This window comes from Cajanus cajan, chromosome 9 (genome assembly GCF_000230855.2).
Source record: "Cajanus cajan strain Asha chromosome 9, NIPB_CcT2T_4, whole genome shotgun sequence".
NCBI lineage: Eukaryota > Viridiplantae > Streptophyta > Magnoliopsida > Fabales > Fabaceae > Cajanus > Cajanus cajan.
Window position 1 is genome coordinate 540,227 of NC_138525.1, and position 141,388 is coordinate 681,614.

Below are 141,388 nucleotides of genomic sequence, written 5' to 3' on the forward strand. Positions count from 1 at the left end.
CTTGCAAGGTGGTGATTGTTCGAGGCTTATAAATATAAGGGCTACATGTCTACATTGGCCATATTTTAGTTGATGTGGGACCTTAACACACCCCTTGTGCTCATGATTCAATAAAACACTCACTTCTAAGAAAAGAAATTTAGAGCGAAGACAAATAGGGTGACCAAATAACAAATTTATGATAAGCTTTGTTATCATCTTAGAATTTAGGCTTAGAACGTAACTCAATTCTACAAAACCAATTTGTAAAATGAGGTTGCTCAAACTTTAGTATCTCTATTTAAGCAATATATATAGGCAATATTGGACTAAACACCCCCCTAGAGGTTGCAATTTATGCAAGTCCCAAAGAGGTTGTAATTAAGATGGGACATGGATGATCACAATTAAGGCTACTTTCTCACACCCCCCTCACTCCTAAGGTTAAGGACTTGGAGTGTGACGATGCAAGTGGTCAAACAATGAATCTAGGATAAACCCTAAATCTATATTAGAATTTAGGCTTAGGGTCAAATCAACCCCACAAAACCAACTTTAAAATTTAGCTTGTTAGGTGAGAACTATTCAAGCCTTATGAGGACTATATTGGCCATATCTCTAATCACTTTGAGATCTTAATGCACCCACTCACACTCATGCCTAAGAGCTAACAACAACATCCCTTCATGCCTAGGAATAAACATCTTAAGTGTAGACAAATATGATTGGTTCAATAAGAGATCTATAATAGACTTTGATTCCATTTTAGAACAAGTTTTGGGCCTCCACAAAAGTGGATTGTAAAGTGAGGATTGCTCAAGCTTTATAATCTATATTTAAATTATCGCTACATGATATGGGAATTAAACACATTGAGGCTACATCCAATGTGGGACTCAAGTTTTATACCTTGCAATTGGATTCTAACATCTCACAACACCTTGCCACATTGACGCTCACATGAGCTTACTATGCAATAGCCCTTCGACTAGTTTTGAGTGAACAATACAATGTTGGTGTAATAATAAATCTAAGATAGACTTTGATACCATCTAAGAATTTAGGCTTAAAGCCTAACTCAATTTCGCAAAATCAAGTTTAAAAAACCAACTTGTAAGTTAACACTGTCAAAGCCTTATAAGGACTACATAGCTATATTTCTAGTCGATGTAGGATCTTAACTAGTTGGTTATAAGGAATTCTCGGTTCATAATTACGACACACCCTTTTGTGCCTAGGATTGGACATATATATGGAGTGTGGATAAATATAGGTAACCCAATAACAAAACCCCCTCACATTTAGGAATAGACATTTGGAGTGTAGACAAATATGAGTGACCTAATAACAAATCTAGGATAGACTTTGATACCTGTTTATAATTTGGATTTAGAGCCTAATTCAATTCCTCAAAATTAGATTGTAAAGTGAGGATTGTTTAAGCTTTATAAGCTTTTTTAAGGCCATATCTTTAGGTGATGTAGGACTAAACACCATCTTGAGACTGCAATTAAGGCAGACCCTAGAGAGATGTTAAGGTGGGCTAGGAGCGATTGCAATTAGGATAGCTGTTCAACAAGTAAACAAGTCCTAATTCATATTTTGCGTGCATTTTAATTATAGGACATTAAGTAGCTTAAATTGCACTTTGAAGTCCCTAAATTTTTAATTCAGCAGTTGTGGTTTTCTAATTTTGTAAAATTTCCAATTTTGGTCCAACTGTTAAATGTTCATTCATTAACCATTTAACTTGTAATTTGACTATGATTCAACATTAAGTAAATAACGTGACAATTAATATTTATTAATATTTTGGTTAAATTAAACTTGTAGTATGAATTTCCACCCCATAAAAATGGTAAAAGGAGATAATAGTGAGGTAAAAATAAAGAGCAAAAATGAAATTTAGTATTAATATTATTGAATATTAATTGTTACATGATCTACTTAATGTTAGATCATAGTCAATGTTAAAATTTTTTACTTCAGTCATTTGATGAATATTTAATAATTGGACCAAAATTGTGGATTTACAAAAATGGAGGATTAAAAATTAAAAATTATGAAATTAAAAACTGGGAGACAAAAATTGCAGATCAAATATAACAAAGTGACCAAAAGTGTAATTTAGCCATGTAAACATGAAAACTATTTATGTACAGACTGTTTATGGTATTGCCTTTATATGTTATACAAAGACAGTCAGTTGGATAAGGATGACCCAGTTGATAGACTCATGATTTCAAAGTTTAGCTTATGTCATAAACCTGGTTGAATGGCTGATAACCAAGCCAGTGAATCAGTTAAATGTCTTTGGCTGCCATCAGAATCGGACTACAATGAGCCAGATGTTACTTTCAAGTTTGCATTTAATTGCAGCTTGAAAATTCTCAAGCCAGTGCATATAAATATGTAAGGTCCCAAGGCATGTGCATTGAAGGTGTTGAACTTCATATAGTCATTGGATAAAATTTTGTTATCCATCTAAAATTTTTAACTTTGCATTCATACATATCTTACAAGAATGTGTTAATTTAACTATTTAAGCAATATACTAAAAATGGTGCACGGAACAAGCTAATTCTATGCAATGCTGAACGTGACTAAACAAATTTCTCCCATGCTTTTGTATGTATGCACGTATTTTTATTGTCTTTCTCGTCTTATCATGTATTTCTTGGTGTGTAGAAAACTAGAGAAGGGATTAAAGGTGTATTTTGAGCTCTAGCAATGCCAACAGCTTCTCTCACTTGATATGGAAATATATCCTTGTTAAATGGCAATTTAGGTGTATAGATGGGATTAAAGCAACATCAATACTGGTTGATTGTTTTTATGTGCTTCAGGTTCCTTCGCACATCATGCTTGTAATTCCAAAGCAGGAGGAAGCTCCATCAACCCCACAGCGCCCTCTTTCGGCAATGGGTGAGGCATGTTCAAGAATGGACCTAACAGCCATACATCAGATCTTGGTTGCGACACACTACAGAGACGATGAAGGAACTAACGAGGTAACGGATTGGTGCAATGGTTTTAAATGTACGAATTTTGGTTGGATGATATGCCATAAGGTTTGAATTTTGGTTCAGTTGTCGTTCCAAGAGTGGACTCAACAGATGAGAGATATGCTGGAGGCAAGGAAGCGTGGAGACTATGCATTCCGTGACAAAGACTTTAAGACAGCCATTGATAATTATTCCCAGGTGCAATTCAGCATTTGTTCGACATTGTAAACGATTGTAGCTTAGCTATGTGCACGCTAATTATTTTGAGCTGCTTCTGCTGTGTTATTTGTGCAGTTTATTGATGTTGGAACGATGGTCTCCCCAACTGTTTTTGCAAGGCGCAGTCTATGCTATCTGTTATGTGATCAACCAGATCCTGCGCTGAGAGATGCAATGCAAGCACAGTGTGTTTATCCAGACTGGCCCACGGCTTTCTACATGCAATCGGTTGCTCTTGCCAAGCTGGACATGCACAAGGATGCGGCTGATATGTTAAATGAAGCAGCTGCGTTGGAAGAGAAGAGGCAACGAGGAGCGAGAGGATCATAGTTTTATGCAGTGGGCTAATTTGAGGGAGGGTGCCAAGTTCTGTATAAAGGTTGAGTTGGGAAGCAAAACTAACGTTTGAATCTGAATTTAAAATATGTCAGAGAAATACAGCACTGGTGGAGTAGATGGCGCATGCACTTTATTTCACCATCTTATGGGAATCGGTCACAACTTGAAAACTTTGCTCTAAATTGGGAAGGAGTACCGGTCATTTTTCCATTGTTAATGAAATTGATTGTTTGATGCCTACTGGGTTACTGTCAATCAGGTGTTTATTGAGGTTATTCTAACTCCCCCACTGGTCAAGGCCATGGTGTTCATATTATATTATGCCTGCATAATCTACATCTACATGGAGTAATAGTAATACATGTGCAACTTTTATTCCTAATATCATTTTTTGGAAATATACCTTCTATTTATTTTTCAATGATTAGTGGAGTAAAATCCTGAATACATAGTTCGTAGTAGTAGGTAGCATACCACAATTTTTAATCAGGCGCTTAATTTTGATCTTTACAGATATATTTAAAGTATTTTTCCGGGTTAGAGAAATGTAAAATATTAGTTTTCTCACATACTTTTTAGTTTATAATATAAATATGATTATTGAGATTTGTTACAATTGGTTTAGACAGCTTGCTTTACTTTAGCCTTTATTATACCAAAACACCAAAAGCCCCTCTTACTTTAAAGGTTACTCGTGCTTCGTCTATTGTACAAAGTTAACTCTGGAAATTGTAGCTTTGATACGATAATATAATTTATTTATTAGTTAGGCCACAAGTATCCTAAGCATTATTCGGTTAGAAATTAATCTTGCTTGTGCTATTGTAATTATCATTGGTATAGAGAATTTTTGCATGACAATTGAACATAAAATTTCTTATTTAATAAATTATTCTCATATAAATACAAAGTGTCTAATTACTGTATCAATTTATAGGGTTAATAATAATATAGTTTGAGAATTTTAAATGCCGTCATAATTAGTGTATTATATCCTTTGTTAAAAGCACTTGGATTCTATTTCTAGTATTTCATAAAGGAATAGCAATTCAAAGGGAAAATGTTCTAGTGCTTTTAAATTATATGGACTGATTTTGTCACGTAGGTTTATAGATGAATAACCTCGTCTAAATACCTAAAAATAGTGTTTACAGATTGGTTGATTCAGTTTTAAGAAAAAAATAGAACTAATCAAAATAAATTACGTTGGTTTAATTAAATTGAGGAGAGGTAGAGAAAGAAGCCAACTTCGTCAAGAAGGGATTGGTTTATTTTTTAGTTCATAAAGTTGGTTTCCATTCTTTAAATTTTGGTTCATGAAGTTGCTCCAAACCAATAGACACCCAACCTGAAATATTTTTCTTTATCCACTCATGATTCAATTAGGGATAATAGGTAGAGCCAAAGTTGGGTACTATAACACTCAGTTCCCATATTTGCGAATGAAAAATAAAATAAAATACTTGTATCTGCTTTCAAACTCATATATGCATTAAAAAATACCCATCGTGACTTTGTTCTCCATCTTTATATCCACTAGGTAGTTAGGTAAGGTTCAAGTCTTACTATGTTTTAGTAATTATATATATATATATATATATATATATATATATATATATATATATATATATATATATATATATATATATATATATATATATATATATAAACATCCATTTATATTAAACTTATTTCGTTCGGTAACTCATACTCTATATTAAACCGTAACGACCCAATCGTTGAATTTAAAATTTTTAAGGTACATATTAAATCTGAAAATTTTTAAAAAATTTAAAAATTATTTAATATTTCATTTTATTAATTCAAATTAATAGATATATAATATTTTTTTAATTATCTGCCAATTTGAATTAATGAAACGAAATGTCAAATAATTTTTAAGTATTTTAAAAAATTTACAGATTTTTGATCTGTGCATTAAAAATTTTAAATCCAACAATTAGATCATTAAAATTTGATATAGAACATAAGTTATTTAACGAAATAAGTCTATTTACACTTACTTCAAATTATACCATTATCAATTATTACGTTGTTCAATAACTTTTAATTCAATAATATTTTTTTAATAGTTATTACAAATATATATATATATATATATATATATATATATATATATATATATATATATAGGAAGCATATCAAGTGAGAGATAATTTATTATGAGAGATGAGAGGGTTAAAATATAACCCTTAGATTAATCAAGTGAGAGAAAATTTGAGGTTTAATCAAGTGAGAGAAAATTAATCTAAGGGTTATATTTTAACCCTCTCATCTCTCATAATAAATTCTCTCTCACTTGATATGCTCCCTATATATATATATATATATATTAAAATTGATTAATTATTTTTTAATAGTTTTAAATTTAATTTTAAAAAAATAAATAATATGAAATCAAATAGAGATAATTTCTTTTGAGTCTAATTTTTATTAACTCTTTATTTGATTCAATTGTTAAGTCGGATCGAATTAACTCAATCTTTTACAAATCTAAAAATAAATAGGTAAACTTAATTTTATCGATGAGTTAGTTAATCAATACTAAGCATTGCTTTATAAAAATTGAAGATCATAAATCGAGATGCCCATTCTTTAGGCTAATTTGAATCAAAATGGAATTGCAACAAAAATTTAAAATATTTTATGTTTTAAAGTTTAAAAATTAACAATCAAAGTGGAATAATGAGACAATGTTTGTGTTTTATCTATTTTTTTTCTTCAATGGACCCAAAAAAAAAAAGTGACCACATAAATTACATTTTATGACCCATACCAAAATAAACAAAGATGCTTAATTGTGGAAGGTTATATTTTTGCAGGCGCATGCAATAACGAATAGTGGGGGGAAGTGAATGGAATGGTGGAGGTCCCACAGGGAGACTTGAGTTGATTGCATGATAATCACGTGCACTAGTCATTTGCCAATTGCCATGGTCTCTTCTCGAAGATAAGAAAGTGACATTCTCTCTCTCTCTCTCTCTCTCTTAATTTGTCATGCTTTCAATTCCAATTGATCACTATTCTGGCAAATTTCCACTAGAAAGAAAGCAAAACAGGTAGAATACCAATAACTCCATAGTGTTATGTTATTGTTACATTGCATGTCTTGTTGCTATTGCCTTTTAAGCAGCACATGATATATATATCCCCTCCTCATTTTATGGGTCTACCTATATAAGCTATATCATCATGTTTCTTGGTAAACTATTACCTATATTTGAATGTCTTTACACATCCGATTATTCATCAACTCTTATTTGATACTTGTAACTCTGAACATGGATGGCTGTCTGACTGAACCTAGTGTCTAACAAAGCCTATAATTATTACTACTAATTAAATTTTTATAGAACAATATTATTTTCACTTAAAAAGTTTACAATTAATTTTGTATCTCCATCTTTTTTTAATTAAATTAATCATCTCATATGTTACTTTTCTCTTGCAAAACATTTTGTAAGATGTTAGTTAAAAACAAATACTTTGGTACAATGTATAATACTCATTTAACTACTCCACAATAATTAAGAAATTTAGTTAATTAACTAAGTAATATTAAATTTGTTAATAATTTATATAATTTTTATATTATCTTTAAAATATTGAGATTTCATTTTCTAATTAATTCATTTATTCTAGTACTTAAGGGTATTTTTACCAAAAGAAAAAAGAAAAAAAATAGTGGACAATTTTAAATTAGGTCTTATAAAAACATCAATTTTTTTTTTAAAAAAAGGCTACAATTAAGAAGAATCTTACATGTGATTGTCCAGTTCTATGTGTTGATAGTAACCACTCAAATTTTTTTTCAAATATAATTATATTTTTAATTTAATTTTAGTCCTTGGTTCTTTGAGCTACTTATGCCCTTTCATTTTAAAATTGTGAAAATTTGGTCCTTAATTATGACATTGTTTTTAATGTAAAATCCTCCAATTATTCTATATTTTGAGATTTATAATATACTTGAGATACGAAACAATTTAAAAGCTTACAAATAAGAAATTCAACAAAAACTTGGAAATTTTCGAAAGATTTTATTAGTTTGAGATTGAAATTCGATAAGAGAAAAAATTAATATTTATTTTTGGATAAAATTTATAATTTTTGAATTATAAACATGTGAATTAATTGATATGAAATTGTTCTAGTATTGTCAATGATTTCAAATTTGATTTTTGTTAAATATTCAAAGGAATAATTTTATAGTTCATAGTAATCCTAGTAGGTTTGAATAAAATTTTGTCTATTAGAGGATATATTGGTCTAATTTATGAAAGAAAAATGAATAAAATAAAATTTGAGTTTTAAATAAAAAAGATAACAGAAAACTAAATTTATAATTTTTAAAAAAGTAAAAAGACTAATTTAACTAAAAACATTTTAAATAAATAAAATACACATAATTTAAATTAAAGAAAGATACAATTAAACTTCTTTTGTTACATTAGACGTTTCTTTGAAAACAATTTTTAGCTGAATATGTTTATACATATTATATATCCATCCTAAAAGAACCCAACTGTTACTTGGGCTTCTATAAAAATGAGTGTACAGATTTGTAATTACAAAATGGATTGAAGGCCACGCGATGATTCAGCGCGTGTTATCCGCCTATTTACGCACGCAATCCTTCTTTTGCTGCTTATGTGCATTCTTATCGGTTTTTTTCTATACAGTAAATTAAAATATGTTTTATAATATTAAAAGTTTATATATATAATTTAATTACAAGCTAACAAGGGATAATGTTAAAGGTTTTTCTTTTTTAAATTATCATCCATGGCAAGCATATTAGCTTTTGTAATAAGTACTCTAGAAAATTATATTTGTTCTACATGAATATAAGAGTGGCATATTTGTTGGAGTTGCTGAATTTTTTAATGAAATTTTCTAAGTGAAGCTCCAAAGTGATAAACTTTAACAACTTTGACACTTGGGTTAGTAACTACAAAAAATGATAAAAATGAGTAGGGCCTTTATGAATCGAATTTTTAAAAAAATTTAATTAAATCGGATCGATCTCTTTTAAAAAAGTGGATTGTTTAATCAATTTATTTTTTATAAAGTGGATCGATTTGATTTTTTAAAATATGAATCGAATTCTTTTAAATTAGAACGGTTTAGTGTGGTATAATTATCCATTTTTTTACTCATATATGGATCAATTTTTTTAAAAAAATCAAACTGAACTGAACCAATCCACTTTGCTAAAATGGATCGGATAACTGAACCGATTTTATAAAGTAGATCGGTTTGGATTTTTTTCTCAAAACGGGTCAGATTTTCAATGCAAAATGGATTGGTTATGGATCGGTTCGGATTAATTTAGATTTTTTGCACACCTCTAAAAATGAGAATGCATCTTTTACGTTATGTCTTATATTCTCCTTCTTTTCTTAATTGAGTCTTATCAAAATAAGTCTGATTATAAATAAATGAATATCATTTCATCTATTTAAAGTCTAACTTTAACATAATTTATTTAATAAAAAAATAAAATTAAATTTTTTAAAAAGTTTATTGATTTTAAAAGTAAGACTTATATTTATAAAATTTTTTTGTTAAATTAGATACGTTAATTTATTTATTTATATGATAATATATATATATATATATACATATATATTATTAATAATATAATTAAATAAATAAATAAATTTATAATAAAAAATCAAATTATTAATGTTTTTTTTTATATTTTCACTAAATTTAACATTTTAAATTTTTTGTTTGATACGAAATTAAAATATTGAAAATAAAAATTTTAATAGTCACATCTTGTCTATTTTTTTTTCATCTTTATGATTGATTGTTTAGAATACTTCAAATGGATATAAAAAATATTTAATTTTTTTTAATAAGATTATCTTCTTTTATGAGTATACATGAGTTGTCCCTCAATTAGTTTTTCATTTTTTTCTTGTTTTAAATTGTAAATTTTAATAATAATAATAATAATAATAATAATAAAGTAAAATATTTTTTATCATACAAATTAAAAAATATTTAATATACAAATTAAAAAAAAGACTTACATATGTATTTAAAAATATAATTATTAATTTATTTAAAATTAAATTATTAATCTATTTAACATTATTAATGTAAAATACACACTTTTAAAGATGTTAAACTAGACCTATAAAAAATATTTTATAATATATAATAAATCAGGATTAAACTTTAATTTTATAGAATAAACTCAACTTATATATTCAAAATTTGACTTGATCTAATTTATTCTCACATCTAATGATACTAACCATGAGATATAGAAATGCTAGGGGAAAAAACAAATAAGATGTAAAACAAGGTTGTTGGTTGCGGAAAAATTTGTTAAGATATATATATATATATATATATATATAGGAATGCTAATATACTCCCACCTATTTTTTAGTTAGAGTATGTTAGTAACCAATACTACAATTTTAGGACAAAAAAATCACTCATTTCTTTTGATTTGGTTAATTTATATAAAGGATATTATAGTAATTTAATTTAATTTAAAAAAAAAATATTTTATCTCTCTTATTAACTTCATTCTCTAAGTCATTTCTGTTCCACTCACATCCGATGTCATTCAACTCGCACTCATCGTGGATGAGATGTGGAACTCTTAAATGCTCACGTTTAGCATGACAAAATTCACGTTAGACTCCATTTTAAGTAGCGAGTCTCTACCTTACTTACATCCAATGTCACTCCATTGGCATTCAACATCAATCTAGGCTAATGTAATTCTCTCTTTATACTTGGTGTCATTCAACTTAACATCTAGCATGACTAAATTAGAGATAATGTTTTCCTTATACTCAATACCACCAATCCTATACACGACACGAACAAGATAAAAGACTCCTTATTTGAGTCACAATTGATGCCATAAAGACATGTCCAACATAATGGTAAATTTTGCACTAGTATATTCATAAATTAATTTTAAAATTATTTAAAATTAATTAATTTATGCTAAAAGTCCATTTCAAACTAGTCTGAAGTTAATTTTAAGTGATTTAACATCGTTTCAATAAAAATCAAAATGACTTTTAAAAAAAATTAACATCAATTAATTTAATTTTATACAAAACCAAAGTATATACACTCTTAATATTTTTTTTTATCTCAACTTGGACAATCTGACCGCATATCCGTCAATTTAATAGTTGTAAATTGTAAGAATCAATGACCAATTATGTTTGAAATTTGAACATTGAATAATTGGCGTTAAAGGTATTTTGTAAAACAGAAAGAAAAAGGGCGAAGCCAAATTCTATGTTCACATATTATCTTAGAAAAGAAATATGAGTGGATCACTTCTATGGATCATTTTTGGAGAGTGGATTTATTGTTTGAGAATATTTTTGCTTGGGGCTAATGAAACATGGCGTAGAAAATTGTTCGTGTATTAAAAAAAGGAAAGTGATATAAACCCACCTCTTCCAATAATATTAATAATACTAAAAAGTGATAGATGCTTTGATACTTTTTTATTTTTTAAATTTGAGCCTACCGCGCATATTTCATCCACACGGGATATCTTTTAGGTACATGTACAAGATCGGATGAAGGGCGAGGTTAATAAAACTCTTGTTTTAAATTCTCTTAAAAAATATTTTATAGTATTATTTATATAATTATTTTTAAATTTTCATAATTTAAAAATCATTTTTTATATTCATAAAATTACACTTTAAAAATTCTATTTCTAAAAATATATAAATATAATTATTTTTAAAATGATTTATCTTTAAAATATTTTCATTTTTTTTTTATAAAAATATATTGTTATTAATTTGAAAAAGATTCACTTTAAAATTTTTTTTAGGTCTAATAATATATTGGGTTTACCTGCCCATATATTTACACCCTAGGACACAAATTTAATTTATTTGACACGCATTTATGTTGGCAGGAAATGATATTTGAAGAACAGAAGAAGAAAAAAAAAGTAAAAAGAAAGTTTGCATAATGCCTTTAAGATGTGGATATATATTGTTTAGGCTTAATTTGCCCCCACTATTGGCAGTATTTGAATGCAATTTGGGTTTGATAGTAAATTCTGTGATCTAATAATGATGTTTAGAGAATGATATATAATTTTAATTTCATCTCTTATGCACTAAATATAAAGCAAAAGAAATTGTTAATGAAAGAGGGAACAAAATTTTAAAAATTAAATCCATTTTGATTAGAGAATACTCTTATTTTTATATATAGACACTTGGTGTAATGAAAAGTCACATTTTATTTAATTAACGTCATTTCATGATTACATGTTAATTTTTTACTGGTATTAATTTAATAAAAAGTCACACGTGTTCAAGTTGTGCTAATTTAATATGAAAACTCGTGCTTTTTTACTTGGTAGTATCTTATATGAATAATCACTTTTATTTCTAATTTATTGATTATGAATAGACATGTTACGTCAATTTTAAATAAAACACTACAACTCTTCGATAGGAAACAATAGGAAGAAAAAAATGGTATTTTATTTTAGTCCCTTTGAAATTAATATATGTTACGTTAAGAACGAGAGGTCGTTTTGGTCCTATTTTAATTATAAGTTGAAGTTTGAAGTAAAATAAATTATAGGTATAGTTGAGTTGCAAAAAGACCAAGAAAAGAAAAAGAGGTAGTCTAGTTTAGCATGAAAGCCCATAAGTAGAAGTAGCACTTGAGGCGGTGGCTTACGTAGAGAGTAGAGAGGCAAGGAGGAAACATGTCTAATTTGAATGACACAAGTTTATTTAATTAATTTGTAATGGTGTTTGTGTTTGAATATAAATATAAAATAATAAATGATTAGAAGCACATGTGCATATATATAGTATATAGTTGGCGTGGGTGGAAACTGGAAAGGAAGGAAAAAATAGAAGCAAAAGAGAGATGAAAGATGAAAGATGAAGCAAATGAAGAAGGCAATAGTGGTGCTGGTTCCTTATCCGGCACAGGGACATGTGAGTCCCATGCAAAAGCTGGCATGGGGCTTTGTGGGGCATGGATTTGAGGCTGTGATTGTGGTTCCTCAGTTTCTTGAGCGGCAGATAAGGGTTGAGGTGTCGGGGGAGTGGAAGAAGGATGAGGTGAAGTGGGTTGGTCTGGCAGATGGAGTGGAGGCCCAGGAGGAGGAGGGGAGAAGCCCAGATTTCTTTGGCATTGAGTCGGCCATGGAGAAGAGCATGCCATCTCAGCTGGAAGGCCTGCTAAGCAAGCTTGGAGAGGAAGGTCACGTGGCTTGCTTGGTCGTTGACTTATTGGCATCTTGGGCCTTGCAAGTTGCCGATTCCTGTGCCATCCCTTCTGCTGCCTTTTGGCCCGCCATGTTCGCTTCTTACCTCTTCATTCAAGCCATTCCTCACATGCTCTCCCGTCGCCTCATTTCTCATTCCGGTTCTGCTTCCTTTTCTTCCCACTTCACTTTTTCTTTTTATTTCTCTTTTTTCCCTTACTTCAATTATCATCTTGCGTTTTGTCCGTATGTCCTGTCCTGTTCTTGTGTATTAAGCTAGTTAATTAATTATTTTCACATGCTAACTTTCCTTTCCAATTATTTATGATAACAGCATAGGAAATAATGTCATATACTAGAGTTTCGTATATAGTCAAATATAGAAAGGCTATGTGGCACTAAAGGACTCATAAAAACGCATTAAATAAGTTTTACCACTATGTATGTTCTAATAAAGACCAGGTACATAGATTAATGGAATGGATTTTGATTTACAGAGAATAATATCTATGTTTGTACAGCCTTGGTTGTAGCCAACAAGTAATGGTATTGATTATTGATTATTGCCCATTGCCCTGAGTTGAGTGCAGGACTTCCACAACATGAGGGAAAATTTTGCCTTGAACCTGAGTTGCCAGTGATCTCAACCGAAGATTTGCCGTGGCTTGTTGGAAACGATGCCGCAAAGAAAGCAAGGTTCAAATTTTGGAAAAGAACTTTGGAGAGATCAAAAAGCCTGAAATGGCTCCTGGTGAATTCGTTTCCCGATGAAAGCAAACTAGAGCATCCAACTAAAGTAGCAAACAAGTTCAGTTCACATTCACAGGGTTGTCCACGTGTGTTACCAATAGGCCCTATTTGTATGCATCGGGTTACAAAATGTGTGAGCTTTTGGGAGGAAGATTTGAGCTGCTTAAGGTGGCTGGCAAAGCAGAAGGCTAACTCGGTAGTTTACATATCATTCGGAAGTTGGGTGAGTCCAGTTGGGGAAGCAAAGTTGAAAAGTCTAGCACTCGCACTTGAGGCTTCAGAGAGGCCTTTCCTTTGGGTTTTGAGGTCCACTTGGCGTGAAGGCTTACCACATGGATTTTTGGAAAGGGTTGTGAAGAAAGATCGTGGCAGAATCGTTTCATGGGCACCCCAAAATCAGATTCTGCAACATAGCTCTGTGGCATGCTATATCACACACTGTGGTTGGAACTCCATATTGGAGGCTTTACAGTTCCAAAAGAAATTGTTGTGCTACCCTGTGGCAGGGGATCAGTTTGTGAACTGTGCCTATGTTGTTCAGGTTTGGAAAGTGGGTTTAAGACTCAATGAGCTTGAAGCAAAGGACGTTGAAGAAGGACTTGTAAGGGTGATAGAAGATAAAGAGATGGATACACGGTTAAGGAAATTGCATGAAAGAATTATGGGGGTGAAAGGCGGTAATAATACGACGGGAGCTTTCATGTTGAAAATGTTTGTGGAAGATCTCAAGAAGGGACGTAAGTCTTCTTCAAGACCCTAACTGAAATAACGATTACTCCTCGGCTACAGACTTCTAATGTCTTATCTTTGTTGGGAACCAGTTTAAGGATGAACGCACTTTTGTATATTATAAATTATAATATTCAGAAGGAATCAACATTCCATCTTGTCCTTTGCCTCTGCCACTAGAGTGGCCATGTCTAGTTCACTTCAATCCATGTATATTTTTATTTGGGTTATAATAATGACAATAGTTCCCCTTTATGTGTATTACAAGAAATTGCAATTTGTCTCTGTTAGTATGTTTTACGAGTAATTTTATTACAAAAAAAAAAATAGTTTTGCTATAATTGGTAGAATATGTGTTGGTGGGTGAAAGGTGGTTGTTTTATCGCGCTCTCTCTCTCTCTCTTGCCTATTTCCTCAATTATCTTGCGTAATTGTTTCTATGTATTTCATCATTTCCCATGGGGTTTGTGGTCATGAATTACAATTGATAAGCCTCAATCATTGCCTCTTTCCATGGCTTTTAAGGCAGTCACGACTAGTGTGAGGTATGACTTTTTTTGTTACATAGGAGGCCCTAAAGGCCCAAAAGAACAAAATTACAAGCTAGCAAATTTAGACATAAAAACGCCCATACATGAAGGAGATTGGAGCAAGCAGGACGAGGGCCAGTGATAATTAAGAAAGTTTTGAAAAGATCATGAAGGACTAGTTGCCATTAAGCATGATTGAGATTATAACCATTTATTAAAGTCATAAATAGTATATGGACGAGCACCTAAAAGTTTACTACATAATTATTTAATGAAAGATATGAAACCCAAGTAAAAGATTGTTGGAAAAATTTTAATAATAATTATAGTATTTACCTATTTATATTTAAAAGTTTTGTGTTTTAATGGGAACATAATTGAGTCAACAAATAAGAAATCATAATTATGATTCCAATATATTAAGTTGAAATTTGTCTTTTTTTCTTTCAACAAAGGTCCCTTTGAAGAATCAAGAGATTTTAGTTAATGAAGAATCATATGACGCTACCGATGATTACAACAAGTCTTTCATGGTTAAGGAATCAATTTCTATAGATTCATATATTTGTTTCAATTCTTAATAATTTGCATTTGTAGATATAGATCCTTTAGTGTATTGTTTTACTATAATGTTATTTTTCTTATCAATTAAAATTTATTAAAAAACATATTTTGTAGATAGTCATGTTATTTAATAACATTTATTTTAATTTATAACTTTCAATAAATTTGAAGTAGCAGAAAAGTGTTAAAAAAGAGAGTTTAATATTGATTCATTAACCATGACAATGTGAAGAGTTTTATATAGTCAACAAATATAAAATTATGATTTATAACTTTGAAAATAATTATTATAAAAATAATAAATTTATTATTTATGATAAATTTTGATTATTTGATTGTATAAAGTTATTTTACATTATCAGTAGTACATCATCATTAAACTCAAAATATGTTTAAAGAGTATAAATTAACATTATTCCATACACAAAATTTGTAAGCACAAAAAATACTTTTGAGGTTCCAATTCAACAATCTCTTACAAAGAAAATAACCATATGACTTGACATATCTCAACCTTTTAGAGGATAATTCACTCTTGACATGGAAAAAGGGTACATAAGTCGTGAAGACAAAAACCTGTTAAAGCAAAGCACCGCACAAAATGGGCTCTGGAGTAATGAAATGAAGAAAACTGCCTTGCTCTTCTTTGGATGTGACAGTAATAGATAACAGATCATACAAAAAGATGGTTGCAAATGAGAGTCAAAACAAAACCTATACTCAAAGAACAAAGCCATCTTTAAATAGTAAATACAAGTGTAAAACCGACCTGGCTAGGCTCGATCAAACTCATTTATGGGCCAAAAATATTCTGCAACTGATAAATTGGTATGGAGAGTTGCAAACCAGCTATTACTCCTATGAATAAAAAGAAAATTTTGAATCAAAGAAGGTTGAAGAGTCACTCTATAGAAGTCTAGTTGGATGCCTAATGTCATTAAATGAAGGAAACACGTGACTAACTGAAATAATAATAACTGTATAGAAGTTATTTTGTGAAGATTTAAATATGTATTATATAAAAGAAGAAAAATACTCTATTAAAATACAATTTAGGCAAACACGGACTATGATCTAATGCTTGATGACATTAGGGGGAAAAAAACTATGTAATAGGGCCGGTAGCTAAAAGTCCTCGCCTATATTGCGAAATTAATATTGATTATTTGATAGCAGGGTGAGCTTATCAGGGGTATAAACATATGTTATGTTGTGATGTTGGTCCCCAAAAATTAGTTCAGAAACAGGATCCTCTAGGCAAGACAAAATGCTTAAACCATGTTTTTGCTTTGAAGATTATGTTATGTGGACCAACCCAAAATGCCTGGTTGCTCCTTACTCTTTCATTTTCTTCCTCATTTTTATTTTTTTTAAATTTCCTCCTCATGGCTCATTCTCATACTCCCTAATCCCCCAATAACACGAAAATGCATCTAATGTTCCTATTGATTATTATTTACCCTTTTCTACTTAGTTTTGGCATGGAAAATGTCAGCATTCTTTTCAAACTTTACAGTCGTCAATCGGTGAAAATTCAGAATGAAAGGTGTCTGAAATTAGCACAGTTTCACAGTGCTTATGTCTCATTGGCTCATAAATTCTTGGCATATGCAATGGAGCACATGCTTTCTCTGAAGTAGAACAACCACACACGTGGCACGTGGCACGTGGCACATGAAAACACTTAGACTCTACCAGCAAAAGTTGTACTCATGAATTAAAAAAATGTCTTTTTTTCAAATGAATTCTGTCACGCGAAAGAAAAGGGAGCACGTACAAGACATATAATGCAATAAGAGAGAGAAAGTAAACGCAACTAAAGACCTAATTTCCAAATTTGGAAAATTTGTTCTTTAGAAGAGCAAACATAGGTAGCTGTCAACTTATGGAAGGCACATGAAAATACACATTGAGTTAGTAAGGCATTAATTGATTGATGATGAATGCCGCGGGTACGCAACTGATAAGAGCTATAAACCACATTGAATTGTTTTGGGCATGTGTAACTCATTTCCCACATTCCCGCACATAGATATTTTTCAACCTTAATTAATTGTTTTATATAACACCCTTCAAATCTATGTCTCTTCTTGCAAGATTGCTATTTTTCAAATTGATATATGAAGAGAAACTGCTATTTGGGTCTTCGTCTTCATTCTTCATCAATGCAAGCGATCTGAACTCGTACTTTTCATTATGGAACCAAGTGGCATGGAATTCTTCTTGCGTTATTTGCTAATTTTCCAACATTATTTTTGCAGGAATGAGACGTTGAACATGCACAATAAACTTGCAGCTATTCTTCATGCTCATGGACGCCACTGCATATTTGACAGAGCAGAACTTCAGGTAATGTGCCTAGTTATACGGGGTTAAATTAAACGAAATGATTTATTGCTATAAAAATATATATGCAGGCAAGAGTAATCATATGGTTAGCAAGTGGAGGAATGGAGGAAAGCACAGGGTTGCATTCTCAAGCATTATTAATACATGTCTCGCGAGGCCTTTCTATGAAGAAATCACTTCAGAATTTCCTCCAGAGGAGAAAGAAAAGGTCTCAAAGCAACATCTCCAATTGTAATCCTCAATGACAAAAATGTATGAATAAATCCTCGTCCCTTCTAGGGGCAGCCTCAGTCTGTATCACTATACTATCTGGTCTGGATACATTTCTTGAATGAACAAGGGCTCTTCCAATCACCACCACCATACCTTTGTTTCTCAAACATATTAATTCATATTTATGTGTTTCAGACCATACCATCTGGAATCAATCAACGTGCTTCTTATTTTAGATTAACTCTTAGCTACTGAGACTTAGTAATTCGTTCCAGGTTCAAAATTCAGTAAACTCCAGCACAATACCCGGGAAGAATGAGTATATTAGAAGATGTTGAAAATGGATATGCATCTTTAAAATTAATGTAATCATAGTTGTGTTGAGTTGAGGAGTAAAAAATTATTTATTTTAGTTTCACTTGTTTTATATTTGAATCTACCTTGAAGTTGCAATCAAAGTGGAAGTATTTTTAAGAAAATTTTTAGAAGTATGCCTAAGGTGCCCAAAAACATACATAAATAATTATGGCACGAAATAAGTTGTTGTCTTAATAATAATAATCAAACTTGATACTAAAATATTTATAATAATTAACACATATTACTTAACCAATCGAGTTATAGTCCTTGGTAAGTAAGTTGGCTTGTGATCTCTGTAGCTGATGAAAAATGTATGCTAAAAGTTTATGCATAACAGTAAAGATTTAGACTATAAAGGTCATATTAAAGATGTAATTCTTGTGTAAAGTAATTAAATCTATACTTTTTCGTGATAGGTGAAATAAGCGTCTTATTAAATTTCAGTCAAATTGAAATTGGCGCATGTTGGTATAAAAAACATTTTATTCCTTATTATCTTTATTCTGTATATATGTGACAAAATTCTATAAGCATAACCCAAAGAGAAGTGCTAGTTTTACTTACCCATCACTTTGCCAGTTTAATAAAATTTAACTGCAACTGATTACCTGAAACTCGTGCACTCTAGGAGGCCTTAAACTGTGAAAAAAAACTATTTTATTTTCTTCATTTTTGTCATTTAGGGAAATACGAGTAACTTTTCCTGGGCGTCCAGATTTTCATTCTCCTTTTCTTTTTCTTTTTATTCGTGCACTCTGTTTTGACATATCGCGGGTACTCAAGGGTGTTTTTATTGATGGGGTTCAATTACATCGATGGGAATGTTTGTCAGTGAAAGGAAAGAGCACAAGAAACGATTAACTGTGTTAACAATCCGTTCAAATGTCTTGGTTCACACCTTCAACTGGAAATCCTTATGTTTGTAGCGTAGAAATTTAAGTTACAAAAAGAACAAAATTCTTCATAATTGAGGAAGACTGCCCGGAACCAATTGCATCAACTATAGACATGTTGCGGTAGTGCTACTGTCATCTGTCATTGATGATACTATTGTTGTTGTAGCTGCTCTGTCCTGTTAGCATTCTCAATGGAGGATTGAATCCGCCTACTAGTTCTCCGTCCAATAAATTCCATAACAAGTGAATTCACGCTGATTGCAATCCCAAATCCAGTGAATGTGGAAAGGAGAATGGAGAGAACTGCATTAAATTCGAGCTACAAAAGTGAAACAAGGTCCATGTCAAAATACATATACTTTTGCTCTCACCTGTCCCAAATGAAGTCATGATAGGAACTATATCATCTTACTATAGTATAAAATACATGAGCAAAAAGGATAAGAATTGCAAACTGGAAGCAAGCATAAGCCCATACGTAACTCCTGCTCACTGCCACCACAAAAACATCACTCGTGTTAATGAGAAATTAATAACTCAGTCTTATGTCATACGATTAAAGCAACTCTAGATGGTCTATTGAACAGGAAAATTACATAGTATCGGTCTTGTTCTAATCAATTCTCGTATCAGTAAGGATAGGACGGTGTCAACTTCTTTTACCATGTTATATCCATTTTATAAAACCATAAATCAGCTATTACACACCAAATCAGATGTTGCGGCGGATAGAAATTTTGTTTCTTTGAACTCCGACTTAACTGTATCCCCTATTTGTTAAGACCAAAACAAATTTTGTTCTTTTAACACGCCTCACTTAACTGTATCCCCCAGTTTGGCAAAACTCAAACATAAATTGGTTCAAATCAAAGTCCAAGATTTATACCAAAAGCTGTTAACTAAAGTGAATCGGCACTTTACTCCTTAACCAAAGATTGGGATTTGATCCTTAACTTGGATATGAAAACGCAACTAGAAGAACCACTTTACTTTATTGATGTCACCCAATTGAAAGGAAGGAGTTATGCTTCTTTAATGTTTTGTATTAAAAATAAAAACCAGCACAAAAATGAAATAAAAAGTGCAAATTCACAAAACGAAAACATAAAATGACTTTGACGTGCTACGGAAGACAGAAGGAAACAAGTTTACCCATGGTTGATGCAATCATAGATGAAAGGAGACCTAAGGAAAAGGAGAAAGGTAATGAAATGGCAAGAGCTCGAGGGCCCAAATCTGAAACCTGATAAACTAGAAACCATTGTGTCAGACATACTTACATTTCACACAAAACAGTTAAATTGTTAACAAAGGAAAACAAAACCGGGAAAAATATGAAGCATATACAACATTATCCAAGTGATCTCATATAAACAGTATTAATATACACGACCTTCTGGTAAGGACTAAATAGACAAAGAAACATTATCTCCCTTTATTTTCCAGAATACACACAGGTACAAATATGTATTCCTTGGAATAATTAATGAGTACATTGAACAAAATAATAAAATGAAAAGAAAGCCATTTGTTAAAAGTTTGTCCTGCAAACTGCCTAAACTAATAAGAACTTTTTTCCACTCCTTCGACACTAATTAAGTATGTGTTCCTTATTCTTTATGCCCCAAAATAAGGAATTTTTTCCTACATTTTTAAACTGAGAAAGTTGCTATACTTCCAGTAGATGAGATTATATTTTCTGAATCACCTATTGGATGATATAATCCCAAAATCATAACTTGAGGAGCACAGCAGTTAACTAGTTACCATAAAATCAGCGCAGGTACAAAGAAAAGCGTACCAGTAGTTGCTCTAGAAAACAAAAGTAAGAAAGCATGCTGACCAAGATAAGTACCGGTACCTCCCGCCAGATCCTGTCATGCATGAAATAGCTAGGGTTTAGTACACCTAACAAGGTTGACTTTCAAGGAGGGGTATCTTTGGTAGATCAACAAAGAGATTGTGATGTGTTACATTACATGTATCATGTTCTTTTTTTTCTCTTCATTTTCTTTCACTCTGGTTCAGTTTTTGAGGATTCATGATCCTCTAGCTTTCAACGTCTCTTTTATTATCTAAAAAAATCCTTCTATCCAAAAAACAAACAAAAGCAGGTGTATATATTGTTCAAATTCATAAACAACTGCATATTTTTCTTACATAACCCATCAGCCAATAGCATATGAGTATGCCTTTCAGTGTGTTTGATGGGTCTTGGATTTTCCCCCATAGTCTGGAGCAGCTTCTCTATATTAACTTCAAAAATTTGGGCAAGAGCAAAAGGGTAAAGTTTTACGACCGCGTCTTGTACACTGTCATTTGTGTTTTAGGATGGAGAAAAGGTGCTTGGATATTCAAGGGGAAATATTCTTCGACTTGACATAGAATATGATTATTTTGATGGCATCTTATTGGATCTCAGCATATGGATTCTTCCAGGGTGTTTCTTAGATGGATATATAAAGGGATTGGACCACTCTGTTATTTTCTTTTGTTAAGTGAAAGGAGGAAATCTATACATCTCCTTTCCTTATATTCTTTCTTTTCTTTAAAAAGAAAAAAGGATGATAAACAATACCAAGAACACATCTTATTGCTACCCACCCATATTTGCAAAAAGCTTACTTAACAACCCTAAATAGTTAAGACATGCTGCTTTATGTAATATTATAACAAGCCCTAATATCATAGATAAACCAAAACAATGAGGTACTTGGGCCTTTAACCTTGTATGTTCCAGTACATCTCAAAGTCTGGATCACAAACGCCTATCAAATAATCATGACAATAACACGGGTCTCTCTTCTATGTCAGTTTAAGTGCTAGTTGAACACAAATGGCTAACTTAGGGAACTAACTAAACATACCTGTGATAAGCTACTTCTGTCGGTCGTGACACATTTGATTCCTGCCTAGATGTAGTTTCAGGAGTATGAATTTTCAACAGTGTTACTGGGAGGTTTTGGACATCCTTCTTGCAGACATCACAGGTCCTGTTTCCCTTGATACTAAACCACTTTACTGCACATTCTTGGTGAGCAAGTGCAAGATCACCTTTACAACTACATTCCATCTTAAGTGTATTTCCTCCTTCCCCAAGCTCCAACAAACAAATCCTACAAACTGCTTGTTCCTCTGGAATATCCTCAGTCACATCTTCAATGGCTGGAAAGGAACAGACAGAGTGAAAAGACACAAAGGAATACGAGGAGGGATTTAAGAATATGGTCAACAAGAATAAAGGACAATGAGAATAGTATATTGATTTAAAAAAAAAAAAAACTCATGGATGCAAATGAAAAATTCTACCCCCTAAATAACATGTTTCTATTTAAATACCAAGTAATCCTAACTCACGCAGAAAAAGACAATCCATAAACTAAAACCCTAAGATGAAAATTGAAAATCAAAATTAGAAGTTAACATCAATATGAACTTCATTCAGTATTATCATTCTTTCTCTCATTTGGAGAGTCCACTGGCAATGAAATGCAAGGGTTTTCTTTAGATTATATCTCCTTGGAACCTTTATTTTCTTTCCTCTATAATATTGTTGCTAGTTTTATTTTATTTAAGGTTTGGTGCTCAAGTCAATATAAAAATAGTTGTTGCTTGTCAAAATGACAAAACATTTCAAATTATGCACATTGTTGATCAATAAAAGAAAATTTTGTACATTTCATGTATTTTGAGGAATTACCAATCTCTGGAACCAAAGTACCATCAGTTGAGATTCCACCAACAGTTTCGAGATGCGGTTTTGCTGAAATTACACGAATCAAGCCCCCGGAATCTGTCCTTTTAGTGGTTTTTCCTTTAACTGGGACTGAAAATGATCGAGTCATATGTTGATGAACTTCTGATGTCTATACAAGAAGAAAATATAAATCAGTGCAGCATATATTAAGCAACATATGTCATTTCTCAATAACAAAATGTAAAAAACTGGTACAATGTAAAAGTAGTTGTTTCGGTCTTGAAACAAAAATGAACAATGGAAACATACACTAAAACCAGAACTAAACCCCGGAGGTCTTCCATGTACATTCTCTGCAGCTGAAGTTGCAAATGGAGTGACTGGTAATGAATGTGCAACTTTTGTTGATGGGGAGATGTCCTTATTATTAAGAGACAGATGGGTTGAAGCGGAAGGTTTATCCAAAGGAGCATCCGATGGGGGAGTGTTAGGAACTATGAGACCTGTCTTTTCAATGCCCTGGGAACGAGTATTTGTCTTTAAGCTCCTCTGAGGTAGTAAATTTCTCATTGAAGACCTGGCTTTGGCTGAATTTGGCCTTGGGGGAAGTCCTCTTATGTAACCAGGACTTGACAGTGAAACTGAAGGACCATCAGTTCTTGCAAAAGAAGAAAATGCAATATCTAGTGACCATGTTGGTATTTGAAGTGAGGATAGATTAGGTCGCCTGGACTGGAGAATCGAGAAGGCCTTATCACCATTTTCATTTACAGAACATATCTACAAAGCCATGACATCAAAGTAAAATTCAGAGTTGAACCTTACTGTATTCCTTTTACGATGGCATGGTGTGATAATTAATAATTACTTTAGTCTACCAAGTTAATTAATACTAAATACTAGTAAAACATTAGTAATCTAATCAATTATCAAAAAAGCAGATTATTATGCACTACCACACCCAGAGCCACACAAAAAAAGAAGAAGAAGAAGAAGATCTATAGCACAAAATTAATTTAGTAGCCACAATTGGGTTCTTCTGATCAAACCCAGAGTTTGTTTTGTGAAGAAAATATTTGGAGTAACCTGGGCAGGATCGGGCTCAAAAACAGCATCAAGTTGAAGCTCAGCATCAGCACTGTCACCTCTCTTTTCCATCCAAGGAAATGCTTTGGAAAAACTGTAACAGTCACGACATCAAATGCCCAAACGCCAAAACGTATTATACTTTGGTTTAATTATTATTATAACAATAGAAGGAAAAGGGGTGACAATGATGATACTGATCGGAACAAGGGTTCGGGCTTATTTGATTCAAATAATTAATTAATTCTTTGATTAACAAACGAAACTGGAAAGATTATTTGCTTTTCCGGAAATGTTATCTCACGATAATTACCCACGAACTGCAACTCGTGACTTGCCAACTTTGTGATCCTTCCATTTCTCCCACGATTCTCCATTCTACGCTTTTTCGCTTTCCTTCTTCTGCACTTTGCTCTCACACACACTTTTCTTCCACTCCTCACATGCCTCTTTCAATTCGTTGCAATTTTTCTTTCATCTTTTTCTTTTGTTTCAAACCATAAACTTAAAAAAAGTTGCATGAAAAGTTTTCCATATTTTGTGTTAGATGTAAGAGCTAATTTTAACCTACTAAGAACACAACCAAAAAATTTATATACACCTTATTCAAACTTCTTTTATTATTCATAAAAAAAAATTATCTAATTTTCATTAACTCTTTAACATACTTATAAAAATAGTTCATATAAAATTTATGAAAAAGACTTATTTTATTTCTTATTTTATTGACCAATTTTATATGATGTTAATTTTTGCACAAAATAAATTGTAATTATTTTTTGACAATAAATAAATTATAATTATTAACAAAAAAAATCATTTTGTGAACAATTCTTTTTAGTTTTAGATTAAAATGGAAGAATATATAAATAAGAGACAAAAAGATCTAAATCTATAGAAATGGAAACTAAAGTAGTTTTAAAAAAAAAGTATTACTATATATATAGTATAAATTTATTATTTTTATATATTTATATTTAAATTACTAATAAGTAAAAATAATTTTGTACAATAATATAAATTATTTATTATAAATTTAAAATATAATTCACATATTTAAAAATATTTATTTATTCAAATTTTAATACAAATTATATATTTAAACATAATATTTGTATTTATATATGATTTATTATAAATTTTAGTTATATAATAAATATTTAATTTATATATTGTACATGCTAAAATGCTAGTTAATAAAAAAATACAAATAATTTAATAAATTTTAAACATCTATAACATAAACTTTTGTATAGTTAGAACTTAAAAGTAAAAATTAATTGAAAAAAATCTTTATCAAATTATTTTACTAAATACATCATAAAAGAGAAAAACTTTTTGTTAAAAAATTCTTTATATATTTTTACAATTTTAATGTAATATATTTTTAAAAAAAGTTATGAATAAATAATATATATATATACTGACGAGATAAATTATTTTATATTATTATCTAATTACAAAATATTATACGAAATAAGTTTATTAAATTTTATAATAATTATTATAAAAATCAAGTCTATAATAATTTTTAATTAATTGGTAATGTAAAGAAAATTACACTGTATACAAATTAAACAAAATATTGTTACTTTTAAATATTTTAAAATTAAACTGATATTATTAACGAAATTGTATTTTTTTTTTCTAATTTAAAAATATTAAAGTTCACCTTCAACATTTAGTTGTATTTTCAATTGAAACAAACTATCTGTTATTTTAATTATTAATTAAAATGTATTACCTTAATATAAAGGAAAATAGTGAATTAATTAGAGATTAATTTCCATGTATTTTCAATGTAAAGATTTTACGCTAACAAGTTATAGAAAGTTATTTTAAAAATTATTATTAAAAAGTTAATAAATTTGTCTTACAAGCTGAAGTTCCTTTTGTATATATTGGGAAAAACCCAAGTCCCACATCGACTAGAGATTAGGCAATTGAATAGTATATAAGTGGAAAGCAACCCTTACCTTACAAGCCGGTTTTGTAGGGTTGAGTTAGGCTTAATCCACTATTCTAACATGGTATCAGAGTCATTTAGATCCACTTTAAAAATGGGTCACCCACCATTGATGCATGTCTCATAGGCATGAGGGGGTGTATTGAGAAAAATCTAAGTCCCGCCAATCCTAGATCATTAAAAAGGGCCACCCACCATTTATCCATGTACCAAGCCCAATAGTGTTGGACGTGAGGGGGTGTATTGGGAAAAACCCAAGTCCCACATCGACTAGAGATTAGGCAATTGAATAGTATATAAGTGAAAAGCAACCCTCACCTTACAAACCGATTTTGTAGAGTTGAGTTAGGTTTAATCTATTATTCTAACAGTATAGTCATGATATTGATCTTCGAGTTGGGGGTGTTTGGGATATGAGTGATGTTACCACTAATATTTATATCTCAACTGATACGTTATGCATCCTTGGAGGATACAGGATAGTGCAGCAGCCAGCTGGTGTACTCCCAGTCCCAGGGGAGTAGGAATAGGAAGGTCGTGGGCAGTTTCTTGGGTTGTAGAAGTTGGATTAGAATTTGAAGTCCAATGTTAGTGGCAATAGCCAATAGCATTGGGCCCACTGCTGTTTCCTGGATGCTGGATGCATCACTCAATACCCACATACGTCATCATACATCCCCCCTTCCCTCAACCACGCCTTTCACAATAACATCATGATCATCTTATATCAATATCATTATCACACACATAAATTCATTCTAATAATTTCTTTTTCTCTTAAATTACAAAATATATTCATTCATTCAAATGCATAATTTTATAATTTTAAATAAATTTCAATCAATTATAAATAAATAAAAATTAATAAATAATTATTAAAGATAATGTCGTTAATACTCCTCTTTTATTTATCTTATTGTTCCTTAAAATTTAATATGCCAATTATTTAATCTCCTTTGTTTAAAGGAACTAAGTCCATTTTCGTTTGCTTTAATGTCTCATTAATAAATAAATATTATAATTCTATATTTAGTATATGTGTATGAAATTATATAAGATGCCTATTACCATCGATGAAAGGAGAAATGTTACATTAATTTCTTTAGAGTAAATATAAAAATGATAAATTATATTTGCACTCTTTAAAGTTTAACAAACTTATATTTAATACGTCTTTTACTTCTTTTTTTTTACATGTACTTTTGTTAATTTATCTTATAACATAATATAGTGTGGAGGGAAGCAGATGATCCATTTTCTATAACATGTTGTTTTTCTCTCTATTTCTTATGTTATTTTATAAATTAAGACATCATTTAAAATGAAAAGGCCTAGCAAAACAAAATGAAAAGGAAAAAAAAAGAGCGGAAAAAGAAGGGGAAAAACCAATTATCACAAATTTTTCCATGGTTTGATATATATACACACACATCATCACATAAGAGAGAAAATATTAATTTGTGTGTGGTACACAATTTTTTATTTTTTTGAATTCCATCCATTTTGAGTTAAAGAGAGATGAAAAAAGTGTTTTAATAAAAAGTTTAAAATATATTCGTTTTTACATATTTTTTATTAAGAATAATTTCATCATTTTATAGAACTTTTTTTTTTCCTTTAGATTCACACAACTAAACAAAAAAAAAAGTAACTTCTTTTTATTAGACAATCTATAAAGTCATTTTAATTTCTATTTTTTCTTAAATCAAACATTGTTCTTTTAATTTTTATAATCTCATTAAATGTACATTTTAATTCTTATTTTTTTATTACTTGTCATTTATGTTTTGTCTTTCTTCTATTTCTTTCTCTCCCTCCAATAGACTAACATAATCAGAATGTCCATATTACCAAAGCACTCACTAAATTATTAAAAATATTATTTATTATTAGAGAAAATCTTTCAATAATTTCTTTCAACATTTTTTCTCTCCTTTTGATACTGCTAAAAGTCTAAAAAAGTTTTGACAATGTGTGTAAAAAAAGAAGGTATAGTTTTTATTTTTTTATTAATTTATTATTAACTTGTTGTATATCCGTCTAACACATGAGGACCTGGCCCGTAAATCAAGGGCCACGATCTTCCATTGCGTTTGTAACTACGACTCTGACTCAACAATGACAATGACAAGCAGAGAAGGAAGAAAGTTGAAAGTTGAAAGTTGAAAGTTGAAAGCACCTTAAATAGCCCACCACTGCATAACTTTCCTCCCTTCTTACCAAACGCAACCAAATCCATGAGCGATTACCATGTCAGGCCCAATTTCCAATGACTGGTTCAATTTCTATCAACAAGGCTTTCCCGCCCCTTCTTCCGTTTCCGAGGCTACAGCCGTCACAACGACCGCCGTGCCGGCCCAGTTAAGCCCGGAAGGGCGAGTCTCGAAGCCCATGAGACGGCGCTCCCGGGCCTCAAGGCGAACGCCCACCACTTTGCTGAACACGGACACCACCAACTTCCGAGCCATGGTGCAACAGTTCACTGGAGCTCCTTCTGCGCCGGGACTTTTTGGGCCCCGCGCAGTCCCTGTGAACCCAAATGGGCTCATGTTGGCCCCTTCTCAACACCTTTACCAGCCGCAGCACTACACATGCACAGAAGGTGGAGAGAAGGGTTTTGTTGAGAGAGGAACAGTTACAGCTCCAAATGATGTTACTTTCATGGAACATGGAGGCTCTTTCTTCCCAACTACCACTCCTTGATTCACCCAATGGGCTGCCCCCACCCGCACCACACTTTTTCACCTCCATCTTATTTTTTTCCTTCAATTCCACCTATGTTTTTATTATTATTACTATTATTATGCTATCGTATTCTATATGCCCTCCTCCCACTTGCTTTAAGCTTTTTTCTTTATTTTCATTTTTATTTAAATTTCTGTGTTTTTTTTTTTTTTTATATGTGAATCTTGATCGGGACTTTTCTCTTTTAGGAGTCCTAGCCCGATTCTAGTTCAATTATTTTGGATCCGGTCATTTCGATCGATGCAGGATATGCCAACACGTGCAAATTCTTTTACGTATGTTGACTTGCTTCCTTGTTAGTTGTTATATCTGTGTCTGTCACACAACATAATTCATACAATAAATTTTGTAATCCTAGCATTCGGATATAATTCGATACGAACCTTTTGAGATGATATAGGCGAAGTTGAATATTTGATCCATTGTACAAGTTGGATCAAAATAACCGTACCAATTAATGGACCGAACAAAATAAGAATAGGTGCTAAACTGTGTTCATCCGATCTCTAATACTTAAGTGATATATTAAGCATGTCTATGAGATTAAAGAATATTTAGTATATGATATATCGATTATGTTTAAGGAGAGTCGAAATTAGTTCAATTTTATTTTTGATAATCAAGATAATATGTTAAGATATATATGATACTTAAACTACTTTATTAAATTTTGAAATTTTTGAAGTTCATAAATTGACAAATAATTAACTATATATAAAAATCTTAATCCTAAAATAAGAGATAATAGATTACAATTTTGAAAGTTTAATTTTTGTTGAAACATTAAATTATCTCTAAAGCGTTCTCCAAATCCAAACAGTAATAATTTATATATCAAGTCACTAATTTTATTATTTTTTTCTTACATCATTTGCTTAAAAAAAATTAAAATTTTATTATATATAATCATTTTGGTAACGTAAAATGTGAAAGCAGCCCTCTCATTATAACAGTATATAAAGTCTCCAAAGTCGGGGAAATTTTTTTTATAAACCTAATTGGAACCGAAATATGTTGTTTTCCTACTTATAATTTCTTTTTATCACATCTGATGCCTACAAAACGATGTTGGAAGTATAATTCACATTAAATAGTTATAGTTTTGTTGGAAGTATAATTCACATTAAATAGTTATAGTTTTTAATCAATTCACTAGTGTAAAAGAGGATTTTTATGTCAGAAAAACTTTCGACGTTAAAATGAGAGACGTAAATTTATGTCGGTGTTTAAGACCAACGTAAATTTACGTCGGAGATTTTTGAACACCGACGTAAAAAAGTTGCAAAACCCAAAAAAAATTACGCTGGAACGGCCCGTTCTGCAAGGAGAACGGCCCGTTCTGTAAGGAGAACTCCTGAGAGTCGTGTCCCTAACTTGAACTTGTAGTCCATATTCAAGATCCAGAAGGCCTTGTACAAATTTTGCACTTCTTGTCATACTCTGCTCCTGCCTACAGCCAAATATAAACATTATGATATCATGCAATCTGGTGAATAAAGAAAATAGAAAAGCAAAAGGAACGAAGAAGATAAGAAAGGAACCTTTGGACGTAGGAAAGGAGCGAAGAACGAGAAGGAAATCGGAGTGCTCCCAACCAATGGCGCGCGAAGCGCATGCGAAATAATGCATTTTTGAATGGAGAATCCTTGATTTGGGGCGCTATGCTACTTAACTATGCATTTATAAAAAACTATTTTACGTCGGAGAACAAAGGGTCCAACGTAAATTCAACAATCTCGGTTGTAGCTGAGGTCCGACGTAGATTGTTAAATTTACATCGGACCCTTTGTTATCCGACGTAAAAAGTTTGCATTATTTTTAAAAATGTCACCGCGTCATTTTTACGTCAGATATGTTTTGGTCCGATATAAAAATACATACATAAAAAGCCTGTTTTGCACTAGTGATTTCCATCATTTTGGTGGTATGAATTTGGATCATTTGCATGAAATATTAGAATCAAACTTCATTGTGTTTTTGTATAAAATATTAGAATTAAACTTCATTGGGTTCCTATATATATGGGGAGTTCTTATATAAGAGGTGATCAAATTATATTGTGTAACTTTTATTAATAATTATAATTTTTAATTGAAAGATTTTTTTTTTCAAAATATACTATTAAGCTGAATTTTTTTATTTAAATTATTAATCCAACATTACTTGATATTTTATTCTTTTTATTGTTTAATTTTAATAAACTTTGACATAGATATTCAATATAATATAAAATTTTAATTCAATAATTAAATGAATAAAATTTGTATTTAATATATAATTATTAATAGTCTAATAATGATGTCTTGCATGTAATAATGATATTTAATTTTTACATATAAAATTCATTCCCATCTTAATATGTACTACAAATTTTCTGTTGCTACTTTTATGAATCATATAATGTATTTGCATTTTTTATATTGTGACGTCCAAAATTATTATTAATATATTTATATTTTTAATATTTAATTTCTCTAAATATATTAATTTTGACAAAAATATAATTAATAATAAAATTTTATAAATATATATGTATAAATATAATAATATTTAAATTAGTGCATATTAAAATATGTACTTAGAATTATTTCAATTACACTTTTTCAAAATATTTTGATAGATTAAATTTTTATCGAAGAAATAAGCATAATTAAAGGAGTATGATAATTTAAAAGATATATAACCTTATATACAAAAACCTAAGGTGAGTCATATCTTTATACATATAAAGTTTGTTATATACATTTATAATTGCTTTTCAAAAAGAAGTAGGAGATGCAGCCTTCTACAAAATATAAGGTATAAACACTAATTACATCATTGGTATTAGCAAACAGGGTATATAAAATTTCTCACCCCAAATATACACCCAAAAAGGAAATAACATATACTTAGAATAGTCTACCCCAAATAAGAGAAAGATGGAAAACATATGGAGACTAACCCTCCCCAAACAAACTATCATAGTACCCCCATCCTCCAAAGTCACATCATCGATCGAGGTCAGAAGTCTCGTCATCAACATATACTTCAACACCAATATCTTGTTGAAAAGTTTGTTAGGTAGGTCTTCCATGAGCATCGTGATCAAAGAGTTCTTTAAGAAATCTCAATGCATTTGCAGGTCTCTCCATGCCATAGTAAACATAGTAATATCATACATGAGAACTTCTTATATCAGGCGTCCACCCAAAAGGCATCATGTAAGTCACATTTACCTCTATAGTAATTTGAGGTTAGGGTTGTTCTCCTAAGGTATTTACTAAGAACATATAATAACTAAAATGTACATGATTTCTAACTTCACGAGCTTCCTCATAGTTGTAACGAAACTCAACAAGATGAAGGGTCCTTTGGGGGTGTTGCCATCTCTTGAAATATGGGTTGTAAGGGTGAGTTTCCCCCACTCTTCAAACTCCACAAACATAATAACAAGCATATAGTAATACATTTTAAAATAAACAAATGTACTATCATTCAACAATCTCTAATGGTTTTATCAACAATGTATTGTCAGGTATCATAAAAGGTTCATCAACACATTAATCTATTAACTTGGGCCCGAACGCTACCATCAAAACCCTTTTGATAATGATGGTCTTATTCCACATGTGGATAATTGCTGGTTGATCAACACTCTAGATAGATATAATGTCAGCACATATGACCCCTTGGTTAAAAGTACAATTCGTAAGGGTGTAAGCAGGTTGAGTTGGGTTGAGTTTGGATAAACTAGTTACCTGACCCAATCAAAATTTAACGGGGTTGTGTTGGATCAGATTTGTGCAATTTTTTTTTAATTTCCAACCCAACCTAACCCAATCACGAATGGGTTGGATTAGGTTGGGTTAATAAGGTCAGCATAATTAGATTTATTTATTTTTATAAAAATTTAAATATTTCAAAAAATATATAAATCATTTGATACATTGTTGTAAATACAATATTATCAACTTATAAAGCAAACAATGATACAAATTAAATTCTAAAATAAATTTATTAATTTGTTACATTATTATCAACTCAAAAAATCAACATTAATCAATACAAAATAAAATTTTAAATAAATATATTATATTTTTACAATACTATCAACCTAAAATACAAAACTTATTACTAAATAAGAGTAACAATGAGTATTATCTTGAACAAATGATCATTCAATTATTATTATTATTATTATTATTATTATTATTATTATTATTATTATATAATCGGGTCGGGTTGGGTAACGAGTTGAAAACACAAAATCTGTTACCAACCTGTACAGTGTCGGGTTTTAATCGGGTTAGGTTGGGTCTGATTCGAACACTAAAAAATATTATCCAAACTTATTGGGTTGGCTTGGGTCAATTCAATTTCGCGAGTTACCTTTACCCACTTACACCCCTAACAGTTTACATCAACATTAGAAGTGGAACGTGAGGCCTATGATTTCTAACACATCAAATATGTACACCAAATGCCAGTCAAATTCACCACTTTCCAACTTCCCAAATTTAAAAAGACTTTTTTTTCCTGTACCCCAATGTATCTTTGTAATTATCCACACATCCACCTAATGTTTTCTTATACCATAACCCAAACTTTATTCTTTAATACATAATTCTCATGCCATAATAATCATTAAGCCAATTGAAAGAAAATAATACAAACCATTTCTAGCACACTAACATTCAAAAGAAACTAAAATACAAGAAAAGTCACACAAACAAACAGATAACATAAAGGTTGTAAATTCAAATATTACAAACAATTTAGATCAACCAAGTAATGTCCCATGATTACAATATCATCCTAACCATTATGCTGAAGGTCGAACACCTTTGGACTCAAATAAACCACACAATCCAATATATTCAAGAATTAAATTCGCATGCCACGCTTAAATTGTCAGAGTTCACACTCTCATGATCTTATCAATATGAAAACTATCCTAGGTTTCAAAGTAAATACTTCATATCACAATCATAAATTTTATATTATAAAATAATATACATATCATAGTTCTTCAAATTACACAGAGCATAGAAAATTCATAAATTAATCATTTTATCAATTGGTACATATTATTTTAATTTTTCTATTTAATACTTTCTCAAAAGTTATCCATGTTCTAAATTCATTCTTAAGGTCGCAATGACTAAATTAAATCATTTTAGAAACCAACTTTAGAAAACAAAACAAGAAGTGCATCGAAAGTGTCAAAACTTGATTATAAGTACTAAATTGCTCATAAACCGATTTTTCATAAATAAATGAGTAAACATACATTTTTCACACCTGGCAAGAACATTTTAAACACTAGAAACTGTATTAAAACAGGGTTATCATCCCCCAAAATTATATCATTTTCGTGCTAAAGAAAGAAAATTTTACAAAAGTGCTTAAAAATTATTTTAATCAATCTTTTACTAGAAAACTCTGTTTTAAATGATCTTTGAACCAAACCCTAGGTTTTCATAGTCAAGAAATCCATTTTTGACATCAAAAATTGAAAATAACTAGTAGATCAATGCAGACCAGAATAGGGCAGTCACGATTTTTTTTAGATTTTATTTTCCAAGATCAAAAGAAACTACAACAAACAAGAGTTCAATGGTTGGGATCAATTGCCCTTACCTCAAGGAAGATTTTATCAAGATGGAATGAAGAAAACAAGCTTCTACACAAATTTTCCTAAGGAGAACAAGCTTGATGTAACTCCAAAGAGAAATAGAAGAAGAAAATCAAAGGATGGTGAAGTAGAAAATTCAAAAACTTAGTTGTTTACCTTATATTTGAGTAGAACAAGAAGAAATGCTCTAGAGAAGAAGGAGGAATGAAGAAGGTGAAGAGAAACTACTGTTCTCCTTTCTTGGAGTGGTTTCACGTACGTGAGAGTGGAGAGGAGAGTGAAAATTTAAATTTGTTTTAAGAAGATAACTTATGAGACAAGTTTTAAGTCATTTGAATGAATAATGACCTTCTCTCTCTTTTTTCTTCGTAGATTTTGAATCCTTCTCTCTTCTAATTCAAATCTACAAGTATAAAATACTTAAAGGAAGGAAAAGAGTTAAATTAAAATAAAAACAAATAGATATATAAAATATTTGCTCCAAATTAATAGCTATGAGTATATTTTGTTTGGAACTAAATTTTGGTTCTTATTGAAAATATTTTTTCAAAGCATAATTAATCTTCCTCATAATAAAATATTTCAATTCATGTCCTAGAAGAAAGAATTAACAACTTAAAATAATTAAATTCATAGATATCAAAAAATTATAATTTAAATCATATCTGTAAACAAAACAAAGAAATTCACGACCAAATAAAATAGAAATTTTTATAAAATTCATAACAATATTTATGAATCAAATATATAAGAAAAATTAGGATGTTACACATATCACACATTAAATTATATTATTACTAGATATGAAATTGGAATGCACAATAACATAATTTATTTGGGTTAAATTCTACCTTTGATCCCTTTATTTTTTGTTAATTTGTAATTTTGGTCCCTCTATTTCAAAATAGAGATATTTAGTCCTATTTTTTAAAATACCGAATTTTGATTCTCTCATCAAATTAACATATATAAATCGTTAAGTTTTGAATTTTATTCACACTTAAGTGATGTGACATTTAATAATATGACATAAGATGAAAAAACTAAAAAAAATTAATGCAAATAAAATTTATTAACAATATACAAATCAATTACTTGTTAAAATATATACAAACAAAATTTTCTTTGTATATTATTTTTAAATTTTTTTATCTTTACATGTTACGTCACTTAAGTGATAATAGATCATTGAATAACGTTAAAATTTAATAATCAACAAACATCAAATTGATAATAGCACCAAAATTTTGTATTTCTTAAATCAGAGAGACTAAACGTCCCTATGTTAAAATAGAGGAGCTGAAATTGTGAATTGACAAAAAAATATAAAGACTAAAAGTACAGTTTAACTTTTATCTTTTAATTTAAAATTTATGCATTTTAAATTTTAAAAAAAATTACATTGTTAATACGACTTTTAGAAAAATTATTATAAAAATAAAAAATTTATTATGCACAGTATTTTGTGATTAAATGTAAACCTAAAAATCCTTTATGTTATCAATATATACTATTTACTATCCATCTTTTCAAAAATAAAGAAAGAAAGATAGTCATCTCGAATGAGAGTGCTTTGCTTAAACTAAAAATGGCCATTAGTTTGGTCAACGAAACGAACCTAAAACTCGAAATAAAATATAAAAAAAACAACTAAAGTTTGAAAATTTTAAGAATTAGAACTAGTTTATTGTTTTTTGACTTTTAGTTTCAAATCTCTGTACCTAATTTAAATTCAAATACTTAATATAAAATGAAGCTTGCTGAGCGACAGGGCCACAGTGGATGCGAGGGAGTGGTAGCAACGAAATTGCTATTTTATTCTTAAAACCTAATGTGTTTGCAAGAAGCTATTATTAGTAATCACGCCAAAGAAAAATACTCCGTCAAATGGTCATTGTACGTAAGCCGAATTACGACCAAAGGTCAACATCTTGCAGAAAGATATAATGCAAGTACTCTCCAGTCATTACGGACGAAACTTGAAGGCAGACTCTATGGAAGCATGCGAGTAGCAATCCAAGATAATCAAGATATTGAGCCCAAAATTAAATGAATAAAAAGGATGGTATTTTTTCCCACCTTAAATTAAGTATATGCACAAACAACACTTTTCTGTATACCAGCATTCAACACGCAAAAAATTTGACCACACCAGCAAAATTAAAGTTCCCTTCTGCAACCCCAAAGCACAATCCACTATCCAAGATAATGCATATAATATTACAGATATCGCATGGACAGTTGCTATTGACTGAGAACCCAACAACTTCACCGAAGTATACCTACTTTTTGTTCTCTTCTTTTCCATTATTTTGAGGATTAAGCTCATCATCATCGTAATATTCTTCAAAATATTCTTCATCACTACCATCCTCATCATCATAATAATACTCATCATCATCATCATCCTTATCATCCTTGCCATTTTGTAGACGAAGTGTGCCATCTCCTGATTGCTGGCCTCTTAACCTCTCTTGAATTCGATCCCTAATTGCTGTTCCCTGTTGTAGATCCAAGTAGTAACGAAAAAAATACAAGATGACAATTTAACTAGTTTAAACACATCAGAAGAATTATATAGCTTTTTCGCATAAATTAACTCACCATCTTGTGGCAACCTTCCTCAAACATTTCCAGAAATCCAGCAACCCAACGATCAGCATTTTCCACCCACTCATTCCGATGCATACCAGCAGTCTTTGCAACTATTTGGATCTGGATAAACCACACAAAGATATGCATCTTTACCATAATTCAATAGAAACAAAACAACCGAGATCATTTTTAATGTATGATAGTATTAAGCGTATATATATATGTTGAAAGGAGAATACTTATGTCCACAGGACTTCAAGTATTGCTTTATTATGTAAAAGCATATGCTTTCACATTCTACTTTCTTAAGGAAATATCCCCCTGACCGATTGCCCAACCCAAGACACATCTATCTTAACCTGAGCCTCATCTATACTGCTACATACAAAGCAAAATCCTTAGAATAGTTTTAAACACTTTCGATTTGATACAGCCTCTTCCCTCTCAAGTTTCACCCAAATATACATTTAGCAAAATCAATAATTTAAAAAAGCTGCTTCATAATGCTGCTTTTAAAAACTATTCTTAAGAGACAGAGACTCAGAGAGATGTTAAAATAGTATTAATTCTCTATTTTCTTTTACAAGACAAATACAGTAAAGCCAGTCTATAGTTTCTCTCTCTCTAATACATTTTCCATGCAACACAAGAATGTTATTGTTGCCAAATATTAGTATGAGCTTAATAAAGTCACTAAAAAATTTGAAACAAGCAATATTTGGAATCGGATGTATAGCCAACAAATGACAATATGGAATTCTGCCGAAGCAAACAACTGAATCAAGCAACTGACTGATATCAGTTTCATGGCAATAAATCATACAGCCACTAATTACCAGCGAAACATTTATCTACGATGCCCAACAGTGAAGGTTTGACAAAAAAAAGAGAAATTATATAAGAGCAATATTTTCTCATTCATCCAGGTTCATGATTAGTAATTACAATTGTGAAGACAAACCATTGAGTCCAGAAACCAGTAGCAGATGTCCAACGTCCCATAACAGTTTAAATCACAATTGAGTTTAACTGTGAATTTTTCAAATCACTTTACCTGACATTCTCAGTCCCTACTTCATTGACCATTTCATTACAACTTTATGTGTGATTTTTATCCTACAACCCCTTTATCCCATTTAATTCACGTGACTTTTCCCAACACAAGTGTTAATCCAACTTGATTATTTAAATGATATGTTATAGCAATATACATACCTTTTCACCAACCTTTTCTTGATGTTCCTTTACTTTCTCTTGTAATGTCTTCAACCTTCTATTCACCCTCAGTCGCTTTTCCTATTATGACAAAACAATGACAACCATAAGAGACAAGAGCATTAATTATAGGAATAACAAGAGCGACATCAATATCAGCACAAACAATTCGCTTAAAGAGGTATCCTGTTAAATTTTAAAGTAGAATAAATCAAAGAAATTCATGCCTTCACATAGCTCACGCCAAGCTCATTTCTCGAGTACCCACGATCCAAGTTCCGCAGCACATACTGGTTATAGTCTTTGACAATCCTCATTATAACATCAGATGTAGATATTCCTTCTGTCCGTTTTGTTTCCTTAAACTTCCCAACAGCTTTAACCTACATACAAAATTCATGGAGCATAATATAAGTAAAGGGAGAGAGTAACAAGGAAATAAAATAAATAAATAAATAAATTCTCATACGTACAAATTCATAAACATCATTGGCAGCACCACTGGCATCAGCATAACTGGACAATGGGTTGACAAATGCAAAAGGATGATTATACTATGCACACATATGCAATGAAATGAATGGATCCAAGTTACTAGATTCACATGTTGATGTTGAAAGATTATTCTTACGGAAGAGAGTCATGAGCAACATAGTCAATGTTGTGCTTGTCAAGAAACTCTTGATTGATAACCCAAGGGGCATCGGGAATAACCTCATCCACCCATCTGCTCTCAAAATGAAACGAAATTGAAATTGAAATCCAAATCAAAATAGTAGAAAGAAGAAGGTTCTGAACAAAATATCATACTTGCAGTGGCGCAGGGATTCGTATCGTTCGGCCTCTGTCATAACGGTTTTGCCTTTGTATTTGTGGGTGACTTCATCGTTGCAACACCCAACCAGCAAGTATGTATTTGGAAACCTAAAAATCCAAAGTGAGCAAAAAGTATCTGTGAAGGGTGGAGAAGGAAGGCTTTAAGAAATTCGTTTTGTATTTACTAATAATAATAAATATTGATTGATTGATGTAAAATCAAAAATTGTGTTTGATTAATCAGATCTATCTCGGAGAGAAAGGATGAAATAATAGTAATAGTGATGAAAATGAAAGAGGAAATGAGGCATACGATTTCTTGGCTTGCTCAAGGGAGCGAGCGTGGCCAAAGTGGAAGAGATCGTAGATGCCATCTGCGTAGACCCGAACGGGACGGTCCTTCGGAGGCGACGCCATTTTAGAATGCCCACTCTGATCTGCCATTCTCCTCCTCTGCTCCGCCTCTCTTTCCTTTTGATAAATACCGATTTCGCAAACCCCCAATTCTTCTTTTTCTCCACAAAATAATTTTTAAAACTTCTGTAGATCATCACAAATTATGTTCCAAATATTTTTTTTAAAAACAATTACCATAAAAATCTTTGACCGTACGTACGTGATTCAGAGTTTACTCTTAAATTTTTTTTAAAATTATCAATTCTTTCACATTTAAAAAAAAAAAACTAAACCGCCTAAATGAACGTATTATATATATATATATATATATATATATATATATATATATAATTATATAATTTTTCTGTGAACGTATTTTATATAATTAAAGTTTACTGTAAATAAATATTATCAATATATTTGAAATTTATAATTTTTTAAAAATTAAAATAGATCATAAAATTAAGTATATAAATACAGAAAAACAATAATTTAATATAGCTGAAATAAATTTTTTAATTATAAAAATAGTTTGCTGAAATGTATCTCTGATGTAATTTACATATAGTTAGATTGGAGGTGAATAGTGTGAACAAAATAAGTAGAAGAGATTTTTATGAGAAAAAAAATTGGTTCATTAACTAGGAGGGGAGAATAGAAAAAAATGAAAGGAAACAAAATTTCTCATCATTTAATTTGATATATATATATATATACATATATATATATTATAAAACATAGAGTACTGACATTTAATTAAATTTTTGTGTAATGAGAAATGATTTGTCATTGACTCTTACATTAAGTGGTACAACTATTAGTAATGGAAAATCATCTTATGACATAAGATTGTATAAATACTAATACATGAACATGTATCATATATCACGTATATAAAACTTATTCAACTACACTAGTTATAGATATAGTAATCCAACAAAAAAAAACTATATAATCTAAGTTGTCAGTTAAATAATTCATACTATTTAGCAACATTGAGTGAACTCCATTATACCACTCCATATCTATCCCCACTATGGTCACTTATCATGTATGATCATTATAGTTTAAAGTACATAAAAATATATGAGAGCAAACTATCATTTAAAGAAAATAACATATATACAGCATGAAACATCAATAACATTAATATGTCATCATGTCTTAATTTCATCTTCAACACTATCAACAATACAACATCATAACACAACCAATATATATGAGCATGAACAACTCAAAACATTACCACACAATAATCAACTTTAACACCACAACAAAAACTACACGGGTCTCCAGCGCATAACAAGTCATTTTTAACATTATATACAACACAAAATATTCGACATAACTATGTACATCATCATGTACTTCAACTAGGAGATCTCTTACAACACATGTTGAACAATTTAAGTGGTTTTACCTTATCAAATCAACAACATAGTTTGGTTTTTTTAGGCTTGTTAGATCAACAGTAATTTGGATATCAATCTACAACATAACAACTTCATTCCTTGAATATTGTTACTTGAATAAGGAAGTTTAGTATTATTGTCAAGGTAGAACGACTAGGTATAGGCCTACCACGACATTAGCTAGCTTAAGTAACTTTTCTATGAAATTAGTTCATCGACTGCCCTCCAAATATTATGTATTTTCAATACTCAATTAGGAACTAAGTTTTCAATTTCATACTTAACTCGGTTAGTCACTTGTAATTAGTATAACTTGACATGACCTCCTATATTGTGGTTACTTTATACATGTGTATCTCGTCTTTACCCACACACAGTACCAACAAATGTCTTAAATGAGACTCAACTATCATTTTCAAGAGTAAACTTCTCAAAAATAATTTTTTAGCAAAGTTGGGTTGAACACCATAAGACAATATCTACATAATGAGATGTGCAACTTTAAAGTAATTTCTTCTCTAGTCTTAAGTTGACCAACACAGCTCAAAAACATTATGTCTAAATACCTAAAACATTCTCAATAATTTTTCATCTCAACAACATAATAATTTCTTCAATATAGCATTTCTAACAATTTTGGTTCTCAGCTTTTAACCCAACAATTTTAATCTCTTAAAATATAATAATTATGTAATGTTTTTCTTTTAAATTTTAATTAAGTAATTTTAGTTATTTAAGTACAACAATTATACAATTTTAGTTCATAAAATATCACAATCATACAAATTTTGACTTCAAGTTAAATATATTATAATTTTCATTTATATTATATATATATATATATACATTTTTATTTATTATTACTAAAATTAATATGTGTAACTTAAATAGGTAAAATAAATTGTATAATTATAATACTTAAGCAACTAAAATCACACAATTGCAATACTCAAGGATTAAAATCGAGAGGTTGAGCACGAGCTTTGTTTAGAGCAGATGGTTGAGTGTGCAAGAAAAAAATAAATAAATGTTCTCAATTAGAATTTAAGAGACCAAAGTTGTATAACTATGATAATCAAGAAATTAAAATTAGTCAATTAAAATTTGAGGGACTAAAATTGCATAACTATAATACTTAAAAAAATAAAAACAAATTAAGTCATATTTTCATTTCTTTTTCTAAATTGAATCTATATGTATATATAAATTAAAATATATTTTCCCAAATAAAAAGTGTTTATAAAAGCTATTATTTAATAAGATCATTTTAAACTAATTTTCATCGACGAAAGATATTATTAAATAGAAAAAAAAAATACGGTATTAAACATAACAACTATGTAAAAAAAACATAAAAATTATGAAAAAAAATTACTAACAAATTTTATTTTAACTTAAGTGTAATGAATTACTTGTTATAATAATTAATATTTTAGCACGTGAAATGTATATATGTAACTAAAATTTATGATAAATTGCATATATAAATAAATATTATATATAAAAATATAAATCATATTTACAAATTTTTAAAAGTATTTTAAATATATAAATTATATTTTAAATTTATAATAAATGATTTATATTGTAGTATAATATTGTTTTATTTATGTATAATTTATTTTAATATAATATTAAATTTTAATTAATAAATAATTATGATAAATAAAAATTAAGTTAGATAAAATTTTAAAAAAAATTCTAAAAAATTTTTTGTCTGAGAAAAATCTCTTAAAATTACTTCTATGTGAGATAAAAATTTGTATTTAATGTATATGGATTGATTTGTTTATTTATTTGTATAAAATGAACTCAATCAAAACGTTTATATATTTTTTTTTGGGTAAACGTTCAGTTTTTATATAGTTTAATTTTCATAGATTATATAGTTAAAAATATTTTTTTTTTTAAAACAATTGTCTAGAATTGAGTAACTATCCTTATTTCTTAAATAAATGTGATTTATTTTTCGTAGGTGTTTATAGTGATGCTTGATATATTATGAACAAAGACAGCAGAGAGAATTTGAGTAACCACTAATTAACTGTCATTATATTTAAATGGATTTTATATTAAAGACATTGAATGTCTCTATATGATTTTTTTAAAATACAATAAAAATGAGTGATTAATAATAAAAGGATGTGTATAGTTTTTTTTGGGTAATTCTAATTATAAATGTTTTTTTTTACAACAAATAGTAGAGAAATAAAAAATAATTTGAGAGATAAAATTATCTAAATTAAGAAATGTAGATATCAAATGAAGTAATCTCTTTTATTAATTAGTATAAATTAAAATTTATCATTTAGTTTCAATTATAAGATTATTTTTTGGTTAAAATAATTATAATATATTTGTATTATGAGATTGAATTTTTAAATCAATAATTATATTATATCTTTTAAAAAATTATAATAGTCGTATTTATTTAATTGATTAAAATAAAATAAAAAATACTTGTATTACTAGTTTAATATCAAATCCTAAATATCTAGTCATAATTTATTTAATTATGTATTAGAATATATATTAGTACAATTAATTAATTTGAATTAGAATATATAATTACTATAATCATTTTAAATTTTCAAATAAAAAAAAATTCATTCTGATTGTAATTTTTTAATTACCGCTAGTATTTTAGTATGTGTTTCACAAGCTATATATATAAACTAAGTTTTATAATAAATTGAATAAATATTCTATTTAATATATAAATTATATTTTAAATTTGTATAATATATTTTTAAACATAAATCATATTTTGATTTAAAATAAATAATTTATATTATGACGTGATTTTTTTTAATTATTGATGTTTATTTAAAAATATTAAAATTTTAAAATATTTGAATTGGATAAAAAGCTAAAATAATTCCTAAAATCTCTTTGATCAAAAAATATTTTTTAAAAACACTTTTCGTACAAGATAGGAGTTAATTATTACTATAATTATCTATTTTTTATTAATTAAAAATAGAATACATTTTTTATGAAACTTTGGAAGAAAAAAAAACAAGATGGTGTTCATATGACATACAAGACAAAGCTTCATTTCGTGATATATAATTTATAATAGAACTAAATTACTCTTATATATAATGTTTAAATTAATAATTTTGCATTTATGTTATGAAATTGACATAAATAAGATTTCTTAATGTGTTATAAATTTGAATTATAATACCGTATATGTTTCTATTGTTAATATTATTATTTAATTTGAATATCCAAATTATATAAATTATATAAATTTGTTATAATTTCTTTAATTATTATAATTATGCATTAAAATATATATTAATATCATTAATTAATTAATTAAACACAAATACTTGTATCATTTGTTGAATGTCGATCAAATAATAAAAAATATTATATATATGATATAGTTTTTAATGATGTATTAAAATATACAGAGAAAATAAATAATTACAACTATCATTTTTATTAAATTGTTGACTTTTATAATAAATAAAAAAAATATTAACTATGATATATAATTTATTGATAGCATAAAACTATTATATATATATATATATATGATTATTATTAAAACCATACCATCTATTATTTTGAATCAAATTATATAATTACTTTAATTACTATAATTAAGTATTTGTACGAATTAAAATTATTTTAGAATGAGAAAAATTAATATCATAATACGGTATGTTTGTTTACAGTTCGTATTAAAATAATATTTAACAAAAAATATATTTATAAAAAAAATAGTTCTTAATTATTTGCTTTCAAACATGTATATGTCATGGATAAATAAAAATATTCTGTTATTACCACCTTTTTCTCTTATGGCATTTTGTTACAAGATATTTCTTTGAGAAGTGGTGACGTCGATAACTGATATAGAGTGATGTTATACAGTCGTCCGTGTGGTCCGGGTTGCGTAAACTAACTAATTAGCTGCAATTTTCTATATTTCAGAGTGTGGTCATAAAATTAAATAAAATCCTGTATCAATAATTTCGTACCTTAGAGTCTTCCACTCAATGCCTTTAATTTCCTTTTCTGTTTCACTTTATGTTGTCATTTGTCGACACATAAAAGAGTCCTAGTTTTAAGCAATGAAGTGATATTCATAGTCCTGCACGTATATAAAATATAAGCCCAGCAATTCTCTTCTTCATTCATTCGTTAGCTATCTAGGGTTTTCTTCTTCTTTCTTTTTGGTTTCTAATTAACACTGTAGAATGAACAAAATTCAGACACATTCTGGGCGTCACTTTACACTGATTTTGTTTTTTGTGGTTCTTCTGCCTTGTTTGGTTGTTGGCGATTGTACATGTGAGAAAGAAGATGATACTGGTGACAAGGGTTTAGCTGAGAAATACAAAGTAGCTGCACTTGTTTCGATTTTGTTTGCAAGTGCAATTGGTGTTACCCTTCCAATGCTGGGCAAAACTTTCCCTGCATTGCATCCGGAGAAGGACTTGTTCTTCATCGTGAAGGCCTTTGCAGCGGGGGTTATATTGTCCACTGGTTTCATCCATGTTTTGCCTGATGCCTTCGAAAAGTTAACATCTCCTTGTCTCAGTGATCATCCCTGGGGCGATTTCCCCTTCGCGGGATTTGTGGCAATGTTAGCAGCTATCGGAACGCTTATGATTGATTCTCTTGCAACTGCATATTTTAAAAAGTCTAGTGTTAGCGAGAAGGATGCTGTTGTTGACGAAGAAGAGCAGGTAGGGGGGCATGACATGCACGTACATACCCATGCAACTCATGGTCATGCTCATGGTTCCATTCCTTCTCCTTCAACAGACCTCCTTCGCCATCGTGTTATTTCTCAGGTCATTAATTATTTTTTTATTTTTCTTCCTACTTCTCTGTGACCAATCATGCAAATTATCTCGTCAATCTCTCGCTCATCTCATATCAAAATATATGTGGCTTCTCCTACTCTGCCAGTCAATTTTTTGCATCTTTCTCACCAATTATTGCTCTTTATTTTTTCCTCTATTTTGCTGCTAATCAGAAATCATTATATTACCTATATATAATTTCAAATATATAAGAAAAAAATTATATATAAACAAATTTTATCTAATTTCATCTTATTTAATGTTTTCATTATTTAAAACACCCTTCATTTAATGGACTTTTTCTTTTTAAATAGGTATGCACTATGCAGTGTCTATAGATATTTTTGGTTTAATTTTGATATTTCTAAACTATAGGTGTTGGAGTTGGGGATTGTGGTGCATTCTGTGATAATAGGGATCTCTCTGGGTGCATCTGAAAGTCCTGACACGATAAGGCCTCTTATTGCTGCTTTAACTTTCCACCAATTTTTTGAAGGCATGGGTCTCGGTGGTTGCATCTCACAGGTATCGTATATTTCACTCATTTATGTTTTCCCGTCTTTTTATTTATTCTTCTGCGGTCACTCATTTTGAATATCTTTTTTTTTGGGTGGTCCTCTACTCCTCTAGTTTTAAGTATATCTGGATATATCCTAACATTTTGGGGCTGAAATCTTTGCATATCTTAATTACATTAAGATGCAAATTCCTTAAGAATTTCCTCAAAATACTTGCAGTAAAAATAAAAATGATTTAAAATCTTAACTCAAGTTAAAGTGAGATGTAAAGTCAATATTGTTCGACATAATTAAAATAGTACATATCAATATCTCTGTCTGCTAAACCATGCATATTGATCAGGTTTTCATTTTCAGAATGTAACTTGGCGGAAGTTTCTTTGTATGTGTAAGATAAATTATTTTTCCTTGGCTGTTTAAAAATGGAATCATTTAAAGGCAATGAAATAACAAGTAACAACCATGTCTGTACTATCTTTCGTTTTCAAGGATAGAAGATTTTATCTTTAATTTCCTGCAGCATAGACATGATGGTATTGGATGCAATTCACTAGGCTTGAATTTAAACGTACGAGACCCAAAAAAAACTGTTGACTTTTGTGGTGTGCTTTCGCTAGCGTATAGATAGTGACACCGCCTAAAGATTCTCCTGAATAAGAACGTTCAATCTTCAAAGTAAATGGATTTTTAATGAACAAGTCTTCCGAGTTTGAATATTTTGGCTCCTGTAACCATCACAATAATTAATGTTGTTGAATTTGTGGGCTATTTTTTGTTTGTCTCGCGTTTTAGCCTTAGATCATTTACTACAATTTGTAACCTAGTTGGACCCCTACAAATACTATAGTGTAAATTCAGTTTAGAGAAAGATTTTCTCCGTCCTACTAGCTAATAGTATTATGTTCAGGCAAAATTCAAGACAAAGTCAGTGATAATTATGGCATTATTCTTTTCATTGACAACACCTGTTGGAATTGCAATCGGCATGGGAATTACTAGTTCTTACAGGGAAAACAGCCAACGTGCTCTCATCGTGGAAGGTATTCTGAACGCAGCATCAGCGGGGATTTTAATTTACATGTCTCTTGTGGACCTCCTTGCGGCTGATTTAATGAGTCCCAAAGTCCAAGCAAGTGGTAAGCTTCAGCTAGGAGTTAATGCATTTCTTCTTTTTGGGGCTGGTTGTATGTCCCTTCTAGCCAAATGGGCCTAAATCATTAGGGCCAACTATTGTATATAGCTTTCTTTTATTATTATTATTATTATTACAATTAATGATAGTGATTCAACTCTTTAAGCCGATTTTGGTGTTTTTTTTCTACTGTTCCTGCCCTCATCTTTTGGATTATAAGAACAAATAGCTTTTTGTCTAGGAAGGTTTTTTCTTCTTGTATCTAATTCTAGACAGATATTTCATATTGTGAATGGATTTCGCAATAAATATAATTTGTTCGCCCGTGTATTTTACTTTGCATTTTATAAATAATTATAGGCGGGACAAATTTTAATCACACACTTTAACATATTTCATCCTACTAGTTTAAATTTATTGAAAATAAAAAATATGGATCCCATATCCTATTTAATGAATATCTTTCATATATATTTTAGTTTTCGATAAATTTTAATTAATCATTTACTATTTTTGAATCGCTTACAGTCTAATTCTCGATTATTTTTATTCATGGGAAACATATTTGATGCTAAAAAATTTATGACAACTCACACCCTCTATTTAATTAGTTAAACTCTCTTGGTCTTTGATTATTTTTAATTAAAATTACCTATTTTATAGTGTCTAGAAGAATACTACTTATTGAATGCATAATAGAAATCAATAAGTAATAAGTATATATCTCACACAATACGTGAGTGAATAAATATATTCAAAATATAAAAAAGTTACACTTTAATATTTAAAAGAAAAATATATATCTTATTTTTAATATTTTATCATATATTATAAACTCATGCATTGCACAAAATACTTGTTGGTTAAAAGTATATATATATATATATATATATACACTCAAATCATTTTAAGTACAATTTCACCATATGCAGTATAAGTGGTGTTGTTAAGGAACATGTGCATGTGGATGCACGAGGGGGCACAAGGTGGTTAAGTGAAAGTGTGCTCTTTCGATATTTAGTTGAGAGATCATTTTGCAGTCTCTTCATCCTTTTCATGCTCAAAGTTAGAAGATGAATGTATCTTTTTGACATTTAATTACTATATCACATGACAACTTTGCATACCAAATAGACGAACTATGACCCTAAATCGACTTAAGGTTAAACTGAGTTGATTAGTGCTAAAAAAGATATTGGTTTCATTTAAACATACTCCTTAAATCCAGCCTAAAATTCAATCGTTAATATTGATGATTGGATAATAAAATATGATATATATTATCATGATATTTCTTACCATGTCTTGAAATTCTCAAAGCCACAAATACATAATAGCTAAGTGTAAAACCCTCGTGTTAGAGCAAAGAGGAGACACATTATACAATTTGAATACTTCATACTTGGTCAACGACTAAGTTTCTTTATTACATTCTCTATTCTGAAACAAAAATAAAAGGTAGAGTCACATGAAATTAAGAATGAAATTTGGGAAAAGAAAGATACTCTTGTGCGATTAATTTTAGGTGAAGGTTATTGAGTAAAAAGTGTCACTGGTAGTGCGTGAATAATGAAACTGTACATGTATGTTATGGACTGAAAAGTTAGGGAAAAAAAATCAAAGAGAGAAATAAAAAATAAAAAGAGGTAGAAATCCAAATTTTATTGAAGTAAGTCAAATAAAATCAATAGTAAACCAGAGTTTATAATAAATCGCAAAAAATTACTTAAGAGTCTAATAAAATCTGTTGGAGCTTGACCAAAGTTATTAAAACCTTCGTTATCTTAATTGCATATATTACCGGGGTCATGATAACTCCATTTACATAATATTGTTAAAAACAATAATTCTTGTGTTGTTATTTAGTGTCCTTATTACATAATTTTTATTTTAAATTCAATACGTAAAATAATGTATAAGTATAAAATAAAATGAGTAGCAAAATAATTCAACTGTACCAATTTTTATAAATTTCTGTAATTTTTTTTAATTGTCCGGAATTACAATGATAGCACCATATGCATCATAGCTAGGAACTTAAACTCATTTAACAAATAACAAATAATTATGTTTTTCATGGCAAATATTTGTTACAAATATCTTGAAGCTGAGTGTAATTATGACATCGAAAGAAATGGGCAGACTACAGTTGTAATGGGCCGAGTCCATACCCTGGCCCGTATTGATTTGAGCATGTACAGATAGAAAAATCCAATAGAAAGGAATAGTAAAGCGTATGTTTAAAAAGTATATTTATTTTGGGAAATGAAAAAAGCAAAAGGAGAAGGAGAAGGGGCTGTGAATTGTGATCTAGTCAGCGGAGGGCGCGAATCAAGGGAAGGAAATGGTAAGGCTTCTTCCCAAGTTCATTCAATTGCTCTATATTTCCGCTCTTAGTTCATATTGTTGTTCGAATCTCAATGCTAGGCTTCTATCCCTTGTTCCTATTTTGTAGATTCGGTTCATAGACAGAATTATAATTGTCCATGTAAATATGCTAACTCAATCACCCAACGTCCGTTGGAATAGGTTTTCTTGCTGCAAAATCTATGAATCTTGACGATGATTCATGGCTTCGGTTTCATATTTTCGTGCGTGCTAGATGAGTGAATATACGGAAACGTTCTTTCATGTATTAAATTATAGGATTTCTTTCCCCATTGCGATTAGGATGTTCTGATACTTGATTTTACTTGTCTTATCATCCATGTTTTTATTATCTACGCCTTGCAGTTGCAACCGCCTCTTTTATTCTAGTACCGTGAACATTCTTCCTTTATGTATTTCCCCAATTTCAACATGCTTTATCCCTTTTTTCTTAAATGTAGATAAACTTTGTGCTACTCATTAGTCGTCAAGGGAAGGTCAGGCTCACAAAATGGTATTCTCCTTACTCTCAAAAGGAAAGAAATAAGGTATTTTAACATCCTATTACTTATTTAGCTCATCATAATTATCCTGGCTCCCCTTTCCTTCTGTATTTGTTATTTTCTTTATTGACTGCTTGTACTTCTCATGTGTCTTTTTATTTGCTATGTAATCTATGTCTTGCATGTATGTGATGGTCTTGTTATGATTATTGCATTCTCAACTCATTTCATCTCACCTACATCATCCTTGGTACATGAATTTACTTGTAATATATTATTGACAAGGTTATCCGAGAACTCAGTGGTGTGGTTCTTACCCGTGCTCCCAAGCTCTGTAATTTTGTAGAATGGCGGGGACATAAAGTTGTTTATAAAAGGTATTTTAACAAGATTACTTGGCCTTTTGTCATATACCGCTATCTAGTATCTACTCCTTTGCGAGGCGCGCATCTGTCTGGCTATTTTCTAATGAATATCTGCTGCAGGTATGCTAGTCTTTATTTCTGCATGTGTATTGATGAGGATGACAACGAATTAGAAGTCCTTGAAATAATTCATTATTTTGTAGAGATTCTTGATCGGTATTTTGGCAGTGTGAGTTCTTTACAAAGCTTTGGCTTTAAAAGAGTACTCCTTGATTTACTAATGAAAAATAGTCCCCTTCTTTTTGGGAAGGATATAAGGATTAATGATTTAATGGTCACTTCACAATGTGCAGGTCTGTGAACTGGACTTGATATTCAACTTTCACAAGGTGTGTATGTGTATCATGTTGCTAAGGGCTAGTTCTTTTGCTTTTAACCTGTTGCTATTACAAGTGGTTTTCCCTGGCTGGTTCCACCTTGAATGGGCTTCAATAATTGATTAATATCAACTGGTTCTTTTTCTTGGAGTCAAGTAATGTCTCTTCTGATATCCGTACTTTATTTTTGTATCATGGAAGGCCTATTTTATACTAGATGAACTTCTAATTGCTGGTGAGCTTCAGGAGTCAAGCAAGAAAACAGTTGCGCGGTTAATAGCTGCACAGGTATGAAAATTTTCTTTCTCGTTCGGTAATGTAGTGGTTGGCAGTTTCTTTCTCAAAGTTATTTCTGATGCAATTTTATATGAAATTGGCTTTTAGGATTCATTGGTGGAGACTGCTAAGGAGGAAGCCAGTTCATTAAGTAACATAATTGCCCAAGCCACTAAGTGATGAGATCCAATGTTACAGATGTTGGCTGATCGAAGTGTGGTCTTTTCCTGCCGATATAGTTTATGTCAATGCCCTGCTTTTATTGTTTCGAAGTTGAATATTCGATTTTTTTTATAAATCTTTTTTGGTTCTCTGTATTATTATTGTTGGGTACAATAAAAAAAGAAAGACATAAGCTAAGTGTCAACAGGTAGATTCGATCTTGATTGAATTTCATTTCTCACGATTGGCAGTTTCCGGTTTTTGTATACTTGGCCTAGTGATCTACCTGTCTATTTAATGGTAAATTCGTATGCTTGAGGAATACTTTTGCTTTGTACAATGCTTTGATATTGAAATACAGCAGTGTTAATCAATTTAATTTTTTGTTTGTGATTTTGTTCTTGAATGATGACTGCAAATTTTTAGTAGTATATGGATTTTGATCATATGCATTTCAACATTTTTTAATGAGAGTGGCAACTTTTGGTTTTAGATCAATGCGATCTGTTTTTTTATGGTAAAAAATTGTACAGCTGTAATAAGTTAAATTTATCATATTTTGATTTTCAAAAATAAAAAAAAATGTTTAATTAAGGTCGGTGAATGTAGGATGTTGGCATAGGAGTCTGACTTTGTTTTACCTAATATTTATATTGTGTAATAGTTTTTAAACCATATTACTTGCATTTTTTTAAAGGTTTTTATTATGTGAAAGAAAAAATATAGTGTTTTAATACATGTACTGTACTGTAATTCACACATCAGCTACGACAAATAGTAATTTAATGTGTTGGTAGCTGCTAAAAAAGAACTTTATAATAAAAACAGTATACAAATTTAGTTGCGCTTGTTTGTTTTTAATACAGATATGTATTCTCTACCGTTGAAATTTTAACTCAAAGATCTCAACCCTTAAAATATTTTATTTTTTTCTCGACCATTGGATTATAACTGCATGGGCGAGTACATATTCCCCTACCAGAAAAACAGAGTGGAACCGTTTATAAATCATGGAGAAAACGTGGTACAAATAATTAACTGCGAACATTGACACATGGTACCCTACCTAAGCACTCGACACTAGGGATGGCAACGGGGCGGGGTGGGTACGGGTTTCATGATACCCGTCCCCGTGAGTTAAACTCATTCCCGTCCCGGTCCCCATACCTGTCGGGTATAAATTTTCATCTACATTCCTGTCCCTATCGGGTATCGGGTATACCTGTACCCGTACCTGTCAATTTTTTTATTTTTTATTTTTTTTTATAAAAAATGATATTTTTAAATTTTTTTATTATATTATAATTATAATTAAGTTATTTCTTTATCTTATATTATAATAAATAATTATACATAAAAAATATTAATTTTTTTTAATATAATTAAATTAAAAGTGAGTATTAAATTAAAAATGAGAACGGAAACGGGTACGGATACGGGGCGGGTAAGTATATATCCGTACCCGATTTAATATATCGAGTTTTACCCATATTCATATCAGTACCCGGTCAAACCAGTTATTTCACGTCAAAATCATGTATTTCGGGTTTCGATTATTATCGGTGAGCACGGATATATTTGCGATCCCTCCTCGACACTGGCACATTCTGGATAAGGGAAGGGAAAGGTCAGCACAAGGCCAATGTTCACATATTCCAATGTGCATGATACTACGTCACAAAATGATGTCCACAAGTTGCTCTGAAAATAAATCCCGGGATCCTTCCGATCAGCGTAGATATCTAGACTTGCAAAAGAGTGTGAAGTGTTGAATAGATGTAGACTTGCAATCAGCAGTGAGCAAGATGAAGAAAGCAGCAAGAGTGGTGTTCATCCCTTCTCCTGGAGTTGGTCATCTGGTGTCTAGCATGGAGTTTGCCAAGGTTCTGATCAACCGCGACGATCGTATCTGGATAACTGTGTTGGTAATGAAGGTACCATCTGACACCACAAGTGCTGCTTACACCCACTCCCTTTCCTCCAACACTGAACCAAGTCAATCAACCCCAACCCCAACCCCAACCGCAGTGTTAACTCTTGTGGAACAACAGAAAGCACACGTGAAAGAAGCACTCTCCAACCTCACCTCTGCGCCCCCACTCGCCGCCTTCATTGTGGACACCTTCTGCGTAAGCATGATTGATATCGCCAAAGAGTTTGGGGTCCCTTCACTCGGCTTCTTCACCTCAGGTCTTGCCTTCCTTGGTTTGATGCTTCATCTTCACACGCTTCGAGAACAAGACAAGGGCGAGTTCAGAGACTCCCACACTGAGTTGGCCACCCCCAGTTTCGCCAACCCGGTTCCTTCAACGGCTTTGCCTTCACTGTTGGTCGACAAGGAGTGGGACCCCTTATTCATGGCCCTCGGGAGAGGCCTCAAGGACGCCGATGGCATTATAGTAAATTCATTCGAGGAGCTGGAATCTCACGTCGCCAACGCCAACCAGGCTCTACGCATTTATCCAGTGGGGCCCATAACATAATAAACCCCAAGCCTCATGCAGAGGCTCATAACAGTGATGTCTTCAACTGGCTTTATCATCAACCTCCTTCCTCCGTAGTATTCCTGTGCTTCGGGAGCATGGGTTCTTTGGGTGAGGATCAAGTGAGAGAGGTTGCACGTGCTCTTGAGGAGAGTGGGGCCCGCTTCCTATGGTCCCTGCGGAAACCCCAACCCAAAGGTTCCAATTTCATGACCTCGCCTTCTGGGACATGGCTGCAGTTTTACCACCGGGCTTCTTGGATCGGATTGGGACGGCAGGGATTGGAAAGGTTATCGGATGGGCTCCTCAGGCCCAAATATTGGCCCACCCAGCCACGGGAGCCTTTGTTTCGCACTGCGGCTGGAATTCTACCCTCGAGAGCATATATTTTGGTGTGCCCATTGCCACGTGAGCTGAAGATCGCTGCGGAGGTTGCGTTGGATTACAGGGTTGGACCTAACACTCTTTTGAGTGCAGAGCAAATAGCAAAAGGAATAAGGAGTGTGTTGAGCATGGATGAAGATACAAGGAATAGATTGAAGGAAATTAGTGAAAAGAGCAGGAACACCTTGTTGGAACCTGGATCCTCCTACTCTCATTTAGGACGTTTGATTCATTATCACCTATCTTAATAACTAATCAGATCTCTAGTTCAACTATCAATTACCTTCAACTGCATCAAACCCCTCAACCTTGTCCTAAGACATGTTTTTTAAGTTATTTGAATTCACTTCATCACATCAAATATGTTGTTTCAACACCATCATTCACTTGCTTAATTTTTAATTACTTTACTTGTTATAAAATTCCTAGTTATAATATGGTGGCTCTCTATAAACCAAACTTCTCATCACACTTCGTAAAACTAGTATGAAGCTTGAATAGTAAAGGCAATGAGAGTAAATATGTAATCTAATTTGGAATCAAATGAGTTGAGATGGCATGAATTATTAGATCCAACAGTTCACCGAGAACAAACAATTTTTTTTCTTCACGAGTTTTGGAGTGTGGAGTGTGGAGTGTGGTTGACAGACACATAGGAAAAACATAAGAGCTTATAAATAATCTCACTAATTTATATATTAAATAATATTTATTTCCGTGATATAATTTTATGATTTAATAGTTTTTTTTATCAATTGTATTTAAGTTTTATATTTAGATTTTAATTAATAATTAATTTAATATATTAGTTTATATTATTATTTTAATATATAAGGATTGTGCCAAATATTTATGAAATTTTCTTGTTTTATAAATATGTTCATCATTTATTTATTATATCATATCCATATGGAATATAAAAGAATAAACATAATTATTTTAAAATTTTAAATATATTTTTCTCTCATTAAATTGATTACTACACTAATAAATGTATAATTTAACTTTTACAATGACATATATATATATATATATAGTGACGGATCCAGAAAATTTAAGTAGTGGGGATAATATTTAAAGACATAAATTTGTCAAAATATAAAATAAAGTTTCTATAAAAACAAATACATATCATAATTGTTCTTTACGAGTTTTCATAGTTTGAAAACATTGAATGATTTGCTCATTTTCAATACTACCAAAAACCTCTCTCTATATATAAGTAACTAAACAATCATTTAACCATTCATCTCTCATATGATTTCGCATCCGATTCTTGATGATATTCATAGTAGAAAAAGTTTTTTCAACTGATGCAATTGCCATTGATAGTATCAAGGCTAGCTCTAAAAGCAAATACACTAATGGATATACAACATGTTTTCTTGTCTCCACAAGCTTCATAGAAAGATCACAAATCCCTTCTAATTTTGAAAAAGCATTGTCAAAACATATATCTATGAAATAATTTTCAAGTTGATTATCTAATGCCAAAATTTCAACTGAAGAAAATTCAGAAGAATAAAATTGAGCAAAACGAATCAATTTCTCCTTGTCAAATGCAGAAAATGAATCTCTTGGATTTAAACATGTTACACAAAAAAACAACTCAATATTTGCTTATGTGAAACAGTTGTTTAATTCTTGAAGTTGTTGATCAATTACTTGAAAAAATAATTCAACTTGAAAATATAATTTTAATTAATGTAATATTTTTTTAATGTTTTTTTAATGAAAATATAATTTTAATTAATGTAATGTTAATAACATACAATGTTTCTTCTAAACATAAAAATAGAATGAGTAAATAAAAATTAAAATACTAAATTTCTCATTGAAAATAAAAAATAATTCAAATAAAGTAATATAAAAATAATAATTTTAAATACACTAACCTCAAAGATCACTTTAAATGTATAGTTTAACTATTGAAATATGAAGGAGTAGAGATGAAAGAATTTTTTTTTCTTCCAATTTTAATATGTTAGAGGTAGAGGAGAATCTCAAAATATGAATAGAATTTAAAAAAGTAAAAATAAAATAAAATAAAGATATAAAATATCCAAAATGAGGTTAATAATAACGTATGATTTTTTTTACTTAAAATACATATATGATTAATTTATAATTTTTTTATCTTGATTTACAATTTAAATGCATAACAACTTTTTTTTTCTTTTGAAACATATAATTTGTTGTTAATTTTTATAACATATTAAAATATATTTTTTAAAATATTTCTTCTCACACAAAGATAATTGTAACAAACTCAAATTCAACTATAATTTTATAACTTTTTAGATTTTTTTTTTATTTTTTATTTTTATTTTTTATTTTTAAATTTTAAATAAAAATAATATAATATCATATATATTAAAAAGAAAATCTGAAAAATTAGTAGAGACAACTGCCCCACAAATATTATATATATATATATATATATATATATATATATATATATTATTTTTTTTCAAATTTTGTGTCTATTAAATATTTCTAAGCAATTAAGCCTTTCATATCTAACACTATTTAATAAATTTAAAAATATTAAATTTTAGTAAAATGAAATGATAAGACATTATTGTAAGTATTACATTACATGCATATATAACCTCTCATCTAATTCAATTTTTTTAACTTTTTTTTTTATGTAATTATTCCTCTTGAAATTATTATTAATGTTTATTTTTTCAATGAATTTATGAGATTAGATATTAAAATAATATTTTATTATTATTATGAGATATTTTAAGAAGAGAGAAGTGAAGCAGAAAAGAAGAGAAAACGAGTAAGAAATAAATAGTTTTTTAATTTGTTTGAATTGAGAAAAGTGAAAAGGAAATACAAGAGAAAGAAAAGTAAGTATATATTAAAAAGACATTTATCCTCAATAATATATTTATATAGCACAAAATTAAAAGATAAATATGCCATTTAAATCTATAATAGATTTTACAACAACAAAAAAATTCCAACTTTTCTCTCACAAATCTCGTCATTCGTCAGTGAGGGAGAGATTTATTTTGCATGTAAGTCCTACTTATCTTTTCTCTCTTCTCTCACTTATTTTGTTCTAAACAACTAAAATATTCATTTTCACACTTTTTTCTCACATATTCTCATTAAAATCACAAACAAATGTACACTAAGAGAAGGAGCAAATTCTCCTTTATAGTGAAAAAATGTCTAACGGAAAAACAAGGACCACACTGTTAAGTGATAAGGATATTCGCGAGTAATATGATATCTAAAGTGGATAATTCAGCTAAACAAGTGATTCATTAAATCAGTTTGACGAATAGCTAATTCAATTTTTGATGAATGAAAAGTAAATATTTATCAATTCAATTTGATTAATGATTAATAAAAATACGTTACCGTCTCCATTGAGAAAAGTAAATATTTTACACTTTTATTTTTTTAAAAATATTTTTTACTAAAATATTTTTTTAACACTCTTATGTTGAAAGTTTAAATATTATATATATATTTTTTCTCTTTTCTTATTCAAAGATATAAAATAATTTCTTTTAGTAGATCACAAATTCTGACCATTTTTTTTTGGTAAAAATATGACATTTTAAGAAAAAAATGATCAAGAATTATTTATTATTACATTTATATTTTCTTATGAATTATTTAATTTTTATATTATATTTTTAACCAAAACATGTTTTCAAAAGTATTTATACCTTGTAAATTAAATATGTTTTTCCTTAATGGTGAAAATTGAGTCAGTGTGTTTAGTAATGGAAAAAACAGGATAATAAATTAAGTCAACAGGAACTAATTGTGAATTATCTATTATTACATACACTTGGTGAAGATAATTCTAATGGTACTATTGTATTAGTTCTTTGGCAAAGGTAGCATCAAAACCTAACTTGGTAGACCATGCTATCAAAGATGGGTTAGAGAATATTTAGTAAAATTTGCACGGAGATTGAATTACTATTATGAAACTAAAGAAACTGCATAGACTTAAAATATATTTCATTCAATATTTGAAAAAATAATTGAAAAAATAAAATCAACTTCAATTTTTGATGGTTTAATGATAAAATAAGAATATGATAAATTAATAATTAAAAATAAAAAAAATAAAAATCTAAAAATTATAAAATATAATCGATAAAAACTATATTAAGTTACCCAACAATTGTACTGTGTGTTTGAAAATTTAATTAATGTAATTATTTGAAAAAATAATTTTTGTACAGGTAATTAATTCAATATTTACTATGTCTATCTTTAATAATGATGTCATTCAATTAGATAGGTCAATCTTTTTGATCTTCTACTTTTAAATATTGACCGGTATGCCTGCAAAACCAAAACTAAATTTTATTAAGTTTGGATACTACTGTGTTTACAAATGTGTCAAAAATAAATCAAAATGTAAATTAAAAAAATAAATGTATAAAAAATTCAAAATGAAAGTAAAAGAATCCATATATATAAATAAATGAAAATAGTTGGATTAAAATATTTTAATAATTATTATATTTTATCAATAGTATAAAATAAACTGCTATTAAATAATAAAAAATAGATGCATAAAAAGTATCAAAATAAAAGGAAAAAAATCAATATAATATATATATATATAATATTTTTCAAATTCAATAATTATATTTTGTAAAAAAAAACTCAACTTAAATTTCTGACATTTAATAATAAAATAAGAATATGCTAAATTAATAATTAAAAAAATGAGAATTAAGTAAACTGCTATAATAATAAATATATGCTAATATATATGAAATTAAGATATGTATATCATGCAATGTGATATTTTTAAATTCAATGATTATATTTTGTAAAAAAAAAATCAAGAAATTGAAAACAGATGAATAATTCTAAACCTTCGAACATTGTCCTAGTAATCCTCCTAAGATGAATAAAGTATCAAGTGGAGTTATGTGTTCAAGACACTAAAGGCGCGTTTAGACCTATGCATTTACTTTTCATTTAATGTTTCTTCTACAAGGTATTAGGAGGAACAATAAGAGGATATAACATTTCTCAAAAATGAGCATAAATAGATATAATAAGGACTCTGAGACACCACCCATTTAATCAAACATAGTAATGCTCAGGCAAGATTTGATAATTGTAGTGCCATAAGACATATGTCTCTGACATTTGGTTACTTATTGCCCTGCGCACAAGTCTCCAAATACTAAATCAAAGTATCAGCCGCATATGCTTCATGCATAACATCTACACCCACTATCGCCAAACCACTTCATTCTGTTCTTGCTGCCCCTACATCACATATCTTCTTCCCATTCTCATAATTTCATAATCATCGACACTCATTGTCGTTACCCATCCACCACATTCATTTCTTGTTTCTTAATTATTACAGCCTCCAATTCATCAAAATTAACTATAACAGAGAGCCAAAGAATTCATGCGTAATCTTCTATTAAAGGTTCACAAACTGAACACAGAATGCTTAATGCTCACTCACCATTGTTAACTTTTAGTTTTATCAAACAGGCCCCAAGACTGCTGCAAAGAACAGTACTTAAAAGCTTCATTGTGTGCGAACTAGGATCAAACTTGTTCTAGTATTCAACTGCACAATTGCACTGTACATGAATTGATTGTGTTGTTCATCAATGAAAAACTGCTTCAAATGATTGTCCAATAGCAGTTCTTTCTGGTCATGTGTACACGGGATGAACCTACGCCCTTTCTGCCCATGATGAAACTATCATCGGGGATAATAAATCCTGTGACTGCTGTAATGACGAACCTACACCCTTTTTCGAAAACTGCCCACCATAAAAGCAACCAACAGCAAATTTTGATAAAATTTGTTGTAACTTATTCATTTCAGTCACTAGATTCAAATATCATATTTAAATTTGAATTGTTGCGTGGCTTATAACCAGCATCCTTCATGTCCATAGTCAATTTGTCCAAGATATAATATATCTCACCACTTTGAGGGTGCTTCTCATCTCTAGATACAAAGCAGTTTGCACACCCAGCAACCTCAACCCAACTACATCCCAATTCCTTTTGCAAACCTCTTTCCTTCATCTGATTTCTCACTTTATCAACATTTGCCCACTCTCCTTCCTCCGCATAGATATTTGAGAGCAAAACATGATATCCTGCAATCCCTTTTTCTGTTTCCATATTAAGCAAATTTTCAGCAATAACTTTTCCCATTTCAAAGTACCCATGATTTTTGCAGGCCCCGAGAATAGATCCCCAGATTTCTATTGCATTGCCGTCCTCACCCAATCTCTCAACAAACTCATAGGCTTCGACCACCCTACCAACCCTCCCTAACATGTCTGCGACACAACAATAATGTTCAATCGAGGGCTTAATTTTATGAACTTTGTCCATAGACTCAAATATGCAAAGACCTTCTTCCACCAAACCACTATAACTGCAAGCAGACAAGATAGCAACAAAAGTAACCGCATCAGGCTTAATGCCACGACTCAGCATGGAATCATACAAGGTAAGAGCTCTTTTACCCATTCCATGCTGCCCATAGCTCATTATCATTGTGGTGTATGTGACAGAATTCTTCTCCGGAGAACTGATAAAAACATTTTCAGCATAACTGATTGCACCCGATTTGGAATATGTATCCACTAAAGCAGTTCCCACATAAACATTTTCATCCAAGAAATGCCGTATGGAGAATCCATGAAGTTGCCTAGCAAAGACTGTGCTTCCCATTGAACTACAAGCCGGGAGAATTGATGCCAAGGTCACCGCATTAGGCATCACCTTGTGCACTAATGCCTCTCTAAGAACGAGAATGGCTTTGTCACTGAACCCATTCTGAGTATAACCAGCAATCATAGCATTCCATGTGGCCAGATCTCTCTCACTTGGGCAGTTTTGCTCAAACAACAACTCGGAAGTCCTAATCAATCCGGATTTCGCATACATATCAATCAGATAACTCTCCATACCCTCAAACTGTATCCCATGGCGAATTAGATATGCATGGGTTTCCCTTCCAATGTACGAGTTCCTCAGGTTAGAAGCTGCAGAGAGAAGTGCCGTCACAGTGACAGAATCAATCTTAAACTTCTGTTTCTGCATCTCAAAGACAAGCATGAGTGCTTCGTCATCCAAACCATTCTGCACAAAGGAAGAAATTATAGTATTCCACGAAACTGCATCCCTTTCAGACATCTTATCAAAAACCTTGAAGGAGGTATCAACAAAACTGCACCTCGAGTACATGACGATTATCGCATTGACAACTTTAGTGGGAGAAAGTGGCAAACTTTTTAAAACAAATGCATGCAACTGCTGAGCCAATTTTATTTGCTGCAACTGCGAAACAGCAGTGATAACCGAGAGAAAAGTGACGTCATCGCAAACCGCCTCCTCGGACTCCAAGGCTTGAACGAAAACATGGATCCCTTGAACAGGACAGTTATTTTGAACATAACCACCGATCATGGTGTTCCAAACCTCTGTGTTTTTGTTTGAACAACGGTCGAAAACCTTCCTAGCGTACTCCAAGCAACCAAGATCAGCAAACATAACAATGGCGGCGCTAACAGCAAACACGTCATTGACATAGTTATCACCAAATTTAAGAAGCAAGCCGTAAAACATAAGAGCGGTTCTGGGGTCAGGGACTGCGGGGAAGACATTGACGAAAGTAACGGTAGTTGGGGTTTGAGATGTTTTGATGAGGTTATGAAAGGCGCGTAGGGCATGAAGGTGTCTGTGGGTTTTGACGAACCAGGAAATCAAGGTGTTCCAAGCGACGACGTTTCGTCTGCGCATAACAGCGAACACTTTGAGGACGTAGTCCGGTTGGGATTGCGTGGAGGCAGGAGGCAAGCATGAGGAGTACATGTTCAAGAGGGAGTTGTAAACGATTCGAGAGTTGGATTGAGAGCGGAGAAAGTGGGAATGAAGGGCCTTACCGGCCATGAGGTCGTGGGTTAGGGCACAGGCCTTGAGGGTGGAGGAGAAGGTGTAGCAATCGGAAGGGATGTCGGGGGTGGACCTCATTTTGGCGTACAAGTTGAGGGCCTCCACTGGCATGTGGTTGCAGATGAAGCCGATGATCACCGTGTTCCACACCGCCGTGGAGGCGCGTGGGAGCGTGTCCAGCAGGTGCCGAGCCAGGTGTGGCTCACCTTGTTGGCACAGTTTGCCCAGCCGAGACCGAATGCTCACGCTGCGGCTCCGGCTCCGGCTTGGGCCTGGGCCTGGGCTTACGCTTCCGCCCTCACTTAAAACTTGTTCGGCGGGAATAGGAACGGGAACGCGAACAACCGAAGAAGCCATGACCCTCATTCCACACTACACCAGTTCCTATTGCTATCTCCTTTTCTTGTCATCCATTTCCATACCACGAAAATATCTCACATCTATCCATAAAATTTCCAAAAGGATAAAGTAAAATTCTACTGCTTCATTACTGCTAATTCCTAATGCTTTAAAATATGGGATAGAGGAACAACAAACAACACTCATTTTTTTTTTTAAGATTTAAATAGGATTTTTAATTTAGAAATTTTTCATTTTTCTTCGCCTTTGTAATTTTTTTCTTTAATTTTATTACAAGATATAATTTTAAAAAAAACTAGTACTTTTTATAAAGTATTTTATATTTATAAAATATTTTCATTATTTCTCTCTATTAAATATTATAAGTATATATATTCTTAGTGTTAAATAGTGAAAAAAGAATTTGAAAAACATCTTATAGTAAAAGCATATTTTTTATTATTATTACAGTTATACAGATGATTACATTTTTTATATATTTTTTATTTTATTCTTTATTCATAAAAAACTATTACATAATTGAATGGATAAAAAAGTTCAAAAAAAATATGAAAACTAATTTAGTTATTTAAAAAAGTATTTTCTTTATTAATATTTATGGATTATTATTATTATTATTAATGTATAAGTTTTTTATTTCACTTTTGTTATAAAAATTTGATGATAAATAGTTAGGTAAAACTAATATATAGTAATATTTTTATAAAAAAAATAAATTTAACTGTACGAGTATTAATTTGTGAAATTTTGTCATGATAGTCTTTTAATAAAAACAAGAAAGTAATAGTTAAAAATTTTAGGATGAAAACACTTAATTTGAATAGTAAAAAAAACTATAAAAACTAGAAAATACAAATAAAGTTTAATTACTTTTTTAACTTTCATAATTAAAAACATTCTTTTTACTGAATAAACACATACTGTTTATCAAATGATAGTTATAAAAATTAAAATAAATATTTTTAAGCTACAAAATAAAGTTTATTAAATTTTTGAAAAAAAATAGTAATCAAACTGGTAAATACAGGAGTTGATATGATGTTTTTAAGTTACTGCATGAAAATTATAAATAAATAAATAAAAATAAAAATGACGAGCATTCTGTAAGGAAGCAATATTAAAATGAATTAATTATCCATTTATCCTTCGGAGTTCGGAGGACCGAATTTTGAAACATTTCTGTTCGTGTAATGGAAGAATAAGGTAAGACTGACAGAAGGAAGTTTGATGAAAAAGTGTTGTAATTTTGTAGCTTAATAATATGATATTTTTGTTAGCTTACAAATGATGAAGTGTTAAAATGAAAAGCAGAAATGATCTAAAAGAATAGAAATGATTTTGGTAAATTAAAAAGTATTTGTATGGAGCCACGCCACGAGAAAGAGATGGTGGCATGTTGGACATCCCTTCTGGCTTCTGGAATATACGAAGAAGGGGTTGGTGGGAATAAAGAAGAAGATAAAAAGAATCAGAATAGTGAAGCTGAGAAAGAGATGGAGATGCAACAGCTCCTCAGCATGGGCTTTCCGGACGAGTTAGCCGCCCAAGCGCTGGCTGCCACAGGCGGAAAATCGACAGTCAAAGCCACCGAATGGATTCTCACTCACAAGCCTAACTCCTCAAACCCTTCCACTTCCACTTCCGCAACCACACTCCAGCCCAAGCTCGATCGTTTCTTCCATTCCCAATCCCCCACCCCTCCACACTCCCAAGAACAAGAACAGCCCTCCAAACGCCTCAAGCCTTCTCAAAAACAACAAAACTGGCCCTCCTTCTTCTTCAAGAAACAAGGCAACACGCACATTCACGAGCCCTTGTACGAGCGTTTGCGTCCCAGAACCCTAGACGAGGTGGTCGCCCAGGAGCATCTCCTCTCCCCCAACTCCCTTCTCCGCTCCGCAATCCAACGCAATCGCCTCCCTTCCCTCCTCTTCTGGGGTCCACCTGGCACCGGCAAGACCACTATCGCCAGAGCCATCGTCAACTCCGCCACCTCAACCTGTTACCGTTTTGTCTCCCTATCCGCCGTCACCAGCGGCGTTAAAGACGTCAGGGACGCCGTCGACGAAGCCAGAAAACTCAGGCTCAAATCTAACCAAACCACCGTTCTCTTCGTCGACGAGGTTCACAGGTTCAACAAGTCTCAACAGGACTCTTTCCTACCCGTCATTGAAGATGGCAGCATTGTCTTCGTTGGCGCCACCACCGAGAACCCTTCTTTCCATTTGATTACGCCTCTCTTGTCTCGATGCCGTGTCCTCACTCTTAACCCTCTCCAACCCCACCACCTTGCCTTGCTTCTAAACCGTGCCGTGAATAACCCTGACAAAGGCTTGCTGCAAAGCGTGGGGCTTCAGGTTCATGTGGGTGAAGATGTTGTTGATTTTATAAGCAACAATTGTGATGGGGATGCTCGTGTGGCCTTGAATTCCTTGGAGATTGCATCTGTTACCGCAGCTGCACGGCTACAACATGGTAAGCAAAAGGAGGAGGAAGGGATTGAAAATCAGACAAAAGAGGAATACAATGTTGCTGTTGTTAGTGTTGATGATGCAAAGGAGGCACTTCAGTGCAAGCACCTTGCTTATGATAAAGCTGGGGAAGAGCATTATAATCTAATCAGTGCATTGCACAAGTCTATGAGGGGAAGCGATGCAGATGCAGCTATTTACTGGTTGGCAAGAATGCTACAGGGTGGTGAAGAGCCTCTTTACATTGCACGGAGACTCGTACGGTTTGCAAGTGAGGATGTTGGTCTGGCTGATCCATCGGCTCTTACTCAGGCCGTTTCCTGCTACCAAGCTTGCCACTTCCTGGGAATGCCCGAATGCAATGTCATTCTTGCGCAGTGTGTAGCTTACTTGGCCTTGGCACCTAAATCTGTTGCAGTTTATCGAGCAATAGAAGCTGCTCAGAAGGCAGTGAGAGAATCGGCGGGACACAATGAGGGGGTCCCTCTCCATTTGAGGAATGCACCAACCAAATTAATGAAGGAAATTGGGTATGGGAAGGGGTATATCTACCCTCCTGACAACCCCTTTTCCACACAAACGTACATGCCACCATCACTTCAAGGCCACAAGTTCCTCCATTGGCCCGACAGAATTCCATCTGACGGATAAGAATAGTAAATCAGGATCCTGAGTTGCTGTGTCATCTTTTTGTCTTTGGTTTTGCGGGTAATAGAGGGAGAACTGGACAAGAATGCATACTGCATATGATGTGTCATTATGTATTTATGTATATTTTTCCACCATTGCCAAGAAATATGTCGACAATGGTACGGGGTGGGAGATGCTAAATGCTAGTGCAATGCATGATGTAAATTTTGGCCCAATTAAACCTCATTTTGACGAATTTACTTCGAATTTTATTTTATTCATCACCATACTATTATTCATTTTATGAAATGTTTTATGTAATAAATGTTCCCGGGAGTTCGTTAAAAGTAGATGCATGTGGGAAATTATAGGTGCTTAGATGCAGTAATTATTACACACAGATTATTCAGTCAAAAACATTAGCTCCTAAAACAGAATTACTAAATTACTAGTCTGAATCTGAGGTGTGCAGCACTGGCATTGAAGAAGCTGCCTTTGTTTTTCTGAATTTAGAGTGGATACAGATTACAGACACAGCCTAGACATATTGTTACTATATGAGGGGTACTACATATAGAATAATGTGGTTGGCAGTGGGCACAGACGCAGCCTAGACATCGTAATTTTCTGCATTTCACGCTTTACACGGATGGCTCTAGCAAGACACGTGATTTACAATCCACCTAGTAGAAGTTAACAGTTGTGACTCATCATAACAAGCACTTGATATGCACCGAAGAAAGTAACGAGCTCACTTATTATAAAAAGGCTGACAAACTGAGGGTCAACTAATGAATTAGATCCACTCCTTCGGATTCATGCATGCATCCAGGAGTTTCCATTCTTCGCTTCCTTCTTCTGGTTTCTGTACACAAAAATGCCACAACCATTTCAGTAACAACTTCATTAATGGAAAACTAGAGGTATCCAATATCCAACTTGTTAAAAAGAGAGAGAGAGAGAGAGAGAGAGAGAGATTGCAAAATCATACGTGATCGTATTCCCACCGAGCAGTCAGTGGGAGAGAAACAAGAATACTCTCTATTCTTCCTCCAGTTTTTAGTCCAAATGTTGTACCCCTATCATAAACCTGCGGCCACAAAATGTTTGATAATACAAACTTGAACCTGATCTGGAAAACGTGTAGAGCAATACATTTCAGTCTAGAATTGGGTTAAAAAGTGTACCAAATTGAATTCAACATATCGTCCCCTTCGCAATTGTTGCCATGCTTTCTGATGATCAGTGAAGGGCAAATCCTTCCTTTTCTCTATGATAGGTAAATAAGCGGGAATAACAGAATTGGCACACTCTGCAAACAACCATAGTTTACCAGCATGAGAGACAGATAATTGGATGTCTTTTCAGTGAGAACCATCAAATTTATAAATGCAAGCAATTACCGGTAGCAAAGGAAAGGAGCATCTCCTGATCATAGTCATTCAGATCATCAAAAAATATTCCTCCAAGCCCTCTCCTTTCACCTCGATGCTGAGTGTAGAAATAAGGAAAATAATGATAAACAACCATCAACAGCATATGCCTATGCACTCAATTTAAAAAAAAAAATTATAATGCATACACTCTAACCCCACAAAAATAACAGATGACATCCATGGCCCATCAAATTACACGTTACATTGAGTCAACGAGTACACTCAATTGGGAGCACTGTGTTTGACAACTGACAAACGAGATTGAAAACAGCGGAATAATTCTAAACCTTCCAACATTTTCCTAGTAATCCTCCTAATTATAAGATGAAGAAAATATCAAATGGATTTTATGCGTTCAAGACACTAGGTTAGACCTATGCATTTACTTTTTATTTAATATTTATTCTACAAGGTTTTAGGAGGAATAATAAGAGGATATAACATTGCTCAAAAATGAGTATAAATAGATATAATAAGGAGTCTGAGACACCACCCATTTATTCATAGTAATGCTCAGACAAGACTTGATAATTGCAGTTGCAAGTTTGCCATGAGATATATGCTTCTGACATACCCCAAGTCTCCTAAATACTAAATAAAATATCAGCCGCATATGCTTCATGGATAACATCTCCACCTACTATCGCCAAACCACTTCACTTCTGTTCTTGCAGCCCCTGCATCACACATCTTCTTCCCATTCCCATATTTTCATAAACACCGACAGTCATTGTTTTTAACCATTTACCACCATTCATGTCTTGTTTATTAGTTGCTACAGCCTCCAATTCATCAAAATCAACTATAACAGAGAGCCAAAGAATATATGCATAATCTTCTATTAAAGGTTCACAAACTGAACACAGAATGCTTAATACTCACTCAACACTGTTAACTTTTAGTTTTATCAAACAGGCCCCAAGACAGCTGCAAATTAATGTACTTAAAAGCTTCATTGCGTGATTAGGGATGAAGAATTATACCTTGATATAGAAGTAGTCATCACACCATTTCTTGAATCGGGGGTAAAATGTAGGATCAAACTTGTCACAGGCACGCTTTTGAATCTACATAAGAAGCATGAAGTATAGAAGTACAGTAAGTAAAAAAAACTTCCTCAACAATAAAACATCATATTATTATTCTAAAGATAAAATTTAAACTGAACTGTTTAGCAAAACCCACATACAAGTACAAAGATACATTAAAAGCCCTCACAAGAAAGGACTAAGACATCATGGTATTTTTTATCAAAGGAAATTGATTTTTTCATCTTTTACCAAGAAAAAAGCCAATGCTGATTCTAAATCATAAAAAATATCAGAAACCAAAATTTTCGCTTTGCACGTACTGAATGGAAGTGCTTAACATCCTCCTCAAAAATGTAAGCTGGCGTCAAGTCAGTTCCCCCGCCAAACCACCATTGTCTAGGTGCTCCAGGGGTATCTGCAGATAGCAAAAGTATGACTATCACTATCAGCACACTCGGAAAATTATTTGACAACTTTACACTCTCATGTTCACACCCCTTTGTTTCAATATTTATTAGAAGATAATAGCTTTCCTAAGATTTCAAGACTAACATAAATAGTTGTGGTTTATAATAAGCAACTGATAACAAATAAAATTAAATAGAACACCTACAAAACTTGAAGCTGAGGTAACCGACTTTGGGGTATGCTGATCAAGTATTAGGTGTTTGTTTTGATAAACTTTTCTATAAGCTAATTTGTTAAACTCTCGCATATAAGTTTTTCCAAAAACAAATTTTAACTTATTAATAAACTAACTTTAGCTAATAGAGAAGCCTATTTCGTTTTTCTTCCTATTTCTTTATTTATGGAGAAGTTGATCCAAACATATATAGATAAAATTAATTGCTATAGACAATTTAAAGATTAAACAGTTCCAAGAACACACACAAAAAAAAGAAAAGAAAAAAAAAGGGCCAAACTACAGCTAAGAAAAAAGTCAAAAAGACAAGGATGAAAGAACCGGTATATAGAGAGAAGTCGTTAATCACATTACATGTGCAGTAACTAAAAAGTGTTGAAAGCAATATGACAAAAAATACTGCTAAAACGATATAAAGAGCAGCCTGGAAATAAACAGAGGGGAACGTAACTTACCTTTAGGAGCATCAGTTTCAAAATAGCGATAATTGAAATGCAGTGTAGGGGCAAACGGGTTCTTGGGGTGTAAAACCTGAACAGAAAGACAGTAAGGGAAGGTCAATTACTCGGAGAAAAAAAGAAAAAAGTGAGTGAGTGAGGGATGAGAATAGGATACTGACGGAGCTGATTCCAGCAGCGAAGAACGGCACAGGACCAGGTTTTTGATCAGTAGGAGCACCCTTGGCAGCACGATAAGCCTCAGGTGGCATGACACCGTAAACGACGGAGACATTAACCCCAGCCTTCTCCCAAACGGCGCCGTCCTGAAGAACCCTGCTAATCCCACCGCCCCCACCGGGCCTGGACCAAACGTCCTCCTTGAACTTGGCCCCACCATCAGCGGCCTCAAGGGCACTGCACACGCTGTCTTGGGCCTCCCTTATCATCTTCTCGAACCGGGCCCTCACCGAATTGGAAGAATGGGCCTCGTCCACTCCCCTCAGAAACGTTTCCGGACGCTCCGCCTCCGGGGTCTCTTTCTCTATCACCGTGCCTCTCACTTCTCCTCTCCTCATGCTTCTGCTCTCCGTTCCAGGCTTCCAGCTCCGTTTAGGCAGCGATAACGCCGTTGGAGTGATGGACGCAGTGGAGGCGGACCTGGAGCCAAAGGGGAACGCGCACGACGGAGCTGAGACAATGCTTGCACAAGGCATTATGCCTCCGATTCGCTTTCACTCCAATTTCAATCACAGATAATTAAACTAACAAAGGGTGATGATAAGATCTCCTCCTTCTTTTCTTTCTCCCAACGCTTTTAAATTATATACTTCATTGTTTAATTTTATTTTTGCCACTTCATTTTTTACTAACCACAACTTTCATCTTCAGAATTCATACAATAAAAATTATTATTAGTTATTGAACAAAACTATTATTTTACCATAAAAATTAATATTTTAGCCTCAATATGATTATTCATTATAATAAATCAATTTTTAATATATAAATTATATTATAAATTTGTAATCAATACTTTAAAAGTTTAAATTATAATATAAGTTTACTTTTAAGGCTTTCTAATTTTTTAAAATATTATTCAATTTTTATTTAATGCAAAAAGTAAAAGATGATATTTTAAAAATAAATGTGTGGTTAAAAATATCATAGAGAGAGAGATAAAAATAAATTAATTTAAGATATTTAAAAAAAATGGCTAATTATAATTGTAGGTTGTGAATGGCATAGATAAAAGATAAGAAAATAATGAGAAGAAAAAAAAAAAAGTAAAAGAGACATACTTTTTATACACGTAATTAAAATCATTTGATGAATTTTTAATTCTTATTCGTTGTCAGCAAATGGTGATTAACTGTTATTTAAAATAGGAAAAGGGAGAAGAAACTTGTGGCATGGCACCATGTTTTCATTGTCCGGTACAATTTCTGGCAGCGCCAACCAAATGGCGAAAGGTTTCTCCATGTTACGCCCACAGAAAGTTTGGAAATACAATCAACCTCTCACGTTGGTTTAGATATGCATTATTTAATTTAGGTAAATACTTGTTTAATTTAGGTAAAAGGCTATACTAATTACTAAAATTAAATACATTTCATTTACCAGCGAATCTTAGTTGAGGGAAGGGGGACGAACTATGCAACTTCGAATTAAATACATTTTGGAATATAATAATCATTACGTATTTGTACATTAAAATAACAATGGATTCAACTAATAAGCATTTTAAAAATAGAGTAAAGAATTAATAAATAGCACTACTATAAAAATATTGTTCTTCACATGTTTAATGAGTAAATATTTATTACAAGATAGTTTGGAGTTGGGTGAAAGGAGATAGATCATTTACAGAAAGAAATCATTTCAAATAATTAAAATATTAATTTTAATTATAAAATATTAAATTAAATAATTATTTTATAATAAATTTATTAAAAAATATTAATATTTTAATATTTCGGACTATAATTGAGATTTGAGACACATATTCAGAAATTGTAGCATCGTTCTTATATAAATTTTCAGACTCCACCTGGTAAAAGTAAAAATCAAGAGATGATAAAACTTAAAGAACAATATGTATCTTTGGTGTCATCTTAAACTTAAATAATGTGTTTGCTCTAATGTGTAATCTAATTCCTGTAATTTTCACTAGTAATTATTTGACTTTTAAACTGTGTGTTTATATAGTTGGTGACATGTATTTCAAAACAAAATAAAATTACATTTGTTTATTACAAACCAAAAACAAACACATAATTAAATTTGAAAACTATCACCACAAACATGTAAGAAACAAATATTTAATTTATCGCTATCAATAAATATTTTAGGATAATTTTATTATTAATTTAAAAGTAAATTTATATTTCTTATTATTAATATTAAAATAATACTTTATGTTCCGGTATGCCTAAAAGTCTCACATCACTTAGGAGTCGAGGCTAGTTTATAAACACCCTTCCTCCTTAATCCACCGAGGCGTCTTTTCAAGGACAAAATTGTAACGGCCCAACGAGCGCTAAAGCGGACAATACCTCGGATGCGGTGACCCTAACAATGACAGCGGACTTACGGTAGGAACATTGGCGTTAGAAGGAATGCCTGGAACAAGGTCCGCTGGCAGCGCGCGCCACCTCCTTTTTCACAGCGGCGGCCGTTCCGGCAGCCGCTGCCTTACCCCGTGTCTTGCCCTTAGCAGGCGCGACTCCCCCCAGCCATAAAGACGACAAGAAAGACCCGAAGAAGAGTGGGGAAGAAAGAAAAAGAAAACTGCAGAAAGAAAGTACCTCTTAGAAAACAACCCTAACAATGACGGATTACCGGAAATGACGACCAAAAAATGAGGACGGAGAATGAGCAGAAGCACCGGAGAAACAACGTGTGCGAGAAGTCGAAAGAGTGAAAGATGAGCAAAGTGAAAAGGGAAGAGGCGCGAGGGAGAGAAAAGGGCTCTTCCCAAATTCGAAACGGTCACGCCACGTGATGGCCAAGGGGCAAGTCTGACGCCACATTAATGAAAGGGGATCTCGCTCCGGTTGAGATCCGTTATCTAATCATATCATATCTGATCTCAGGCCCAAGGCCCAACGCAACCCTAATCTACACTAAGGTACGTGCATTACTTATACGAGACTCATATTCACACAAACCTTAACTTTAGCATCAGAGTCTCTTTTGCAGGTACCACCCCCATCTCTGGAAACACCAACGGACCAGCGAAGAAGGCTCACCAATCTTACTCGGCAGATCATCTCTACGGCAGATTTCCGGTAAGAATACTTTCATTTATTTTTTATATATATAAATGAAGGAATATTGGAAACATTAACTATGTCCAACACATAAATTGTCAATAATAAAAAAAAAAGATGTATTAACGAGAGATTAAATGAAATGAAGTTAATAAAAGAGTATAAAAAAAATAATATATGTTTCATTAATTTTAAAAACAAACGTGGGTGACAACGCCTTGAATAACTTTGGTGAGAGGGGATTTGGCAATTTTGTGAGTTACCAGGAGAGAAAGTTATTGCTTGAAAATTATGGTAGCATGAGTATTAGCAATAATATCCATGCAGAAGTAATGATGCTCATTAATTGTCCATGATATAACTTGTTATCACCAAAAATATGTAGCATATTTGGAGTATGTCAAAGGATTGATAGCAAAAGATTGGAATTGTGTTCTCAAATATTGTTTGAGAGATAACTCTGGTTTCTCTGTTTTTTCTTTTCTATTATCTTTTCTCTCATTTGTAACAAAAAAAATGAAGAATATGTAAATTTAGAATAAAATTAATATTTCTAATTAAATTAACTAATTTCTTTAACTTTGTACTTGAAAGAATGAAATTAAAATATACAATAATTTAATTGAAAATAATTAAATTTTAGTCAAACATAAAATATTTTTGGAATATTAAGTTTTGTTTCCGTAATTTCCTTCTTTCTCTACGGACATCACATTTGATATGTCATCATTGTAGCTCTTTCCTTTTTTCTTTAAAGACTTGAACACATTTCAACTTTTCTTTTAACTAAAAACACAAGTTCATTCATTGTCATTGCATACCCACATACAGAGGCTGTTACGCAATGGGTTAGGACTACTTGAGTATGCATGACTTGGCCTCATCAACCACCAAATCAACTTGTTTTTTCTTCAACAATACCATCTCTACCGCATTGAGTTAGCCATCGACCCACTATTTTATTTTTATCATGGAATGTAGTATTGCATCATCTAAGGTTGGAGATATAGATGAATACATGTGTTTTGTTTTTGTTACATAAACATGGAAAATCGAAAATTTTTAAAATCTCACTTATATTATTAACATTTTTCTAAATATTTTAGTATTTAACTAATTTAATTATTTATATGTAATACCAATTAATCTCTTTAAAGTATCCTTAGATTTCTTGTCAAAACAACTTTCAGAGTTCTTTTATTCTTGGTATATATACTTAATTCATTCATTTCTCCCTCTAAAAACTCAAACTACTCATTATTGATAGATGGGAGAGAGGATTTGGGGAATGCCGATGGATAGCCAACCACTGCCGGAGCCGCCGGATGTGGGCGTTGGGGGAAGCAAGATGAGCCAGTCGATGACATTCAAGGAGAAGGTTCTGGGTGCCCCGGCCAAGCGGGCGGCTGTTCGAGATCTTATTAAGGAGGGGGCTATGACGTTGGAATTTGAGGGTGGAGATCGGTTGCTACCCAAGTTTAGCATCACAGCACCCACCTTTAAGCAGTTGTGTGAACCATGGGAACAGTGTCTAGTGATCAAGCTACTAGGACGAGATGTGGGGTTCTTAACCTTGCGGGACAGGCTGCCTGCCCTGTGGAAGGTTCAAGGAGGTATCGAGTTGCTGGACGTGTCACATGGTTATTTCATGGTGAAGTTTGATTTGGAGGCGGATAGAGAACGGGTCATGCACGGGGGACCTTGGATGCTCTTTGATCACTATCTGATTGTTAGACCATGGTCCCCAGAGTTCGTTGCCTCAGCAACGAAGGTTGATAGTACTCTTGTCTGGATCAGGTTCCCAGGGCTTGGCGTTATGTTCTATGATGAGAGTGTTCTTCTAACAATTGCATCTGCCATAGGGAAACCAATCAAGGTGGACCTTAACACTCTGAACATGACACGGGGAAGGTTTGCACGGGTCTGTGTAGAGATAAACCTCAATGAACCAGTCGTAGGGAGGTTCTTCCTCAATGGTGTTTGGTATAACGTGGAGTATGAGGGTTTACACTTGTTGTGCTCATCGTGTGGTTGTTATGGACATGTTCTACGAGACTGTCTAAAGGTAGCTAGGCCTGCGGTAACGGCACACGAAATGGGAGAGAAGGAGGCGGTGGAGCAGCCGTCAGGGGACACACCGCAGATGGATGACCCTACTGCCCAACAAGGAGAACAATCAATTCCGCAGGATCAGGGGGATCTCACACCAGATCCGCATGGAGACTGGTTGATTGTAAAACGTCGAAATCGGAAGCAGAATATTGGGAAACCGTGGAGCAAGGGTAAATATTCTCTTCATAATGGGATTGCGAATGGCAAGGAGAAGAATCCGGATATCCCGAATTATCCTACGAGAGGCATTCAAGTTCAGGGGGACTCACGTGCGGGTTTTAATAAACCACGTGAGGTGCTCGTAACCAATACTACACGTGAACAGGAACATGCACGCAATATATGCAGTACCGACGTGGGCCACGGGAAGAACATGAATGAAACTGCAATGGGACCCAATAAGGAGAACAAGAAACGAAGCAGAGTGGAGACCCCTGGTGCTCGTCCACGGTCCGTGCTGGCTGGTGGAAACATGCTGTCCGCGCATGTAAGCTCCCCTCTCGGTGACCCATGTGAAACGCAAGATGGCGTGACCCTTGGTGATCGACCACGGCCCATGCTAGCTGGAGGGAATACGTTGGTTGTGCATGCAGGTTCCTCCTTTGGTGATCCACGTGTTGCGCAAGAGGGAGTGGTAGGGGACGTGGCTATGAGGTTGATCTCCAATGTGACCCAAACCGGTTGCACGACCCAAGGTTTTCATGAGTTAGAAGTTCGTGGACAAGCAATAGTGGGGACGGAGGATTCTATGCAGTTTGACCAGCCATTGGAAGAGGAGGATATGTTGGAGTGAGTTTCTTTCGTGTCTTGTTTATTCAATGATGACAAACTTTAATATATTGTGTTGGAATATTCGAGGGGCTGTTAATGCCAAAGGTAAAAGGAGGGTCTCGGAGCTAGTAAGGCTTCATCACCCGTCTCTTTTTATTGTATTGGAAACCCATTGCCAGTTTTCTTCGGTGGAAGCTTTTTGGAGGAAGTTGGGCTATAAGTTGTGTTATAGTAGTGAGGCTACGGGGCACTCCGGGGGTATTTGGGTTTTGATGGAGATGTCTTGTTCTGCTACGACCTCTGAATTTGCCTCTCACTCCCAGGCCATTTCGTTCACGGTTGTTGAAGGAAACAAGAGCTGGGTTTGTACTGCCGTTTATGCTAGTCCTAGGGTGGACCTCAGACAGCAGGGCTGGGCTCATCTTCGGGAGTTGGGGGGCAGAGTTACAATGCCATGGTTGGTGCTTGGGGACTTCAACGAAGTTATGCTGTCAACGGAGTGTAGGGGTGGCCGTTTCTCGATGGCAAGGGCATCGCAGTTTCTAGAGGTTTTGAATGATTGCAATCTACTCGACATGGGGGCTAAGGGCCTTCGCTTTACGTGGTACCGAAATCATCGTGGGTCTGTGCTGGCAAAGCGTTTAGACCGAGCAGTGTGCAATGTTGCGTGGCAAGCAATGTTTCCGGAAGCATACGTTGAGAACCTGTGTAGGGTCTACTCTGATCATTGCCCTCTTTTATTGAGACGTGACGACTCAAGGGACAAGTCTCAGGATCGACCTTTTCGGTTTCAAGCTGCGTGGGCCACCCATAGAGATTTTGAGCGAATTGTTAGAGAGGCGTGGTGTCGAAGTACGCCGACCCTTGCTAATGGGTTACGAGCTGTTCGAGAAGATGCTACAAAGTTCAACAGGGAAGTGTTTGGGAATATACTTACCAGGAAGAAGGCGCTCCAACGACGTCTTAAAGGGGTACAATTACAACTTGAGTTAGGCGATTCAGAGAGCCTAGCACGCTTAGAGAAAACTATACAAGCGGAGTTGGATGAAACTTGTCTTCAGGAGGAGTACCTATGGTTTCAGAAATCTAGAGAGAAGTGGGTGAAGTTTGGGGACCGTAATACGTCTTTCTTCCATGCTCAAACACTCGCGAGAAGACGGAGGAATAAGATACAAGGGTTGTTTTTACCAGATGGGTCTTGGCATACGGATCCGGCAGTCATGAAAACGGAGGCAGTCAGATTCTATAAGGAGCTTTTCTCGGGTGATAACGAGCAAGGGCCTCTAGATATGCTTACTGGAACTCCACCTGGCTTGGGAGCTGAGGCCCAGTCTGCCTTAACTGCCCCAGTCACGAAAGAGGAGGTTCGTCGGGCGGTGATGAGCATGAAGTCGTTCAAGGCACCAGGGCCGGATGGATTTCAACCATTTTTTTTCAAACAGTATTGGCCTGTAGTGGGGGATGAACTATGGCATACAGTGAAGGACGCCTTTCGGTTGGGGTTCTCGGACACATCGCTCGTGGAGACACAAATGGTGTTAATTCCTAAGATAAGTCATCCGGTTAGTCTCAAAGATTTTCGTCCTATAAGTTTATGCAACGTCGCCTGGAAGGTTATTTCCAAAGTCATTGTGGCTCGTCTTAGACCTTTCTTGCAAGGCGTCATTGGTCCTTTCCAGGGTAGTTTTATCCCTGGGAGGGGGACTCGTGACCACAGTATCATTGCTCAGGAAGCTTTCCATTTTGTTCGGAAAGACGGCTCAGGTGGGGGTTCCTTGGCCTTGAAAATTGACCTTGAGAAAGCATATGACAGGGTCAGGTGGGAGTTCTTGGAGTCTACGATGGTGCAGTTTGGTTTCCCTACGATCATAATTCAACTCATCATGTGGGGATTGAAGAACTCGTCCATCTCACTACTTTGGAATGGAGGTTCCTTACCGTCCTTTGTTCCGTCTCGTGGCCTGCGGCAGGGAGACCCATTATCTCCATACCTGTTTGTTTTCTGCATGGAGCGGCTAGCCCTTAGGATATCTGAGTTGCTCCAGGAGGGTCGGTGGAAACCGATTCAGCTATCGCCTGGGGGGCTACCGCTTTCACACCTTCTCTTTGCGGATGACATTTTATTGTTCGGTCAAGCTTCCGAGGACCAAGCTTGTTTGGTGGCGTCAACCTTGGAGGAGTTTTCGCGCTCATCAGGCTTGAGAGTTAATCTGACTAAGTCTAAGTTTGTGAGCTCTATAAGGGTTTCTCAGAGGAGGATTGATTCGTTGGAGGGACTGCTAGGGATTAGTCATACGGCTCGGATCGGGAGTTATTTGGGTGTCCCCATGACGCATGGTCAGCCGAAGTGCGCAGATTTTTCTGATGTGATGGATAAGATCCAGGGCAGACTCGCGGCTTGGAAGTCCAAGCTCCTCAATAACGCAGGGAAGCTGTGTCTGGTGAAGTCTACCATCTCCTCTATTCCCATTTATATCATGCAGTCATTGTGGCTTCCTCAAGCAGTGTGTAATAGAATTGATCAGGCTTGCCGTCGTATGCTCTGGGCAACGGCGGATAATACACGATTTTGGTCCCCAGTGAGTTGGGATGTTGTTACTCAACCTAAAGAGTCAGGTGGCCTAGGGGTTAGGGAGGCGCGCAGGGTGAATGTATCACTTCTTGGGAAGTTAGTTTGGGATCTGCTTTCGGCCCCGCAGAAGCCTTGGGTTCAACTTCTCAGCAGCCTCTATCTACATGGAGACTCTATCCTGTGTGCTCAAAATAAACGGGGTGCTTCTCCAATCTGGTCGAGTATTATGAAGGCCCTGCCTTCACTCCGTGAGGGATTCCAGCCTCATCTTGGTTCGGGCGCCTCATCACTTTGGTACACGGATTGGTCAGGTAATGGGCTTTGGTGTGGGAAAGTCCCTTTTGTTCACATTGCGGACACTACCAAAACGGTTGCCGACTGCTGGAGTAGTGGAGAGTGGCGTTTCAATGCCTTGTATACGGTTCTTCCGACCGAACTGATAAACTCGGTCCAACAGTTGAGTGTTGTTCAATCCCCTTTGGGGTTAGATCACTTTGTGTGGGGAAGTGATATCTCAGGTTGCTATACAGCGGCATCTGGATATCGTTTTCTAACCCCAGGGTTGGAAGCGGAGGGGGATGCAGTTTGGAAGAAGCTTTGGAGGATAAGGATCCCTGAGAAGATTAAGTTCTTTCTGTGGCAATGCCTTCACTCAGCCCTCCCAACGAATCAGGTTCGGGCAGATAGGAGGTTGGCCGAGTCAGGTGCATGCTCGCGTTGCTCGTGCCCTCATGAGACCATTCTACACGCTCTTCGGGATTGCCTATATTCGCGAGAGGTGCTCACGGCTGGCGGATGCAGTGTGGGGTGGTCCTTCTCTATAATGGATTGTTTTCAGTGGATAAAGGGGATTGTCTTGCACAAGGATGCTATTCCGATATCCATCATATTGTGGTGGATTTGGCGCTTTAGGAATAACATGGTGTTTAATGATGAGCTTTGGCAAATCTCGGCGGTCCGTCGGAAGATGATACTATCTATGGTAGAGAACAGTGTGTATAACGCTAAGAGGCGTTTATGGGTGGAGCAAGCCCTTTGGAGGCCTCCGGAGCACCCATGGGTCAAGTTAAACACAGACGGGAGTTGGTTGAGTGAGACTTCTGCTATGGGGATGGGTGGAGCTATTCGTGATTGGGCAGGTATGTGGCGGGGGGGCTTTTCGCGAAGCGCCTTAACTGGTGATGCGTTACGTGCTGAGTTGTTGGCTCTGGAGGAGGGTCTCTCGATTTGTTGGAAAGGTGGGTTTCGGAAGGTGAACTGCGAATGTGACTGCCTGGGAGCTGTTAAGTTGTTTCAAGATCGGCCAACGGATAGGGATTATCTGCACAAGCACTATGATGTTATTCGGCGTGTTCAGCGATGGCTAGCCAGGGATTGGGTAGTTTACGTAAGTCATATCCCTAGAGAAATAAATTCAGTAGCTCATACGCTTGCTAGTTGGGGTGTAAGGAACCTAGGTTCCAATGTATTTTGGAGGAGTCCTCCAGATTTTGTTTTGTTTCCGTTAGGGAGAGACTCTATGTCTTGAGCTGTGTGCTTTGTTTAGTTTTCCTACTTTACCAAAAAAAAAAAACTACTCATTATTCGGATTTTATATCTACAACAAGAATCACCGCTGCAACTCTTAATCAAAGCATAACACGAATGTTTATTTTTATTTTTTTGTTACACATAAATGTTTGTTTATGTACTTAGTATCTTCCAATTGGTAAAACAACTCCATGAAGTGTAATTTGAAATTAGTGGTATGAATATTCTAAATTTTCATTTTAAAAAATTACAGTTATAGGTAAAGATGATGCACCCCACATTTAAAAAAAAAAACAGTATATGTTTAATTTACCATTGAAAATCTACAAAATTAAGGGTGTATTTGAGTTACCATCCCATGGAATGTAACTCACTTTTTTTTAATCTATCAATGTTGTTATTTCTTCTGATTTGTGCTTTAGAATATGCAAACAGACATTTGGTGTAGTTATATCAACAATCCAAACACACACTAAGTTAAACACGAGAGAAAAGTTGAAATATTCTCAATTTTAATTTTTAAAAATTTACAATTGATATTTATCTTAATTTAAAAATTATTAAATTTAAAATACTTATATTAATATCATGTTTTTCCATTTATTTTTTTTATTTTTTGTAGACAAATATATTTGTTTTAGAATTATATAATTTTTTATTATTTTAAAAATAATCATCATTTTTTTGACAGATGGAGGATTTTTAAAAAATAATTTGTCATGTGTACCTCACCCTCTGATTACACACAAGTTGATAGTTATACACATACTAAGAATTGAGGGACGTTAGATATCATATTATGGAAAATAAAAATTAGAATAGAAATATTTGTTTTAATTTTTGGCGAAAAAGGAGGTATAATGTAAAAATAGTAGAAAAAAGGTTGGAAGAGAAAAATGAAGTTGTGAAAGGTCAAAAGAATCCCGGAGGCTCTATTCTAGGTTTTCTGTGTCGTCCACCGCCACGCCACCCCTCACTCGCAGATTCAAACGTTTCCGAGGTCAGTCTAAGCCTCGAGGCATTTCACTTCTCTCTCTCTGTTTTCTGGGCACGTGTAGTTTGTGAATTTGATTTTAATTTCAGGTAGCTCTTGAAGAAGTTGGATTTTGGGATGAGGGGAAGATTCCAATTCCATAACCGTTATTCATCCCTTTCCTTCTCTGCTTTTGCTAACAATCTTTTTTTCTTCTTCTTTTTGTAGAATGGGTGCTGGGCGTGAAGTCTCTATCTCACTTGATGGAGTGAGGGACAAAAACCTGATGCAGCTCAAGAAGCTCAATCTTGCTCTTTTCCCTGTTCGTTACAATGACAAATACTACGCCGATGCACTCGCTTCTGGCGAGTTTACCAAACTAGGTTCTATTCTCTGCTTCTTTCCACTTCCATTTTGCTCCATTCTGCATTCTTTTCACATTAATCGCTCTTCCCAGCTGTTACATCTACTGGCTTTATGCTTACCTTGTTAGTTTTTTTCTGGGGAATCAAATTCAAAATAATTCTACTCGGGATTCATTTCAAATAAATAAATAAAACAACAAACTCGCGAACCCACATTTGATACAAGTTTCCTTTTATTTGATGCCCAAGCATGATCGTGTGACAATGTTTATATGTTGTTGTTGGCTTGTATAATAACCCCTTGAGGTTTTCTTGAGCTATTGCACTTGAGTTTCTGCTCGGGTTGCCTTTAGCTTCCTTCTTTCTGCACATATTAAAGCTCAAGATTCTAATTCCGCTGTAGTAACCTATAACTAATAATTTATTTTATCCGAAGATGTTTTGCCGTTGTGTATTGCGATTAATCATTGCTTACACTTACCGCTCTCTAGACAATGATTTTATTTAATCTTAAGAAGTGATATATCTATTCGCTAAAAAATAAACCACGCTTCACTTGAGTCATTCATAGCAAAACCCTTTAAATTTTGATTTATCCTTTTTTATATTTGTATAAATCAATTTGCACTTGATTTACTTTTGTGATTGATCTGAATTTCTTGTGCAATTCAGAACTCCTATTTGCTACCTTTTGCAATATCCTTCATGCAATTTGTTTTATCTTGGAGATTTTTATTCTGCATATATAAAGGGTTTCAGCCTTTCTAACTTTTTAGATTCAAACATATCCACTCCCTTCCCCTAACAATGGGGAGATAAAACCCTTCATAGGATAGTCCTCTTGGTAGATATGCTCAGTGTTGTCAAAATTGTTAGAGAGATCAAAGGATCCCCTTCTCACTCCCTCGTGCACTCTCACTCAATTAACACTAACACTAACCATACTCTAATCTATATTTGGTCTCTCTGGTTTCTGCATTCTGCCTCCATTGTCCATCCTGCATTCTACCTCCAGCTCCATAATATCTGTTTCTGCCTTCAAGATTCTATATTCATGCTTTACTGCCTTCAAGCTTCTGTTTCTCTACCCATGCTCTCTGTTTTAGATTGCTATTAAGGATTACTTATGTTATTGACTTATAACAAGTAGTATGTAACCTTATGATTATGAATTTTCAATTTTAGCTTAGTTAAATATTGTGAATTAGGTGTTATTTTCTATGCGTGCGTATGTGCAAATATAATTTTGCATTTTCAGCAGAATCTTATAATTCATGTTACGATCCTGGGATGTATGATCTTCTACTCGCTTCCCAATCTTAGGTAGGATCTTCATTTTGATAATATTGGATATGCTGATGGTTTGGGGAGCTCTTTCAAATTGATTTCCCCCCTTCTTTTTCTGCTTTATTTAAGGAGGGTATGTGATCCCTCTTTGCTTTGATAAATTTATTCGCACCCAAAAATTAATGTACGCAGTCATCTTTATCAAAATAAAACACAAGATGTCTTCAATACTTAATAACATGTTGCATTCATGTGCTTCTGAAAGGTCTTGGACTTGAGTGTTAGTATGCAAGCATAAAACATTACTTTAACCAAAACTATTTGATATGTGCTTTTAGTTTGCTTGACAATATGGATGATACACAAAAAAGGGATGGGTATATGGGATCTGTAGAACGTGTCTAACACCAGCCCTAAGATTATTACTTTGTCTTTGTCTTTCAGCTTACTTTAGTGATATTTGTGTTGGAGCAATTGCATGCCGGCTGGAAAAGAAGGAAGGTGGGGGGCAAGTTCGGGTTTACATCATGACATTAGGTGTTTTAGCACCTTACCGTGGACTTGGTATTGGTAAGAAAGAAATTGAATTTCCCTTGTGATTGAAAGTTTAATTGATCATTTTATTCAATGATTTTGGTGTCGATACTTGTCTCAGTACTGGAAATACTGATAAATGGTTTGTAATAAGGTGCAAGCTTCATATTGGGAACAATCATTGTTTCAAAATTTATTGCTTCCTTTCAAGCAAATTGCATACGTTCTTTTACAAACTATGCAAGTTTTTTGATGTGAATCTTGGGGTTTATGCAGGATCAAAGTTATTGAATCATGTTCTTGATCTTTGCTCCAAGCAAAACTTTTCGGAGGTTTACTTGCATGTGCAGACAAACAATGAAGATGCTATAAACTTCTATAAGAAATTTGGGTTTGAAATTACAGAAACAATCCAGAACTATTATACAAACATTACACCACCAGACTGCTACGTTCTCACGAAGTATACTGTTCCAAGCACATCGAAGAAATAACATTTCAGCTAGTTATTTTAAGGGGAAGAGATAACAGATTGTTGCATTGTTTTATGGGTTTTGCCATGGATGTATGTCACTAGAGTTTTTCATGTCCAATGCTAGATTTTAAACAGTAAAGTTAGCTCAAAAAAGGAGCAATTGGAGGTCTCTTGGTAAGGTACTATTATGCTATTTTACCCGTTTTATCTCATCGTCCCCTAGTCTAATCATTTCCATCAAAATACTAAAAGACTTGGAAATCGGTACAAGAATCTCTAGAAACGATTATCCAAGATGGAGACGCACAGGATAAACTAAAAAAAAACACTTTAATATAGTAGTAAACTCAATTAGTTTACTTGAAGTTGCATTTTGTATTTAGCTCTTGCGCCCTGAATTTAGACTTTCATGATTTGGGGCCAGAAAATGTCTCGTTAACAAATTATCAATTATAGGTTATCAGGGTCTCTTTCTATGTTGGTTGCTCAGGGATGTAAGCGCATACAGATAATCTGTGAATGTAAACTAGTCAAAATTGACTCGTTGAGTTTTGGTTGGATTGTTTTGGTGTTATCACCTAACTTGATTCAGTTATATAATAATAATTATATTAAGTTAGTGTGATTATTTGCTTAAAATAATATTTTGTCCTTGTTTGGTAATGTGTATTATATATCAATGTTAGTTGTTTGAATTGATAATTATATAGTTAGTTAATAAATTTATTTTAAAATTTAATTTGTATAATTTATTTTATTGGTTAATAATATTATATTTATAATAAGATATCAAATGATTTAAATTTATTATAAAAATTTAATTTCTTTTTTAAAAAAAATGTAAGTTTAATTATGTTAACATATAAGACTTAACTCAATTCAACTTGATCGTGATCAGGTTAGATTTAAAAAAAAAAACATAAATTCAGTATAACTTGGTAAATTTTGATTGAGTTGAACAGATTCATCAAAATTCGGTTTAATCAAACTGGCTTACACTCTCTGTCGTGCAACTGCAATAGCCATCGTACTGAGGCCTATGTCCTTTTTTTCTTAGAAGGGCGTTAGCACCGTGGGCTTTTAGTTGTTTTCTTGTTTATGGCTGAATGTCCATTGTATAGCTAAGACAATATGTGTTGGACTAATTATGAATATGTTTTTAGTCTCTACAAGTTTACTTATTTTATTTTTTAGTTTTATAATTTAAATTATATTTTTTAATTTATATATATATATATATATATTTAATCTTTATAATTTAAGATATATACTTTTTTAATTTGTATATTTACAATTTCTTTTTTAATTCTTTTAGTCTTTATCATTTTTTTTTATCATCTTAACAATAGGTATTAAAAGTGAAGATATAAAAAAAATACGAAATTTTAAAAAATCTAATTTAGTGTAATTTTAATAACATAAATTCAATATAGGAAACACAATTGAATAAATATCTTTGTTATTTTAATATAAATGAAACTGTTAAAAAAAATTAAAAGATTAAAAACTTATAAATATAGGGTCTCAAAATGATTGAAAAAGATAAATATAAAGACTTAAAAGACTTGTCTTTTAAATTATAGAATTCCAAAGATAAAGTAAATAAAATTGTATGAACTAAAAAAATATTTTAACCATGAAAATATAAAACATTCCGAGCAACTTATATCCGATGTTAGAAATATTAACAAACCGAGCATAACATGAGGTTTAACTATTGACCTAACTGTAATTTGTATTTATATTTTATTTTATATGCGTGATTTTGTGTTTTTAGTTTGCATCGTTTATATTTAATTTTTAATTTATACAATTAAATCCTCAACCAAAAATTTCATTCAACATATAATTAAAGTGTAATGTAAGTGTGATATACCATTTACTTTTATAGGTTGGCAGAAAATGTCATGAAATCGTATTTATTTAGTACATATTTACTTCTTTCTGTTACATGCCCACGCCTATTTGGCATTCGAATAACAAAATGTTTAAGAAATTATATTTATTAGAGATGCTCACGATCCAATCTTGTATTATGTTTAGAAGAAAAGTTATTCAAACTAAACATAAAATAGTGGTTCAATTTGATATTGTTTGAATGTAATATCATGGTTGAATCAAGTCAATTCAATATTTTGCAATCGTTTATTTTATATAATTTTATTTATGACTTCCAAAGTTATTTTTAATTTGATAATTAGAAAAAATAAAAAAATTAAATTGCACTTTTTATTTTCTTATAATGTTAAATCAGTAATTTTGGTCTCTCAATTTTTTATTTTGCATTTTTAATTTTTGAAATTTAAACCCTAATTCCTAAATCCAATATTTTATAAAATATAATATTTTGATTCTTTAGTTGAATATTGATTCATTAATAGTTAAAATCAACATTACTAATGATATGACATCTAATAGATGACATAATAATTAAAATTTAATAATTTTAGGCTAAATTTATTTTGGTTCTCATTTTTATCTTAAAAAGGTAATAAAATGGGGTGAAAAATAGATTAAAAAAAATGAGAAGTACAAGTGCAATTTAGTTTAAATATTAATAATTGTGCCATTTAGTTAATATCAAATTACGACTAATGATTAACATATGAAAAATTTACGAGATGATCAAAATTATAAATTTTATAAAATTAAAGACTAAAATTGTGAAATTAAAAATAAATAGATTTAAAATTACAAATTTAATATTATAATGAACTAAAAGTGTAATTTAATGTTAAAATAATAAATTGTCACAACTTAAATCCAATAATTAAGTCATAATCAATCTTTTCACATGACATTTACATAATTATAATTCATGAAGTAATAAGAAATAACAAATGATAATAATTACATTACAGGCTTTCTATTAAAAAAAATTATGTACACATCATTCTTAGTTAATTTTTCATCTATATAAATTACAATGAGAACATTAAAATTTGAAACTAAAATTTTGTAGACATTACTCCAATCATAAATCCTAATTGATTTTAGTGGTTAAATAATTCACAGTTAATTAGGTATTGAGGTTGTTGAGATTTCCGTTGAAGTACTTTTGTTATAATTGAAATTTAGTTTAATTCCATCAACGGTCTCAAACACGGCAAGTATACCGGCCGTTCAAGTAGTAAAAATATCGTATCCACAGAGATTAGAAGGTAAAATAAGCATTTAATGACTATTCGTGACTAAAGAATGATTCCAAATTGTAGTTCGTCATGTATATGAATCGAAGAGCATGACTACTGGAATGAAAGCTATAAATAAATAATGGTTTGTGAGTGGAAAAGGGTAGAAATGGTAATGGTTTTGTGAGGTTGTGGGGTCAGATTTCACCGAACGTAACACTAATGTATCCTTAATCTCTTGTTAAATTCATTGCTTAGTCAACCCAATAGTTTACTCAAACCTAATCCCTTAGAGAAAGAGCCTAGGTGCGGATATTGAATATCAATCCCTTGAGTACCCAATATCTACACCTGCATTACGGGCTAGGGTTTAAGACTACTAATGGGTCAAGCTCTATCCCTAGATACAATCACCACTAGGCATATGTTTCAGAACTAGTTTCAAAGGTTATTTTCCAATACCCATGGAACCTTAAATCATGCAAAGGGTGATCAATCCAAAGCAAGCATTAAGCAAAGAAACAAACACAACAATGAATGAAATAACAAATATATAATATCATTGAAAACGTAAGGATTGGTTACATCTAACCCCACAAAAAATGGGTGAAACCACTCAACAAAGAGGGTAAATACAAAATAGAGATGAAGGGAGAAATGAAGAACCGAAGGAAAGACCCACACACGAACGGCTTCAAGCTCCGAGAATCCCTTCCACAGCTCCCAAAACGCGCCCAATGTGTGAATGAGGGAGAAACCCTCGAAAATGGCTTCAAATACGAGCCTGGGAGGTCAGATTAGGGTTCTGCGCCCGGCGCATAAGTTGTCGCGCCCGACGCATAGTCTTCTGAGCACTTTCTGCCTCGTTATAAGCCCGGCGCAATTACTTTTTACGCCCGGCGCAGTGTCTTCCAGAGACTTTCAAGCATTCTCTGCCTTAGAGCGAGCCCGGCGCAATTCTCTATTAAGCCCGGCGCAATTCGTTCCAGAGAGTATTGAGGTACTCTCTGCCTCGATCACGCCCGGCGTGGTGGAGTCTCGCGCCTGGCGCATGTACAACTTCCAAAAGTCCACTGCTCTGTTCTTCTCAAGCCCGGCGCAGCGTCATCTTACGCCTGGCGCAGACACTCTGCTCTGCTCCTTGGCTCCTTATGTTTCCAATCCAAAAGATCTTCAATCCTCAAATCTCTAGCTCAATACCTGTACAAAAAATGAGGTGGATTAAGGTATTGTTAGATGAATTTGGGTTAGTTATATCTGCATACAAAATGAACCAAAAAGAGAACAATTATATTGCAATGGTTCAAAGGATGAGTGGAATTTGTTCAATAAGTCTAATCCAAAAAGAGGTAAAATTGAGACTTAACAGAGGTATTTTCTCATTCTATTATTTTAGTAAAAAAAATATAAATACAAAAATTTAAGACATGAATGTATTACGAGATTTTATGAGTTATAATTTTTTTTTTATAAAAGTATAATGTGTGTTTAGTTCAATATTTTATCACAAGGATTGAAAATTGAGTCAAATTGTAATAATTTTTTTAAAAAAAATATTTCTTTATATTTAATTTTTTTGGTTTAAATTATCAAGAAAAAGGTATTGGATTTTTTTTTAGATTTTATAGATCAATTACTAATTTAAAATGGTTTGATTTAGTTCTAAACATATTTAATGCAAAAAAAAAATGTAACAATGAATAATTTCATATAATTAAGACACAAAAGAGAAGTAATGGAAATATAAGGTAAAAATAGAAAATGAAATGAAAAGAGATAGGAAAAAAAACTATGTCTATGTAAACATCAACCTCTATTTTGTATGAAAATATTTTTTTTTTAAATTCTTTAACGAGAAGATTTCGAGGATTTTTTTAACTTCTTATCTAATTTAATTTTTATTTATATAATTATTTATGAACTAAACTTTAATATTTTAAAATTTATTAATAAATAAAAATAATATTATGTTATAATATAAATTATTTATCATAAGTCTAAAATATATTTTATATATTTAAAAATATCTATTTATATAAATTTTAAATATAATTTATATATTTAAACATAATATTTATTTATATGTATAATTTATAATAAATTTTAATTATATATAATAAAATTTAATTTGGACATTACACAAATTAAAATACCAATTATTATATAATTTATTATATAAACATAATGTCTTAAAATAATTTGTATTGGCAAAAGAAGAAACAAAGATGATTAATTAGACATTTAACTGTTACACAGATCCTAGGTGTTTTATTTATGTCAAGTGTTGCCTATGCTAAAATTATTTCATGCAAGAAAGATTTATACTGAAAAAATTCCACGTGGATAAAATAGAGAGAATAGAGAAGAGAAGACATTATCCACAGGAGTTGGGGTGAGATTACATGATGATCATGTAGCAACGGCAGTGGGAAGGAAATAATATCCCATCCCTTATCGGATTCATGATATTACGTGTATAAAGCTGGTTGGAGAACTAGATCTTAATCTCATCCTCGCTACATTGCGCCATTCAATATCCACCAGGAGTTCCACACTGCTCGTACATGCGGGCCAAACTAGTGGCCAACCGTGTTCCACCCTTTGGCTTATTAGTCACTGCCTTAGATATCATTCATTCCTAACCACTGAGTACAACAAACTCTCTTTTGCTGCAGCAGAGCCAAAGCATGGCTGCACAAGCTCTAGTATCTTCATCCTCTCTTACCTTCTCAGCCGAGGCTGCAAGACAGAGTCTTGGAGCAAGATCACCTCAAGGGTTCTCCAGAAAAGCCTCCTTTATTGTTAAGGCAGCTTCGACTCCCCCTGTCAAGGTCTCTTCCTCTCTCACTCATTGTCTTTTATGTTGATGTCTGTCTTCATCTACAACTATACTGAAAAAACTCTCTCTCTTTTCGAGTTCAGCAAGGAGCAGACAGACCTTTGTGGTTTGCATCAAAGCAAAGTCTTTCTTACTTGGATGGCAGGTAACTTTCTTCATAATTGATTATATAGGATAAACTTCTCTAAAGAAAAATATTATACCAGAAGAAAGTAAAATAAATTCAGTTTTTGCTGAGTTAAAATCAACCATGTACCTCAACTTTTGAACAGGTTAGAGCAAAGAGTTTCCATGAAAACTAAATTGCATGAATTGATTTCAATTTTAATCACAGAACAACAACATAACACTTTATTTAAGTTTTGTCCTTTTGTTTTAGTACAAAACTTAGTTACAGTACCGATAGGCATTGTTGGTGTTTTTTTTTTTTTTACATCAGAATTTTGATAATATGTGAAACTAAAGGTTATAACAAGTATAAAAGCACATTACAAAAGTGAAATTTCAATTTTGATGACTAAGGATACTGTATCTAAGTTACGAGGCTAATTACCTAATATTACATCAATACATCATGTTTATCTGCACTTCAGTATGTTGGCATTGACTTTATTTGTCATGATTTGCATTGCAGCCTACCAGGTGACTACGGATTTGACCCTCTAGGACTTTCAGACCCTGAAGGAACAGGAGGGTTCATCGAGCCAAAATGGCTAGCATATGGTGAAATCATCAACGGTCGGTACGCAATGTTGGGTGCAGTTGGTGCCATTGCACCTGAAATTCTTGGCAAAGCCGGTCTGATCCCACAGGAAACAGCACTCCCATGGTTCAAAACCGGTGTGATCCCACCTGCAGGAACATACAACTACTGGGCAGACTCCTACACACTCTTTGTGTTTGAGTTGGCGCTAATGGGGTTTGCAGAGCACAGAAGGTTCCAAGACTGGGCCAAACCTGGCTCTATGGGGAAACAATACTTCTTAGGACTAGAGAAGGGTCTTGGAGGTTCTGGTGAGCCAGCTTACCCTGGAGGACCCTTCTTTAACCCTCTTGGCTTTGGCAAGGATGAGAAGTCCTTGAAGGATTTGAAGCTGAAGGAAGTGAAGAATGGAAGGTTGGCTATGTTGGCAATATTGGGTTACTTTGTTCAGGCTCTCGTGACAGGGGAAGGACCATACCAAAACCTCCTAGATCACCTGGCTGACCCTGTGCACAACAACGTCTTGACCAGCCTCAAGTTCCACTGAATGTATTATATGTTGTTACATATTCTTTACTCCCTTCCTCATCTTTCAATATCCTCCTCTCTGCTCTTTGAGACTGGACTGTACCATCATGTCGACCTTTTGTTCCTTGCTGTGGCTCTGTAAGAATTGACATGTAAAACAACTAGAGACATTCGACATCTTCTCTTCTCTTTTTGCTCCTTAATCTTTTATTTGAGCCTTCTCTCACAAGAAAGAATCTTTACATAATTAATCTAGTTAACATCGGATCTGGCGACAATGTAGTTGAACTGGAATGAATCCATCCAAATACACAAATGTGCAACTTTTAAGGCAATAGCTTAACTAAACGGATCAGGATTCTCAGTTCTCATCGTCACAGTTCTTAAACAAGGCCATAGAAAATGCCATCTATTATCTATATCAATTTACACAACAATTTTACATTTTATTCTTTTAATATAGAGTCAAAATAATAAATTTAATATTGAAATACTCCCACTCATAGTATGATACCAAAAAAAAAAGTTAATTGAGCGAATATATATCAATAATCATTGCTAATAGTGAAATGTATACAATAGCAATCAGAGCAAATTTTACCCGAGTTGGTGACGCATCAAAATATCTTAAGAGATGATTAGCTTCGACACTAATTATTTATTGGAAACAAAAAGATATATGGACAGGTAAGAAAATAAATGATTATTGGATTGTTGGATATAATTAATGTTTAAATTATGTTTGGAGTTAACAAAGAACTTGATTGAATATAAGTGTGATAGCACAAGATGAATGTTGGGACTAAGCTCCATGATGGCCACTCAGCGTTTTAAAGAGTGGAATAAGGTGCTTGGTAATATTAAAGTCAGGGAACGCAAGATCGTGGGTTAGTGTGTTTCAATTATGACTTGAAAACTTAATTTTCAATTATTTTTTATTTTGAAATTTGATTTTAATCAAAAGTAAATTGAGTAAATTAATTTACTTTTAGAAATTCTTATTAGAAAATTATTTTGATATGATGAATGTTATTAAAATAATGCTGATAAAAACACTTGTAAATGTATAATTATTAAAAAAAAGAATTTTTTTAATTGATATTATTAAAATATTTCTAAAATTAGTACTATCAAATAAAAATAATTTTATTTCAATACAAATATAGACCAAAATTTAAGGAACACACAAATAATAAAATATTACTTTGATAATAACAGTCAAAATTAAATTACAAAGCTAATGAGGAAGAAAAATATAAAGCAGGCCGGGCGATGCACTAAAGGGTCCAACGATTCACAATTGGATGGGCTTGAGTGGGCCCAAACGCACAGCGAGTAAGTATCACTTTCACGAGCGAGTAATTTCTCGTGTTATTTCCTTACATCTCCATCTCCATTTCCATCTCCATCTGCATCTGCATCTGCATCTGCTACGTTGTGTTGAGCATTGAGATCTGTATCGCCAAAATCCATGGTGATGTCACCCTTCCTTTCCTCTCTAACCATATCTCTTCCTCTGCATTTTGCTATGTGTTGCACATTATTGTTCTGTTTGATTTTTGTTGCTGCTCTTGCTCCCGCATCCATTAATAATTTTACATTCTTCGTGTTTTCATCATTGGTGTTATTTGCTATTATATTTGACTCTTGTAATCTGATTCTCGGTTCTTAAGCCGATCTGCGTTGCTTTTTTCTTCTCTGTGATTCACAACTAATGGATCTGATTTCAAATTGTTGATATCACGTGCTTGCATTTTATTGTTATTTTTTTTTATAAATCTCTGGATTCTCATGTTAAATTGTTTATTCCATTGTAGATTTCGTGTTGAATGCATCGTCAGAGTTAGGTTATTTTTCGACATTTGCTTGCTGATAAATGGAGGTGCCAACTAGGAGAAAACCGTTGATCTACTGGCTTTGCCTTTCCGTCATTGTCAATGTGTTTGTTCAATTCAGCAATGCATTTTATCTTCCGGGAAGCTACATGCACACTTACTCAAATGGAGATCAGATATATGCGAAGGTTAATTCATTGACTTCTATTGAGACTGAGCTTCCCTTCGGCTACTACACTCTCCCTTATTGCCAGCCCCTTGGTGGCGTAAAGAAAAGCGCTGAGAATCTCGGAGAACTCCTCAGGGGAGATCAGATCGATAACTCTCCCTACCTTTTCCGAATGAATGTTAACCAATCAATCTACCTCTGTACTACGAACCCCTTGAATGAGCACGAGGTAAAGCTACTGAAACATAGGACTCGTGATTTGTATCAAGTAAATATGATCCTTGACAATTTGCCTGTTATGAGGTTTGCCAATCAAAATGGGGTTAAAATCCAGTGGACGGGGTTCCCTGTTGGGTACACACCGCCTGATGGTAGTGCAGATTACATCATTAACCATCTCAAATTCACAGTCTTGGTTCATGAATATGAAGGAAATGGTGTTGAAATCATTGGGACTGGGGAGGAAGGTATGGGCGTTATTTCTGAAGCTGACAAGAAGAAGGTATCCGGATATGAAATTGTTGGCTTTCAGGTTGTCCCTTGCAGTGTTAAGCGTGATCCTGAAGCCATGACAAAGCTTCATATGTATGACAATATCTCTGTGACAAACTGCCCAGCTGAGCTAGACAAGTATCAACCAATAAGAGAGCAAGAGAGGATATCATTTACATACGAAGTTGAGTTTGTGAAAAGTGATATAAGATGGCCATCACGTTGGGATGCTTATTTAAAGATGGAGGGTTCCCGGGTGCATTGGTTCTCCATTCTAAATTCACTTATGGTGATTTTTTTCTTAGCTGGTATTGTCTTTGTCATTTTCTTGAGAACTGTTAGAAGGGACTTGACAAGGTATGAGGAGTTGGACAAAGAGGCACAGGCACAGATGAATGAGGAGCTTTCTGGATGGAAGCTTGTTGTGGGTGATGTATTTAGAGAGCCTGATCATCCAAAGCTTCTCTGTGTGATGGTTGGGGATGGAGTTCAGATTCTTGGAATGTCTGCTGTTACTATTGTTTTTGCAGCCTTGGGTTTCATGTCACCGGCTTCCAGGGGAATGCTACTAACAGGGATGATAATTTTATATCTTTTCCTGGGAATTGCTGCTGGATATGTCAGTGTACGTCTATGGAGAACCATTAAGGGAACTTCAGAAGGGTGGAGATCGATTTCCTGGTCATCTGCATGCTTTTTTCCTGGAATTGCTTTTATTATTCTAACAGCACTGAATTTTCTTCTCTGGGGCAGCAAAAGCACTGGTGCTATTCCCATTTCCATGTATTTTGAGTTGCTCTTCCTCTGGTTCTGCATTTCAGTGCCACTTACACTCATTGGAGGATTTATGGGCACAAAAGCTCCTCAAATTGATTATCCTGTGCGAACTAACCAGATTCCAAGGGAGATTCCTGCACGGAAATATCCATCATGGCTTCTTGTTCTTGGTGCAGGAACTCTTCCATTTGGAACCCTTTTCATTGAGCTTTTCTTTATCCTCTCCAGTATCTGGCTTGGGAGATTCTATTATGTATTTGGTTTCCTGTTGGTAGTTCTTCTATTGCTGGTTATTGTTTGTGCTGAAGTGTCAGTGGTTCTCACATATATGCATCTTTGTGTGGAAGATTGGCGGTGGTGGTGGAAGTCATTCTTTGCTTCAGGCTCTGTTGCTCTTTATGTCTTCTTGTACTCCATTAACTACCTGGTTTTCGACCTTCAGAGTTTGAGTGGACCTATCTCAGCTATACTTTATCTTGGCTATTCACTGCTCATGGCCATTGCAATCATGTTGTCAACCGGAACCATTGGCTTCCTTATGTCATTTTACTTTGTGCACTACTTGTTCTCATCAGTGAAGATAGATTGAAGTTCGCTTTGCTATCTCTCACCAACTAAGCAAAATGCATGCTGGAAGAGGAATTTTTCTTAATCGGTATAACATTTGCTTAATTCTTTTGTAGTTTGATTTCTTTGCAGCATATTGAGTGGGGAAATAGATGCCTTGCTGATTGCAGTAAATAGTTGTGATCAATTTTATGTTGCTATGCAAACTACAGTTTGTTCCCCTTTCAACATGTCTATCGTAAGTGGTTTACTCATTCAACTAGTGTTTGGTATCATTTTGTTTCATGTGATTTAGTTTTGTCAAGTTTCTTGAGGAAGTTGTAATTGCAGAGATTGTCTCATTCCTTATTCATTCAAATACTGATTAAGAAAAATTAAATGGATACTTCTAGATTTCTTCAAGATTTCCATGGTGCTTTCGAGTGTTCAAGGATAGCCCTTTTCATTAACTTTATTTATTCTTAGTTATCTTATCTGGCTTGGTAATATATATATGCAGTTGCTGACTGCTTCATACTGATAATACATCTTTGTCGCAGATGTGAAAATTTAAATAATTGATTTTAGTGTTTCTTTATTTTTTTTTATAAATTTTTTTATGTTGAAGCCTATGGAAAAATATTGGAGACGGTTCATTAGTCACTCTTCAATGGAATTATAGATCCTGTGATTTTTTGGTATGGTTGTGAGATAACAAACTCCTGGCTACGCTAGAAGCAAAAGAAACAGAGCAACCTTTGTTAGAAGTATCTTTTGTTTCTTCAAACTACTATTCTCTTAGCCATGCTCTTCAGTTTATTGTTTATCTAGTTTGGCAAGGTACAAGAGAAACTTTTGAGTGGATCTTGTCTGAACAAGATATGTAAACTAAATTGATTGTTAATATGTGCAGAATGAATTTATGTTTAATAATTATATAAATGTGAGACACAATTACTTTATAATTAAAGTAATAACATATTTGTTTTTGATTGATTTAGGCATACAGATAATGTTTACACGAATAATCCACACTAGTTTATCTCAACTAGTTATTCAAATAAAATCCTAAAAAACAGATATCACGAAATAAAGTTGCCAGCTAGTTATTTTCAAACATTTGCACATTACACATTATATTGGGATGGGAACCCCGTTCCAATCTCCAAGACATTCCAGAATTGGGTCAATAATCTTTGCTTGACTCATGGCTGTAAAAACTTTTTCAAATTCCTCATCTGGTGAGAGAGTCTTTTCTCCAGTGAGCAGCCCTATCTCTAACTCCTCCCTCACAAACTTGTACAGTGGATATGACCTACACTCCTTAATTCTGTTTGGAATTGCTGGATTGCCATTCTCATAAGCCACTCTTGCATTTTCAATCTCCTTTGGCAAGAGAGACTTCAATTCATCCTCAAAAGCTCCAATCTTCTCAAAAATCAACAAGCTCACATTCTTGTCATTGATGGCACTGATGTGTGCTTGTTCATAAAGTACTTGCTTTAGTTTCGTCATCAATGGGTACGTAACATTGGAGGGATCATCAATGTATGAGAATACATATTCTCTGTCGACCACTTTAAGCAAATCTTTCTCACAAAGTCGAAATGGGTTAATTTCTTCTCTGTCTTCTGTAATTAATATTTTCTGTGCAACTCTGCTTACTGTATTCTTGACTGTGTTGTTGAAAATTTCCTCCAAATGCCTCAAGTCAATTGCTTGGCAGAGTGCAACCAGATAAGTGGAAGACATGAGCTTCAATATCTCGACTGCTTCAACAGTTTTCAAAGCAGAAATTAAGCCCAAAGAGTTAACATCTTGGTTATGCTGCTCAGCACTTTGCACATGGCTTGATACTGGATTAGCTAGATATTGAAGTTCCGAACAATAAGCAGCCATGGCAACTTCAGATGCCTTAAAACCATAATCCAGACTTGGGTTTCTACCTGCTGAGAGATTTGATGGCAACCCATTATTATACAAATCATTTACTAGCTCAGTAAATTGGGCAAAGATGAGCTTGCCAATTGAAGCCACAGCTAAACGTGCATTATCCATTGAAACTCCAATTGGAGTGCCTTGGAAATTACCACCATTCAAAGCCTTATTCCTTGTGACATCAATCAAGGGGTTGTCATTTACTGAGTTTATCTCCCTTTCAATTGATTTGGTTGAATAGCGGATGATTTCAATCTGTGGACCAAGCCACTGAGGAGATGTTACAAGAGCATAACGATCCTTTCTAGGCTTCTGCAACGGATCTGCCTGTTGCACTTTAGCATTTTTGACATACGAGCTTCCATCTAAAATGTGTTCCATAATAGCGGCAGCTTCAATTTGGCCAGGATGGTACTTCAGCTTATGTATAAGATGATGAGTAAATTCTGGCTTCCCCTGCATAACTTCAGCAAAAACTGCTGATAAAACTTCCGACAGTAAAGCTAATATGTTTGCCTCAAAAAGCACCACAGAAGCTACACCAGACCCAACGGCTGTGCCGTTTACGAGGGCAACACCTTCCTTTGGCTTCAACTCAAAGAAGCCAGAATGTAGACCTGCTAAATGGAAAGCTTCCTTAGCATTAAGGGACTCTCCAGATGGTCCGACAGCTTTACTGTTTCGCCTACCGGTTAGCAATGCAGCAATGTAGGACAGAGGAATTAGATCACCAGACGCAGTAATTGTACCACGTAATGGCAAGATGGGGGTGACATTGTGGTTGAGGAGTTTGGTGATAGCTTGTAAGATTTCAAATCTAATTCCTGAGTACCCCTGAAGAAGGGTATTAACCCTCACAAGCATTGCTGCTCTGGTTGCTGATTTAGGCAGTGTATGAGATAACTCTGTTTCGTAGCCAAATATTGCGCAGTTTAAAAACCTTAAGAAGGAAAAGTGGTAAATCCATAAGTACATAAGCCAATAGAGTTAGAATTTAATTATAAAGCACTACTGTGGTCCAACTATATATTATTATATATAATAGATCTATTTGTTGACTTTTATAATAACATTAAAAGTTTTAAATGGGATAGTATTTAACACTACGGCATAGTATTTAGACTATGAGTTGCACAATTCCTTTAGACTAGCAAAGCACATATATTTACAATCATGCATAGATGAACCTCACCTAACCATTTCCTTCTGAAGAGCAAGGCCTTGTTCAGTTCGCCTGTGGGAGGCAGCACCAAAGCCAGTGGTAACACCATAAATGGCAGTCCCTTTTTTAATGTTTTCTATGATCCACTCGCAGCTGGCGTCGACGCCTGCCCTTGCAGACTCTGAAAGGTCAACCTTAGCCTGCAAGTTATGGTTGGCAACAGCAGCCACCTGTGATATAGTTAGTGTTTCTCCCCCACCCACACAGATCACTGGCTTGCGGTACTCTGCCACCATGCGTTTTACTTCGTCAAGGTGGCTACCTTTGAGTGAATCCGCTGCCTCACCCCAGTTCAGCGGATCTGTGTCACTCACAGACAACCACTTCGACTCAGAGGAAACACTTTGGCTGCCAATTTGTGGAATAATGGTCCCCATGTTCGTGAACTCCCACTGTACGATACCAAAAGCCGTACAGGAAAAAGACACTTTGAAGCTATAAGTAGAGGTTGGTGCTTGGTTGGTGAGTATGAGTACTGATGAGTGTTGGGGTAGGTGGTTAGGTATTTCTGGGCTTTCGGTAGATCGCAACTGATGCTACTGTTGACCGAGTCATTTTTGGCATGTTACAATGCTTTCAGTATTACTAAAAACAATGCGGGAGAGCATAATGGTTGAACGTTTCGAGTAGTCTGGCCGTCCGGGTTTTAGTTTGTCATAACCCGGAAATAGATTTACATTTCTGTTTTTTACAATAAAACATGTTTATGAATGAATCTGTCATTTGTCTGTATTATGTCAGTTTTAGATATTTTTTTTTCCTGCTGGAATACGAAAAAATATATATAAAAAATAATAAATAAATAACTAGTTTAGGTATAAGGACCACTATGCAGTTTTTTTTTTTTCGTGGAAGAATCAAAATGAAATTTAAATTACTTTTTAGTGATTAAAACAAAAACTATTACTTAGTATTGGGATCGAATTTAACAAAATCATGTTTAAGTTGTTTTTTTAATACAACAACTTATGTTTTGGTCTTTTTTATTTTATTTTGGGAGTGAATATTTTTTAAGTTTTTATGATTCTTCTATTACATATTTTTTGAGAAGTTATCATCATTTCCAGTAGATGCCATGAATATTGACAGAGATAAAATTGAAAGAAATAAAAATACTTGTTCTAATACAGATTTCAAGCGTCGGGTTAAGATAGAGTAAACTTTCCGTGCACGGCATCTAATAAAATAACATATTGGCTAGCAAATCATTCCAATTTTAAGTTGCGTGAGAAAAAGGGTTGATTTAAATACTTGTTTAATATTTTTTTAATAAAATAAAACATGCATAAGTTCAAATGTGAATTTTATGTGAATATGTTAAAAAAAAAAACTTGTTTGAATAGTCTTCTTTGAAATAGTCATGGAAGTAAACTAAACATCATTAAAAAAAAATCACAATATTTGTATAAGCTTAAATACACTTTCAAAATATCTCTTCTTTTTTTTAATTTATTTTATTTTTTTATAAATAAATGCTTAGATAAGATGGATTCCAAAGTTCACCACGGTCAAGATAATTCAAAATGTTCCTTTAAACTGTCATATTGAAGCTCGTCTCATGGACATATACACTTGTTATTATATAATTGGAAGAGTATTTTTGTAATGTGTATTAAAAAGTTTTTTTTATTATTAATATTTATTCAAAAATATTATATGAGAAACTACTTTAATAATAATCTTGTGGTGTTAAATATATTTTAAGTCATTAGAAATATACTTTTATTCACCTAAAAAAATTAATTACTTCCTCTTAGTTTTATCATTTTTTAAAATATGTGAAATGTGGTCTTGATCTTTCATATAAGAAAATAAAATAAAATAATCCCATTTTAGTTACTTGTTTATAAAGATAAGAATTATAGTACATCTTATCATAATATATTTAAAGCAAAATAGTTATCCAACTTCTTTTGCTCGTTTAAACTAAAACTTAATATTCTCTATTTAATAATTTGTTATCTTATAAAATAAATGGTTATTAATAGAATTTAAAATTTGAAATATACATTTAACTTTTTTCATTAATGTTTTTCTCTCTAATATACATTTAACTCACATTTATTTATTGTCTTTGTTCTCAATGAAACATTCCGTTGTAAAAAATGAGAAGGTTATTGACTTAAACCTTTAGAACTTGTCATTACTTAACTTTTCTATTATTTTTTCTTTTATTACTAATACCCTTTGTATAGTGTGGTAAAATAAATATAGACAATATATATTTAATTACGTAATTCATTTACTTTTCTTCCACATCCACAAATGTATGCTGTTTTCGAAAAAATAAATTGCAACGACAACTTTAATTTAGATTAGCAAGTTGCCTTTTAAGTTTTCACTAAAATAAATAAATAAAAAAATGCTATAATTAAGAATTAATATTTTAAACTTCATAAAAAGTATTATTAAAATGTCTATTACACTCCTTTTTTTTATATCAATTAGATTCTTTCTTTAATATTTTTTATCTTCTCACTCTATAACAAATAATTAAGAAAATAATATTTAATATTTTTTTATATTATAAAATGACAATTAAAATGGAACATATTTGTGGCAGTCGAATGTTAGATTCTGTAATTCAGGTTTGTTTGTATGCTAAAAAAACGTCGTAAAAGCGGTAGAAAAGAAAAGAAAAAAAATGAGATGAAATAGTAATGATAGATTTTATGCTTACTTAATTAAATGTTAATAAACATATTATCTGTCATATTTGAAGAAAAAAGAGAGAAAGAAAGTAGCTTTGTTATCTATCTGTCACGACACGAAGGTTTGAAAAATGAAACTAGCCGTTGGAGACGGAGGCGCGGGTCCTTGTGTATTACTTGTATACACTGTGACACTGCCAAAGCCTCTTTGCTTTTCTTTGATTCATCCATTCTCCATTGACGACGACGATTCATGTTCACCGAAGGTCTCGACGAGAGCGCGATCCAATGGATCAACCAGGTGAGGCCTCTCCCTCTTTCTTCTTTCCTTTTCCATCACTCCCCTTTCTTTCTTCATTAAGTTTCAACTGCAGGGATCGCGACTACAACTCGAAGAAGAACCTTCTCCTCCTTCCATCATACGCTCTCCTCTTGTCGAAAAAATCAGCTGCCAGAGATTCCCAAGATCCCCTCTTTCGACCACCGCCAACGCTCTCTCTTCCCCCAATTTGCCTCCACTCAAGTTCCACTCCGCTCTCCTACAACCGCGCAACCTCGCTTTCGGCTTCGGCGATGCCGACGACGACAGTGACCAAACCATGGAGGACGCCTTCTCCGACGACGAAGTACTCTCCGCTCCCAACAACCTCCATTTCTCCGACGAGGAACAGTTGTTCGGATGCAAACCTAAACCCCCTAGTGGAATTCTCAAGACATGTTTGGCCAATCAAAACCTTACCATTCAGGTTCCCGGCAGTGTCAGAAGATTCACCGATGGAGGAGTGGGTTTCAATAAGTGCGTTCAGAGGAAGCTCACCCCTACTCCTGGTGGTCCCGTTCGCAATCTGAATTGCACTCATGACACTGTTGGATTGGGTACTCCAAGTGCCCCTCCCATCGTTGATGCTGATTTTCCTCTGGAGGGGGATTCGGAATGTTCACTCAGGAATGAACCAATTGATCGGGGATCTTGCCCTTCAAGGGAGTCTCTGGATTATGATGGCACAAAGAGTGAGAGTTCAATTGAACAAAGACCCAATCTTGTTGCAAAACCCACTCAGACTGAGATTGGGGAAAGGTATTATTGGCATTGCCATCTCTATGGATTAGGGAATTTCTCTTTCCTTGTTTGATTCTTCCTAACCAGCTGTAGTGTCCTTTTCATATTGAACTCTGCAGACTGGACAGGACTTTCATGGATGACATTGAAAGACAGACCCCTCATTTACAGTATTACAACACCAGGTGCTACAATCCTTCAACTTTTACTTTCTATTTAATTTAAGTATTATTAAATGCCTGTCAATCTTTACTTCATGCATTTTCGTAAAATAGTTTAATTTCTATAGACCGTCAATGTAAACAGTCTAAAATGTTTTTTTAGTTATGACTTTTAAGGTAGTTATTGTACATCTCTAATCAGATGACAAGGTGGAAAGTCTTACACGTGCATGAACTATACTAAAGAATGAAATACATAAATAAGCTACCACTCTTATGCTGGTCGTCGTGAGTCCAAGATTTGAATCAACATTCAACATGAATGCTTTGCTAATATAGTAATATTTAATACTGTTTTGAAATTCACATTTATGTGCTCTCTTCCTGTTATGGCATGTTATCTCAGCAGTTGCAATAGTCAAAATGCCTGGCAAACCCTTATCACTTACGATGCCTGCATACGTTTATGCCTACAAGCATGGGCTAAAGGCTGCACTGAGGCCCCAGAATTTTTAAAAGATGAGTGCCTGGCTCTCCGAAGTGCCTTTGGGTGGGTAACATATTGTTTAATAAGAACAATTCTTTTGGCTTTATTTATTGTCTCCCATCATTTCTCTTATTTATCTAATTCTATAGATTGCATGAGTTCTTGTTGCACCCTCGTGGTTTCAAACCAGCTGAAGGCAAAAATACAAGGAATTCAGAACAACCAGTTCCCCTGAAGATTAAGAAGGTTGTAGGGAAAATAAGAGTGGAAGGTAATCTTACAATCTCAACAAATTTTTATTATTTGAATACCGATAGATCTAACCTCCTATATGAAAATTGCAGTGAAGAAACTTCGCATTATACCAAGACAAAAACTTAAGATCACAAAGTCACAGCGAGGATCAATCTACATGAAAACTGGGGTGGAATATGTCCGGCATGTTTCATCACTTGTGAAGACCGGCATAAGTTCTATGAAGTCGACTTCATTCTCATTGGCATCAGAAGGTTAGTTCATCTGATGGAAGGTTTCCGCAACTCTTTCATTTTAGCTAAGATATCTTTTGATCTTGATATCAGATGCGTTTTTGACTGAAACAATTACATATGATTAGAATTTAGGAGCCTTACTTTATCTTCCTCCGAATGAAATGAACTTCTAATAGATTTGTTTTCTTCATAAACACCAATCCGGTTATTCATGTAGAACCACTGCATTGTTTGATCCAACTTAAGAGTACGACGGAAGAAAATGAATCAGAGCCATGTTCTGCAATTGCTTTGCGCCCTGGGAGTGGAGATTACCACGATTTGTAAGTTTCATTTCTCCATTTTTGGTTTAATTGGGAACAGTGCTTCTAATTGACCTGCTGTCTAGCTCCTAGAAAATAGTGAAACATTAAAGTCAATGAAGGCTTTCCAAATGCATTTTAGTAGGATATAGTGGTAGACAATCAATGAAAAACCATGTGAGATGAACTAATCTTAACTGTTGAAAATCATACACTATTCATTAAGTTCTAATATTTTGCCAGTACACACAGCCTAGTGTGTAAGATGGCGATTTCTTGAGACAACTACGAATCACACATTATCTTGATTTCTTCAATTGTTGAAATACATGTATTAATCATAAAGATCCTGCACTTTCATGTAATTTCAGTTTCCCGTTGAGCCAAGGGGATGCATTAATTGTAGAAGTCCAAGATTCAAAAAAGGCAATCCATGGTGAAGCCAGGATTCCAATTTCATCCCTCAGTGATAATCCTGTATGAGCTTCACTCTTTCTTCATCCATAGATCTTAGTCTCCCCTTTGCACCATTCACATTCACATAATGAATTAATTATCTTGAATGTGCAGAGTGACAGAATTCGGTGGTGGCCAGTATATCACGATGAACGTGAATGTGTTGGCAAGATCCAGCTCTCTATTGGCAGTACAATGACAAGCAATGAGAACAATCACATTAAGGTTCTATCTCCACCAAAATTTAGTTCAATAATTCTTGTTTTATCTTATAGGATTTCCCTAGTTGATGTAAGAGGATCATCTTCCAAGTTGACATCTCTGTTTATCAAACATCTTAAATGGAATGTATCAGAAAAAATGTTCTTAAGAACTAGATTCTTTCTGAGATAACTACGGAAAGGGTCATACCTAGTCACTATGTTTTATCAAATTATCATTTGTTGGTGTTAAAAGAGAAAACTATTCTAATTTGACCAGACAAAGGATTTTTTTTATTTATTCGTAGAAAAGGTTCATCATGATTTAATTATTATTTTATCTTAGTTTAAGCCATTAAACACCAATATGGTCGTGGTCATTTCAGGCTATGCTTTTCTAAGAATAGTTTTCATTTGCCCGAATTTTACATTTCTGCAGAGTGCGGCTGTTGTGGAAACTCAAGCTTATGATTTACTATTAGAGGGTGCCATGCGTGCGCAACATTTCCATTCAAGAAACTTGCGGTTAAATGGGCCTTGGAAATGGTTGTTAGATGCATTTGCAGACTACTATGGAGTTTCTAATGCATATGCCAAGCTGAGGTATTTGAATCAATGTCATGTGAGATTGGGGTGCCCCTATCAATATGGCAAAAAGAATCAGTTTTCTTATATTCTTTATGCTACATGATTTGTTTAATTTCTCCAATTTTCTTACTTACTTGCGGTATTCTTCTAGATATCTATGGCATGTGATGAATGTGGCTACTCCAACCAAGGACTGCCTAGAGCTTGTGAAAGAGTTGCTTGAACCTCTAATAAAGGCCAGAAGTGAGAGGAGTCTGACCAGGCAGGAGGTAAGTTGTATATTGCTGCTCTCTTACCCATTGCTGTAACTTGTCAAATCATGTACATTGGTTCACTTAATCTTATGTTGTTCCAGCTTCTTGTAATTTTAATATGCTTAATCAATGGGATTAGTTTAGAGTTCAGATCACCTTATTACTTGTTATACATTCAGCAAGTTTTTGTACTTATCCAAAAAGAAAAACTATAGGAATAGAAAACTTGAGTAGAAGTTCTTCGGAAAATGACAGTCGCTTCACGCTGGTATTGTCTTACATCTCTAAGTACCCTGAGAAATATGTCATTTTTCATGCCTAATGTTATCTCCAACTTACCAAACTCTGTAATTCAAGATTTTGGAAATGGATGGTGGTTTAACAATTTTCTCTATTTGTTTGTTTTCACAGAGAAGTATACTTTCAGACTGTGAAACTCAAATTGAAAGTCTTCTAGCAACTGTTTTTGAGAATTACAAATCACTCGATGAAAACTCGCCAACAGGTTTAACCGATCATTTTGGTCCAGCATTTGATTCTGCGGCTCCAGCTTTGGATCCTGCTGTTCAAGTCTACACTAGTCTTCATGATATTCTATCTCTAGACGCTCAAACTATTCTAAGAAACTATCTTCAGGTAATTCTATATTTGCACTGTTTCTGATATGTGATGCTATTGTTCAACGTAACTTCAAGCATAGATGCTAGAAATAGATTTAGGGCTGCATGTAAAGCTTGGTTTTCCTGGAAAGTGTAGCCTTCAGTTTCTCCTTCTCACAGTTTATGAGCTTGACCATATAAAGATCATATAATCACAAAATGTCTATTTGGTCATTACTGCAACAATATATCACATTGGATTTCCTTTTTTGGGGTCTAAATGAAATTGTTAATATTGGCAGACTGCTGCAAGAAAAAGGTGTAGAAAACACATGATGGAGACTGATGAATTCGTGTCAAGCACCTCTGAAGGTTACCTAATGGATACCATTACCGTCTCAACAGCATACCTGAAGATGAAGAACCTTTGTGTTTCTATAAGAAATGAAATTCAGGCAGATATAAAGATCCACAACCAGTATACAGTCCATGGTCAGCATATATTTCCTAGGTATTCGGCTATAGCGTCACTCTCTTTAGCAAGTTGACATTACCATTAACACTGCATAGTGCGTACAAATTGCATTTCAATTCCTTTACATAGGAGATGCAGATGGTCTCTATTAAATTTCAACATTCTGCAACTTTCAATTGGCTTAACAGAAATTTTTTCAGTCAATTTTTTTCATTATAAAGCTCTACACCCATATCTTCAGTGATAGCATTACACAAATTCCCCAAGTTGTTTCTCAATTGGCTTAACAGAAATTTTTTCAGTCAATTTTTTTCATTATAAAGCTCTACACCCATATCTTCAGTGATAGCATTACACAAATTCCCCAAGTTGTTTCTCCATACATTTTAATTTTGGTTCATCATAGATTTTCTGAGATCCATTTTCCTATTTTCAGTTCAATTGACCTGACAAACATCACAGCTACAGTTTACAGCACAGAGCTGTGTAAAAGGCTGAGAGCTTTCCTTTCTGCATTGCCACCATCGAGTCCCCAGGCACATGTAAATGAACTTTTAGTTGCAACTGCAGATTTTGAACGGGATCTTGAGTTATGGAATATAAGGTTTGTGAGAGCAACTTCTCCTATGGCACTGCAAAATTTACAGTACCAAAAAATTTCAGATTCCCCAAAATTAAAATATCATTTTTGATACACAATACTCTCCATGTTTTAGTGCTGTGCAGGGAGGTGTAGACTCCAGAAATTTGTTCCACAACTATATCATGGTGTGGATACAGGATATGCAACTTAATTTGCTTGATTTATGTAAAGCAGAAAAGGTAGGAGTATTTCAGCTGCTTTGTGTACAACAAAACACCTCAGTCTATAAATGAGTTGACCTTCCTGATACAAACAAATAATACAGGTGCCATGGGCTGGAGTTACCACAAACCACTCGACCTCCCCATTTGCTGAGGAAATGTATGAGAAAATCAAAGAAAACCTTACCCAGTATGAAGTAGTAATCAACAGATGGCCTCAATACTCACTTTATTTGGAAAATGTAAGTTCTAAACTAGAGATATTTCTATTAAGCAATCAGCATTCAACATATTTCTGCAGTGTTTCTCTCCTCTCAAGTTTATAAACAATTTTATCTCCACCGTATAAAACATGTGGTAATACTTTTGAGTTTGCATTTTTTACTCTTTTCTGTAATGTAAGGCTGTTGCAAACATTGAAAGGGCAATTGTGAAATCCCTTGAGAAACAATACAGCGATATCTTAACTCCTTTGAAAGATAGCATACCAAAGAGACTTCACTTGCAAGTTCAAAAGATAGCAAGAAGACAATCAGCTACTGTTCATTCGGTTCCTCATCAAGTAAGTTCTCTGTTTGCTTTCATTTTGTCCAAATCCTAAAATCCAACTCTGCTTAAATACTCAAAATTGTTGAGCTTGCTCATAAACTCTCGTTGCACAATTGGAAAACATGCATGATTTTGGTTTTTATCTATGATGGTTTTTATATATTGAAATATTTTTTTTATAAAATTTTGTTTTATCCACAGTTGGGCATATTCTTGAACACCCTCAAGAGGATTCTTGATGTCCTGCATTGTAGAGTGGAAGACATCCTAAATTCTTGGGCATCCTGTCTACCTGTCATGGGAGACAAGAAAACATTGTTTGGGGAGCAAATGAATGCAATCACTGTCCTCTTGAGAACCAAATACAAAACTTATTTGCAAGCAATAATAGGGAATCTTGTCAACAATGTAAGATCATTTTCAGACTCCAGTGTTCTGCGTTATCGTAAAATAAACATTAGATGCCATAAAGTTTTTTGTTTGGAAACCTCTAATATTTATTTACATTTGATGCAATTGCATTGTTCAGATGCAAGCTAATCGGAACACTAGGCTGAAAAAGATCCTTGAGGAAACAACAGAAACAGATGGAGAAGCAGAAGTCCGTGAAAGAATGCAGTTACTGAATTCACAACTTATTGACTTCATCTCCAACCTACATGAGGTCTTTACCAGCCAGATATTTATTGCAGTATGCCGTGGATTATGGGATAGGATGGGACAGGTGACCAACTAAAACACTCATATGTTGGTTGACATGATCGACTTTGGCTCAATTTTATTGGTTCTCATTTATTTTAATTATTTTTGTGGTAGATTATTCTGAAATTTCTCGAAGGGAGGAAGGAAAACAGGATATGGTACAATGGCTCTTCCTATGCTGTAGGGGTAAGTCAATACTTATGTAGTCTTTTATGATGGTGTTGATTGCAATATTGTATGCATAGTGTTAGTTAGTTGACATTGACTGTTTCACTTCGTAGATACTGGATGATACCTTTGCTTCCCAGATGCAACGATTACGAGGAAATGCGTTGCAAGAGAAGGACATTGAGCCTCCTCGCTCAGTGATTGAAGCTCGATCAATTCTTTGCAGAGACACGGCAAATGCAAATGATCCGTCTAGTTACTTCTACATTTAGTTTATCTTTTGATATATGTTACCAGATATCCCTGCTGTTGTCTCAATAATCATCAATTGTACAATATCATCATGTAAAGTATAAATGCGGTAACTTTTTTGGGGGGATTCATTTTATTCTTTTGCGTGTATATGTAATAATGTGTACTCTTGTTCAGATTTCAGATGTTGAATAATGTGATGGGGGGGACTTATTCTTCAATTATTTTTTCTTTTCTTTTTTAAACTATTGAAATATGATAAAGAAAAATAATACTTTAAAAAGGGAATATATATTTTTTAAGCAACGTCAAACATTTTAAATAAAATTCAAATTTCAAAGTCTAAACATACATCAATATTTACATATTCTAACAAAAACATCAAAATTTTAATATCTTAAAAATTGAAAAGTCCAATTATACTAACTAAATTTCAAAGTCTTAATGTCTTAAAATCAACATAGTTAAATCTTAGTGTTAAATGGACTAACTTACAGACTTTTTAGATTAAGTTTGTTATATTTACGGGTTTCACAAATTGAATCTAAAATTTTTTAGTGAATTTTTCAATAAATTCTAACTTAACACATTTTATTTCATCCCTAACTAGTGTCATTGAAAATAAACATGATGTCCCCTTCTTTAATTATATCATATAAAAGCCAAATAGAGAAATGTGAATATCATATGACTCCCTCTACTTGTAGACTCCTTCAAACTTAATGTTGATGGCTCCCATCAAAATACATTAAGTTTACTAGTTTGTGATGGTCTGGTAAAAAAATCATAGCAACTTCATAACGGACTTATAGTGCAGCTTATATATTGCACTCTACTTTTGAAAAAGATAGGGGTTTTGCTATATAATATTCCTTGTTAATGAGCAAATGCTACAATAAGATATTGTGAAATTATATTGTGAAATTGGACTATTAAGTAGTAACAAAGTGTGTTCAATTTGACTAGATTAAGGCTGTTAGTATGTAACCGCTTTTGGTCAAGGTGATAAATAGGTTACATTTGTATGACTAAACAATCATTATAATCATGTTTAGGAAACCAACTGTTGTGTTTGTAATCTAGCAAACCTTGGCAACTTTGCTCCACCTTTTTTGATAATCCCTTATATATTGAAATTAGGTTTGTTTTCAAGATGTCATGAGTTGCATTATACCTAGGGGTGGGCAAAAAGAACTGAACTGAACTGAACTTATAAAAACTATACTGAACTTAAAAGTAGTTCATATGAACTGAACTAAACTAAATATTAGTTCAGACGAACTGAACTGAACTATTCTTTTGTGTCATTGAACTGAACTGAACTATACTATAAAAACTTGAACTGAACTGCAATTTAAACTGCACTAAACTGTTATGATATTTTGAATTGAACAATTTTGACTCATTTATCTATCAAAATAGGACACATTTGTCAACTTTACTTTATTTTCCATTTTATTTAAATTTTTCAAAGGAAAAAAAATATAAAATTAAGTCAAACAAACTCAGCGAATTTTAAGCCTAAAAATAAGTAGTTCAACATAGCTCAATTGATCCGTTAAGTTCAACAAAATTAATACAATTTTTGTTCAAATCACTTTTTTTCTAAAATTTTGGTTATTAAACTATCGAGTTAATCTATTAAGACATAACATGTTAAACACATTTAATTTTTATTTTTTTATAAAAATAGTTCAATTTTTATAATTCAGTTCAGTTTTTATAGTTCAGTACAGTTCAACTTTACAACAGTTCAGTTCAGTTCAATTTTTTTTAAACAGTTCAGTTTTTTATAGTACAGTTCACCACCAGTTCAGTTCAGTTTAGTTCAGTTCAGTTTTTTTTGCCCACCCCTAATTATACCTTATTTTGTTCGATAGCTTTCTTTTGTTTTTTTTTTTTGGTGCAGTATAAAAGGTTATGTGGAGTTTGGGTGATAAACAATTAAGCAGAGTTGTTTTTGTGTACACAAAAACCTAACCTAGCAAATTCATGACCTTAACAACAAATGGTAACTCTACATTTGATATAACTAGGGTAAATAAGTGAAGTTGTGTTGAACTTAATTTTGGCTTGACTTATTAAAAAAAATAGGTTGTTTAAATTTGACTAATATATTGAAATGACCCAAAATTGAAAACTTGATTTTAATGCATACACAAAATTCGAATCTCGTAAATTCATGAGATTTTTACAATATAACTCTTTTTTTTTCGGTATAAGAAGTCTTAAATGACCTGAGATGAGTCAAACACTTAAAATAAAAGTTTGACTTGTGAAAAAAAAAATAGGTTGGTCAAGTTCAATCAATTTAGTAAATGAGTTTGATTGAGATTTTGAGTTTGTTTTATTAAACAAATATTTAATTTGTCTTATTTAACTTACTTATTTACTTTTATAATTAGGGTGTGTATACATACTGATTCGATGTATTTAAGGTTTGTCTTGTAAAACCTACATTTTTAATGAAATTGATAAGTTTGGTCTACAAAATGAATAGAAAAAAAAATTGGTCCATATTGAGATTGTGAAACCACAAATAAAAGAGATGTGTTAGCAAGTCCAATGAAAGTTTGGAAGTCATTTTCTTTAAAAAAACAAAAATCTATTTAATTATTTTACTTTTCTAATATATTAAAATATGGAAAGAAAAATGATATTTAAAAAAATTATATTTGTAAACAACATCAGTCATTTTAAACAAAAATTCAAAATTTCAACATATCAATATTTGCACATTGAGACAAAAAATCAAAATTTTAATGTCTTACGAATTTAAAAGGTCAAATAGACTAACTAAATATTAAAGTCTTGAATTTTACTCATAAAAAATCTGAAATTTTAAAGGTCAAAATATATCAATCAAATATCAAATTTTAATTTCTTAAAGACAAAATTGGTAAGCCTTCACATTAAATAGGTTATTCTGTTGACTTTGTAGATTAAAGGCTAAAACCCTATTTTGGTCTCTTATATTAATTATTTGTTTCAATTTAGTTCTACTTTTATTTTTGGTTTCAATTTGGTTCCAAACTAATTAATTGGTTTCAATTTAGTCCCAAATTAATTAATTGGTTTCAATGTGGCACTTCCGTCCAAATTATTTAAACAGAGTTAATTTTTGGCCACGTGGATGCCACGTAGATGCATACGTGGATGACAATTTTTTTCAAAAACACCTGGACCCAGAACGGCCAATTCTGAAACCAGAACGGGCCGTTCTGGTTGCACTTTTGGTGCGTTAATTTTGAATCCGGAACGGCCCGTTCCAGGTGCGAAATTAACACACCAAAAGTGCAACCAGAACGGCCCGTTCCGGTTTCAGAACGAGTCGTTCCGGTTTCATCATTTTTTTTATATATAAAATATTAATAATTTTATAAAATATATATTATTAATTATATTTTAATTATGTTGTTATATATAATAAAATAAATATATTAATTTTTTTTTTATATTTTATTTTATTATGTTTATCTTATTAATTTTTATCATTTTATTCCTCTAATTTTAAATAAGTTGCAAAAAATTATAAAGTGATACTGAAATATTTCTTCAAACAGAAAGAGAAAAAGAAAAATTTATTACTATATTTATAAGACAATTGTATTTTATAAAAATAAGTAATTTTAAAATTTTTACCATAAAAAAATATTTTTCAATATTATTATAATTTTTAATAAAATTAATAAATAATATTGGTTTAATTGCATTTTTAATCCTTCAAGTATTACAATTGTGCAGTTTTGATCCCCAAGATTTTAATTGGGTAATTTTAGTCCTTAAAGAATTGCAATTGCGCGATTTTGGTCTTTCAATTTTTAATTAAACAATTTTAGTCCTTCGAATATCATAATAGTACGATTTTAGTTTCTCCCATTAAAAATTAATAATTTTAATATATATATATATAATGTTTTAAAATTAAACAATTATTTATCTATTCAAATTAACGTATATTATAATTTTCGATATTATATCAATAATATTATTAAATAAGCAAACAATTATATAATTTTAAAATATTATATATATATATATATTAAAATTTTAAAATTATTAAAATTTTAATGAGAAAGACTAAAATTGCACAATTATGATATTTGAGAGATTAAAATTGTTCAATTAAAAATTGTGAGACTAAAATTACACAACTGTAATCTTTTAAGGACTGAAATTACTCAATTAAAACCTTAGGGATCAAAATTGCATAATTATAATACTTGAGCGATCAAAAACACAATTAAGTATATTCTCAATTTTGGAACGGGCCGTTCTGAATCCAGAACGACCCGTTCTGAAACCAAAACGGCCCGTTCTGAAACCATAACGGCCCGTTCTGCTGCATGTGTTAATTTTTGCATCTGGAACGGCCCGTTTCAATTGCAAAATTAACACACCAAAAGTGAAACCAAAACGGGCCGTTCTGGGTCCAGGTGTTTTCAAAAAAATTGTCGTCCATGTGGCATCCACGTATGCATCTACGTGGCCAAAAGTTAATTCCGTTTAAATAATTTGGACGGAAGTCCCACATTGAAACCAATTAATTAATTTGGGACTAAATTGAAACCAATTAATTAGTTTGGGACCAAATTGAAACCAAAAATAAAAGTAGGTCTAAATTGAAACAAACAATTAATATAGGGGACTAAAATAGGGTTTTTGCCTAGATTAAACCGCAAAAATCCCGAGTTTCACAGATTGAGTAAAAAAAATTATTATGATTATACAAATTAAAAAAAAATGAGTTTGCACTAAAAATATATGGGACTCACGTATCCACTCTTAATATATACAAGATCCTAAATTCTAATTCTATTGTTGTCTTTGTAATTTCTAAAAGTAAGAAAATACTTGCATACCAAGAGTTAATTAGCAAAAAAACAAAATGAAGTCTCAGTAGAATCGTTTTACTCAAGAACTCACGGGCTACCCTAATTTTCAACCAATACTAAATTAAAATTTCTTATTAAATATATTAATTATATAGTCTTTTTAGAATTTTTAAAATTAATAAATATTTTATTACTTAAATTCAAATAAGCATAGATATTAACTTATATATATATATATATATATATATATATATATATATATAATACACCGGTATATGCTAAATGTTTCTAAAAGAATTAAAATGTAAAAACTCAATTATTTTTGTGTATGTTTGACCTTTTCAATAGTTAAATTTACGTTTAATTCAATCCACCTACATTTATATTTTTCTGTTTGAGTGCATGAATATTTATATATATTAGAGTTAATCACCTATACACTGTCAGTGTAAAGTTTTTTTACACTGGCAACCAATCATAGCTTTTAATAATATCATGTCAGTGTAAATTTTTTTATACCAACAGTATATGAATGATTAACTCTATATATTATTCAAACACACCCTTTATCTCTCCTATATTCATTAACGCATTTGAAGAATTTTTTACTGAAATAATTTTTTTAATTTTTTTTTACCAAAACAGCACCTGTTCTAATTTATTTAAAAAAGTAACACATTTTACTGTTTACACTCAAAATTCAGTTCCTGGAGAACCAAATTCAAAGTTGTTAATTTTTTTTTCTGCTCAGAATTCGGTTCCCGGGAAACCGAATTTTGAGTAGTGTTTAAACTTTTTTTTTCTTTTCTGTTTGGAGTTCGGGTTGTCTGTTAATGTTGCAGCAGGAACGGCCCGTTCTCCCGTTCTGCTTGCACACGTAGTATGTTATTTTTGAAACCAGAACGACCTGTTTTGATCCATTCGTCATGTGTGTGTTTTTTGCATCTGGAACAGCCTATTCTGCAAGGAGAACAGACCGTTCTGAAAGGAGCACGAACGTTCTCCTTTCAGAACGGACCGTTCCGGATCCAGTTTTACCCCATACTCTAATCAAAAACGCAAAAAAAAAATAAAATTTAACAGCTCAGAATTCGGTTCTCAGATAACCGAATTCTGAACGTAAATAGTGAAAGATGCTATTTGGGTAAATAAAGTGGTACATGTGCTTTTTTGATAAAAAGATTTTTAAAAAAATTTATTTTAATAAAAAATTATGCATTTGAATAGAAAACGTAATAATGAGTATACATAATTAGTGGTCAAATTTTATAATTTTTTGAAAGCAAAGTGTAAGATTGATGAATTTGGATCCTCTCCTGCAATATTTTCTCTCCAGCCTCTCTTCTGCAACATTAATAGTCATTAGATATATTTAATGGCTCAAATTTAATCTTATAATTAATGTAACTTTTTAAATAATTAAATTTGAGTCATTAGATATATCCAATGACTATTAATGTTGCAGGAGAGAGATTGGAGAGAGAATATTATAGGAGAGGATTCAAATTGAAGATTGAATAAGAAAAGTTTTACTCTGTATTGAAAGAAATGAATGGGACATTTAATAGATGGTCTAACATAAAAATTGGTAATGGATAAAAATTAAATTAGTTAATGATTTGAATTTAACAATTAGATTTGTTACAACTCTATAAAATAGGTAGTTGAATTAAAAAAATAGGAAGGAATAATATATTATTAATTAATTAATTGGTATGCAGTATGAAGGAAAAGAACTAAGAAGTGAAAGGGCGCGAGAGGGAAAGGCGAAAAGAAGAGAGGGAAAGTGCAGTAAATGGAAATAATTCAAAAGGATGATTTGTTCCCTCTCCCATTTTTCTATAAAACCCTCAAAGGCTCAAACTAACTTACTTCCAGTGGAAATGGCGCAGCAACTTCCGTGTGACTCTGATGGCCAATGCATGCTTTGCAAACAGAAACCCTCTCCCTCCCAAACTCTCGCGTGTCGCACGTGCGCCACACCATGGCACCTTTCTTGTCTCCCTTCGCCCCCTCTCTCCCTCTCCGACACCCACTGGGACTGCCCCGATTGCTCCGACCTTTCCAATCATCAACCCGTTGCCCCCTCCGCCCATCTTCTCTCCGCCATTCGCCACATTCAGTCCGACGCTTCACTCACTGACCATCAAAAGGCCAAAAAGCGTCAACAACTCCTCGCCGGCGCCGGCGGATCCTCCGCAGAGCCCTCCAAGACCACCGATATATTCGACGGAAGCTTAAACTGCTCTTTTTGCATGCAGTTACCGGAGAGACCAGTCACGGTTCGTTTGGTTTTCTTCTCTTTGGTTTTTTTTCCCCTTTTCTTTTTATATATTTATGAGAGTTTTGCATTTCAGACTCCTTGCGGACACAACTTCTGTTTGAGATGTTTCGAGAAATGGATCGGACAGGGAAAACGCACATGCGCAAATTGCCGGGCTCTGATCCCAGCGAAGATGGCGAGTCAGCCCAGAATCAATTCCCAGCTGGCGATGGCCATTCGATTGGCGAAAGTGGCCAAGTCAGGTGGGCCTTCCGGGGCGCCCAAGACTTATCATTTTGTCCACAATGAGGATCGGCCCGACACTGCTTTCACGACAGAGCGGGCTAAGAAAACTGGGAAGGCGAACGCCTGTAGTGGTAAGATTTTCGTCACTGTTCCTCCCGACCACTTTGGGCCCATTCCGGCTGAGAACGACCCGACTCGTAACCGTGGCGTTCTTGTTGGGGACACGTGGGGTGACCGCCTGGAGTGTCGGCAGTGGGGTGCTCATTTGCCTCATGTTGCCGGCATTGCTGGACAGAGTGCTTATGGTGCTCAGTCTGTTGCCCTTTCTGGTGGCTACGAGGATGATGAGGACCATGGTGAATGGTTCCTCTACACTGGTAGTGGTGGCAGAGATCTCACCGGTAACAAGCGCACCTCCAAGGTCCAATCCTTTGACCAGTCCTTTACCAGCTTGAATGAGGCCTTGAGACTCAGCTGCAAAAAGGGTTTTCCTGTTAGGGTTGTAAGGTCACCTTTCTCCATCTTCATCATATTTCCATTTCTTTCACTAATACTATTATCACAAACCACCCACATTTTAAATTAAGATTCACTTTATTAGCTTTTGCCCTGTTTATGTTTATTGAACGTCTTTTCTTCTGCTCAGGTCGCACAAGGAAAAACGTTCCTCTTACGCACCAGAATCTGGAGTGCGTTATGATGGGGTTTATAGGATAGAGAAATGCTGGCGCAAGGATGGAATTCAGGTAAGATACGGATACTTGTAGTGACGGTCATTGTGTTTGTTGATTTACATTGAATGAGGTTTGCAAGTGATTTTGTTTTTTCTTTGATAGGGTTTGAAGGTCTGTAGGTATTTGTTTGTAAGATGTGATAATGAGCCAGCACCGTGGACGAGGTTGGTTGGTTCTTTCTATTAAATCATCTGTTTGTGTGTTTGTTTATGTGAATTTGACCTTATTTCGTTGATGTGCAGTGATGAGTGTGGAGACCGACCCCGCCCGCTGCCTAAAATTGATGAGCTGAAGGGTGCAGAGGGTGTAACTGAGAGGAAGGGTGATCCATCATGGGATTATGACGTTAGTTCTTGTGCTCTATTTTTATTAGTTGCTGTTAGATTATCTTTTGCGTTTTGTTACATGTGATGGCGACTTAGTCATGTGTTGTTCCAACTTTGATGTTTTATGTACTTTGAAGGGTCTCGCTAAATGGTTTTAATGAAATTCAGGAGGAAAAGGGGTGCTGGTTGTGGAAGAAGCCTCCGCCAGAGAGCAGGAAATCAGTGGAAACGGTGCATAAAGATGGGACAAAAGTGAGGGTTAAACGAAAAGCAAAGGATGTGTCCGTGAAAGAAAGGCTATTGAAAGGTATGCTGTGTATACATGTTCCCATAGTATTGACAACTTCTAACTTTTATTCCCTTGTCTTAAGTAATTGTTATTTTTTTATTAAAAAAATTTCCGTTGTAGTTGAGTCATTTTATTTGTGGTTTTGAAAATGTATTCAATTTTGACCCTGGCTTCATATATTTACAGAGTTTGGTTGCCAAATCTGTCGCAAGGTGTTGTCTTCCCCTCTGACTACACCTTGTGCTCACAACTTCTGCAAAGCCTGTTTGGAGGGTGCCTTTTCTGGCCAAAGTTTCATCAGAAACAGGGCTTGTCAAAGTGGACGCACTTTAAGAGCACAGAAGAGTGTTATGAAATGCCCATCATGTTCAAATGACATTGCTGACTTTCTCCAGAATCCACAGGTATCACAGAATAAACCATCAAGTATTTTATATCTGCACCAAGTTTGCATCCAACTCTTATTAGTATATTATCAATTGTATTCCTAATTTACTATAAAATGCTTATGCCTTTTTTAAAATTGTGGAATTAAGTGAGGAAGCTGGAACGGTAATGTTTCAATGGCTTCAGTTAGCTTTATTTTGAACTTGAGTGTCTGTTATTTAAGAAATGAATTTTCGTTGCAAATTTTACATGTACTAATATAATATATGATTGTTATTTCATCATATCCAAATTGGTATTTTTTTCTACTCTTAATTTTGTTTTGTTTATTTTCTGGTCTTTTATTAAAGGTTAATCGAGAAATGATGGGTGTTATAGAATCACTTCAGAGCCAAGCCGAAGAGGATGAAAAATCTGAAGAGTCAAGTGATAAAAATGATGAAAATCTGCATGATGCGATGGAGGTTTCAAAATCTACTGATTCTAGTGAGAAAGTCCTGGAGGAAATTAAGGACAGTGATTTGAATCAACCACACAAACGAAGGAAAGAGTGATGCATGGCTGCGATATTTTTTTGGATCATGGATTATCATTGATGTTGAAAACATTGAGTGCTAGTATAGACTGTTAGACATGACTTTGTATGTGTTTCTGGTCTACTTTTGAGTGCTAGCATTTAGTCTTGTGGTTTGGATTGGAGGCTCCTCCGTTGGAATATTGCTATCTCCTATATTGGCGGGTTTCATGTCGGGAAAATGAGAATGAATATATTTTCCGTTGTCACGCATATCACAAAGAATTGAACTCTCTTTTCCGTAAAAAGTATCATAGGTAGTTTTGCACAGACTAAGATAAGTTAAAAAAATAAATAAAGACAACAGTGATTTTACAAAATTAATTTGATAATTACTTATTTTTGTTAGATATGATGTAAGATAATATTTTTATAAAATAATATTATAAAGAGTATAAATAAAAAACAGATAATTTATATTATATTAAAAATTAACATATTATTTATTTTTTAAAATATGACATTTATTATGTATGACCGATGACATATTTTTATTAAATGATATAATAAAAACCACTATTAGTTGATTTTAAATTTGATGCTGATTTCTTGGGTAAAGTTATTTTAATATGTTGAACTAAAATTACAAAACCTGGTACTATCATTTTTTTTTAAAGTAAAACAGGACCGATTGAATGCGTGAGGTAGATTATTTGTGTTGAAGTCTGCATCCTTTGTGAATAAGGATCCTCTACATTGAGCTTATAAATTTTTTAGTAACTTAAATCATTTTTAATCTGGAAAATGCTTTGAGGATAAATGATAACTCTAATGGACTCCTAATTCAAATTACTCTCAAATAGAATGATTGTGTTTATTTAAACACAAACGAGTTTTTTTTTTCCCTTGATAAGGATAAGCCTTCCTCTAAATTATAAAATCCATGGGTATATTTTTCAAGTTTGGAACAATTTTAAATTTCCTTGTGGAAAATCATTATACGCAAGAGGAAATTTTGAAGATACGAACAAGGATTGAATTTTGAAATGATATCATGCTTGTGGAGTTGTAGTGATTAAAAATACAAGAAATGTATGTCATTTATTTTTAAGGGACTTAATTTACGATAACTTACTCGGGTAGAAGCTTAAATAAAAAAGATAACAACTTTTAAATTATTATTAAATATATGATAAGAAAATGGCTGCAAAATGTCACTTTTCCAAATTTTTTTTAAAAGTCTCATTTATCTAATTTATTAAGATTAAATAATTAATTAATTTAGTTGATAGTATTAATTTTTTCTAAATTTATTTTGTAAAAACATCTTATCCTCAAGTTAAGATTTAATGGAAGGATAACATTGAATATTGTTTAAAAATTAAATGATTAAATTAATTTTTTTAAAAATATTTAATGATAAATTTCTAGCTTACTTTACCTCGAATCAAAATGAAAATTCGAGTTTCGAGTCCCCAAAAAGGAAGAAGAAGGAGAATGAAGAACGAAAATGGCAACTTTGAGCTTAGGGGAAGAAGAAAAATGAGGAAAAATGACAACAAAGGCCAATTAGGGCCGCAAGCTTCCTTGTACTCCTCTACCTAGCACCTTGAGACAATCCACACGGAAAATGGTTCAGCACAAAGATTTCAACAATGAAAGGGTGAATGGAAGAAGAAGAAAGTGAGAGCAGAGAAACAATAAGAGTAAAACAGTGCAAGTCTCACATTGATATCAAGTTATTTTTAAATATCAACAATTTCTTTTAAAAAAACTATTCAAATTCAATTTAGAGATAAAAGACAAAATAACTGAAAGAATGGAATGAGTGAGAACCTTTAGAGCTCGTTTACTTCTACTTTTATTTCTTATTTTTATTACCTAGTTATAAAACTGTCACATTATTTTATTTATTTTTCTTCAAATTTTTTACAATGTTTTCATCTCTTAAATTGTTACCGTAGAGTTCTTAAGTAACGAGTTACTAAAAATAGATGAATCTTGTTAATATATATAATACTAATCAATTTCTTTATGTTATCTTCAATGTTACGGTCTCTAGATTTCTTGTATCTTGATATGTTTGAAATATTACAAAAACAGCGTAAAAATAAATCTCAAGACCAATCAAAAAAGAATTTGATAATAAATTTTTTAGTTTTTGAGCTTCTTGTTGAACTCATTTTCATGCAAATTTCATTGTGTTTTTGATTTTTTTTAAAACCAATGGTGGGTTCAATAGTTTTCATGTATAATAGGACACTTTTTTTTTTTAGTACCATGACTTTGACAAAAATATTTATTGACTTCATTGAAAACTAATTCGAAAATTAGTTTCTCTCGAAACTTTGATTATATTATGACTATTCCTTTCAACATTTTTTTTATTAAATCTAAAATTCAAACTTAAGATCTTGGGATTTGAAGATTAACCGTAACATCAATTAAACTAATAAACATTGATAATGAGACATGTTTTAAGTATTAAATAAGTAAAAAAAAAATTAATATTATGTGGCAAAATCAAAAAATGATTAACGTTATGAGATCATTAAATTGACCAAAATTTTAAAAGTAAATAATTATAATAAATAACTTTGAATAGTGAATTATCACTATCTTCTAAAATTTTTTTTTAAAAAGTAAACTCTCTTAAATGCACATAATCTTGAATTTAGTTCGATTCATGATATTTTTATTGTAAATTATATGAATAAAAAATAAAATATTTTTTTTAATCATAAATTATAATTACAACAACCATTTATAATATATATATATATATGAAGAGATCTTTTTACTCTAAAAGTAAGTCTACAAAGATTTACTCAGTTCAATAACTCATGTTTTACATCAAATTTCAATGATCCAATCGTTCAATTTAAAGTTCTTAATGCATAGATCAAATCTGCAAATTTTTAAAAAAATTAAAAATTATTTGATACTTCATTTCATTAATTCAAATTGACGAATAATCATAAAATTATTTTATGCATTGATTCGAATTAATGAAACAAAATATTAAATAATTTTCAAATTTTCTAAAAATTTGCAGATTTAATCTATGTATTAAAAACTTCAAATTAAACATATCATTAAAATTTGATCTAAAACACGAGTTATTAAACGAAGTAAATATATATAGACTTACTTTATATATATACGTATTAAAATGTTAATTATCTTTCACCGTTACAAAATGAAGAGACCCCACCACGTTGATCAGTGAAGTTTCGAAAGAAGGGTATTTGGAAAGATATATCTCGAAGACTAGAAATGAAAACTGTAGAAAAGTCAAGTTTAATTATTAGTTTATTACGATAGTAGTTACAATGAATTTGATGATCAATTTTATACGCTCATCTTCTGAAATTTCAACTCCAATTTTATTTATTTATTAGAATTACAATCACATCACAATGACTGGGTTTAAACTTAAAAGCACGCATTCTATCCTAACTCTGAAATTAGACTGATTTTAATAGTATTAAACGGTTCGTTTTAGGTACAAAATTTACACACCAAAAATATAACTAGAATGGACTGTTCTGATTTTAGAATGGATCGTTCTGATTCCAGGTGTATTCAAGAAATTTGGGATCTACTTATACATCTACGTGGTATCTACCTGACATCCACGTAACTACTAGTTAACTTCGTTTAAATTATTTGGACGGAAGTCCCAAATTGTAATAATTTAAATTATTGGGGATAAATTAAAACAAAAAATTAAAGTAAAACTAAATTGAAACAAAAAAATATTATAAGGGACCAAATAAATGTTTTAACCTTTAAATAACAAACCGAGTATCATTCAAGTAAAATAAACAAATGAAAATGTTACGTAAATGTTTTTTTTTTTACAAGTGTTACATAAAAGTGTTATGAGATTTTTTTATATTTTTATATTTCATAACAGTATCTTAAAATTTCATTGTAAACTAATCTTATTCAATTATGAAATAAGTAAAGTGTAATTGATAATTCTTTTTTATCAAAGATCGAATTCGAATATTACTTAAATAATTTAACTTTAGATTCAACATATTAACCGTTTAACCGTTTTTATCTAACTTTTTAGTTAAATGTGTTATGGGATAAGATATTTGTTTGATTTTTATTAATTCAATAGTTAAATATAATTAAATTTACAATTTTTCAGTGCTAATTAAATATATAATTTAAAAATGATTTTGAATTAACATTAAATTGTACATTTAGTTATGGAGTTTGCTAATTTGCACCAACTTATTTTTTTTAGAAAGAGCAAGTTAAAAAATTATAACTACAATTTTTTTTATAATGTATTCGGGTATAACTTATTTACTCACTCTATCAAAAAATAAGAGAAAATAAGTTATTAAATATTTGTGGAGTTTGTTACCGTACACCCATTTTTTTTAAGGATTATATTATTAAGTTATAACAATATTTTTGTAAAATGTACATAAATGTGACTTGTTAATTTCTTCTAAAAAAATAAATGGGTGTAAGTTAACAAATTTAGTTATATATAGTCAAAATATATAATTGTTGATCCTACTTTACGTAATTGATATGTATCGATCTAAGAGTAAAAATTTTTCAATCTAACGGTTGAATTTACAAAATTTACATTTAATATAAGATTATTGAACAGTGTAATACTTAATAAAAGTTATACCAATGTTATTATAACCCTCCTTATATATATATATATATGTGTGTGTATGTAAGAATTAAATGACATTGATATAATTTTTATAATTATTATTATATTATTCAATAACTTTATATTAAATGTTAATTTGTTGATCTAAGTATTTTTTTTATAACTTCATATGATTTTACATGCTTATATCAAATTTTATTAAAATTGAACAATTTAAAAGTAACGAAATTATTCATATTTTAATATATTTTTAAAACATATATATTATATCAATTTTAATCTATATGAACAAGATATCAAATCATCTTTAATTAATATAATTTTTTTATTATATATATATATTATGATGTAGATATAAAACTCTAAATTTTATATATTAAATTTACCGGTTATTAGAATTTAAAAAGTAAATTCTAATATTATTAATAAAATTTTATAGTTATTAGGACTTTAATATAAATAAAAAGTAATATAAAATTTATACCATTTTAACAATTTCTAATAACATTTTACTTTGTATATAAATTCTAATAACTGATAATAAATTTTATTATAATTTTATCAGCTATAAAAATTTATCAATTTGAATTTATAAAAAAATTATTAGAATTTTGATAAATTTTTTATAACTGAAAAATTATAATTAAATTTTATAAAAATTAAATTCTAAACAAAATTATTTTGTATATAAATTCTAATAACTGATAATAAAGCCTTTATTTAACTGTAATAAAAAGTTTTATTTATTATCATGATATATCATTCTTAACGTGCTAGCAGAATAAAAATACAGACACATAGACACGACTTAGTTCAACAGACAAACAACATCAAACACGAGTTGGGATATGTTTCAACAAATTATTTAAAATTATTTCAAATACTCTCATAAACACTTATAAAATAAAATAAATATAAATAATTATTTATAAACTCTCATAAACAAAATCTTGATTCAATAAACTCAATAGATGAGTTACATTTTAAATAAAATAAATATATAGTAGATTATTAAAAAAAATAGATAGATATAGAGTTACATTCATAAAAAAGATATAAAAAAAAAATTGTAAGTTGTAAAAAAATAACTAAGATAAAATTAGACAAAAATCATGTACATTAAAATGTCAAATCCTTTATTATTTACATATTATATGTATTTATATTAAATACAAAGAGGATTTACTTACTAAGAATAAGTTTTTGTAAACTTATTTCACTTAAAAATTTATGTTTTATATCAATTTTTAATGATTTGAAGTTAAATTAAAAAAATTTAATATATAAATTAAATTTGTAAAATTTTTAAAAAATTTATAAATAAGAGACCATTTATTTTAAGAATAAGCTTAAATAAATTCTCTACTAAATAATTTATGTTCTACATCAATTTTTAAATTTTTAATAATTAAACCATTAGATTAAATTTTTTAATATATAAATCAAACTTACAAATTTTTATTTATAAAAAAGAAATTAGTTTTCTGTTATTGGTGGGTGATGTAAACTGTTGATTTAAAGAACCTTAAAATAAAAGAAAATAACAAAAGTATCACATTCTTTTTTTCTTTTTTCTTTTTTATAATCACGATTACTAATCTATGTTAAAGTGTGAAAGCATATAAAATGAGTATTCGAACTATTTCATTCTATGATAAAAAAATAAAACTATATTCTAATTTTATTAAAAGAAAAAAAGCTTATTTTTTGTAAGATTAATCTTGGACAAACATTTACGTGAGAGAAAAAAAAAGTAATTTTATTAAAAAAAAAAAGATATTTGTATTATGAGGGAGACTTTTGAGAGACGACCCGAAGTCAGTCAACTAACATTTAGAATGATATATTAAACCGAGTGATGAGATGAGAGTGCCAGATCATAACTTCTCTTTTCGTCTTATTCTCTCAATTAATCGATGTGACATAAAGAAATTACTCTTTCTATTTTAACTTTAGATATAACTTTCAAGTTTCAAATAACTTCTTTTGTGTGATTGGGTCTTAGATGTTTTGGAGGAAACAGCTAGTATTATTTTTCTGTTAGTATGGACCAGAATCCGTGTACATGAGAAGCCATTTTTATTTTAATTAAAAATTAAATATATTTTTATTCCATAATTTTTAATATTTCTAAACTAATTTTATTACTTTTTTAATTTTTAATTAGTATTTTAGTATGTACAATGCATAAATTAAATATTTATTATATATAACTAGTTTTTTATTTATAAATTATATATATAAAAAATATTATATTTGAATATATGAATTTTATTTAAAATTTAAATAGATAAATATTTTCAAACATATAATTTATATTTTATATTTATGATAAATATTTTATATTATAGCATCTGATCTTTTTTATTTTTTCACAATTTATTTTAAAAATATTAATATTTATTTCATAAATAATTATGATAAATAAAATTTAAATTAGATATAAAGTTTGTAACAGCTTGAACATGTCGAAATGAGAGAGATCCAAAGATTGTAAAGTATGAGATTGTATAGTTGAGGATGACTTAAAGAAATTAATTTACATTACATATACCAACAACATACATCTACTTTTCGATAGTTTATCTCATAAAAACTTTACAGTTAAGCGTGCTTGACTTGGAGTAAATTAGGGATGAATGACCTTCTACAAAGTTTTTTATAAAATGTGAGTGAGGACAAATCACACTAAAAGGTCCCATGTTGATTTGTGAGGCCAGTCGTTGATCTTAAAAGCATCTAGACATTTCAGAAAAGGCTACCCAAAAAAAGTTCCGATTGGTGAAGGGTTCTAACTAACGAGAAGTTGTATGAAATGTTATGAAATGAAACCGTGAGACCTCATATATGAGGAATGTTACAAAGTTAAATGATTTTCAAAAAATTCTTTTGTCGATAGAAAACTTCTAAAAATATAGAAGCTGATTTTTTTATGGAAAAAACTTTTGACGTCAAATGCCAAAACCTTGATAGAAGAAAATTTTGAATAACTACACGTAAAATTTGATAAAAGTTCAAAAATAAAAATAATTAAAAAATTGTTCAACCACTAAAAATAAAAATTGACAAGAGTTCACTTATTAAAAACATATTTAATCTTTTATTTTATAATTTCATTTTTCATTAATTATTGTATCATTTGTTTTTATTTTTTTAAATTTTTTTACATCTCTTTTTACTAAAAGGTACATATACTTTTAAGTTTCAAACACTCTCATATATGGAGAGTTGAGATAAGACCTACCCTAGGACATAAGAATTGACTTGATACTTTCAATTTCGATTTCTATCTATGTTAAAATAATGTTTGAACAACATAAATTATGCTCTACATACATAAATTATTCTTTTATTGTTAGCTTTGAGGCATCATGTCCATTGACAAAAAAATATACTGAGAGTTGGAATTTATTAAATTTTTTTCATAATATTTGATAAATTCTACTAATTTTTAATTAATTTCTTAGAAATTTGTAGTTTTCAATCATTTTAGTAAATAATAGAGCTTATTTTGCTAATATTTCTCCATAATTAAAGGAGTTTAATATTACATTTTTTAACCCATTCCTTGTATTGTTAAAAATTATTAAAAACTATAAAATTATGAAAAATATTGATTAATTAAGAAAGAAGTAAAACCCGTAAAATATTATAGTTTTAATCGGTTTCAAACAATTATAAAAAATGTGCTTGAAAGATTGTCTTAAAAGGGATAAATTATTAATTAGGGACCATGTGATTTGAAACTATCTAATAATTTATTTTTAAGAGGTGTATTGTTTACATTTTTTTTACTATTGTTACTTGTTAGAGTTGTACTCTGTTCAAAATCAATATTTTATCTTGGTAATCAATGCTTTTATCTTGATAATTAATAATTAATTATAAACTATAATTATTAACAAAATATCAATCCTAATTAAAAGACAACACTAACAATTTAACACTAATTGATACAAGTATAAACATTTTATTTCTCTTAATCAAGTTATCCAAGGATCAAATTTTTATCTAGAATATGAAATAAATTATGTTGGAAGTAAAATATCGATCTTATGTATATTTATAGTTCATGATTGAAATTAGTCATTATTTTTTTATAATAAATACTTGATACTAATATCATGATTACTTAAAAAAAGACAACACAAAAAATATTTATCATATTTCTTTTGAGTTGATCAAACAAGAAAATGTTATACTTTTTAGTTGTTTTTAATAAAAAAAAATATGAGTTGAGAAATTTAATAACTTTAAGTATTTAACTAATTTCATATATGTAATTACAATTAAGTTAATGCAAATTAATTTTAATTGATATATAAATAGTGAGGAATTTTTTATTCTTAGTTTATACTTTCCATATATCACTTGAAAAAAGAAAAAAGAAAAAAACAACACGCTTTTGAGATGTATATGAAGAGAGATAGAAAAGTAAAAGTAAGATAAAAAAATTGATGTGACAGGAAAAAAGAAAAGAAAAAAAAGGAAGAGATTAAAAGAGTAATTAATTAGGATTTAAAGAAGATTATGCTGTAAGCTTTTTCCATGTAACTACCAACCCACTATCCTTCTATTTATACATCCCTTCACCCTATTTTAGATACACGCACTCCCCTGTTACATCGCACTTGTGATCAAGGCATGGATTATTCAAAGCACAAAAACTCTAATCTTCATCACAGTCACTTACTATCCCAGAGTTCCAAGAAATCAATCAAGTTTCTGCTATGTTTTTCCCTCTTTTGTGTTCTCTTTTCTTTACTTCCCTTACTTGTTCAATCTTTGAACCCATTCCTCGTACAATTCTTTAGCTACATCGTTGAAAAGAGTTACATGTTCCTTCTCTGCAATGGCCTTCTGGTTTTAATAGCACTCAACTCTGGTCTAACTAATGCCCCTTCTCAGCAAGCCATACAACATGCTTTAGCTGTTCCCGTAGAACGTGTGGCACCACCAATCGCTGAATCCCCACAAGAAGAAGAAAATGTTTTGGTGGTAGTAGAGCAAGAAAAGGTGGTCTCAAATGCTCAAGAAGATGAACAAGAGGAGGGAAATGCCATTGTGATCATTGATGAGCATGAGCATGAGCATGGTGTGGATGATGCTGAAGAGTTGAATAAGAAATGTGAAGATTTTATTAAAAGAATGAAAGCAACGTTCTCTTCTAATAATTTGGAACCAAGAGGTGTCGCCGGTTTCTATTTTGAAAATCAGACATCGTGGGTGGCTGTTAATTAAGTCTCTCCGTTTTTAATTGACTTAAAATAACATGGTAGGGTGTCTTAGTTTTCCAAGTTTTTTGGTCGCCCAGATTTCTACTTGTAATAATTAAACTAAATCATGGCCTACATGATTCTGTCCGAGTATGTTGCATGTTCTCATCTCTGTTCTACGCATAATGGAAAGATCAACTTCACCATTCTATTAAATGCAGATCTTATTTACTAGTTAATTAACATCAATATATATCTTCCCATTATAAACTTTCTATGTTACCCCATCAACTTCCATCCAATATTCAATCTTGTTTTCTTTTAACCCAAAAATAAGTCTTTATGTCAACTTTATTGTAAAGAGGACTGCTAACTTTCGCCATTTGAGTTTAAGTTTCGATAGCCAAAAAATTGACTTGTTGAAACGTTATTTGTTTCGATGAGTTTGATTTAGAAAATTAGATTTAAGGCCCGCAAATATTAGGAAATTTACGATAAATTGGATAAAAATAATTTATTAATCTAATTAGAATTATTAAAAATTTAAGCTATTCTAGAAAAAATTATTTAATCTATTCATTAACAAATTTTTCATATATCCATTCATAAAATGATATTTTAAAAATTAAATAAATTTTATTTTTAAAATAATTTATTTATTTATTTTTTATAAGTTATTACATTATTGTATAGTATTTTAAAAAAATTAAGATTTTTTATATTAAAATAGTCTTTTAAAATCTCAATTAAATAAACATATCATATTGTAATTCAATGGAATTTTAAGAAAATAATAGATGAATCATTTATTCACTAACCATCCATAAAATTAAATGAATGGATTGGATTCAATCCGTTATTTGTTTTTATTGTAATGATGAATCATATATATTTACTTGTTAATGGATGACATGAATGATGAATAAATGAATTCATTTGTCATGTATAGGATGAGTTTAGTATGTTAAATACTTTTACATTCTTAGAAATATTAAAGCAGGTAACTTAATTTTCTATGTTTGATAACTACTTAGAAAAAAATAAAAGATTTTTATGAATATAGTTTAAACTATTTTTATTCCATTTTATCACAAAAATTTCTCATGAGAGGTAAGAATTCCTCTCTGCCTCTCACTCCTCCCCCTCTCCCCCCCCTCCCCTCCCCTCCCCTCCCCCTCCTCTCCCCTCCCCCTCCTCTCTCCTACCATATTTTTATTTTCTCTCTTTTTCTTATATCTCATTATTTTTTGACTTTATTAATTTTAATAATACTATTAAAATTTATTTTATTTTTACATTTTAAAATTTTAATAATGTTTGTTAACATTTTTTATTTAATTTTTATTTTTTAGTTTGAATAAAATAAAATAATATATTTTTATTCTTCTTAATTATAATGTAACATTTTTTTTAACTTTTTTTGTTGAGTTTTACATTTAGATAATTTTAATAAGTTTTCAACTTTTTAAAATAATTTAATATCATATTTGTAATAAAATTTGAGTAAAAAAAATATCTAATAAATTTATTTTAATAAAAGATATTTTTTTATCATTTTATTTAAATATTTATCTAAAATTTATTAAAAATCATGTATTTAATTAATAGATATTATTGCCAAATTAAAATAGATTCACTAAATGAGATCTAAAACATATAAAAATTTATAATTTTCATTAAATTTTAACTAATAATAAAAAAAATGATAGGAAAAATTGTTAGAATTTTACTAACATTTCTCATGATAAAATAAGATAAAATTACATACAATATCATTAGTGTTGAGTGTTATTATTTGATCAAAATTAGAATTTGACTTTCGTAGTCAGTATAATAAATAATTCTATTGAATGTGAATGTGTATGGTCCAAATAAATTTTTTTTTTATAAATATTACAGCATCTATGAGACAGAAAAAAAGAGAGTATAGATTGTGAATAAAATAAAAGGAATAAGGTAGGAATTGACTTTGATGCAGAGTGAGGAAGGGGTTAAGTAGCATCCTTTGTCAGGCATTCACATTGCATGGTTTGAAAACCTCAGCCTCAAGTGGCCCCACTCACAGACTCACTTGACAAGGTCTCGTTTCTTTGCAAATAACATTACCGAGCAATTGCTTATTTGATTTTGACCCGAGTCAAAGTCTTCCCGAGAAAGCCAACGAAATCAAATGCCAGACAGATACAGAGGGATAGTTTTCGACGACAATAAAGTAAATTTTTAAAATGTGGGCCTATGATGTTTGTCCTTGTTTGATAATTACCCATATCGTTCCATCTAAGCAGAGTTACGAGCACGTGTATCTCTCAACCTCAACTTACAATATTTTCAATTTCGTACATTTATTTTTCTCTATGTACAATTCATACTTTTCTAAGACACGGTGATAATTCACCAATATCGCCTTATCTTTATAATATAATTAATAAATTTATCTATAAATATATATATATATTAATCTTATTTATATAATTAATATAAGTCATGTCTAAAATAACATATAATTGTATCTTCCTTAATTAATGGTCATAAGAAGATTTCAATGAAATAAATATTTATTGAGTCATGTTAAATTATAGGTGGATAATTATTGTTTTACACCATTATAATTAAAAGTGATAAGATGTTGAGATATTGATAATATATTTAGATGAAGAATTTAAATGAAATAACTTATTTTTTTTTTTTTAAATTGAAATACTTTGAGATAAAATACTTTGAATGAAAATTTTATAAAAAATTTAAAATACAAATATTTTTAAAATTATTTAAAATAGTAGAATTTTAAATTCCTTAAAAAATTAAGAATGTAAAATTCTTCTATTTTTTTCCTATCTCTATCTTTTCTCTTTCAAAATTGACATAAAAAATGTCAATAGTTTTATTTTTTTTAATTATTTAATATTTTAAAATTACTTTTTAAAATTGTTAAATATTATTTAAATGACAAATTTTAAAATTATTAAATATTTAAAAATAGACTGATATTTAGTTTTATAAAATTATACTTTAAAATTTTAATATATATATGTATATATATATATATATATATATATATATATATATATATATATATATATAGTTGTTCTAAAATCAAATTTATCCATAAAAAAATTAAATTGCTCTATCAAAATCAAGAATTTTAAAATTGAAAAAATTGAGTTAACTTGTCCAAGTGAGAGATTTAAAGAATGATAGAAATTAAATTTAAAGTAATTCAAATTTTAATAATTTCAAATTCCTTGAATTTCTAAAATTTTCCATTCAAAAACACCATGTGAGTATTGTTTCTAAAGAATTTAGGATGTTGATGTGCAACCATATACATAAAAGACCTAGACTTATAAATTCTTTATTAGTAAGAAACATTATAAAGAGAATATTGAAAATTGAAGATAAACTTTTGTGCATTTATTTTAATTTTAATAACGATTTTATTTTTGAAAAAATAATTCAGTGAAATATGAGACTTTTGAATATCATATGTTTGAGTCAATACACACATATATATATAAAGAGAAATTCACTTGAACAAACCAACCGTTTAATCAAAAGTTCTTAATGAATATATTAAGTTTACAAATTTTTACAAAATTTAAAAATTATTTAAGATTTCATTACATTGATTCGAATTAATGTTTAATATGTTTTTGTGAATAATAGTTTATTTGAATTATTGTAATGAAGTATCAAATAATTTTCATGTAAAAATTTGTAAACTTAATTTATTCATAAAAAATTATTAATTCAATGAAGTAATACTTGTAAAAATTATACTAATATGATTTGAATCATCCTTATATTTATTTATAAAAGAGATGTACATATGCTTATTGAGTGTTGACTCATCTCAAGTCAGAAAGTCAGAGTCAATTTGCTAATTTTATTTTCATAAAAAATATACTCATACATATTAAATACAAAAATATTTTTAGGTATTTTTTCAATGAAAAAATTATTTTATCTAACTCAAATTTAATTTATCATATTTAATTATAAATTAAATTTTAATATTTTAAAATACATTATCGACAATTAAAAATTTCATAAATTTAAAATAAAATTTAAATGCTTAAAATTATTGGTCATTAGAGATGAATAAATTATATTAGACTAAAATTTAAATATATATAAATTGAACATCTTCTATAATGTTAAATAGATACTTTTTTAGACTTGACATGATTTTTTAAAAGTTTAATATGATCTATTAACTTATTTAAAAATAAATTTTACCATAATAACATTAAATAGGTCAATAAATTTAATTTTTAATAAATAAATAAATAAAATTTTAAATATACATGGAAATCTTTTTTACTCTGCAAGATAAAAAAAAACATTTGTATAAAAATAATTCATGCATATTCATATAAATTAACGTACACTTATGCACTAATTACGATAAAAAAAATAGTCATATAATAAAAAATATACTTTTTTATATTTTTTATAACAAATCTTTTTAATTTATATAAATTTTAAATATAATTTATGTATATAAATATTATATTTATTTTTATATATAATTTATTATAAATAAAAATATAAAAATGAAAAATAACAATAAAAGTTAAATTATGAAAAGCGATATTTCAACTACTTAAATAAAAAATAAGTCTAGTATTATTTGTGAAAAAAATAAATTGATGAAACTCAATTTAACTCTTAACACATCTACATGTCAAGTGAGTTAAAGAAGAGTTCCTTTTTATGGAGTACGCACTGATTGTCTTGATTGTTCCACAAGCTGGAATTCATGTTGAAAGTTTTGAAAAGAAGATATTGTCTTGATTTTTGTTTTTGAGAATGTCAATAGATTCTCTTGATTCTTGAATAATCTATTGTCCACGAAACTACAGTGTCGTTAGTCTTGTCTTGGATAACATGTCCTGCCTTCAAGGGAAGTCTCGTTTGGATCAATGTGTGATGCACAAACCGACAAAGCAATGTCTCCAATTGTTGCATGTTTACGTATTTTTTTTAATGTATATATTTTCAGCATTAAACAAAATTTAAAAATAATTTAATCATACTTTTAATCCTTCAAATTTAAAATATTTTTTTTAAAATTTTAAAATTTGTGTTTTTAATCTCTAAATTATAAAAAATATTATTTTCATTTTTAAAATTTAAAATTTATCTTTTTAATCTCTCAAATTTAAATATATATTTTTAGTTTAAAAATATAAAAATTATTATTTAAGTCTTTTTCCAAATGTTACTAATTAATCTGTCGTACAATTTTTTTAACTAATGTTAATATTAGTAAATTTATCATATTAAAACAATTAATATTATAAAATTATCTTAATTTATTATTGTTAATTATGTTGTTAATTATACTACAAAAAGTTTCTTAACCTGTCATTGTCAATTATGGTGTTATTAGTACTATTATTGGCAAAAATATCACATTAAATCAACTAATATTGGAAAATTGTTTTAATTTGCCATCGTTAATTATATTATTATTAAGATTACAAAAAGTATCTTAATTTGTCATTGTTAATTATGGTATTATTAGTGTTATTATCGGTGAATGCCTCATATTACTATAAAATTGTCTTAATTCGTCATTGTTAATTATTTTAAATTATAGGAATTAAAATGATTTTTTTTATTTGAGCTACTAAAACTTTGAGGGAATAATATATATATATATATATATATATATATATATATATATATATATGAGGAGGGTTCAAACGACACCGGTATAACTTTTATTAAGTGTTACACCGCTCAATAACTTTATATTAAATGTGAATTTTGAAAATTCAACCGTTAGATTGAAAGTTCATATCTCTTAAATCATATATATCAAATTTTATATTAATCTAAGATGATTTTATACTTCATTCTCATAAAATAAAATAGACGTAATATATACATTTAAAAATATACTAAAATATATATGATCTAAGAAATATGAACTTTCAATCTAACGGTTGAATTTTCAAAATTCATATTTAATATAAAGTTATTGAACAGTGTAACACTTAGTAAAAGTTACACTGGTGTCGTTTGAACCCTCCTCATATATATATATATATTAAGGACTAAAAACACACGTTTCAAGTTTAAGAGACCAGAATAATATATATATGGATTATGGACCAAAATAAATTTTTTTTTTGAAATTACAAATATTAAAAACAAAAATTTTAAGTTTGGGAGAGCAAAAAATTAATTATCCTAAATTTGACGGATTAAAAATATAATTAAGTCTAATAAAAATTATTTTTGTGTATTGAATATTAAACAAATTATTCAATATTAGAAAGATATAAAACACTTCATGCAATCTATTAATGAAACATTAGGAATGGTTTAGTGGTAGGAGGGTTGAGGTAATATGAACATAATTATAATTGGTAACTTTGAACCCTGCAATCGTCATTGTATTTTCAATTTTGATGATAAAAAAATCTATTAATGTATTTTTTAAATAGCTTTATTAACTTGACTTGATTATAAATTATTAAAGAATAAAATATTATAGCTTAAAAATATCTCAAATTTAAGGTAAATTTATTTTTTAATTCTACAATTTTTAAAAATTTTGTTTTAGACCCTCAAATAATAATAATATATGTAATAATGAGAGATTGAGACAATTATTTAATACTACATGAGTTTAATATGATATTTTAACTAAAAGAGACATTAATGGGTAGATTTTATGTGACAATATTTGATAAATTTTCTAACAAAATTTAAATATGACAATTAAACAATTTTTAAAAATCACAAGAATAAAAGATTAAAATTTAATAAAATAAAAATATATTTAAGTGAAATATTATTTATTAAGCCGGGCAAACTTTATGAACGCTAAACAATCAGTAAAAGGCTCATGATATATACACCTCCTTCTTTTAAAAAAAATTATAAAATATTATAATTTTTTTAAAAAAATTTAATTTTACACTTTCAACTTTCAATTTACTATTTTCTTCTTCTTATTCACACATTTTTTTTTTCTCTTTCAATTTTCACATGCTACTAAAATAGGTGAGGTGAAGGAAAAATAAAGGGGTGCATGTAAAAATTTAAAAAAAAGAGGAAAGATATGTAATATAAAAAAGTACTAAATTAATGTTGTGAATGTAAAATTAAAAAATTTAAAACAAAAAATTAAAAATATTATAAAATTTTAATTATTTTTTTTAAAAAGAGGTGTAGAAAAGGAGGTGTATATATCATGAACTTCAGTAAAATTGACCTCGATAGGAACAATTTTTTTTGGGTCCGTTAGCTCTTATCTGGGACAAGCCCAGTAACATACACTAAATATACTTCACTCGCCACAAGAGAGCCTCATACTTTCATCGAGTCAAAGTCGTACTTACTTTTTGCTTACACTTCTATTTCCATTCTTAATTCTTAATTTGTTACGGAGACCAACTTGATTGCTTGAGTGCGTTTGCGGATCCCTAAGAGTGTCTCCGAAGGGCGTTCCTTAATGGGTTATTAAAATTAAGAATTCACTCCTTGTTTGTTGCACCATTGAAGCATTTTTACACGTGCAAACTACCTGTAGCCACAGTTGCCTTTTACTAAGTAATTTCCAATCCCAATTCTTTTAAAACTTTAGTATTAAATAGAAATCTTATTAGAATTCTTAAATTTAACACAAAATACTTGATTTTAGGTACGAACATGAACATTGGGTATAAAAAATTCATCATTTTTATATCCATCTTTTAGGACTTGGTTAAAAGTTACAGAAAGGAGACATGTATAAAAAAATTAACACAATTGAATTCAGGTAGGAAAAACAAGACAATTCATAAAGCAGTGTACCTAACTAAACTTTTTTCCCACAATATTCTTTTCTTTCCAACTGCGCTTCGCAGTACTGCATGTATCCAATCTGTTTTATAGTTTGATAACTGACTAATTCGTAAGTTAAGTCACAGTTTCCAAAATGGCACCTATATACATCTTAGTGGGACTTCCAGAGTCCAGACATATGGTTCCTCTTTTATCTCCATGTTCCATTTTCCCCTCCATACTTATTCCTTCTCTTTTCTTCACTATTTAACATCTCTTACATTCGGGAATAGCACTTGAAAATGCCAACCAAATTTCCTCGTAGCCGAAGTATAGAGCAATCCTAGGCAATATTCCCATATTTTTACACCAAAGAAACTATAAATATTTAGAATTAGTCACCAATAGTCTCCACAAGAACATATGGCACCATCAAAATGGTGGAATCTATTTGAATCTCGTAAAATTATCTGTCGATTAACAATCTTTGATATGTATTTGAAAGCAGTGTGACAGTCACCGCAAACCCGTAGGTTCTTCATTATCCTAATTGGTAGCTCAGATTTACGAGTGAGAACAAAAGCAATTGCTAGTTTCTCACTATGATAGCTGAGGAGCTCTTCTTTGTTTTCTAGCTCCAGATCATAGAGTGCATATTTGGTTTCAGGCACATATCCTGCGTCCCTTATTTTGTTCATTATCTCCTTGAGTTTTTCATAGATATGTTCCTTTTCTGGGTGTGTTTGATCTCCAGCCACAAACACATGAACTCCATCCTTCATGTTGACCCAACTACACCCAGCTTCTTTCTTCGCTGCTGCATTCCTCATCGCCAACCTAGCCTCTGCCACATCTTCCCATTTTCCACCAGCAGCATGCATGTTAGAAAGAAGCACATAGTTCACAGCGTTCTGCGGCTCTAACTCAATAAGCATCTTGGCAGCCATCCGCCCTAGCTCTGAATTTCGGCTATTAGCTCGACAACATGCTCCTAAAATTGTTCTCCAAATGAGGGCATTAGGATCCATTGGCATTGTTTTTATAAAGTCCTGTATCTTATTAACATCACCTGCCCGCCCAAGGAGGTCCACCATACAAGAGAAGTGCTCTATTCTAGGAGCTAGTCCATATACTTCACCCATTGATTTGAAATGCTTAAATCCTTCATCAACTAACCCTACATGACTACAGGCCGATAGGACCCCAACAAAGGTTACCTGATCTGGCAATTGGCCATGCTGTTTCATCTGTGTAAAAAGCTGTAGTGCTTTTCCTCCATGTCCATGGCGTGCGTAGCCAGAAATCATTGAATTCCAAGAATATATGTTCCTCAACGGCATCAATTCAAAGAACCTCGATGCATAATCTATCTTTCCACATTTTGCATACATGTCAACTAGTGCACTACCAACAACAACTTCAGATTCTAAACAAGCTCTTATAGCACATGCATGAACTTCCATACCACGCTCTAATGTTGCAACTGAAGCACAGGCACTAAGAACAGTGGCAAGCGTGAAAACATCCAATCTTTGGCCCGTTTGCATCATAAACCATACCAAATCCATGGCCTTATGCAGGATGCCATTATGTATATATCCAGAAATCATTGAATTCCAACTGACTTCATCTCTTCGCTCGGACATTCTAGAAAAGATTATCTCACAGTCCTCCATCTGCTCACATTTTCCATAGAAAGCTAGAAGCGTATTCTCAATAGCATTGTCATCAGCAACAGAGTATTTTAAGATTAAAGCATGAATTTGACGGCCCAGTTCAAGAAGAGAAAGAGAAGAAACTGCAGCTAAAATATTTATAAATGTTACTCTGTTGAGTTTGCATCCTGCTTGCATCATCTCCAGGAAATATCTTACAGCCTGTAAAACTGATGCCTCTGAAGTTGCTAGTGCACCAATAAAAGAATTCCAAGAAACTTGGTCATACTCTGACATTAGAAAGAAAACTTTCTGACAGTCATCCATATATTCAGTTTCAGCATATAATGTTAGAAGAGCATTTGAAACTGAAACATCCAAATCAAGCCCGCATTTGATCCCTTGACTGTGTATCTGTCGTCCTAACATGATCCAACCCAAACTTGCACATGAACTCAAAGTACTAATAACTGAGAATTTTGAGGGCACCATTCCCTTTCTCCTCATTGTATGGAAACAGGCCACTGCTTCCTCAAATTGCCCGTTGTGGTCAAGGCCAGAGATCATAGAGTTCCATGAGACAGTATCTTTATTGGGCATGAGTTGAAAAATAGACCAAGCATTACCAATGGCATCACATTTTGCATACATATTGACAAGTGCATTTCCAATCAAAATCCAGGCATCAACCAAGGCATTGCGAATCAGATAAGCATGAACCTCTTGACCTTTTCTCTTCCCTTCCCTTAAATTTGAAAATTCAGTGAAACCACTTAAAAGAACCGCATAAGATACTGCATTTATTTCAACTAAATCTTTCATTTCCTTGAATATCTTAGCCGCTTCTTCACCCCGGTGCTGCCTTGCCAATCCAACCATTAACCCATTCATAGTCACTGCATTACGATCACACATCTGCTCAAAAATCAGTTTAGCATAATCTATTAAACCATACCTCGCAAACCCACTGACCAATGCACTACCCACATACAGATCTTGTACAAAGCTAGATTTTTCAATCCTGGCCACCATCTGCTCAAGCAAAGTCAGTCCACAGTCAACCAGAGAGCATGCAACAGTTACTAAGCTACAGAAGGTATATTCATTAGGCCTGCAGGTAAGTTCTGTAGCTTCCCTTTGCATGCTTGAAAATAGCTTAAAAGCAGAAATTGCATCTCCCCTACGACAATAAACCGAAATGATAGAATTCCAGGATGCAGAAGTTTTGTTTTTTATTTCATCAAAAACACGACGAGCATCATCAATGGAAGCCGAGCAATGTGAATACATGGAGATGAGCACATTAGACAACACCATGTCTGAAGCATATGGAGATTTGGAAACTAAGCCATGAATCTCCATCCCGAGTTTAAGCTTAGTTGGACCAAGCTCTTGGCATGCTCGAAGAGCACTACCAATAGCATAGTGGTTTGGTAAAAGACCAGCTGAAATGATCCCCTTGAATAGCATACATGCCTCATGAGGCATGGCATTTTGTGCATACCCAGAAATCAAACAAGACCAAGAAACGAGGTTCTTATGTGGCATTTCATCGAACAGCTTATGTGCTGAAAGCAAGTTGCCAACTCTAACATATATGTTGATAAGAGTATTACACCAGAAAACATCATTGGTAAGGCCAGTTTTGTAGATCTGTAAATGAAGATGATGGGCATCTTCTAATCTACGAGAATCTTTGTATCGATGATATTCCAAATTAAAAGGTGAAGGTGGAGATTGGAGGTGGTGGTGCGAAGAGTTGTAGTGATGTAGCAACTTCTCTGGCAAAGCTAAAGGGGTGGAATTGTGTAACAATCGCCTGTAGCAGAGTATCATGCTTTTCACAACTCTACCTTTGCACCATTTAACCGTCAATCACAGTGATCATATCGAAGTTAAAAAGTTGCTGCCATTGCAAAACTAATTTTTTCTAGCTTTGCTCACATCGCTCAAATATTTGTGGCACAATTTATTTATTTTTATTTGTTAGTACTAGTTTTTAAATCTCAACTTTTAAAGTTAAATAATTCAATTTTTTTTAATTATTACTACTTTAATCCCTTAATAAGTATAATATTTTTAAAAAAAGTCTCTAACTAAGTATTGTCAAATTTTTAATGTAATATTCATGATTATTTTTTATTTATATTCTTTGTAATATTTTTTTTAAACTTGTTACTAGTTTATATTTCTTTTATCAGAAAAATTAGTCACAAAATTAGATTTGTAAAATTATTATTCATTTTATTTACTTATCTTATTTTATATAAAAATAATTTAAGACAACATTTATTATAAAATGAAAAAATATATAACATATATTAAAAATATTTATCTACTATAAAAATTTTATTTAAACAAGGGCCGGTGAGAGTCTAACACTTGTGATAAGAAATTACAAATTTTGTGAGTGTTTTGTTCTGTTTGAAGTTTCTCTCTTATAATTTAATAATAAAATCTATTAAAAAGAATTATATTAAAATGATAGTAAAAAAAAATATTAGAAAGAAAATATGAGAGAAATGTTGTCTCTCATTTCTCATTTATCATATAATGAATAAAAGAAGTGGCTGCATGGAGGCCAGGTCATGAGTTGGTGAGATAAGGGTAGGATCCACATGAAGGAGAGAACATATGTGATGGATTTGAGATCACATTGGTGCAGCACACAAACATCAACATAACATGGCTGCCAAACTCACTCTATCTTCTCCCCTTGCCTTCACAACTTCTTTTCTGCCTAAATCACCATCATTTTCTCCACCTTTGTGCCCCCCCACAACTAATGTTCTTTCAGTCAAAGTTCATGCTCAATTAGGTAACACTAACATGCTTCAATTTTATGTAATTAGCTATTATCATGTTTCCCGTTCACATGAATTAAATGAGGTTGAGATGATAAACTTAGGAATATGGCTCTGCTCCTATTAGGTGGTGGAGATGAACAAGCCAAGAAAGGAGGCAAGAAGAAATTCATAACCAGAGAGGAAGAACCACAACAGTAACAATTCCCGGATTTCACTTCACAACTTTATTTTTTTCCGTTTCCTTGATTTTATGGTCACGTTTGTTTTCCAAAGCTTTTCTAGCTAACGTGTTTTTTGAATAATAGGCTCAAGAAGTTTATTTTTTTTTGTGTGTGGTGCAGGTATTGGCAGACAGCAGGAGAAAGGGAAGGAGAGAATCCCATGAAGACCCCTCTTCCTTACATTATCATATTTGGTATGTCAACTCCTTTTGTAATCTTGGCCATTGCTTTTGCAAATGGTTGGATTAAGGTACCTGTTCGATGAGTACATTGACAACACTTCGTTGTCTACTCCTCATATGTTAATTCTCACGAATTTTATGCACTATAGTTCTCAAACTTCATCAGATAATTTCTTTACTTTTTCACATATGTACGGACATACGTTATGTTAAGGCTCGTTTTAATGAACAAGAGTTCGGTTTAATGATGTTTCTTGTTTAGGAGAAAATATGATCTTATTAGCAATATTCAGACGTGTAATGGAACAGCTGTACTTAATAATAAAATACGACCGTCGACACTGATCAATCTGTTATTCTTATAGATAGAAATTTGTGCAAGTGAAACTAGCAATTTAACATCTTCTATGGCATTTCAACCAATATTGAAAAAATAGGTTAGTCCCATGTATCAGTTGTAGAAAGTGGTGGAAACCAGAGGACACTTGCCACATAAAGGTGTCAAATTTGGCTATTTCACTTCTATATATTTATCCTCTGTTTTTTTTTTTTTTTTTTTTTAATAATAATTTTAGTTACTGTGTCTATATTATTAGTATCAAATATTTACCTGAATAGACGAACCAGAAATATAAGCTAAATTTGTGCACTTTAAAGATTGAGGAAGGTGATGTCGGACTTTTCCAACACTTCCTCCTCTGCTTATGTGTTTGATAGAATATGCAAGATTCTATCTTAAAACCAATTAGTCAGAGAATTGAAATAGACGAAGTGAGACTTTTCAATCACTATTTTTGACTTAAAAGCTTGATCGATCACTATTAATTAAATCTTCTTTTTCAAACACTTATTTTTATTATCGAAACTTAAAATCTTCTTTTTTTTTATTATCGAAACTTGAACTCTAAATTTTGTTTAAGTGATCCAAACACATCACTCGGACCAACATACCAACACCATGTTACTATCTGTCCCTTTTTTAAAAGCATTTAGATGGCTATTAGCCTATTAATGTATGTTCAACCATCGGAATAAGCCATAGTTTAGAACCGGGGCATTTTCCATTTGAAAATGGGTCGGTTTCAGAGGTTGATGACATTGTATGAGAGCACAACAGAGAAAACGAGAAGAAAGATGATAGCTCATTAGTGTCAGGCATCATATGCTACAGAGTAACCATTGCATCTTCATCACAGCAAGTGCAGTAATCGCATTCAATTCCAAAACATAAGACCTTGTAAGAAAGGAAACTACTATGAATATGTATTGTATATGTTGACTACTGATTGCCAGAATAAAATAATATTCCCTTAAGGTTTTTACATGGAAAGCAATATTTCATTTACCTACTCCAATCAATTTTCTACACATTAGATTAACGACCTTAACATATGTTCTCATAAAGACAACTTAAACGAGGCAAGTTCAGTAGCAGACAAAAATGATAATATGCTTCATCATCTTTCCCTGCGCAGGGACTTGTACAGTTCCGTAGTAATATATTTTTGTTGAAACTTAAAAGTTGATCGTAGTGCCACAAATTGATCCCTATCAGTTTTATGTATGTATAGATGATTCAGTTCCAGATGTGTGGGCCTAGGGACAAGTCGAGTATTTGTGGATGAAGGCTCATGTCCTATTGCCACTGGTAGATTTGGTGGTAATTCTGGTGGGGGCTTGCTGAACTCCTCTTCATTTAAGTATGTGTTATCATAACTCGATGGTGGTGACGGAGGATCTTCAAAATCGGATAACTTTGCAAGTATTTCTGGGATATAATCCTGTAAAGATGGTAAATCATGAAGCTAGGTGAGCCTATCTTTAAGAAATAAAGAGAAATGATGTTCGAATACTAATTACTATAAGCATACAGAAAATAACGTTAAAAACGCATGCCGTTTCCATAAATATATCAGATTTTGGAGGAAAAGTAGGGG

General features: G+C 31.8%; 22 protein-coding genes across 33 annotated transcripts in view; 15 read left to right on the forward strand and 7 right to left on the reverse strand.

Moving 5' to 3' along the window:
* BSK1 (BR-signaling kinase 1) overlaps window positions 1-3,963 on the forward strand; it is a 7,837-nt gene extending 3,874 nt beyond the window's left edge. For both annotated transcript variants that reach the window (XM_020378729.3, XM_020378728.3), the window contains exons 5-7: window positions 2,826-2,990; window positions 3,069-3,182; window positions 3,279-3,963. In XM_020378729.3, coding sequence (XP_020234318.1) covers window positions 2,826-2,990; window positions 3,069-3,182; window positions 3,279-3,533 — 534 coding nt within the window. In that variant the 3' untranslated portion in view covers window positions 3,534-3,963. The remainder of the gene's footprint in view (window positions 1-2,825; window positions 2,991-3,068; window positions 3,183-3,278) is intronic.
* Window positions 3,964-12,205: 8,242 nt separating this feature from the next.
* Window positions 12,206-14,554, forward strand: LOC109814353 (UDP-Glycosyltransferase superfamily protein). Its single transcript, XM_020378761.3, has 2 exons — window positions 12,206-12,965; window positions 13,395-14,554. Exons 1-2 carry the CDS (start codon window positions 12,476-12,478, stop codon window positions 14,312-14,314), a joined length of 1,410 nt encoding a protein of 469 aa, XP_020234350.1. The 5' UTR covers window positions 12,206-12,475; the 3' UTR covers window positions 14,315-14,554.
* Window positions 14,555-17,457: 2,903 nt separating this feature from the next.
* LOC109814370 (uncharacterized) lies at window positions 17,458-18,080 on the forward strand. The gene is made up of 3 exons (XM_083063528.1): window positions 17,458-17,561; window positions 17,639-17,726; window positions 17,795-18,080. Exons 1-3 carry the CDS (start codon window positions 17,458-17,460, stop codon window positions 17,969-17,971), a joined length of 369 nt encoding a protein of 122 aa, XP_082919654.1. The 3' UTR covers window positions 17,972-18,080.
* A 994-nt stretch (window positions 18,081-19,074) lies between these two features.
* On the reverse strand, window positions 19,075-29,069 carry LOC109814334 (uncharacterized). Of its 6 annotated transcripts, none has more exons than XM_020378740.3 (9): window positions 24,292-24,542; window positions 23,979-24,072; window positions 23,202-23,672; window positions 22,896-23,061; window positions 22,063-22,360; window positions 20,997-21,069; window positions 20,348-20,438; window positions 19,608-19,687; window positions 19,075-19,514 (listed from the first exon to the last, which is right to left on the reverse strand). In XM_020378740.3, exons 2-9 carry the CDS (start codon window positions 24,048-24,050, stop codon window positions 19,347-19,349), a joined length of 1,419 nt encoding a protein of 472 aa, XP_020234329.1. In that variant the 5' UTR covers window positions 24,051-24,072; window positions 24,292-24,542; the 3' UTR covers window positions 19,075-19,346. The 6 variants fall into 6 exon arrangements, 5 of the variants coding, with proteins under 5 accessions (XP_020234329.1, XP_020234331.1, XP_020234332.1 ...); XR_014429422.1 differs by having other exon boundaries at window positions 19,454-19,514; window positions 20,348-20,446; window positions 24,292-24,543; XM_020378742.3 differs by lacking the exons at window positions 23,979-24,072; window positions 24,292-24,542 and adding an exon at window positions 28,124-29,069.
* On the forward strand, window positions 28,195-28,647 carry LOC109814336 (uncharacterized). The gene has a single exon (XM_020378745.3). It carries the CDS (start codon window positions 28,195-28,197, stop codon window positions 28,645-28,647), a length of 453 nt encoding a protein of 150 aa, XP_020234334.1.
* Window positions 29,070-36,351: 7,282 nt separating the features above from the next.
* Window positions 36,352-39,461, reverse strand: CCT2 (phosphorylcholine cytidylyltransferase2). Of its 2 annotated transcripts, none has more exons than XM_029274562.2 (8): window positions 39,246-39,461; window positions 38,927-39,040; window positions 38,748-38,843; window positions 38,590-38,632; window positions 38,344-38,499; window positions 38,129-38,197; window positions 36,911-37,021; window positions 36,352-36,807 (listed from the first exon to the last, which is right to left on the reverse strand). In XM_029274562.2, exons 1-8 carry the CDS (start codon window positions 39,374-39,376, stop codon window positions 36,589-36,591), a joined length of 939 nt encoding a protein of 312 aa, XP_029130395.1. In that variant the 5' UTR covers window positions 39,377-39,461; the 3' UTR covers window positions 36,352-36,588. The 2 variants fall into 2 exon arrangements, with proteins under 2 accessions (XP_029130395.1, XP_020234381.1); XM_020378792.3 differs by having other exon boundaries at window positions 38,117-38,197; window positions 39,246-39,458.
* Window positions 39,462-44,786: 5,325 nt separating this feature from the next.
* Window positions 44,787-47,386, forward strand: LOC109814351 (zinc transporter 5). The gene is made up of 3 exons (XM_020378759.3): window positions 44,787-45,554; window positions 45,942-46,091; window positions 46,992-47,386. Exons 1-3 carry the CDS (start codon window positions 44,955-44,957, stop codon window positions 47,295-47,297), a joined length of 1,056 nt encoding a protein of 351 aa, XP_020234348.1. The 5' UTR covers window positions 44,787-44,954; the 3' UTR covers window positions 47,298-47,386.
* Window positions 47,387-49,421: 2,035 nt separating this feature from the next.
* LOC109814343 (AP-1 complex subunit sigma-1) lies at window positions 49,422-51,659 on the forward strand. The gene is made up of 7 exons (XM_020378752.3): window positions 49,422-49,563; window positions 50,045-50,131; window positions 50,372-50,463; window positions 50,572-50,680; window positions 50,805-50,840; window positions 51,030-51,116; window positions 51,213-51,659. Exons 1-7 carry the CDS (start codon window positions 49,561-49,563, stop codon window positions 51,282-51,284), a joined length of 486 nt encoding a protein of 161 aa, XP_020234341.1. The 5' UTR covers window positions 49,422-49,560; the 3' UTR covers window positions 51,285-51,659.
* A 976-nt stretch (window positions 51,660-52,635) lies between these two features.
* On the forward strand, window positions 52,636-55,373 carry LOC109814317 (UDP-glycosyltransferase 71A15-like). Its single transcript, XM_020378715.3, is given in 4 exon segments — window positions 52,636-53,740; window positions 53,743-53,953; window positions 53,956-54,154; window positions 54,156-55,373. Coding segments are annotated over 4 exon segments (1,305 nt in total). The 5' UTR covers window positions 52,636-53,071; the 3' UTR covers window positions 54,382-55,373.
* Window positions 55,374-59,133: 3,760 nt separating this feature from the next.
* LOC109814321 (Tetratricopeptide repeat (TPR)-like superfamily protein) lies at window positions 59,134-62,628 on the reverse strand. The gene has a single exon (XM_083063558.1). The coding sequence runs from the start codon at window positions 62,432-62,434 to the stop codon at window positions 59,978-59,980; it is 2,457 nt and encodes an 818-aa protein (XP_082919684.1). The 5' UTR covers window positions 62,435-62,628; the 3' UTR covers window positions 59,134-59,977.
* Window positions 62,629-63,599: 971 nt separating this feature from the next.
* Window positions 63,600-65,810, forward strand: LOC109814329 (AAA-type ATPase family protein). Its single transcript, XM_020378734.3, has one exon. It carries the CDS (start codon window positions 63,790-63,792, stop codon window positions 65,548-65,550), a length of 1,761 nt encoding a protein of 586 aa, XP_020234323.1. The 5' UTR covers window positions 63,600-63,789; the 3' UTR covers window positions 65,551-65,810.
* Window positions 65,811-65,887: 77 nt separating this feature from the next.
* Window positions 65,888-69,938, reverse strand: LOC109814330 (oxygen-dependent coproporphyrinogen-III oxidase, chloroplastic). The gene is made up of 8 exons (XM_020378735.3): window positions 69,259-69,938; window positions 69,095-69,170; window positions 68,317-68,411; window positions 67,949-68,032; window positions 66,933-67,020; window positions 66,717-66,841; window positions 66,521-66,619; window positions 65,888-66,394 (listed from the first exon to the last, which is right to left on the reverse strand). The coding sequence occupies exons 1-8, from the start codon at window positions 69,790-69,792 to the stop codon at window positions 66,326-66,328; spliced, it is 1,170 nt and encodes a 389-aa protein (XP_020234324.2). The 5' UTR covers window positions 69,793-69,938; the 3' UTR covers window positions 65,888-66,325.
* A 10,236-nt stretch (window positions 69,939-80,174) lies between these two features.
* LOC109814320 (Acyl-CoA N-acyltransferases (NAT) superfamily protein) lies at window positions 80,175-83,179 on the forward strand. Of its 3 annotated transcripts, none has more exons than XM_020378720.3 (4): window positions 80,175-80,333; window positions 80,535-80,689; window positions 82,403-82,528; window positions 82,769-83,179. In XM_020378720.3, the coding sequence occupies exons 2-4, from the start codon at window positions 80,536-80,538 to the stop codon at window positions 82,984-82,986; spliced, it is 498 nt and encodes a 165-aa protein (XP_020234309.1). In that variant the 5' UTR covers window positions 80,175-80,333; window position 80,535; the 3' UTR covers window positions 82,987-83,179. The 3 variants fall into 3 exon arrangements, with proteins under 3 accessions (XP_020234309.1, XP_020234311.1, XP_020234312.1); XM_020378722.3 differs by having other exon boundaries at window positions 80,182-80,333; window positions 80,417-80,689; XM_020378723.3 differs by having other exon boundaries at window positions 80,257-80,416.
* Window positions 83,180-88,664: 5,485 nt separating this feature from the next.
* LHCA3 (PSI type III chlorophyll a/b-binding protein) lies at window positions 88,665-90,345 on the forward strand. Its single transcript, XM_020378749.3, has 3 exons — window positions 88,665-88,929; window positions 89,021-89,082; window positions 89,572-90,345. Exons 1-3 carry the CDS (start codon window positions 88,786-88,788, stop codon window positions 90,185-90,187), a joined length of 822 nt encoding a protein of 273 aa, XP_020234338.1. The 5' UTR covers window positions 88,665-88,785; the 3' UTR covers window positions 90,188-90,345.
* A 1,139-nt stretch (window positions 90,346-91,484) lies between these two features.
* LOC109814360 (transmembrane 9 superfamily member 12) lies at window positions 91,485-94,410 on the forward strand. The gene is made up of 2 exons (XM_020378769.3): window positions 91,485-91,642; window positions 91,986-94,410. The coding sequence occupies exon 2, from the start codon at window positions 92,045-92,047 to the stop codon at window positions 94,028-94,030; it is 1,986 nt and encodes a 661-aa protein (XP_020234358.1). The 5' UTR covers window positions 91,485-91,642; window positions 91,986-92,044; the 3' UTR covers window positions 94,031-94,410.
* A 535-nt stretch (window positions 94,411-94,945) lies between these two features.
* Window positions 94,946-97,819, reverse strand: LOC109814359 (phenylalanine ammonia-lyase class 3). The gene is made up of 2 exons (XM_020378768.3): window positions 97,118-97,819; window positions 94,946-96,865 (listed from the first exon to the last, which is right to left on the reverse strand). Exons 1-2 carry the CDS (start codon window positions 97,522-97,524, stop codon window positions 95,122-95,124), a joined length of 2,151 nt encoding a protein of 716 aa, XP_020234357.2. The 5' UTR covers window positions 97,525-97,819; the 3' UTR covers window positions 94,946-95,121.
* Window positions 97,820-99,941: 2,122 nt separating this feature from the next.
* LOC109814331 (portal protein) lies at window positions 99,942-107,567 on the forward strand. Of its 2 annotated transcripts, none has more exons than XM_083063368.1 (21): window positions 99,942-100,099; window positions 100,173-100,876; window positions 100,978-101,043; window positions 101,426-101,569; window positions 101,656-101,777; window positions 101,851-102,015; window positions 102,215-102,320; window positions 102,671-102,776; window positions 102,870-102,980; window positions 103,395-103,558; window positions 103,695-103,812; window positions 104,209-104,433; window positions 104,699-104,907; window positions 105,308-105,475; window positions 105,588-105,693; window positions 105,780-105,917; window positions 106,079-106,237; window positions 106,426-106,632; window positions 106,754-106,948; window positions 107,041-107,112; window positions 107,208-107,567. In XM_083063368.1, exons 1-21 carry the CDS (start codon window positions 100,052-100,054, stop codon window positions 107,364-107,366), a joined length of 3,492 nt encoding a protein of 1,163 aa, XP_082919494.1. In that variant the 5' UTR covers window positions 99,942-100,051; the 3' UTR covers window positions 107,367-107,567. The 2 variants fall into 2 exon arrangements, with proteins under 2 accessions (XP_082919494.1, XP_082919495.1); XM_083063369.1 differs by having other exon boundaries at window positions 101,429-101,569.
* Window positions 107,568-113,991: 6,424 nt separating this feature from the next.
* Window positions 113,992-117,225, forward strand: LOC109814332 (E3 ubiquitin-protein ligase ORTHRUS 2). The gene is made up of 8 exons (XM_020378738.3): window positions 113,992-114,463; window positions 114,539-115,197; window positions 115,337-115,436; window positions 115,527-115,588; window positions 115,667-115,769; window positions 115,919-116,057; window positions 116,226-116,443; window positions 116,777-117,225. Exons 1-8 carry the CDS (start codon window positions 113,996-113,998, stop codon window positions 116,978-116,980), a joined length of 1,953 nt encoding a protein of 650 aa, XP_020234327.2. The 5' UTR covers window positions 113,992-113,995; the 3' UTR covers window positions 116,981-117,225.
* An 8,957-nt stretch (window positions 117,226-126,182) lies between these two features.
* LOC109814333 (uncharacterized) lies at window positions 126,183-127,023 on the forward strand. Its single transcript, XM_020378739.3, has one exon. It carries the CDS (start codon window positions 126,236-126,238, stop codon window positions 126,830-126,832), a length of 597 nt encoding a protein of 198 aa, XP_020234328.1. The 5' UTR covers window positions 126,183-126,235; the 3' UTR covers window positions 126,833-127,023.
* Window positions 127,024-134,479: 7,456 nt separating this feature from the next.
* On the reverse strand, window positions 134,480-138,226 carry MEF7 (Tetratricopeptide repeat (TPR)-like superfamily protein). Its single transcript, XM_020378760.3, has one exon. It carries the CDS (start codon window positions 138,075-138,077, stop codon window positions 134,985-134,987), a length of 3,093 nt encoding a protein of 1,030 aa, XP_020234349.1. The 5' UTR covers window positions 138,078-138,226; the 3' UTR covers window positions 134,480-134,984.
* Window positions 138,227-138,839: 613 nt separating this feature from the next.
* On the forward strand, window positions 138,840-139,696 carry LOC109814361 (uncharacterized). Its single transcript, XM_020378770.3, has 3 exons — window positions 138,840-139,059; window positions 139,173-139,242; window positions 139,390-139,696. The coding sequence occupies exons 1-3, from the start codon at window positions 138,927-138,929 to the stop codon at window positions 139,532-139,534; spliced, it is 348 nt and encodes a 115-aa protein (XP_020234359.1). The 5' UTR covers window positions 138,840-138,926; the 3' UTR covers window positions 139,535-139,696.
* LOC109814322 (SNF1-related protein kinase regulatory subunit beta-2) overlaps window positions 139,389-141,388 on the reverse strand; it is a 5,018-nt gene continuing 3,018 nt past the window's right edge. For both annotated transcript variants that reach the window (XM_020378725.3, XM_020378726.3), the window contains exon 5: window positions 139,389-141,232. In XM_020378725.3, the coding sequence (XP_020234314.1) occupies window positions 140,909-141,232 (324 nt within the window). In that variant the 3' untranslated portion in view covers window positions 139,389-140,908. The remainder of the gene's footprint in view (window positions 141,233-141,388) is intronic.

Bases quoted from the DNA above. Each gene is read 5' to 3' on its own strand.
- LOC109814353 (XM_020378761.3), top strand. From the start codon at position 12,476: ATGAAGCAAATGAAGAAGGCAATAGTGGTGCTGGTTCCTTATCCGGCA. The intron at 12,966-13,394 runs GTTCTGCTTCCT...AGTTGAGTGCAG, and splicing joins TCGCCTCATTTCTCATTCCG to GACTTCCACAACATGAGGGA.
- LOC109814370 (XM_083063528.1), top strand. From the start codon at position 17,458: ATGTCTCTTCTTGCAAGATTGCTATTTTTCAAATTGATATATGAAGAG. The intron at 17,562-17,638 runs GTACTTTTCATT...TTATTTTTGCAG, and splicing joins AATGCAAGCGATCTGAACTC to GAATGAGACGTTGAACATGC. The intron at 17,727-17,794 runs GTAATGTGCCTA...ATATATATGCAG, and splicing joins TTGACAGAGCAGAACTTCAG to GCAAGAGTAATCATATGGTT.
- LOC109814334 (XM_020378740.3), bottom strand. From the start codon at position 24,050: ATGGAAAAGAGAGGTGACAGTGCTGATGCTGAGCTTCAACTTGATGCT. The intron at 23,673-23,978 runs GTTACTCCAAAT...ATGGCTTTGTAG, and splicing joins TTGAGCCCGATCCTGCCCAG to ATATGTTCTGTAAATGAAAA. The intron at 23,062-23,201 runs GTATGTTTCCAT...CTTCTTGTATAG, and splicing joins GGTTTAGTTCTGGTTTTAGT to ACATCAGAAGTTCATCAACA.
- LOC109814336 (XM_020378745.3), top strand. From the start codon at position 28,195: ATGTCAGGCCCAATTTCCAATGACTGGTTCAATTTCTATCAACAAGGC.
- CCT2 (XM_020378792.3), bottom strand. From the start codon at position 39,376: ATGGCAGATCAGAGTGGGCATTCTAAAATGGCGTCGCCTCCGAAGGAC. The intron at 38,844-38,926 runs GTATGATATTTT...TTTTGAGAGCAG, and splicing joins GAATCCCTGCGCCACTGCAA to ATGGGTGGATGAGGTTATTC. The intron at 37,022-38,116 runs GTATGTATATTG...TGGTTTATCCAG, and splicing joins AAGAAAAGGTTGGTGAAAAG to ATCCAAATAGTTGCAAAGAC.
- LOC109814351 (XM_020378759.3), top strand. From the start codon at position 44,955: ATGAACAAAATTCAGACACATTCTGGGCGTCACTTTACACTGATTTTG. The intron at 45,555-45,941 runs GTCATTAATTAT...TCTAAACTATAG, and splicing joins GCCATCGTGTTATTTCTCAG to GTGTTGGAGTTGGGGATTGT. The intron at 46,092-46,991 runs GTATCGTATATT...TATTATGTTCAG, and splicing joins TCGGTGGTTGCATCTCACAG to GCAAAATTCAAGACAAAGTC.
- LOC109814343 (XM_020378752.3), top strand. The intron at 50,464-50,571 runs GTATTTTAACAA...TATCTGCTGCAG, and splicing joins CATAAAGTTGTTTATAAAAG to GTATGCTAGTCTTTATTTCT. The intron at 50,681-50,804 runs GTGAGTTCTTTA...CACAATGTGCAG, and splicing joins TTGATCGGTATTTTGGCAGT to GTCTGTGAACTGGACTTGAT.
- LOC109814321 (XM_083063558.1), bottom strand. From the start codon at position 62,434: ATGAGGGTCATGGCTTCTTCGGTTGTTCGCGTTCCCGTTCCTATTCCC.
- LOC109814329 (XM_020378734.3), top strand. From the start codon at position 63,790: ATGGAGCCACGCCACGAGAAAGAGATGGTGGCATGTTGGACATCCCTT.
- LOC109814330 (XM_020378735.3), bottom strand. From the start codon at position 69,792: ATGCCTTGTGCAAGCATTGTCTCAGCTCCGTCGTGCGCGTTCCCCTTT. The intron at 67,021-67,948 runs GTATAATTCTTC...TTCTACACTCAG, and splicing joins ATGACTACTTCTATATCAAG to CATCGAGGTGAAAGGAGAGG. The intron at 66,842-66,932 runs GTAATTGCTTGC...GGTTGTTTGCAG, and splicing joins GCTCCTTTCCTTTGCTACCG to AGTGTGCCAATTCTGTTATT.
- LOC109814320 (XM_020378720.3), top strand. From the start codon at position 80,536: ATGGGTGCTGGGCGTGAAGTCTCTATCTCACTTGATGGAGTGAGGGAC. The intron at 80,690-82,402 runs GTTCTATTCTCT...TTTGTCTTTCAG, and splicing joins TGGCGAGTTTACCAAACTAG to CTTACTTTAGTGATATTTGT. The intron at 82,529-82,768 runs GTAAGAAAGAAA...GGGTTTATGCAG, and splicing joins TTACCGTGGACTTGGTATTG to GATCAAAGTTATTGAATCAT.
- LHCA3 (XM_020378749.3), top strand. From the start codon at position 88,786: ATGGCTGCACAAGCTCTAGTATCTTCATCCTCTCTTACCTTCTCAGCC. The intron at 88,930-89,020 runs GTCTCTTCCTCT...TTTCGAGTTCAG, and splicing joins CTTCGACTCCCCCTGTCAAG to CAAGGAGCAGACAGACCTTT. The intron at 89,083-89,571 runs GTAACTTTCTTC...TTTGCATTGCAG, and splicing joins CTTTCTTACTTGGATGGCAG to CCTACCAGGTGACTACGGAT.
- LOC109814360 (XM_020378769.3), top strand. From the start codon at position 92,045: ATGGAGGTGCCAACTAGGAGAAAACCGTTGATCTACTGGCTTTGCCTT.
- LOC109814359 (XM_020378768.3), bottom strand. From the start codon at position 97,524: ATGGGGACCATTATTCCACAAATTGGCAGCCAAAGTGTTTCCTCTGAG. The intron at 96,866-97,117 runs GTGAGGTTCATC...TTCCTTCTTAAG, and splicing joins CTTCAGAAGGAAATGGTTAG to GTTTTTAAACTGCGCAATAT.
- LOC109814331 (XM_083063368.1), top strand. From the start codon at position 100,052: ATGTTCACCGAAGGTCTCGACGAGAGCGCGATCCAATGGATCAACCAG. The intron at 100,877-100,977 runs GTATTATTGGCA...TGAACTCTGCAG, and splicing joins CAGACTGAGATTGGGGAAAG to ACTGGACAGGACTTTCATGG. The intron at 102,016-102,214 runs GTTAGTTCATCT...TTATTCATGTAG, and splicing joins ATTCTCATTGGCATCAGAAG to AACCACTGCATTGTTTGATC.
- LOC109814332 (XM_020378738.3), top strand. From the start codon at position 113,996: ATGATTTGTTCCCTCTCCCATTTTTCTATAAAACCCTCAAAGGCTCAA. The intron at 115,589-115,666 runs GTTGGTTGGTTC...GTTGATGTGCAG, and splicing joins GAGCCAGCACCGTGGACGAG to TGATGAGTGTGGAGACCGAC. The intron at 115,770-115,918 runs GTTAGTTCTTGT...AATGAAATTCAG, and splicing joins ATCCATCATGGGATTATGAC to GAGGAAAAGGGGTGCTGGTT.
- LOC109814333 (XM_020378739.3), top strand. From the start codon at position 126,236: ATGGATTATTCAAAGCACAAAAACTCTAATCTTCATCACAGTCACTTA.
- MEF7 (XM_020378760.3), bottom strand. From the start codon at position 138,077: ATGATACTCTGCTACAGGCGATTGTTACACAATTCCACCCCTTTAGCT.
- LOC109814361 (XM_020378770.3), top strand. From the start codon at position 138,927: ATGGCTGCCAAACTCACTCTATCTTCTCCCCTTGCCTTCACAACTTCT. The intron at 139,060-139,172 runs GTAACACTAACA...TGCTCCTATTAG, and splicing joins CAAAGTTCATGCTCAATTAG to GTGGTGGAGATGAACAAGCC. The intron at 139,243-139,389 runs GTAACAATTCCC...TGTGTGGTGCAG, and splicing joins AGAGAGGAAGAACCACAACA to GTATTGGCAGACAGCAGGAG.